The sequence below is a fragment of the Rhinoraja longicauda genome, chromosome 27 (assembly GCF_053455715.1).
Source record: "Rhinoraja longicauda isolate Sanriku21f chromosome 27, sRhiLon1.1, whole genome shotgun sequence".
Classification (NCBI taxonomy): Eukaryota; Metazoa; Chordata; class Chondrichthyes; order Rajiformes; family Arhynchobatidae; genus Rhinoraja; species Rhinoraja longicauda.
Genome location: NC_135979.1, coordinates 13,027,793 through 13,153,192, shown reverse-complemented (window position 1 = coordinate 13,153,192; position 125,400 = coordinate 13,027,793). Strand labels below are relative to the sequence as shown.

The 125,400-nt window shown below is 40.2% G+C and overlaps 1 protein-coding gene across 2 annotated transcripts; it reads left to right on the top strand.

The window, feature by feature from the left end:
- Positions 1 to 32,704: 32,704 nt before the first annotated feature.
- maco1b (macoilin 1b) lies at positions 32,705 to 111,890 on the top strand. Of its 2 annotated transcripts, none has more exons than XM_078423449.1 (11): positions 32,705 to 33,031; positions 63,127 to 63,268; positions 77,946 to 78,072; positions 81,852 to 81,975; positions 84,485 to 84,663; positions 87,146 to 87,650; positions 103,085 to 103,243; positions 103,969 to 104,151; positions 105,129 to 105,249; positions 105,694 to 105,868; positions 107,222 to 111,889. In XM_078423449.1, exons 1-11 carry the CDS (start codon positions 32,952 to 32,954, stop codon positions 107,422 to 107,424), a joined length of 1,998 nt encoding a protein of 665 aa, XP_078279575.1. In that variant the 5' UTR covers positions 32,705 to 32,951; the 3' UTR covers positions 107,425 to 111,889. The 2 variants fall into 2 exon arrangements, with proteins under 2 accessions (XP_078279575.1, XP_078279576.1); XM_078423450.1 differs by lacking the exon at positions 32,705 to 33,031 and adding an exon at positions 37,015 to 37,066 and having other exon boundaries at positions 107,222 to 111,890.
- Positions 111,891 to 125,400: the final 13,510 nt, after the last annotated feature.

The window sequence follows — 125,400 nt, the reverse complement described above, 5'->3', positions numbered from 1 at the left end:
AATTCATTCTGGCTCCTGAGACCACTTTGGATTAGTCATAGATACTTATCAATCTACAGACCGACAGTGGTGTTGCCTGTGTGAAGTGGCCTGGGCCAGGAATCATCACCCCTCTTACGTCTGCATCCTCCTTGATGGACTTGGCACATTCGGTAACTACCACACAAAAACATGATTGAAAAGAGAGGGCAGCTTTGCTAACTCCATGTTTGATTGGGAAGGTTTTATTTTGTACCATTAATATGAACTGTCCCACTGATGTCTGTGTAGAACAATCATATTCAAATGCATAAAATGCTGGAGTAACTCAGCTGGACAGGCAGCATCTCTGGAGAGAAGGAATGGGTGACGTTTCAGGTCAAGACCCTTCTCAGTTTCATCCCGTAACGTCACCCATTCTTCCTCTCCAGAGATGCCACCTGTCCCGCTGAGTTACCCCAGCATTTTGTGTCTATATTCGGTGTAAACCAGCATCTACAGTTCCTTCCTTCGTATATTCAAATGCAGATTCTCTCTGCAAACTCTACTTTGAAGAGCAGATCCATCATGTACATGTGCGATATTCTGTCAAAACAGTTTCTTCTGATCCAAGCTGACTTAGCAAGTATCTGTCCCATGTCTTATATGTAGATGATTGTACCCCCATACAGTTAATGCTGTAGAGATCACCTTGCTGGTATGATCTCTGTGGATCTCCGGTTCCAGAGCAAACTGAAGTCAATAAAATAACTTGTGTGCACAGAATGCTTCTTGGCAGTTAAGTGATGCCAGAAGACTAAACAATTGGAGAGCAAATAGATCAGCCAACATTCTTGTCACAGTCCCTGTGTGATCCTGTCATGCAGAGCTAACCATGGTTAGTTTTTAGATAAAACAATGCCTACTGTAGGCTCAATACTTGGGAAATAAAAGGCCCATCCATCAGATCAATTCAGCATTACATCTGATCACTGATATCCTTGGGTGCAGGGAATCTTCCCGGGTTTGGCCTGTACATGAGTTCCAGCCCGCCAACATGGTGGTTCTTAACTGTACCCTCAGCACTGGCTCAGTCAAGGGTGAACAATAAATGCCACATAACCGGTAGTGATGTCTGTCAGGGAATGTTGCCGACTGGCCCGCTGCAGTTTGCAGGAGTACGTGCTGCGGGATGCACTGAAGCTTGGAGCAGCCAATGCCAAGGCTCTGTGGGGGAGGGCCACAGTCAAGGGTCCATCTGCTGCTGGACATTGGGGGGGGCCAGTGTGTGGTGGAGACGCCCCTCAAATTAAGGGAAGGGATTTCATGTCAGGGGGCCACATGAGTGCAAGGGTGTGGGGTAAAATTGTGTGATTTGTATAAACAGTATTGAATGTATGTATAGCCTCCAAGAAGGTCGGACACATTTTTTGCACGGTTCCTTTATAGTACGTATTTTTTACTTGAATAAAGTTTCTTTTGATTTTTTTTAAAATAACCGGCAGACACTTCCCCTACGCTATATCTAATGTTCTCGAATTTGACGATTGTATTCATGTATGGCGTAATCTGCTATGTTTGGACATACATGGAAAACAAACTTTTTCAATGTACCTCGATGCACATGACAATAGTAAACCGAAACCTAATCTGAAGACACAATGAACTATAGATGCTGGAATCTTGCATAGAACACAAAGTGCTGGACTAACTCGGCGGGTCAGGCAGCATCTCTGAAGAACATGGATGGGCAACATTTCAGGTCAGGAAGTATGAAGATGGGCCCTGACATGAAAAGTTGCCTATCCATGTCCTCCAGAAAAGCTGAAATCTGAAAAAGGGTTTTGACCCGAAACGTCACCCATTCCTTCTCTCCAGAGATGCTGCCCGTCCCGCTGAATTACTCCAGCATTTTGTGTCTACCTCCAGAAATGCTGCCTGACCTGCTGAGTTACTCCAGCGCTTTGTGTTCTGTGCTGCATTGCCAGTGCCGTCTACATTCAGTGAATTAATTTTTTTAAATCAATAATTTTACTCATATTTGCCCAGTGGTAAATTTTCTGCAATAAGTCAATAATTTTAATATTATTTCTGCTGTAAATTGAATAATCAGAGGCAGTGATTTCTGATGCTTTGAGCTAACTTTTGAGACAATAACTTCAAGCACTTTCTTCCACAGATTAAATGCGTCAGTAGAATGACTAAGTATAAAGTTCTCATGAATATTTGTCAGCTTGCCATTACTCAGTCACAAGTAAAAGCAATCCACATTTGTAACCTCTGACGCATCAGTGGTAAAACCATGCAGTGTTGCCATGTTGTGCAGGATACAACTGAAAACAGTTGCAGCTGTCCTCAGCTCCACATTGTGCCTTGACCTTGCCTGGCCCAAACGTTCAAGGCTCAGAATGCTTCATTTATAATTGATCTCCATGTGGTAGTTTGTGCACCATCATATTTCTTAGCTGGACTGCAAAGTGAATCAAATAGCGTTTATTAAATGTCAAATAGGAGCTGTCTTTTTTTTTCACATGTACCAGGCACAGATTCACAACCCAATTTATTCAACAACTATCCTCCAGTTCATTTTCAAATGTATTGTCAGGTTCAGAATTATAGGACAAAATCGTGACAATTACTATCAGAGTGACCGCTGGCTGCACACTTGATGAAATTCCCAGCATTAAAATCTATCTCCACATGAATAGTTTTTAGTCATTGAATCATAGATTGATGCAGGGTGGAAACAGGCCCTTCGGCCCAACTTGCCCACACTTGTCCAACACGTCCCAGCTACACTAGTCCCACCTGCCCGCATTTGGCCCTTATCCCTCCAAACCTGTCCTATCCATGTACCTGTCTAACTGTTTCTTAAACGTTGGGATAGTCCCTGCCTCAACGACCTCCTCTGGCAGCTTGCTCCATGCTCCCGCCATCCTTGGTATGAAAAAGTTACCCCTCACATTCCTATTAAATCTTTTCCCCTTCACCTTAAACCTATGTCCTCTGGTCTTCAATTCATCTGCTCTGGGCAAGAGACTCTGTCCGATCTATTCTTCTTATGATTTTATACACCTCTATAAGATCTTTAGTCCAGCTAATGTAAAAGACAGGTATAATGTTTACAACTATTTTGGAAATACCTGCAAACATTCAGACATTATTAAATTAAATCACAGTCCTAAAGGCTGCTTTTCATCCCAGGAAACATGTTCCCAATGTTGGGGGAGTCCAGAACCAGGGGCCACAGTTTAAGAATAAGGGGTAGGCCATTTAGAACGGAGATGAGGAAAAACCTTTTCAGTCAGAGAGTTGTAAATCTGTGGAATTCACTGCCTCAGAAGGCAGTGGAGGCCAATTCGCTGAATGCATTCAAGAGAGAGCTAGATAGAACTCTTAAGGATAGCGGAGTCAGGGGGTATGGGGAGAAGACAGGAACGGGGTACTGATTGAGAATGATCAGCCATGATCACATTGAATGGTGGTGTTGGCTCGAAGGGCCGAATGGCCTACTCCTGCACCTATTGTCTATTGTCTATTTAGCTCTTAGGGCTAACAGAATCAAGGGATATGGGGGAAAAGCAGGAACGGGGTATTGATTTTGGATGATCAACCACGATCATATTGAATGGCGGTGCTGGCTCGAAGGGCCGAATGGCCTACTCCTGCACCTATTTTCCATGTTTCCATGAAATACTCATGGGTGTCAACATACCACTATATCAGTGATCTCCAGACAATATTTCTACCATTTTACTCCATGCTATGTCAGGTTCCCAATTTCTTATTATAATTCTTCTTTCCCAAGAAGCAATAACTCCATCAAGGTTCAGGATATTTATCAAGTGAGGAACCAGCCTGTGGGGGAGGAAGTCAGCAGCGGTTGAGTTGCTGCCTTACAGTGCCAGAGAACCGGGTATGATCCTGACTACGGGTGCTGTCTCTACGGAATTTGTGCATTCTCCCTGCGACCGCATGGGTTTTTTTCTGGGTTCTCCGGCTTCCTCCCACGCTCCAAAGTTTGTAGGTTAATTTGCTTCTGTAAATTGTAAATTGTTCCTGGTGTGTAGGATGGTGCTAGTGTACGGGCGATTGCTGTTTGGCACGGACTCTGTGGGCCAAAGGGCCTATTTTCACGCTGTATCTCTAAAGTCAAAAGTCAGAATAGAGGATCTGGGGGTTTATGGACCTTGTAGAAACATAGAAACATAGAAAATAGGTGCAGGAGTAGGCCATTCGGCCCTTCGAGCCTGCACCGCCATTCATGGCTGATCATCCAACTCAGTAACCTGTACCTGCCTTCTCTCCGTACCCCCTGATCCCTTTAGCCACAAGGGCCACATCTAACTCCCACTTATATATAGCCAATGAACTGGCCTCAACTACCTTCTGTGGCAGAGAATTCCACAGATTCACCACTCTGTGTGAAAAAAAACTTTCTCATCTCGGTCCTAAAAGACTTCCCCCTTATCCTTAAACTGTGACCCCTTGTTCTGGACTTCCCCAACATCGGGAGCAATCTTCCTGCATCTAGCCTGTCCAACCCCTTAAGAATTTTGTAAGTTTCTATAAGATCCCCCCTCAATCTTCTAAATTCCAGCGAGTACAAGCCGAGTCTATCCAGTCTTTCTTCATATGAAAATCCTGCCATCCCAGGAATCACCAAGTCTGTGTTAATAGAAATAGTGAGGAACGAGGGAATACAGGCATTTGAACACGAGGAGAAATTATCTTAATGCGCCTCGACCCAGGCAGGGCCAACAGAATTTGGTGCCAATTAATATGTGGGCTGCAGAGTTTTGGATGAGTTCATATCAACAGAGGGTGAAATATGGGAGGGCAGTAAGTAAAATATTATAGCAATTGAGTGCAGAGGTAATGAGTGCATGGATCAGAGTTTCATCAATAGAGAACAAAGGAATAACTATTGAGCTAAGAGATTTCAACTGCTAATATCATAGTAATGTTCAAGTCCTAATCTAATCAACAAGACAATGCAAATGACTGTAACTCCATACTCTACAATTAATGCAAATAGCTACCATAGCAACAGAAAGCTTACATCTATTTAATAGATGGGATTTGTAAACTGTTGTACAGCTTCCGAAGGGAAAACCTTTTTCAAACAATTTTAAGTCCAAGTCACCCTTCTGCCAATAATTTTTTGTTGTTTGTGTGGAATTTAGCAGATTAATGGCAGATGGGACCAGGAAATGGCAAAAGGATACAGACTAAGGAGATGAGAACATAATTGGAGATGGAATTGAAGGAGAGAGAGTGCGTGGCCATCCCTTGGAAGCCATTCATACCCTCAGTGATGGCAGATTAGTGTGAAGAGTTGGTAAATAATGAGAGAGTGACTTTAGACTTTACTTCAGATTTTACAGTGCCGAAACAGGCCCTTCAGCTCACCAAGTCTGTGTCAACTAGCGATCACCCCGCACACTAACACTAGCCGACACATCAGGGATAATTTACAATTTTACCAATTTTAACCTACAAACCTGTACGTCTTTGGAATGTGGGAGGAAATCGGAGCACCCGGAGGAAACAAAAGTTGCCACAGGGAGAACATACAAACTCCCATCAGACAGCACAAGTGGTCAGGATCAAACTTGTGTCTTTGCCGCTGTAAGGCAACAACTCTACCGCTGCGCCACTATGCCAGCTCCTTTGAGTGGATCAAAAAGATTTATGAATATAAATACACAAATCATTTAAAGCCAGTCGACAGGTTTAAAATTAAACAAAATATTTACTTAAATGTGACCTTAGTCTCATGGGCACTGGATGGAAGGACCTGGAATTTATGGTTTAATTGACTTGAGCTTTGTAAAAGGTTGAAACATTAAAAATATAAAAAGATTCAAGAATGAGGGGATGTAATGTTAGTTATTAGCAGGCCCTTTGAAAGGAAATTGGAGTGTACTTTCTACACACAACCAATAGTAGAAATTTCTACACCTTAATCTGAAAGGTTGTGGTTGTTGGTACAATTGGGTTTTCAAGGTGTTTGTTATCAAGGTAAATGATTGTGCTGAGTTAGGAAAGATAAATGGAGTTGATGGACTAATATCTGTAACCAAATGGAGTTGTGGAGAATGGCTTGAGGGTCTGAATGGCGTGGTCCATTTCCCAAAGGGTTGGACTTTAGTTCCAAGGTAGAGAGAGTGAGTAAGGGGCTCTTTTGAAGTTGGGTAATCTGCAGTTAAAGGTTTCCCAAATGTCCTGCATTTGGATCCTACTGGGGTTTACTGTATCATCCATCTGCTTGGCCGAGAGGATTCACATTCTCTGTTGATCCTCATACACTGCGGGATAGGCATTTGCCAGAAGAACTTAGCCCTTCTTAATGCCAACAAAATCTAAAAATAGGATTGCTGCAAATAAGGTACAACAGTGCCAATAAAAAACTCAATAACCAGCCATCTTTTGCAAATGGATTTATCACCCATCCATTTCCTGTGTCAGCTAAAGCCAGAGGTGGGTGAATCTAGTGCAAGCTTGGTGTCTGTTTCAGATGTTTTGCTTTTTAACCTCCCCACCAACCCATTATCATTCTTGAGATTTAAAATTCCTCCTCATTTTACCCAAAAATACATTCTATCAGAGCAACACAAAATAAATTGAATCCCAGAAAAATCACATTTGATCTGTTCTACAAACAAGTGACTTTAAAATAAAAACTCTTTGTATTCAGCTTAATGAATTTTATTGCAAGACTATTTTGAGAGAGCAGATTTATGGATAAGAGTGAAATCACAGCAGTGAGGACATGAGGAGAGGGAAGAAATGCTTGGGAGAGGGGTTAGGAAGAGGGGATGTTCAACGAGATCTGGGTGTCCTAGTGCATCAGTCACTGAAAGGAAGCATGCAGGTACAGCAGGCAGTGAAGAAAGCCAATGGAATGTTGGCCTTCATAACAAGAGGAGTTGAGTATAGGAGCAAAGAGGTCCTTCTACAGTTGTACCGGGCCCTGGTGAGACCGCACCTGGAGTACTGTGTGCAGTTTTGGTCTCCAAATTTGAGGAAGGATATTCTTGCTATTGAGGGCGTGCAGCGTAGGTTCACTAGGTTAATTCCCGGAATGGCGGGACTGTCGTATGTTGAAAGGCTGGAGCAATTAGGTTTGTATACACTGGAATTTAGAAGGATGAGGGGGGATCTTATTGAAACATATAAGATAATTAGGGGATTGGACACGTTCGAGGCAGGAAACATGTTCCCAATGTTGGGGGAGTCCAGAACAAGGGGCCACAGTTTAAGAATAAGGGGTAGGCCTTTTAGAACGGAGATGAGGAAGAACTTTTTCAGTCAGAGAGTGGTGAAGGTGTGGAATTCTCTGCCTCAGAAGGCAGTGGAGGCCAGTTCGTTGGATGCTTTCAAGAGAGAGCTGGATAGAGCTCTTAAGGATAGCGGAGTGAGGGGGTATGGGGAGAAGGCAGGAACGGGGTACTGATTGAGAGTGATCAGCCATGATCGCATTGAATGGCGGTGCTGGCTCGAAGGGCTGAATGGCCTACTCCTGCACCTATTGTCTATTGTCTATTGTCTATTGAGACCATTGGAGAAACAGATATTTCGCCAAGGTGTAGAATCAACAGGGACAGGGAATCTCACAAAGATGGATGTTCCCATGATATGGTGTATTAGAGAAATGGATTGGTTTTGCAATTAGCTATGATGATGGACCCAGTAACCCATTGAAGTGCCCTATCTTCAATTTCACACCAGGGAGGATATTAAGGGATAGTGGTAAATGTGGGGCAAACTCACTCACCTACCCTTTTTAGAAGATTTTTATCATGGGTTCCTCTTCCTTTCTCAACCCTTTACTGAGGTGCTTGATATCTAAGAGTTCTTCTGCTCCCTTTAAATGAGGCTCAGATCGTTGGGCGTCTTGTTAGTGGGTCTGTATGCTTTCCTAGATAGTCGTGAGTGGAGATGCCACGTGGAGCACAGCCTGGATAACTAGTCGACCCCAAGCTATCACGCCAGCTAGAAATCCCACCTGACCATCCTCCAGTGATGCAACCACCCCACAAAACAAATTCACCCCTGCATCTCATAATTACCTGTTGTTGCCTACAATAGGCTTTAAGGCTAATGGTACAGGCAACCTGGCACCTGGCTTTTTATGCAAAATGTATCCTTCTCTGACTTTCAATAATGTTCCAACCCATCGACATCATGAATGGAAAATGCATTGTGGGTAGAACCCTGCCATTCATGATGTCATAGGAAGGAGAGCTCCACACAAGATGTCTGCTTCCAACAATTCTAAAGCGTAAAACAGCCTGGAAGAGGAGACTGGAACTCCAGGAAGTGTACAGGTATTTCATGGAGTTATAGTTGGGACTATGAGATATGTTAGGATGATAGAGTCGAAATAAAGAAAAATAACAACAGTACAGGGTTAATGGAGAAAGGTTATTTAACTCACTAGTCTATATGAATTGTAATAATTATGTTTTATTCACTTAGAAGCAACAACTGGAAGATTTAGATTCATCTTAAAATATAAAAGTAAACAATTCAGTAAATGAAAGGTTTCCATTTTGCTAATGTTGAATTCTTTTAAAAAATTTGTGGGCTGGGAACTTACTCTGAAATGCCAAAATCCACCATCCAGAGGAATTAAAATCTTTCTGCTCCTGTCCCCAAAATTGTGAGACAAATAGGATTGAATCTTTCATCATATCTTCATATGATGACTTTTATAGTGCTCTGTGCCATATTAATATAATGCTTTATTTGTTAAAATTGCCTTCACTCTGCCCTCACACAGATCAGGATACTCCCAACGTCATTATATTGCTCTGAGTATCTCATGCTTTCCTCTGCTACTGCATGCCAGCCATTCCATTGACCCACAGAGGTTTTGATCACAGATGAAGATTAGTGAACCCATCATTCTTATCAATGGGCAGTACACTTCAGATGGGAGTTTAGGGAGGGGGGAGGAGGGGTGGGTGTGAGTTGGGGTTTCAGAGGTTAATTTTTGAGCCGATAGCATTTTTTGGCAATAGACATAGTAACATTTGCGTTTTTTTGTAATGAAGAGGCAGGAGGCATCATCGCCATATTTAAATTGACTCTTGCAAGGTAAAGAAGAACGATTAAAGATTTAAAACTGAGAAAATGATGTAGAACAATGGAATGGTGCCAGTTTATGGTAGGGAGGAGGGAGAGGTGGATGAGAAGTGATAGGAGCTCTCAGCTTTCTCTTTGTGCATTATGTCTTGCTGGATGAAGCGAGGGTACCCGCTGCATCTCCTCGTGCTGGGATTTGGCTTCTGCCCACCTCCCCCCCCCTCCTTTCATCATGATCTTCTTCCTACCAGTTGCAAGATCACCTTTCCGCCTCCCATTCCCAGTCACCAATAGTCTCTATACTTGAGGAATACCCTCTTTTGAATCTTATCATATCATATCATATCAATCAATCTTCTCCCATTAAGTCTTGTACTAATTACTCCTGACTTCTACAATGTACTTCTACATTTTTAGCACATAAAAAAAAACCTAATAATTTGAAATAAGCAAATATAAATAAAATTGGAATGCAGCAATTAGTGTAAAAATGTTCAAAAATATCAAATAATTTGTGTCGATTGGTGTTGAACTTTTATAAACTCCTCCTTGGGATATGAGTGTCGGTGGTCATCTTTCATTCTCTGTTGGACACAAAGTGTTTGAATCGGTCAGTCGGCCAGGCAGCATATCTGGAGAACATGAGAGTATGGAGGTGATGTTTCAGGTGGGGACCTTTCTTCAGACATGTTCTCTATTCCTGGTTGCCTTTGTGGAAGTGGAGCTGAGGATTCATTTTGGTAGTCCCACGATGTTCTTGGGTCAAGAATTGCACTCCACTATCCCGACAAGAAGGATCTTGACCTGAATTATCACCTATTCATATTCTCCAGGGATACTGCCTCAGCCGCTGTGTTACTCCAGCACTTTGTGTCCAACAATGAAATATCAACAATATCCAACAATGTACTTCGTGATTTATAGGAGCAGAATTAGGCCATTCGGCTCATCAAGTCTACTCCACCATTCAACCATGGCTGATCTATCTTCCCCCTCAACCCCACTCTCCTGCCTTCTCCCCATAATCCCTGACACTCATGCTAATCAAGAATCTGTCAATCTCCGCCTGAAAGATATCCATTGACTTGGCCTTCATAGCCATCTAGTGCCATCAGTGATCATATGTCCACTTTCGAATGGTATATTACTTGAACAGGAACTTGTACATGATGCTGTTCCCATGCCCTTGCTGACCTCCTCCTTTTTGAGTAGTCGAGGTTGCGGGTTTGAGATGTGCTTTCAAACAAACTTTCCCAAGTGCCTGAGAACAGCAGACACTGTTTTGAAAGCATAATATTTAAAAGATTTATCCATAGAGGGAATCTGGACTTTGTCACGATTTGAAAAGCAATGACCATTATGTTGTTGCAGGCAGGTTTCAGTTCCTCACTGTTTCCCCTTCCCCGTCCTTTGGGAGATAAGACATAAGTTTGCAATGGATTCTTCCAGTTGATTCAACTTCTCTAACTTCAATAACCATTCACTCTCCTCTATTGCATCGCTTTAAGGCTTGGTCGCCAGATATCTTTTTGCCCGTAGCTGCTAAATTGATGCAGGTTTAGGTTTTATAATTGTCATGTATATTGAGGTGCAGTGAAAAGCTTTGTTTTGCATGCTATCCAATCTGATAATATTATACGTAAATGCAATCAAGTCAATCTCAAGTACAATAGGCACTGCGAAGGGGAAGATACGAAGTACAGAACATTGGTCTCAGCATTTTAACACATCAGCTCCATGGACAAAGTCCAAAGTGCACAATGAGATAGGTTGAAAAATAGGGACTGTACCCGAGCTTATGGAAGGACTGTTCAGAAGTCTAATCAAAAAGGGGAAGTAGCTGTTCCTGAGTCTGGTCATGCATGGTTTCAAGCTGCTGTATCTTGTGCCCGGTGGGAGTGGGAAGAATGAGGAATGACTGGAGTGGGACATCTTTGATTATGCTGGCTGCTTTTCCGAGGCAACGTGAAGTGTAGATGGAATCAATGTTGGGGAGTCTAGTCTGTGTACTGGTCTGTGTTACATCTGCAAATCTCTGCAATTTCTTGCTGCCTTGGGTAGAGCTCTTCCCAAACTGAGCCGTGATGCAACCCAACAGTATGCTTTCTACAGTAGATATAGTTCTCTCGTTTCCTAAGGATATAGGGACATTGGTGTGCCTTTGTGCCCGTTGCTTCAATGTGGGATTGCCACAGAAAGGATCGCCGTTCCAAATATTCTTCCCAAATATTTTTCATTGTTTAAAACCAGTGCAAAGAAAGCGGTGTAAAATTCTCCGTTGATGCAATAAGTTAGACAGTGTCTGTGCCAAATTGAAGCTTATGCTATGATGTGGGCAAGAAAGACTATGTGGGTATGAAATAGTCTGGGAAAGAATTGATGGTAAAAACCGAAATGAGTAGAAAGCTGATGTAGAGGCACAAAGCAGAAGTAAACGATGGATCAGCCTTGGGCCTGGCTCCTTGTGTTCATTGAGATGATTATATTTAGATGCAGTGACTGCATGGAAGGGTCTCGACCCAAAACGTCACCCATTCCTTCTTTCCCGAGATGCTGCCTGACCTGCTGAGTTACTCCAGCATTTTGTAAATAAATACCTTCGATTTGTACCAGCATCTGCAGTTATTTTCTTATACAAAATACTAATGTTAGGTTTCATCTTCCTCATCCAAAGATTACAAATATGTGAGTGTTTTTGTGAGTTGGGTGAATGTTGTCGAGGAGGTTGTTGGTAAGAACTAATTTATGCAACTATTATTACCATTGACAAGAAAGTCACCATGATCCATTACTTGTTCAACACATCTCCTTGCCACTGTAAATCAAAATAGCAAATTAATAAATATTGTAAAATATAGTCTGAAATCCTCAGAATTTTTGTCATTACATTACCCTTCGTGCTTTTTCATAATAGTATGAACATAAATTTGCCAAGAATTAGTTCTTGTTTGAAAGAACTCAGTAAAATTATCTAAATGGCACAATAAAAACTTCATTTCAACATTACAATTATGTTCCCACTTACTTAATGTAGTAACAATAAACGTGAATGGAGTTCAGAATGAGTGTTGGAGAAAATCTAACCTAATGTGCAATTGTTCTACTTGCATGAGCACGTTAAGGTTCAGGTGAACAATGACACCATTTGTTCAAATTTGATCCGTGGGTTAATTATTAAAATGAAAATCCAGCAGCCAATTTTGATTACTTTGTTAAGTGGAAATTAAAAGGGAAATCTGAAACAGCAAAATGTTACACATTTGATAAATAAAGGCATGGAGTTTCAAACATAGAGGCCGTGCTCTATTAAACACATTTAATCACTTAAATTATAATTTAAAAGAATAGGAAACTCTTTTGATTTTGTTGATGCCATTCAGAAAATATAGCCTTCAATTACTTCTAAGGTGACTTTAAAAATAATTCTCGTTGTGTTTAGTCTGCAATGTTCAGAAATATAGAAAGAACTAGACCAAGTGGACGCGTTGGGCCTAAACCTCTCCTGCATTGGTGCAGCACCCTGTCCTCCCCCCCTCCCCTCCCTTCTTAACTCCCCACCTCCCCTCTCCCCCCCTCACTCCCCTTCCCCTCCTTTTAAACTTTAAAATGTGAACAACTTTAAAAATATAACACCGATTTCAATAAAACTACTTGGATTATCACTAAAGTGACAACGGTGAGTAAGGTGGGCCTAAAATTGTCATGCTATCGTGTACCGTTTTGGCTGAAGTTCAGTCACAAACAAGATAACAAACGAGAGTTTTAGTATATAGATGCACGTTCACCAACAATTTGTTCCAGCTTTCAATAGAAAGAAGCAAATAATCAACTGTGGGGCAATTCTGTGGAGTCGCTCAAAGACAGTCAGCTGTTTTGCTGATTTTAAAAAATAAGACGTTATATATTATTCTTCGAATATTCAATCGCTGAAGTGATTTCAGAGCCACAGGGCAGTCAGAGTTGTTTAGCCAGGTTATAAAATGGTTGGAAGTTCTGAATATGGCTGAGAAGCAGAGGGATTTTAATAAAGCACCCACAGAAATTGTGATATTCAAAAAGAGGGGTCAAAATTAGTGATTGCACTTGTAGTCATGTTATTTTTATTGTCATGAAGATAGATGGATCATTTCACCCATAATAATTAAAGATCACATTCCCCCAGTATCTATCATGTAATAGAGAAATTGCTTTTCAAATTAGTGTGGTTAATGTCTACAATTCAAGCTTTTAGCATTTTAAAGTGAGTTAATATTTGTATAATTCACTTTTTCTGGTTATTGCCTTTGTATTCTGATGCATGACAGTTCCCATTATAGTCAGATCAGCTGCCAGTAAGAAAAACCCATTGATTGTATCATAATGCAAAGAAAACAGTAGAAAAATGATTTAGATAGAGGCCTATCATTTCTCTCTAAATGTTCAAATCACTTCATGCAGCACAAATAAACCTCACTTTAAAAAAAAATGAAATTAGCCCTCTTAATTTAGTTTCACTCATGTTCATATGGTCATGTGATAGGGGCAGAATTAGGCCATTCGATTCATCAAATCTGCTCAGCCATTCAATCCTGGCTGATCTATCTTTCCCTCCAAACCCTATTCTCGTGCCCATAACCCCTGACACTCGTACTAATCAAGAATCTACCTATTTTTTTCCTTAAATGTTTAATGCTTAAAAGTTTAAATGTTGATTGAGGGAGGAATGTTTAGTAGGGCAGCAGAATAATACTTGAATGTTATCATGGTATTTCTGACATCTTAAATCGCTGAAGCAGACAGACTCATTAATAGGCAGTTTAATATCGTATTCAAAGCAAAGCATTTTTACATACAAATTCAATTGCCTCATCCAGATAATGCAACCATGCACTCAACCCGTAACAATACTCTAATCAGGAATAAAAAATATCTTGAAATAGCATGACATGCGGAGCAATAATTTTCAATGTGTTCTATCTTCATTAGGGACTAAAGGCTTACCAAAATGCCTAATGTTATTAATTATGGTTTTCACAAAGGTTATCATTTTCACAAAGATTACCATTTTCTTTAAGTGACAACTAATAATTGCTTTTATGTACATCTTCTAGAGGGAAATATGTTGTAATATACAGCAAACATCTTGATCCAAAATCGTACTCAGCAGATGGAATCTATTGATATCTTCAACGTTAAGTTTATGTCATGTCCAATGATTTTTTTCATCCATCCTTTTCTCAAACATCTTTAATAGAATCTTTACCTGAACTTGTGCTACTGTCTTCAATCTTGATGGTAGAACGCTCCAAAGTTTTGTTACTTACACAGATCATAAATCTTTTTTTTTCGTGTTCCACCGTCTGTAGAAGTTATTTGACATGTAGATCAACAACAAGGTCTCTCTTTTCACAGCACAACCATCAACTTTTCCAATAAATGTCCTTCATGTTACAGCTCGTCTTCCATCTCAATCAACTGTAATTGATGTGAAGTAACTGGTTTTCCTCAGCTTATAGATTAGTTATGTTAGCATTAACATAACTAAAGACCAAACCTATAATTAAGACGGTCAAAATATGGCCCGAGGATGCCATCCTACAACTCCAGGACTGCTTTGATCGCACCGACTGGGACCTGTTTGCACAACAGGCGACCTGCGATTCTGAGGTAGACTTGGAGGAATACGCATCCACTGTACTCTCCTACATCAACTGCTGTGTGGAGAATGTCACAGTGGACAAGGAAACAAAGATGTTCCCAAACCGGAAGCCTTGGATGAATAAGGAGGTACAGAACCTGTTGAGGGCACGCAACAATGCCTTTAAATCTGGTGACACTTCAGCATACAGTGTTGCCAGGTCAAACCTGAACAAAGGTATAAAAAGGGCCAAAGACACCCACAGGTAACGGGTGGAAGACCACTTCAATACCACGGACACCAGAAGCATGTGGCAGGGTGTCAGGGACATCACTGGCTACAAGAGCAGCCCTGCCTGCCCCCACAGCGATATCACACTAACCAATGAGCTAAACACCTTCTTTGCCCGCTTCGAAACGGGCAACACCACCTTGAGTGGAAGAACCCCAGCCGAGGCGGAGGGACAGGTCTTGCAATTGAGCACACAGGAGGTACAACGCGCTCTGCAAAGGGTCAACCCACGCAAGGCTGCAGGCCCGGATGGAGTTCAAGGAAGGGTACTTAGGGACTGTGCTAAACAGTTGGCTGAGGTATTCACCAGGATCTTTAACCCATCGTTATCTCTGGCTAAGGTCCCCAAGTGCCTGAAGTCGGCTACCATAGTGCCGGTGCCGAAAAAAGCAAAGATCACCAACCTGAACAACTACCGTCCGGTTGCCCTAACTCCTATAGTCATGAAGTGCTTTGAAAGGCTGGTCCTCTCACACATCAAATTCAGCATCCCTGCCTCACTGGACCCACATCAATTTGCATACAGGGCAAACAGATCCACAGAGGACGCCATGTCTCTGGGTCTTCACACTGTCCTGACTCACCTGGAGAGACAGGGTACGTATGTGAGGATGCTATTCATTGACTATAGCTCTGCGTTCAACACGGTCATCCCCACCAAGCTCATCACCAAACTCCACCAGCTAGGCCTCAGCTCGCCGTTATGGGACTGGATCCTGGACTTCCTGCTGGAGCGACCGCAGGCAGTGAGAATGGGCCCGCACCTGTCCTCCACTATCACCCTGTGTACCGGCACACCACAGGGCTGTGATCTGAGCCCCATGCTCTACTCCCTATTCACACACGACTGTGTTCCCGCATTCGACACCAACACCATTGTCAAGTTTGCAGACGACACAACGGTGATCGGGCTGATCACCAACGGTGATGAAACAAACTACAGGTGCAGAACCTGGCGGACTGGTGTTCTGATAACAACCTGTCCCTAAATGCCACCAAGACCAAGGAGCTGATCATCAACTTCCGTAGATCACACAATGGGGAATACGCCCCGATCCTTATCAATGGGGTCAGTGTGGAGAGAGTGTCCAGCTTCAAGTTTCTGGGCACTCACATTTCGGAGGACCTAACATGGTCCAATAACACTGCTGCGCTGGTCAAGAAGGCACAGCAACGACTGTTCTAAGAACACTGAAAAAGTCTGGTCTACCCCAACAGCTGCTAACGACCTTCTATCGCAGCACCAGAGAGAGCATCCTAACATATGGCATCCCTGTGTGGTACCTCAGCTGCACGGAGGCAGAGAGGAAAGCTCTTCAGCGGGTAGTCCATAGAGCTCAGAAGACTATCGGAACACAGCTTCCAGCCTTGGAGGGCATCTACAACACACGATGCCTCAGAAAAGCCACCAGCATCCACAAAGACTCTTCACACCCCTGCAACAGTCTGTTCGAACTCCTTCCATCGGGCAGACGATACAAGGCCTTCTACGCCCGCACCTCCAGACTCAGGAACAGCTTCATCCCCAGGGCCATAGCTGCTATGAACCGGTCCTGCTGAGCCGGATGGTCACATCGCACAGTAAACCGGCACAGATCTACTTGCACTTTATTCTGTTTTAAAACTGTTCTAATTTGTTTCATTGGGTTGTTGTTTAAATTAATACTGATTAGCTAATTGATTTATTGCATCGTATGGGAGGCGCATTCCCAATCTTGTTGTACCCCTATACAATGACAATAAAGATAAAGATATATTGATGTACGACAGGAGTATATACAGAAGGGAAGCCGTATTAATGCACATAATAGCTCTAATCAATACTTTGTAATAATATCTTAATAACTATTTGTCAAAAATGTATAACTATTACAAAATAGAAGAGAACTATGTATGCATCACGAGTGCCAAAGTTGTATGATTTATATTTTTAAAGTTGGATAATACAATTTTAAGTGTCACCTTATTCTGAAACAATTATTTTTAGTGTAAAAAAATGAGTCTTAAAGCAGAAGTTACATTCTTCTATATTTTTTGCATTTTCATTGTTAATATATTTGAGGGATCTCTGTGAATCATGGATTGAGTTTATTTAGGTATGCTAGCGTTTATCAGATATTGTTCAATATATAAGTAAGTGCTTATGCATTTTACATGCTCAGTCGGCATTTCCCCCATTTCAAGGTTCTGTTACATTCATAGCATTAAGTGATTAATAAGTTAAACTGTTCAATATCTTTCATAAAATCTAGATTTGTATATCTTTACTAATACATTTCTGATGCAACATGAATTTTTTCAATGGTGTTATTTTAATGCAAGTGTTTTTTTGTAGCATCCACATTTACAACAGAATGACGATTATGAATCTGCTCCTCTTGCAAAGCAGTTCTTGTGTTAAAAAAATGAACTTTGTTTGTCGTTATTCTAGATTCATAACTGACTTTCTTTTTTTGAGGGAAGGATTTGTATATTTAGGCCATGGTCACGGTAGTGAAGAATGTACCTGACTCGTGTAGGAAGGAACTGCAGATGCTGGTTTACACCGAAGATAGGCACAAAATGCTGGAGTAACTCAACGGGATACTCAGTAACTCATATGCTGCCTGTCCCGTTGAGTTACTCCAGCTTTTTGCGCCTTTAGTATCTGACTTTCTGTGTTTTGTTTCAACATGATTGCAATCTAAAGAGATTCTGAATCCTTTGAATGTTTCTCATTGATAGTGAAGTTGTTGTATTCATTGTGAAGAATGGATTTTTAAAATAAATTATCAAAGCATGTCAGAGGAATTTGCATATAGACAAATACAATGAACAACGCCTGTGCCAAACTGTGAATGCATCTCCACAGAAACAGTCCAGAACTGGAGTTTTCAGTTAGGAACTCCCATGATGTTATCCTAATTATTATCACTTAAATACATCAAGATTTGTATAGATCAAGGGTCCCATTTCAGTTTTTATTTTAGCAAATACTATTAGTCAATCATTTAGGACTGAGATGAGGAAAAACTTTTTCACTCAGAGAGTTGTGAATCTGTGGAATTCTCTGCCACAGAAGGCAGTGGAGGCCAATTCACTGGATGTTTTCAAGAGATAGTTAATAATAGCTCTTAGGGCTAACAGAATCAAGGAATATGGGGGGAAAAGCAGGAATGTGGTACTGATTTTGGATGATCAGCCGTGATCATTTTGAATGGCGGTGCTGGTTCGAAGGGCCGAATGGCCCACTCCTGCACTTATTTTCTACGTTTCCACCTTTCTCGACATAGGGTGCAAGTTGAATCAGGAGATAAAATTGGCGTGTCACAAATGTAATGCTACGGTGGTTATAGGAGATTTCAACATGCAGGTAGACTGGGAAAATCAGGTTGGAAATGGACCCCTGGAAAGAGAGTTTGCAGAGTGCCTTCGAGATGGATTCTTAGAACAGCTTGTACTGGAGCCTACCAGGGAGAAGGCAATTCTAGATTTAGTGTTGTGTAATGATCCTGATCTGATATGGGGACTAGAGGTAAAAGAGCCATTAGGAGGCAGTGATCACAACATGATAAGTTTTACTCTGCAAATGGAAAGGCAGAAGGGAAAATCGGAAGTGTCGGTATTACAGTATAGCAAAGGGGATTACAGAGGCATGAGGCAGGAGCTGGCCAAAATTGACTGGAAGGAGGCCTTAGCAGGGAAGACGGTAGAACAGCAATGGCAGGTATTCCTGGGAATAATGCAGAGGTTGCAGGATCAATTCATCCCAAAGAGGCGGAAAGACTCTAAGGGGAGTAAGAGACACCTGTGGCTGACGAGGGAAGTCAAGGACAGCATAAAAATTAAGGAGAGGAAGTATAACATAGCAAAGAAGAGTGGGAAGACAGAGGATTGGGACTCTTTTAAAGAGCAACAAAAGTTAACTAAAAAAGCAATACGGGGAGAAAAGATGAGGTACGAGGGTAAACTAGCCAATAATATAAAGGAGGATAGCAAAAGTTTTTTTAGGTACGTGAAGAGGAAAAAAATAGTCAAGGTAAATGTGGGACCCTTGAAGACAGAAGCAGGGGAATTTATTATGGGGAACAAAGAAATGGCAGACGAGTTAAACCGTTACTTTGGATCTGTGTTTACTGAGGAGGATACACACAATCACCCAAATGTTCTAGGGGCCGGAGAACCTAGGGTGATGGAGGAACTGAAGGAAATCCACATTAGGCAGGAAATGGTTTTGGGTAGACTGATGGGACTGAAGGCTGATAAATCCCCAGGGCCTGATGGTCTGCATCCCAAGGTACTTAAGGAGGTGGCTCTAGAAATAGTGGAAGCATTGGAGATCATTTTTCAATGTTCTATAGATTCAGGATCAGTTCCTGTGGATTGGAGGATAGCAAATGTTATCCCACTTTTTAAGAAAGGAGGGAGAGAGAAAACGGGTAATTATAGACCAGTTAGTCTGAAATCAGTGGTGGGGAAGATGCTGGAGTCAATTATAAAAGACGAAATTGCTGAGCATTTGGAGAGCAGTAACAGGATCATTCCGAGTCAGCATGGATTTACGAAGGGGAAATCATGCTTGACAAATCTACTGGAATTTTTTGAGGATGTAATAGGAAAATTGACAGGGGAGAGTCAGTGGATGTGGTGTACCTCGACTTTCAGAAAGCCTTCGGCAAGATCCCACATAGGAGATTAGTGGGCAAAATTAGAGCACATGGTATTGGGGGTAGGGTACTGACATGGATAGAAAATTGGTTGACAGACAGAAAGCAAAGAATGGGGATAAATGGGTCCCTTTCGGAATGGCAGGCAGTGACCAGTGGGGTACCGCAAGGTTCGGTGCTGGGACCCCAGCTATTTACGATATACATTAATGACTTAGATGAAGGGATTAAAAGTACCATTAGCAAATTTGCAGATTATACTAAGCTGGGGGGTAGTGTGAATTGTGAGGAAGATGCAATATGGCTGCAGGGTGACTTGGACAGGTTGTGTGAGTGGGCGGATACATGGCAGATGCAGTTTAATGTAGATAAGTGTGAGGTTATTCACTTTGGAAGTAAGAATAGAAAGGCAGATTATTATCTGAATGGTGTCAAGTTAGGAAGAGGGGATGTTCAACGAGATCTGGGTGTCCTAGTGCATCAGTCACTGAAAGGAAGCATGCAGGTACAGCAGGCAGTGAAGAAAGCCAATGGAATGTTGGCCTTCATAACAAGAGGAGTTGAGTATAGGAGCAAAGAGGTCCTTCTACAGTTGTACCGGGCCCTGGTGAGACCGCACCTGGAGTACTGTGTGCAGTTTTAGTCTCCAAATTTGAGGAAGGATATTCTTGCTATTGAGGGCGTGCAGCGTAGGTTCACTAGGTTGATTCCCGGAATGGCGGGACAGTCGTATGTTGAAAGGCTGGAGCAATTAGGCTTGTATACACTGGAATTTAGAAGGATGAGGGGGGATCTTATTGAAACATATAAGACAATTAGGGGATTGGACACATTAGAGGCAGGAAACATGTTCCCAATGTTGGGGGAGTCCAGAACAAGGGGCCACAGTTTAAGAATAAGGGGTAGGCCATTTAGAACGGAGATGAGGAAGAACTTTTTCAGTCAGAGAGTGGTGAAGGTGTGGAATTCTCTGCCTCAGAAGGCAGTGGAGGCCAGTTCGTTGGATGCTTTCAAGAGAGAGAGCTGGATAGAGCTCTTAAGGATAGCGGAGTGAGGGGGTATGGGGAGAAGGCAGGAACGGGGTACTGATTGAGAGTGATCAGCCATGATCGCATTGAATGGCGGTGCTGGCTCGAAGGGCTGAATGGCCTACTCCTGCACCTATTGTCCATTGTCTATTGTCTATTGTCTATCATCAATAGTATTCAAATATGTGAAATCAGAATGCAGAAAAAATATAAATGTAAATGAAAAATATTTTGGTGCCATACTGGCAATGAAATGGTTTGTTTGTAATATGGATAGATTTTAGAAAGGTGTCTGGAATGTGTCAGAGAAATGAGAACTGACTCCAGTGACATGTATCTTAGTTACATTTAGGATCAAATTTCTGGTTAACAAAATATCAATAACAGCATACACAACATAATTAAAATGTGATTTTTGATATGAATATTTCTGCTCTCCCACACTGAAATCGTTTTTAACTCTTAACAATGGGGAAGTGGCCTCAGACATTTGTCTTCTCAGACTACCTTCTTTAATTCATATCATATTCTTAATTGTTTTTACATACATTTGTGGCATATATTAAGGAGGCCGAGGTACATTTTTTTGCTTTGTCAAGTATACTAAATTATCACCATCTTAATTCTGAGTGGATCTTTATAAAGAGTATAATTGGATTCTTCTTTGATTCTATTTTTTTAAGATTCAATTAGAATGGAGGCTTCTCTAGTACTTTTTCAAGATGTTTTAAAGTGTTCAGTTCAATTTCAGTTCAGTTTAGTTTATTGTCATGTGTACCGAGGTACAGTGAAAAGCTTTTTGTGCTCTACTGTCAATGAAGAACTAATGATGAGCACAGTAGCTGCTGCAGCCATTTTGTCAGCATCTGTTTAAAAATGACCAGACAATATTTTAATGTGGAGTGAGGGATAAATATTACTGAAGTCAGGATACTTGGGATAACTCTTTTATTGTTTCTTGAAATAGTGCAGTGGGTCTTTTAAAGTCCTACCTGCAAAACCCCACTGCCAACGGTGCAGTACTGGAATGCTCATACTAGATTATTATAAACAATAAACAATAGGTGCAGGAGTAGGCCATTCGGCCCTTCGAGCTAGCACCGCCATTCAATGTGATCATGGCTGATCATTCTCAATCAGTACCCTGTTCCTGCCTTCTCCCCATACCCCCTGACTCCGCTATCTTTAAGAGGTCTATCTAGCTCTCTCTTGAATGCATTCAGAGAATTGGCCTCCACTGACTTCTGAGGCTGTGAATTCCACAGATTTACAACTCTCTGACTGAAAATGTTTTCCCTCATCTCCATTCTAAATGGCCTACCCCTTATTCTTAAACTGTGGCCCCTGGTTCTGGACTCCCCCAACATTGGGAACATGTTTCCTGCCTCTTACGTGTCCAACCCCTTAATAATCTTATATGTTTCGATAAGATCCCCTCTCATCCTTCTAAATTCCAGTGTATACAAGCCTAGCCGCTCCAGTCTTTCAACATATGACAGTCCCGCCATTCCGGGAATTAACCTAGTAAACCTACGATGCATGCCCTCAATAGCAAGGACATGCTCAATCCTTGGGATTGACTCACAACATGCTGACCCATTCGGCATGATGGGCTAAATTAGCACTGAAAAATAGATGCGTATTTATCAGAAACTGTTAAAGAAGCTCTTTGTTATCATATCATATCATATCATATATATACAGCCGGAAACAGGCCTTTTCGGCCCACCAAGTCCGTGCCGCCCAGCAATCCCCGTACATTAACACTATCCTACACCCACTAGGGACAATTTTTTTTTGTTACATTTACCCAGCCAATTAACCTACATACCTGTACGTCTTTGGAGTGTGGGAGGAAACCGAAGATCTCGAAGAAAACCCACGCAGGTCACGGGGAGAACGTACAAACTCCTTACAGTGCAGCACCCGTAGTCAGGATCGAACCTGAGTCTCCGGCGCTGCATTCGCTGTAAAGCAGCAACTCTACCGCTGCGCCCTAACAAGGTTTATTCATCAATATCAATTATTTTATCTCTGTTTCTTTGAAAAGCAGAACATTTTCACTATTTTCCAGGGCTAGCCAGAGCTCCTGGTTGCTAGCCACTGCAATCTCCTCTTTCCATTAGCATTCTAGCTTGTCTGCTCGTGTCTTCCTCCATTGCCAGAGTGAGACCACATGCAAACTTGAAGAACAGGACCTCCTTTTCTGTTTGCTTAGCCTGCAACCAAAAGGCTTAATACTAAATTCTCCAACTTCAGATGAACAACCATAACCTCTGCCTCCTCTCCTTCTGCCCTATCCAAGACCACCCAAACATACCTACCTTTCCACTGGCCCTATGCCCCACTCCCCCTCCTCCCCATCATCAATTTCCTCTCCTCCTGTTACTCATCACTCACTCCTACCCCCTTTGGATTCCCTATCAACCCCTCCCCCCACCCCATCCCACCTTCTGGATCTACATTCCACTCCTCATTTTCCGTTCTTACTAATTCTACCATCTGCTGCTCTTAGTCTTCTCCACTTCTCACCTCCCAGTCGTTGTGAGACCATCTCCACCTTTTTCTCTTCCTTGCCTGGATCCACCTATTACTTGCCTGTTCTTGTCTCACCTCTGCCCCTTGCCTCTTTCTGCCAGCTATGTCCCTCCCCCCCCCCTCCTCCACCACCCGCGCCACCTACTCCAATCTTGACAACACTGGAAAGACAGTGCGATGTGTTACAGAGTTGAAAAGGAGGAGTATTGGAGAGAGGAGGTTCTAGATTTGAATGGATGATGCAATTGACAGAAATCAATAAACCTTTCCTCGGGTGAAAGGTTACCTCTGGAGTAAAAGTGTCATTATTGCGTATAAGGGAATTGGAGAAACACCAGCTGATTGAAGTGCGACTGACAGGCGGTTGCAGCAGAGGGGTGGGGTGGTATTTGTTAATAGCGATGGAGGATTGATTGCATTCTTTTTTTTTTTTTTCATGTTTATTTTTTTAATTTTTAATTTCTTGTAAGGGTTTGGCTAGCAATAACTATGGGGAACCTTGCTTTCAGATAAATATTGCTGATGTCTCCGCTCCCACTACTACCTGACCTGCAAACCAATGACCAATGTAATTTATCAATTTCTCTTGTTCTTTACATGACCACTGCAAGCATATGCTAACCAAATCCCAACTTGTTACTCTGAGCCTGAACCCTCAAGGCACATACCTTTCACAACATATTTCTAAAGCAGTCTTACCAGTTGCTGGCAGGGCAGCTTTCAGTTTATTTGTGGTCCTTTTATTTTTCAAAGAAGACATTTAAGGATGTTGGATCTTGGGAGTGTTCGTGGGAGCTTGGTAACTGGAGGCTTGGAATAGAGTCTGGCAGTCATATAACATATAACAATTACAGCACGGAAACAGGCCCGTTCGGCCCTACCAGTCCACGCCGACCACTTTCTCTGACCTAGTCTCATCTACCTGCTCTCAGACCATAACCTTCCAATCCCCTCCTATCCATATACCTATCCAATTTACTCTTAAATAATAAAATCGAGCCTGCCTCCACCACTTCCACCGGAAGCTCATTCCACACAGCCACCACCCTCTGAGTAAAGAAGTTACCCCTCATGTTACCCATAAACTTTTGTCCCTTAATTCTGAAGTTATGTCCCCTTGTTGGAATCTTCCCCACTCTCAAAGGGAAAAGCCTACCCACGTCAACTCTGTCCGTCCCTCTTAAAATTTGAAAAACCTCTATCAAGTCCCCCCTCAACCTTCTACGCTCCAAAGAATAAAGACCCAACCTGTTCAACCTCTCTCTGTAGCTTAAGTGCTGAAACCCAGGCAACATTCTAGTAAATCTCCTCTGTACCCTCTCCATTTTGTCGACATCCTTCCTATAATTTGGCGACCAGAACTGCACACCATACTCCAGATTCGGCCTCACCAATGCCCTGTACAATTTCAACATTACATCCCAACTTCTATATTTGATGCTCTGAGTTATAAAGGCAAGCATACCAAACGCCTTCACCACCCTATCCACATGAGATTCCACCTTTAGGGAACAATGCACAGTTATTCCCAGATCCCTCTGTTCCACTGCATTCCTCAATTCCCTACCATTTACCCTGTACGTCCTATTTTGATTTGTCCTACCAAAATGCAGCACCTCACACTTATCAGCATTAAACTCCATCTGCCATCTTTCAGCCCACCCTTCCAATAGGCCCAAGTCTCTCTGTAGACTTTGAAAATCTACTTCATTATTAACTACACCACCTATCTTAGTATCATCTGCATACTTACTAATCCAATTTGCCACACCATGATCCAGATCATTAATGTAAATGACAAACAACAGTGGACCCAACACAGATCCTTGGGGTACTCCAGTAGACACTGGCCTCCAACCTGACATACAGTTGTCAACCTTTACCCTCTGGTATCTCCCATTCAGCCATTGTTGAATCCATCTTGCAACCTCACTATTAATACCCAACGATTTAACCTTCTTAATCAACCTTCCATGTGGAACCTTGTCAAATGCCTTACTGAAGTCCATATAGACAACATCCACAGCCTTGCCCTTATCAATTTCCCTGGTAACCTCTTCAAAAAATTCAAGAAGATTAGTCAAACATGACCTTCCAGGCACAAATCCATGTTGACTGTTTCTAATCAGGCCTTGTTTATCTATGTGCTTATATATATTGTCCCTAAGTATCTTTTCCATTAATTTTCCCACCACAGACGTCAAACTAACAGGTCTATAATTGCTAGGTTTACTTTTAGAACCTTTTTTAAACAAAGGCACAACATGCGCAATGCGCCAATCTTCCGGCACCATCCCCATTTCTAATGACGTTTGAAATATTTCCGTCATAGCCCCTGCTATTTCTGCACTAACTTCCCTCAATGTCCTAGGGAATATCCTATCAGGACCTGGAGACTTATCCACTTTTATATTTTTCAAAAGTGTCCGTACCTCCTCTGCTTTGATCCTCATAATTTCCATCACTACTCTACTTGTTTCGCTTACCTCATATAATTCAATATCCTTCTCCTCGGTGAATACCGAAGAAAAGAAATTGTTTAATATCTCCCCCATTTCTTCCGGCTCAGCACATAGCTGTCCACTCTGACTCTCTAATGGAGACAGGATCCGTTCACGGTGGACCCGCGATATCAGCTGCGGGAAATACCAAGCATATCTTGTGTGGGACACAAGAGCCATGAGATGTGAAAGCCAGGAGAGGGCAGTCATCACTGGGACACAGGTCTGATGTTTAATTGCTCCAAAAGATGCAACATGTGGATCATTGGATCACAACACGACGTAGCGAAGAAGATTTCAGATGGAAGCATAACACAAGCTTTCTTCAAAGGTTTCAAAGGTCTTTTATTGTCACTTGTACCAATTAAGGCGCAGTGATATGCGAATTATCGTACAGCCATTACGGAGAAAAAGCAACAAGACACACAACTACATAAAAGTTAACATAAACATCCACCACAGCCGATTACCCACATTCCTCACTGTGATGGAATGCAAAAAAGTCTAATCCGCTTCCTCTTTATTCTCCTGCGGTCAGCGCAGATGAACCATCCGTCGGGGCGGTTGAAGCTCCTGCGGCTTGGAGTTCCCGAAAGGCGGTCTCTGACCAGAGACTGCGAGCTCCGTGATGTTAAGCCCGCAGGCACTCACAGTTGGAGCTCCGAGGTCGATCTCTGGCAATGGGATCGTGGGCTCCACGATGGTAAGTCCTGCAGGCACCCACGATGGAGCTCTCGCAACCGGTCTCCAGCAGAGGCCGCCAACTCCTCGATGTTAGGCCGCAGTGCGGACGGAGATACAATACGGAAAAAAAACGCATCTCCGTCAAGGTAAGAGATTAGAAAAAGTTTCCCCCAACTCCCTCCCCCCCCACCCCCCACATAAAACAAGCTAAAGAACACTAAAAACATACATTTAACACATACTATTTAAACAACAAGAAGGAATGGACAGACAATGTTGGCGAGGCAGCCATTGCTGGCGCCACCCGGACGTATGTTGGAGGTCATGATGGAAATTGATGGTCAGAATATAACTGACAGAACTGTTACACATGATACACGTGACAATTTAAGACTGAATGAACACTTTAAATAAATGGTTCAGGCACCCTTTGTGACTATTTAAAAAGCACTCAGCCCTTCCTCAACCACTGACGGCATGTTATTAGTGAACACACCAAGGGAAATTATTGTATATTAAATGCTGTGTTTAGAAAAATACCTTTTTTTCATATTGTCACGGAGGACTCCTCGTTTTTCAAACATGTGGATTCGGTTTACTGGCAAGGCCCGAATGTACTGCTGATCCCTACTACTCCTTTAAACAAAGCCAAGTGTAGATGCTAAATAAAGAAATGGGTGTAAGCTACTATAATTATTATTACCCTAAACACAAAATGTAAGTATATGCTGCTTGTTAAAAGGCTTTGATAAATATGATACACCAGAAGATGTGTAGATTTGGTTAACCTCCTGCGCAAAACTGTCCTATTTTACAAGGGTCGTGCTGCACATTCAAAGCCTGTAGTTCAGGTGAATACAAGAGATTCCCTAGCAGTGTGTCCAATGTTTGTTTATATCAATGCCACCAAATCCAGATTCTTTGGGTATTTTTGGAAAAAATTGAATGCATTTATCTTAATAACTACCATTATAGCTGATGTGCATCCCCTGGAACCCATTTTAAAATGACCTGAGATTCTGATGTTTGAGTTGTTTAAATGCAAGTTAGTTCTTTTCTACTCTGATCAACTTCTAAGTGCAATGATCCTTCTGATTTTCCAATGTTACCCATTGTTGAGTCCATCATCATTCCTTGCAAGCAGATGAAATAGACAAACAAATTCTTCTATCTTGTGACTCCAGCGGGCAGCCTCTTTCTGGACATTTTGCTTCCTCCTTGGTTGAACCCAAATATTCAGTCTGAGTAAATACAATGCAGTGCTGCAGATATTCTCACTACCTTGATGGTGGGAAAGAATCCTTAATTCTTGTATTCTATCATCTTTGTGGTGTTAGTTGAGATCAATATGTGGATAATTTGTTTTTTTCTGTTCCTACTGAGACCGAATCTTTTTATTCTACTTTCTGGTTTATGCATGTGAATGACCTTTTCTTTTTATTGGGATATAAAACAATGAACGTTTGTGGCCTTTAGCCATAGGAATACCAGTTAGTTTCATCAATCAGATCCATAGAGCCCAAGAAAACTCAGAAGAAATCACATGTTGATGGATTCCTTTCATTATGAGGCTGTACCAGGGGAGAAATGATTTTTATTTTCTCTATTCTATCTGCACATGACTGTTAAGAATTTGAAGCAATATTAGTTGTATAATATTTTGTTTGTGGATATTTCTACCAACTATAAAATCACTTTTGGATTTGGAGGGTTATGTCTTGTTCAGCTGGAGAATTCTGTCATCAAACTGAATAAATAATAATACAAATAAATAACTGTATTGAAACTCTGATTTAGTTTTAAGGGATATTTTATCAATATGCAGCTGAAACATAACATGATTTGTTGAGTTTAAAGGGGCAGCAATCAATACTAAATCATTCTAAACAGTAATAATCCACAATACTGGCTCCAGGTTAAGCACAATCAAATAGAATCTATTCATTGTGGCAGGCTCGTAAATTCCAAGGCGTCTGATGAGAGATCAGCAAATGTTTACTGAATACAAATTCATGGTTGAGAAGATGATGGCTCCTAAGTCATGTTGGGAAAGTTGGAACAATATGGATAGTGGTACATTCTTTAAAACTGGCTTGGAAAATTTGTGGTTAAAGAAGAAAGTGCTAATGCAAATGCTCCTTAAGTTGCCAGGCCTTCACCGAGTCGCCAGGCCTGCTTGCACATTCATAGTGAAACTCAATAGACAATAGACAATATGGAGAATGGAGAGGCTATTCATTTATAAAGCAATTATTTCAATGAAGCAACATTATTATAGTATAAACTGGATACATGTTATCTTTCTGTTATTGAATATTATATACAAGGTTATTTGTTGAATATATGTTCCATGTTTTTAAATTCATAATCGGTTGTAGTCATAGAGGAGAAGAGTAATGCTCCAAGTAAAAACATTTGGTTAAAGAAAATACTTGACATCGTGTGGTCGGAACTAAGCATAGTTTTAAAATGTTGGGAATACGAGTCAAATTGTCGAGTAATAACCTTGAAATTATGCTGTGCAAATATTTTTTAAATCTTGTTAGATTTCCATATCCAATTTCCATACACAGTCATGTAGTCAAAAGATACAATGCTGAAATTAAAACAAACCGCAATGCCACACAATATACGTAGTAAAATTTCCCTTTAATTCCACTTTTGCGTAAATCCGGAGTTGAACTTTCATAGAACAGTACAGATTAGGAAAACCCCTTGGACCCACAGTGTCTGTGCCGAATATGATGGCAGGATAAACTAATCTTATCTGCCTGTACATGATCCATTTCCCTCCTTTCCTTGCATATCCATGTGTCTATCTAAAAGCCTCTTAAGCACTGCAATCGTATCAGCCTCCACCGCCACCCTTGGCAGCTCATTCCAGGAGCCCACCACTGTTTTAAATACATTGCCCCATGTATCTCCTTTAAGCTTTGTCCCTCTTCCCTTAAAGCCCTTTAGTCTTTAATATTTCCACCATGGGTAAATGGTTCTGACTGTCTACCCTATCTATACTCATGATTTTATATACTTGCATTTCCTTTGGTCATAGCATATTTGAAAATTTGTCACTGGTCCTTCATCATTGTTTGGTCAAAGTCCTGAAACTCCTTTCCTAATGTTGAAGTGAACTGGGAACAGGCATTCGATACTGCCTAGTCTGTAAGATCACTTCCTGTGATTGAATTTTAAAAAACTCTCAAGTACACTCCATGTTTCCAAGTACTTCTTTCTTTCCACTACCAAGATACAAGCGAGACACAGACCCACTCCATGGACTGATAACAGGGTGTGACATAGAACATTTGCCCACTGCAACAGATGCCCTTATACAGAAATCTTAGTGAGTGAAGAGGCTTTGTGATTGATGTGCTTTAATAAGAAAATGATAAATGCTTGACTGAGATCCTGTACAAAACAGAACTTCTCTACTGGGCTACTGACTACCATTCCCTTAGGGGCACAGATTTAAGGCCTTTTTTTGCTGTACTTATTCCCTCTCAGTCCATCGCTACAAAACCAGGCCTGAAAAATCACAACCTCTATAAGAAATTGGAAGGCAAATGCCGTGAGTGTTCAACTCAGCTCCTCAAGAGTACTGTGCCTTCATACCTTTTAAATGAATGCTTTCGATGTAGTGGAGTTGACATTCACTACATTGTTTTCTGACATGAGGAGGTTGTACTATGAGGAGGGCCTGGAGTGGGTGTGTCTGTACTAAATGCATCCCAGAAAAATGGGAGCCAAAACCTATAAGATTCTAAAAGATAGAACCAGAGTGGTTACTGGATGAAAAATCTCACAGAAGGGGACATGTCACAGGATAAGGTGTCAGCCATTTAGGATAGAGAAGATGAGAAGTTTCTTTACTCGAAGGGTTAAGAATCCTTTGATTTTCTACCTAGAGCTGATTGCCCAGTTATTGAATGTATTCAATGCTAGGATCAATAGATTTTTTTTTGGCTACCGAAAGAATCGAGGAATTTGGCAATCAGGCAGGAATGTGGATGTGGAAGATAATAAGCTATTGGGTTAATGTTCAACAGAGCAGAACTGTGAGTATGGTCTATTTTTGCACCTATCTCGTATGTTTTTGCTATTTTCACTGACAAATGGAAAAATGAGCTGGCAACAGATATTAGCCTAAACCTCATTATCACTGTGGGCAAGGAAACAACTGTACTATATATTTCATACAGTGATTGAAATCTATTGCATAGAAGGGGGCTATTTGACCCATTCTGTTATCCTGGTCAAAAATGAATTATAATGAATTCTATTTTCTAACTTTATCCAAAACAAAAAAAAAGGATAATGTCACATGTTACCAATGTGTTACGTGGAGCAGAATTGAATGGAGAAGGATGTGGAAGGCAGCAAAAAAATATGCTGCTGGGTTCAAAAGCTTTGTCAAAAAATATGTTAGGTAGATCTAAAATATAGACAAAGAACTATAAATCGCAAAACAATGTCATCCATTGCCCAATTAATAATAATTCAGAAAGTACAAATCAATCCAACAGTGACTGATGCCCAGAAGCAACCAGTAGAAGAGTACTTTCATTTTCTATTCATCCATAATAGATAAAATTAACAAAAATTGTAAAATAAACGTGGAATTAATCTGGTAAAGATTTTCAGTAAATGAAATTAAAATAACTGCATACATTAAAAATTTGAAATTAAAACAGAAAATGCTGGAGAAACTCAATAGTTCAGAAAGCATCTGTGAAAAGTAAAATCATTGATATTTCGGGTCTGAGATCCTTCACCAGACCTGAATATGGAAGTATTAGGCTAATTCCTAATTTGTTTCATAATTGTTGTAGATCCCTCAAATGCTCACTTCAAAACTCCCTAAGGGCATTTCCTCATTGAAAATCAGAGGTGTTACTTTGGGAATATGGGCGTCACCTTGAAATAAGGGCATGTTGCAAGCTCTGCAATGATGTCATGTAAGACAAACCAAACTACCCGATATCTTAAGTTATGTAACAACAGTTTGTTTAATGAAATAGATTGCTGAATGCTCTTTCAGCGAAGGGGCTTGCATGCATATTTGTTCAACGTCAGGAAACCACTTTTGGATCTGATGGCGTTGTGATATGTCAGTGGTAAATTATTTATAATTTTATCACAGTAAAGTTATTCCTACTCAGCGAGAGAACAGAAGTTAGTGGTGCTCAAAATGACACGTATTTCCAAAAGAAAATCTCAAAACCCTGGCCTAGGGTTTAATGCACGACCTGTGTACGTGGAAACCCATGCATGTGTCCAAGTCAATGCACCTTCCTAATAAGACTTAACCAAACCTTGCTCCCTCAAATTCCCCCTTCCTATCTCTGCCTGTTGATTATTCATTCCACGCTGGTCATTGACAGCAAGCAGGATTAAACTCGAATCGACCATTGCCCACTGCCAAGGCGACTCATGGCTATTAAGCTTGTGCGGCCCTCCCTACCACAGATGGATGTGGAAGTCAAGTCGATGGATATTTTTAAGGCGGCGATGAACAGATTCTTGATTAGCACAGGTGTCAGGGGTTATGGGGTGAAAGCAGGAGAATGGGATTGAGAGTGAAAGATAGATCAGCCACGATTGAATTATGGAGTTGTCTTGATAGGCCGAATGGCCTAATTCTGCTGCTGTCACTTATGACCTTATGATCAGCCATGATTATAGACACAAAAAGCTGGTGTAATTCAGCGGAACAGGCAGCATCTTTTGAGAGAAAGAATGGGTGACATTTCGGGTCGAGACCCTTCGAACGGTCTCAACCGGAAACGCCACCCATTCCTTCTCTCCAGAGATGCTGCCTGTTCTGCTGAATTACTCCAGCTTTTTGTGTCTATCTTCGGTTTCAACCAGCATGTACACATCAGCCATGATTAATTGGCGGAGTAGACTCAATGGGCCGAATGGCCTAATTTTGTTCCTATCACTTGTGATCAGCCATGGTAGGATGGCGGTGTAGACTCGTTGGGCAGAATGGCCCAATTCTGCCCCTCCCCTCCCCTCCCCTCCCCTCCCCTCCCCTCCCCTCCCCTCCCCTCCCCTCCCCTCCCCTCCCCTCCCCTCCCCTCCCCTCCCCTCCCCTCCCCTCCCCTCATGCAGCCAACACGCCTGCGTGATATCTCGGCCCAACTTGACGTCCCAAAGTGCCCGCCCTCCGCCTCCGTCTATTGGGTCATCCAGGATGAAGGGCGCCTGCGGCCGCGACCGTTGATAGGTGCGGAGAGGTGGCAATCACGGCGCTGGCGCTGTGATTGGTTGTCGGGACTGCTAATCACAGCTGGTGGGCGGGCTCAACCGTAGGTCCCGCCCCCTCGGCCAGCCTGGAGCCCCAAAGGCAGCGCGGAAACACTGGCGTCAACCCAGAGGGGTCGTTCTCATCTCATTTAATTCTTTGTTTGAAAGAAGAAGAAGAACAAAAAAACGGAGGAAGGGGGGAAGAGGAGAGAAAAAAAAATAATATCTCCATGGTTTCAAATTGCCTCGAATTAATTTTTTTTTCTCATTTTTTTGTGTGAAATTTTATATTTGAAAAAAAAAAGGGAGGAAACAGTTTTGAAGAAGGGAAAGGCAGCGAAGGACAATGAAGAGGCGCAATGCTGATTGCAGCAAGATCAGGAGGCCGTTAAAACGGAACAGGATCACCGAGGGGATATACGGCAGGTAATTAGGAAATATAACCCAAATACAACACCCCCAGAGCATTGTTTTTACAATATAAATGAAGCATTTGGCCCGGTTTCGGGTGAGGGAAGTGTGTGAGGGGCTGGCTGGGTGTGTTTCCACTTGGCCTAGGCCGCAGGGAAGCCTGGGGCTCGCGTAAAGGGGGCAGCGTGTGGGGCAGTCATTGGGTGGCGGGCAGTGTGTGAAAACAGCATTTTCGCGAGTTTCCTGGGAGGAGGACATTAAAAGAAGCGGGATATTTCTTACATATAAACAGAATTGAGCGGGATGAATAGCGTGTCACTGTTTCTAATGACATTGTGGTGAAAGGAGAGTGGGACACTCTTCAGGGAGAGAGAGCTGTCACATAACGTGCTCTCTGAATGCCAGGGCTTCAGGTAAAGTTACTGTCACACACTGCTGCGCTGAATTTTAGAGTATTTTCAAACAATGTTATTTATATTCGGATAACTTTGGTGTTGGAAATTGCTTTGGGGGAGTATTGTATATTTATCCAGTTTTTTTAAGGAAGCAATAATATCCAGTTAGGGCCTAACTGAAAGGATTTAACAGGAAAGATAGCCAAGGATTATGTTTGTCATTGTTGGAACCAATTTTCTTCCTTTCTTGTTCTTTTTCCTCAGTTTTTGGTATGTTGTCACTTCCTCCAGCACCAAGTTTGATTATCTTTCACGGTTATAAGTTTACATATAATTGATGTTTTATACAGGTAAAATCTGTATAATTGTTTATAATTGTCAGAGTTGTTAAATACTATAACTTTATGGAATTTAAATTCTGTGTTTGTGCAAAAGAATATTTGTTAGTTTATTTGAATCTGTTCTTGTTTTCCTCTAGTGGAGTTGTGAAATTGAAATTGTACCATGAAATTCAGTCTATCAATGTAGACACTTAAATTAATAATCTTATAAAAGTTAAATCTTTCCAACAACCATATTATGTTGTCCAAAACATATGTTGTTATATAAGTGGCTTGTAAAAAATGAAGTTAATGCAACAGTGCATTGATTGAGAAATCCAGATTCATTATCATTTGGCATAGAAAGTTGAATATTTGTAATTAAACACATTTCTATCTGGCTCCAAAGCTGCATTATTGAACTGAAATAATCCAATGCCAATCAGCTAATTTTTAAACACTATCATCGTTAAAATGTACAAAATCTTGGAAACCAAGTTGTTCACACCAAATGCCGACTCAACACCACCACCACCAAACAGCATTAAGTAAATAACCTGTGTTTATATTAAGTGACATTATCTGAAAGAGAAATGCTGGCCTGGCTAAGAGAACTCCCTGTACTTAAGTTATTACCACTGGCTCGTTTATGTTGGGTTGAGAGGGCTGACACTGCTTGGTAAATATTTCATTGGAAAGGTGGTAGCTCTGATCATGTAACAGTGTCACAGTATTATATTAAAATGTCAGCCTAGAACAAACCTCTGGGCTGAGGTTTGAGCAGGAATCCTGTCCTTGGAGAGATTGCTCCCAGCAAGCTGAGAGTGGAATGTGTTTTCTTGTACTTGTGGAGTAAGGCTTGAGGGGCTGTTGTCACAGAAGAAAGAAGTTTCAGTTGAGAACTTTTTAAGTGTTTTCTGTAGTTGAATATTTGCAGTATACCTCTATTCATAGTTGGACCTGGAAAAGTATTTGGTGATAGTAAACAGTTGTAAATGTGGGGTAATAACTTGAAATGAAAAAATTGTGTTCATGACAAGCAAGTTTTATTTGCAATCTGGAGAAAATGTAGCAAAGTATTGCTGTAGAAAATGGAAAGTTATTGTTAATCTGTTGGTGGCCCATTTCAGTACTTGAAAAAACAGTGAAATTGTGACTTGCAGTGCGGCAAGTCTCAAAGTGGTTCATGTTAGTTGAAAGTTTGCATATCTTTACCTCACCAATAGTGGTCTACTAGCATTCTACAGAGTGGAACACAAATGTCATCTCAAACTAGTATCATAAAATCTGTCCCTTCTTTAAAGTTATTTCGCATCCCGTGTTTAAACTATAGTAGATTATTTTTACTTTGCGATCTATGGTTCATGTGTCAAGAAATCAACTGCCTAGTGCCCCAAGTTTCAGAAGTGGCTGGATTGAACTCTGATGTGGGCAGTTCAATTCAAGGCTGGGGTTCCAGAAGGAACCCCAGCCAGTCCAAACTGTAATATTTGATTTCTATGACTAAGTGGTGGATTGTACTGCACTGAAGGACTGGCTTCAAGTTTGACCAAAATGCTCATGTGATGGCATAACATGTAAGATAATATGGTTTAGTGTTTGGATTGAACAATATGTAAAAGATTGATGTAAGAGTTTCTGAAAAATTTGTAGTAAAATAGATATTTTTCAAAGCATAAAGTTGAAGTTAGCAAAAAGGAAACTTTATTTTGATTTTGTTTGGGGGAAAAAAGAAAGCTTTCTGATTCTATACTGATGACAAATGGTCAACTATTTGAATCTGTCTGTAATGTTATTGTCAATGCCAATGCACCACAGATTTGCTTACTTTAAAAATTGAAACAGTCATATGCATTGAATTGCATACTTTTCAACTGTGTTCATACCATTTTTAAACACAAAGGTGATTTCACTGTTTTTATTGCAACAACTTTTTATTCTTATTTGAGCTGTTTTAACAGTTGTAATCGGAGATGGCATGGCATTACAATACATACCAGCTTCATCTATTTGTGAAAGGGTGTAAGTAGAGCTAGAAATATTTTTTGCCATGGTGCTTTCTGTCATTTAGCATGAGTATAGATGGTTTTCATTTTCTTCAAGCCATTACATAGATTTCATATAGTTACTCCATTGAATTATTTAGCCTTTCTCAACTTCCATGTAAACATATGTTGAAACTTTTAACTCGGTAACATCACGCTGAAATGAATTTCAATCAGTGAGCTTTGTGACTCATGTTTTAGCATTCTGTAATAATTAGAATGTGAATTTTAGGTAAGTATGACGGAAATTTGGACCACAGGCGGAATTTTGCTTTGTTCACGATGTAAATTCAAATAATTAACTCCTGCTTATTTAGTCAATACAAACCAATCAGAACATGTTCTGACGATGACAAGTTATCAGGAAAATTAGATTTGTACATTAGGCTGGCAAAATAATCATGTCAATGATGCATGCTTTTATTAACAAGCAAAACCATTAACAAATTCAGTGGATTATACAAAGTGGCAAATGCTGTGAATTTGTGCAAGATAGCAGCTTATTTCTGCTACTTCACCATAGACTTTGTTTAGATTCATGGATCCTTATTAATTTTAGAAATGTGCTAGGTTTAGAAAGAAAAGTGGTGATTTGTAAAACATCTAAAATTCATAGCCAGATCCCAAGAATAAAGATAGCAAACATAATTATCCATTGAGAGTGGTAGAACTTTACTGCAAAGGTTGACTGATGGTAAATCGCCTGTAATCTGAGATTGATTGTAAACTGTAGGTGTTAAGAGATAGGAGGAATAAAGGATATTCCAAAAAGCGATGGATGTTGCCCAGTCAGTCATGGGTGTGGGTACTGGCCTTCCCCATTATCGAAGGGATCTATAGGAGGTGCTGCCTCAAAAAAGGCAGCCAGCATCATCAAGGACCCACACGCCATGGTCACTCTCTCATTTCACTCTTGCCACAAGAAGATGCTATAGGAGTCTGAAAACCACGATCTCCAGCTTCAGGAACAGCCTTTTCCTAACAACTATCAGGCTGTTAAAGTCTACAATTACCAACTAAACCTTGAACTACAAGCTGTCTTAGTTCCACTGGGGACTTCAGGCTTTTGTTTTGTTTTGCACTAAGTTTTAATTGAACTTTTTTTGTTTTTATTATGTCACCTATTGAGTACTGTGTTTACAGATCTGCTATGCTGCTGCAAGTACGAATTTCATCGTTCTGTTTCGGTACATGTGACAATTAAACACTGTCGACTCTTGGAAAAAAGATGGAGTTGATCATGCATGCTGTGATCCCAACCTGGTGGCATGGCACAATAGGTTCGAGCAAGTAAATGACATTTCTTTTGATGTGATTCATGTATTAATTTAACAGTAAATGTCCCACAGAAAGTCAGTTAAAAAATTTGCCACCTTTTTATGACAATATGGTGATTTATACATTGCCTCAAAGTCTTTTTTAAACTCCTTAAATGTTTTTGCCCATCATCATTTGGTCTTTAAATCTTTTTAGTTGATTAGATACACCATTGGTACCAAAAATTCTCCTGAACGTAGGAGACAGGGTACTAATGGTTATTTTTTTCAGACTGGAGGCCTGTAATGAGCAGCATGCACAAGGATCTGTAATGGATCCACTGATGCCCATATTAGCAATTTGGATGTGAAGTGAATGTAGGTAGCATGGTTAGCAAGTTTGTGGCTGAGACTAAAATTAGTGGTATAATGGACAGTGCAGGTTATTTAAAGTACAAGAAGATAGACATGAAGTGCTGGAGCAACTTTAAAGCACAATGCTATCTAGATCGACTGGGCCAACGTGCATAGGAATGGTGTATGAGGTTTAATGTAGAAACGTGTGAGATGTTGCATTTTGGTAAGGCAGACCAGAGCAGGACTTGGACAGTTAGGGCTCAGGAGTGTGTAGACAAAGAGATCTACAGATGCACTGTAGAAAGCGTTATATTGGGATGCATCACAGCATGATTTCAGAACAGCTCCATCCAAGACCGCAAGAAATTGCAGAGAATTGTGGACGCAGCCCAGACCATCACACCAACCAACCTTCCTTCCATTGCTCCATCGACACTGCATGTTGCCTCGGCTAGGCCACCAGCATTATCAAGGATGAGCTCACCCTGGTTGATCCCTCTTCTCCCCTCTCCTGTCAGGCAAAAGGTACAGAAGTGTGAACACCTCCAGATTCAGGAAGTTTTTTCCCAGCTGTTATCAGGCAACTGAACCAGAGAGCAGTCCTGAGCCACTTTCTACCTCAATGGAGACTCTTGGACTATATTTAATCAGACTTTACTGGACTTTGTCTCGCGCTAAATGTTATTCCCTTTATCCTGTATATCTGTACACTGGATGGCTCGATTGTAATCATGTCCAGTCTTTCCGCTGACTGGTTAGCACGCAACAAAAAGCTTTTCTCTGTACCTCAGTACACGTGACAATAAACTAAACTAGTTCTGTGACAGTGGGAACACAGGTAGTCGGGATGGTGAGGAAGGCATTTGGCCTGCTTGCCTTCAGTGGTCAGGTTATTGAGTACAGTTCTGGTTGTCCTGCTGCAGGAACAATGTCATTAAACTGAAAAAAGATGTGTTTAAAAAAAATATTAGTTTGTTACCTGGTCTTAAAGATTTAAGTTGTATGGAGAGGCTGGATAGATTGAATCTCTTCTGTAGAAAGTAGAGTGCTGTAGGATGACTGTATTGAGGTTTATAAAATCATGAGGGGCATAGATAAAGTGAAAAGCCAGTTCTTTCCCCAGGATAGTAGGTGAGTCTAAAGCTAGAGAGCATAGATTTAAAGTGAGAGAGAAAAGATTTAAAGTGAAGCTGAAGGGCAACTTTCACACAGTGGTACATGCAAGGAACAAGCTGCCCAAGGAAGTGGTAAAAGCCTGTAAATTATGACATTTGAAAAGACATTAATATGGGTGCATTGGTTGGAAAGGGTTGAAAGTATAAGTGCCAGGCACCGTCAAGAGGGAATAGCCCAGTTAGACAATTGAGTCAACATGGAAGAGTTGGACCTTTTTCCATGCTATTTAGCTTGAAAGCTCTAACTCCACAGTCATCCTTTAACTAAAGTTCCAAATACCCTGATGCTCTTGCCTTGCACATATCAGCATATGCCTCCAGAAGAAATGATGGACTTTTACATATTAGAGGAGTCGTGGTATAAGGATGGAGGGGGGTAAACGGTGTTTAGATTGAAGATTGGCCATAATCTTATTGAACGGCAGAATGGACTCGGAGGGCGAAATGATTCTCCCCTCCTATTCTGCACTTAGATGAAGTTTTAACGCGAACAGTATCTAGTTGTAAGATCCTGTTATTTCAAATTGATTTGTATACTGAATGGCTTCTCGGCACAATGGCAAGCAAAACCATTAGTTTCATCAATGTGCTCCTATTTTATCTTTAAAATGTTTATTTATCTATTTTCTTTCAAAGAAAAGCTTAGAGGCACAGTTATATAAAATTGGCAAAAAAAGAAGTAGGAAGATTTCCCCTGAAGTTTCTTGGATGCATTATAAGGATTTGCTGCGTTGTGAATATTCAAGGTACCTTTTTTGGGAATCCAGCTTCTCCATGGTACAATAGATGTGGTGGCATCCACATCTGAAACGTTTTGCTGTCCAGTGGCCTGATTGTTTGTGTAAGGTGCATTTTCCTATTATTCACGTGCTGAACTTTACATGCCTCAATCACTTGACCGGTGCCACTAATGGCCATGGTGACGAAGTGCTTTGAGGAGTTGGTTATGATGCGTATCAACATCTGCCTTAGCAAGGACCTGGACTCGCTACAATTATACTGCCACATTAGATAAAAGGGAGTGCGATCTCGCTGCCTCTTCACTCTACACTGGACCACTTGGGCAATATGAACATGTACGTCAGCCCATTGTTTATTGACTACAGCTCAGCATTCAATTCATAAACCCCTCCAAGTTTGTTATCAGACCCAGGGAACTGGGTCTCCGCTCATCCCTATGCAACTGGATCCTCAACCTTCTCATCGGTAGACCACAATCAGTGCGAATTGGAAACACTTCCCCCTTGAGAAGCGTCAGCACAGGAGCACCTCAAGGCTGTGTGCGTAGTCTCTTCTACTCACTCCATATCCATGACTAGAGCCAGGCACAATTCCATATTTACTTTAAATTCACTTAATTTAGGGAATGGGAAGAAGATAGAAAATCTGATGGAATGGTGCCAGAGTGATTATCTTGCTCTCAACGTCAGCAAGACTAAGGTGCTAATGAACTTTAGTAGGGAAAAGCTGAGCATCCACAAAATTGGCAGTGGAGGGAGTCAACAGGTTCAAGTGTCTGGGCGTGCACATCTCCAAAGATCTGTACTGGGCCCAGCATATCGATGTAATCACAAAGAAAGTCCATCAACGCTTCTACTTCTTTAGAAGATTGAGGAGATTCAGTATGTCGACAAATAGTTTATTAACCTTTCATCGGTGTATGATAGAGAGCAAATTGACTGGTTGTATCACAGCCCCTTTCTGCAACTCGTATGGCCAGGTACGAAGGAGATTAAAGAGAGTGGTTGACACTGCCCTATCCATCACAGATACTGACCTCTCCACTATGTAAGGGATCTATAAGTTGCGATAACCTCCCAAAAGGAGGCCAATGTCATCAAAAACCCACATTACCATGGCCACATGCTCATTTAGCTGCGACCATCGGGAAGAAGGTAGGAGTTTGACAACCATAACCACCCCGTTCAAAAATGGCTTCTTCCCAAAAACCATCAGGCTCTTGAACACTACACAGCACTAACCTCAACTATGAACTTCCATGGGCTGTCTGGTTGGATGTAGGACTTTTTTTTTATGCACTAGTATTGTAGCGATTATTGAATTTTGTTTGTCATCTGTGTACATTGTGTTTACAAATGTGCTGCTGCAAGTAAGAACTTAATTGTTCTGTTGCCAGCACACAGGATAATTAAACACTCGTGACTCTTGACCTGGTCAAAGCTGTGGTAATGTGAAAGGGGAAGATGAGTTCTCTCACCTGACCCTCAAGATTTCCTCACTATTTAGTTAATAGCTGATTGAGTGGACTACTTTTTAAATACCCACCTGCCTGCCCTGTCAACCACAGCTGTGGAAGAGCCTCAGTTCTCACATTAGCTTCATTAACCACCTCATAGTACACAAAATCAGAGTGGGAATAAGTTATCGTTGACCCCGACTGAAGAAGATTTGCAGTGCATTTAAAAACCTACTTAAAGGGATTACTCGAGTAACTTCAACATTTTACAGCTACAAGGTGGGCCTGTTAATTTCTCATCATGGTTGTAATTTGAGAGGTTAATTGTAACAAAACATTATTAGCTGACTTTGCTGCTCTCAAAAGTACAAAGCTACTTGATTTTGTTTTTAGTTAAATGCCTTGTTTCGTTTTTAAATTCAAGCTGTATGAATCTTCAAAGATCTGAAGAATTTATTTTCCATAAACCGTTACCTAATTACCTTCTATAGCAGCAAAATAAAGCAGTTTCTTTCCAAAATACACTTTAAAAGTGAGATAGATGCTCCCTTTCAAATTGGCTGCCAATAAATTATTTTGTTGCATATTTTTGTCTGTTCTCTACTGCCCTAGAATGTGCACAAGATCTTCTCACAATTTTTTACTGTTTCCTTTTGATATTCAGAAGTAACTTTGCATTGTAATCCTCTTAGATTATGAAGAGAAGTTAGCAAGTTGTTTATTTTAGAATGATTGACTCATGGTTGTTGTCAAAATCATCAAACATTAGCCAAACTTTTGTGTTGAGAATTTGTTTTGATTGTAAGTCAGCCGTTTACTTTCATTCTATTCATTGTGTACTATTTTAAGTTGGTGAGTGTTAAATATATTGCTTTCCTGCAAGTATGTATGTCGTTTGTGACTATATTGCATTTTGATGCATTTTCTGTGCATGACTTGTTCAGTGTACAAATGTTTGTCTTGTTGTAACTTGTACAGAACTTGAATCTGAGGTGTTGCCATCTGTCCATACGTCAAGTTGTGCCCTTTTCATAGTTTTTGCTGTTTGTCCACATTTTGACATTTTGTAGTTGGTTGAGCTTGTCACTTGTGTGTAAAATAGCACAGTGGACAATTGTCGAGTTTTTTGACATGGCATGAAATTGTGAGTCCAGTTTCACCATCATGAAGACAATCTGGCACATGTTTAATATCATTTTATGGTCTGATACCTGACTTTTCACTCGGTCTGCTAAGAATTAAGTCTAAACCAGTAATTATCTACTGCTGTGACCAATGCATCCCCATTGAGTCTTACATTTTCTTATGGCTTCAAGTGTGATATCAGTGACCAGCTTACTCAACGAGTTGGATTGCTTCCTTAAATGGCATTTTTACTTTGGAAAATCTGATGCAAACGTTTGCTTTAAATTTAAACGAAATGCCATAAAAGCTGTGTTTATTTTTATTTTTCCCTTGCCTGATCTGACTATCGCTGTAAATAATACTCATTCTCAATCATACAGTTTGAATAATAAGTAACTCATCCTGGTTTAGATAAGTATTGTGCCAGGCTGCAGATTTGACATGAATCGGCATGCTTTTTACCAGAATATATCCACTGCCCCTGAACCCGACAGGTAGCTTAGGCAGCCAATATGTATTGGAAATCAGAAATAAAAATAAAGTTCTGGGATTTTCAATGGATCAGGTGACATTCATGGGAAACTCAGTCCTGATGCAGGGGTCATTGACCAAAAAATGTTAACTGTTTCCTCATGGATGCGACCTAATTTGCTGAGCGTCCTCAGCATTCTACCACATCTAGTTGTTTTCTTGTAGGGAGATTGGGTTGCAGTCTCTCACTTAGAACTCAGCGCTCCTGTACAGACTGAGTACTTTGCAGTAGTTGGTCTGGACCATCCTATGTTATTGTGACATAATTTAAAGCTTCAGATATGATTTATGAAGATATATGTGTGTAATCCCTTGCTTTTCAAGACGATAAATTGCCGACAGCATCATTCTCAGCCATTCCTCATACCCTCTGATTTATAGCACAATCTTCTGCAGATATCAAGGTGTATTATATTATCCACTTCACTTCAGTTCCTTTTTATCTGGCTTCATTATGTTGTTTATTACAGCAATTAATGTTGCACCTCATTTTTGATGTTTGGATCTTGGTGCAATGGCGTTTAGCTATTTTGTTGGTTTAAAGAATACTGTTTGGGGGCTTGTAACAATCTGGCTAACCTTACTTGCTACGGAACTAGTGGATAGGTCCAACGTTGGTGTTCAGATGAATGTGATCAAAGTATCACTGACTAAACTGTAGTTATGTTTTATAATTTATACCAGTTGCTAGAAAAAAAGAATATTGAAGTAGGTGGAAGTCACTAATCATGCTCTGTCATGCTGGCAAATTTGTTTTCCTGCCTAATTCCTGTATCCTTAGTTTGTTTAGTTTATTGTCACGTGTACCAATGAACAGTGAAATGCTTTTTGCTATGTGCTAACCAGTCAGCGGAAAGACAATACATAATTACAAGAAGAACAAAGGAGTTGGTGCCATGCTCTGCCAGATCGTTATCTCTCACACTGCATTACTAAGGTAGTTAATCTGGTCATTATCATGCATGTACGAGCATACTCGGTAGGAATCACTACACATAATAACGTACTCACTTCAACTCACTGTACGTAGTTACACACACATTAGAAACCCATGCCACTAGTGCTAATGGACTACCATGTATCCTTCATTGCAACAGTGTGTTTAGTTTATTGTCACTTGTACCAATGTACAGAAAAAAAGCTTTTCTTGCATGCTAATCAGTCAGCGGAAAGACAATACATGATTATAATCAAGCCATCCACAGTGTACAGATACACGATTAAGGGAATAACGTTTAGTGCGAGATAAAGTCCGATTAAAGATAGTTCGAGGGTCTCCCATTGAGGATAGTAGCTCGGGACTGCTTCCTAGTTGTTGATAGAAAGGCAGGGATTACTAGACCAAGTTTTACATTGTGATTGAGTTCTTCATCTTCAGAACATCTTTTCCCTCATTTATGTACACAGTGACGTTGAATTTCATCAATATTTGCCAGTATTGAGGGTGTAATTCTCAAGTGTAATGATGCATGTTTTCCACAGACCTTGTGTGGCAATAAAGGGGGCTTTTTCTGGTTGGCTGACAGTGACTAGCAGAGTTCCCCAGGGGTTGGTGCTGGGGGCGCCACTCTTCACTTTGTATATTAATGATTTGGACGAGGGGATTGAAGGCTTTGTGGCCAGGTTTGCGGATGATATGAAAATAGGAGGCAGGGCAGGTAGTATAGAGAAAGCAGGGACTGCAGAAGGACTTGGACAGGTTGGGAGAGTGGGCAGAGTAATGGCAGATGGAATATAGTGTAGCAAAGTGTGGAGTCGTGCATTTTGGTAGTAGGAATAACGGTGTAGACTATTTTCTAAATGGGGAGAGAATCCAGAATTCGGAGGTGCAAAGGGACTGGTGTAGGATTCCCAAAAAGTTAATCTGCAAGTCATATTGGTAGTAAAGAATGCAAACTCAATATTAGCATTTATCTCAAGAGGGCTTGTATACAAAGCATGGATGTAATGCTGAAGATCTATAACTTAGTGCTGATAAGGCTGCATTTGGAATATTGTGAGTGATTTTGGGCACCATATCTGAGGTAGGGTGTGCTGGCTCTGGAGATGGTCCAGAGGAGATTTACAAGAATGATCCCAGGAATGAAAAGGTTAACCTATGATAAGCGTTTGTCGGCACTGGGCCTGTACTCACTGGAGTTTAGAAGATATTTGGGGACCTCATTGAAACATACAGAATAGTGAAAGGCATGGATACAGTGGATGCGGAGAGGATGTTTCAACTAGTGGGAGAGAGTCCGGTCTAGAGGTCATAGCCTCAGAATTAAAGGACCTTTTTTTCCAGAAGACGATAAATTTCTTTAGTCAGAGGGTGGTGAATCTGTGGAATTCTTTGCCACAGTAGGCTGTAAAGGCCAAGTCAGTGGATATTTTTAAGGCAGAGATAGATTTTTGATTAGTACAGTGTCAGAGATTAAGCGAAGGCAGGAGAATGGGGTTAGGAGGGAGAGATAGATCAGCCATGATTGAATGGCAGAGTAGACTTGATGGGCCGAATGGCCTAATTGTACTCCTATCACTTATGACCTTGTTGTTGGCAGGTTTGTTATACAGTGCGGTCAGATTGGGAGAGGACCCTTTTGTCAAGTATAAAACTCATTTTCTCTTGACTTCAATGATTAAATCAATGACGACTTGGAGTTCAGCTTTTAAATGTGAGCATACGCATCCATCATCAGTGTGCTAAAGCTAAGTGACTAATTAAAGATGGGGTGACCTTGGTTGTGGAATGGAAAACACTCAGTTGAATGGTTTCCCACCTATCTTACAGATTTTTTCCACTGAAAAAGGAACCTTTTTAACGTGAACTTTTAAGGGTTGACATGGCATTGTTTGCACTCAGATTAGATCTCCCATGTGCCAACTGACTCGGATTACAGTTTGCATGCTATCATGTAGCAGATGTAACATTGACAAATTTAATTGGGCAGCCAAATTTGAGAGGGATGCTGGACAATTCGTCTGATAGACTCGGACAAAGTGAGGTTAAAAAACACCTTGAATAATAGTGGTTGCTGTTTCTGGCATTTCTCTTGAAGTTAATATGTGGCTGATTATGTCCATTGTGCCTCTGGTTGTACAGAATCCATTCTGATTCTAGGAACAGTTTTGTAGGCAATTGAAGAGGATGGTTGAGGAGTGCTGGCCATGATCTAGGGGTCTCGACCGGAAACTTCACCCATTCCTTCTATCCAGAGATGCTGCCTGGCCTGCTCAGTTACTCCAGCATTTTGTCTGTTTAGGGCATTTATCAGCTTCTAATTTCCCCTCCTACTGTCTATTTTGATTATTGATCATTTCTGGTATATTCCTTGCATCTTCTGCTGTGAAAATGGACATTATTTTTTTTGGGATGTCAATCAAATTATTAATTCTCAATTTATTTTGCCTCCTGCCTTTAGGAGAACTTGTGGTTACTTCTGGTAATCTCTACACTGCAGAAACTTTACTTGCATTTACTCATTCTACCATATTTGCCTATCAATGTAAGGCATTGTAATGCTATTCTCCTTGGCAACATTATAAAGTTATTTTTTAACAGTCATGTTTTTAAATGCTATTATAAAATAATATATGAGCCATTGCAGTTGAATATTTTGGCAGCTGGAAAGCTAACTGTCCTATCATTTCAGTCAGGGTAAATACAGGGGGGAAGACGCAGCATGGCAGGCCATGTACATCCCACAGGCTGGATTTGTGCACCACGGTTGGAAAGAGATGACCGACCGGGATTATCTGTTTTCTTCTGTTGCAAGATGTGTCCGTCTTTATGTTGAAAGGAAATCTGAGAGTCTTAGGAAATTGAAACTGAAACAATTTTCTGCACCTTTTGGCAGATATTTCACATCCAGGAGTTATTAACTCCAGAGCTCATTTTCATCATACATTTTCTTTAGTGATTGAACCCATGATGTATCAAATTGTAGTCAGATGTTCTACTTTGAGAAAATCTCTCAACAAATGAATTTGAGTTTTTTTTTTGAAGGTGTTGAAGTGCAAGCCCCTGTTTCTGCAGCTTTGCCATAAAGTTTTCAACATAACATTACATCTCTTGCGTGCGCGTGCTCTCTCACCCTTGTCATGTACGTCTCTGGAATGTGGGAGGAAATCGGAACACCCAGAGAAAACCGATGCGATCATAGCGAGAACGTACAAACTCTGTGCAGACAGCATCTGCAGTCAGGATTGAACCCAGGTCTCTGGCTTCTGTGCTGTTGCCCACCCATCTGCCAATCCGAACACTCCTCACTGTATCCATCTATCATCTGAAGAAGGGTCTCAACCCAAAACATCGCCCATTTCTCTCCAGAGATGCTGCCTATTCCGCTGAGCTCTCCAGAGATGCTGCCTATTCCAGCATTTTGTGTCTTTCTTCAGTGTAAACCAGCATCTGCTGTTCCTTCCTATACATTCACTTGCCATCTCTTTAAGTATTAACATGGACATATAATAATAATAATAATAATCCATTTATTTTATATAGCGCCTTATCACATGCTCAAAGCGCTTTACAAAAACAATTAACATAGAAACAAACAGACAAACTATCCTGACGGAAAAGCGGCGAATACTCAACGCCAGCGTCCTCTCACGTCAGGGTCCGGCAGTAGACATTAAAAAGCACAAGACACACAGATATAATTTTTTACACAAAACAGCCATCACAGTGATTGCTCTAGGCATACCCTCACTGTGATGGAAGGCAAAGTCTTATCTCCTCCTCATTCTTCTCCCGTGGTGCCACGAGGTGATCGAGGCTCTCAACTTTTTGAAGCCCCCACCGGGCGATGGAAAGTCCCAGGGCCGAGCCGAGCAGGCCGATGAAAGTCCTGAGCCCCCACCGGGCGATGGAAAGTCCCAGGGCCGAGCCGAGCAGGGTCGAAGCTGCTACGGCTGGAGCTCCCAAAAGCCGGTCACCAGCCAGGGACCTGCGAATTCCCGATGTTGCGGTCTGCAGGGCCCACGGCCGAAGCCTCCGAGATGGTAAGTCCAGGCCCTGCGACCGGAGTCTTTGAGGTCGATCCCAGCTGGAGGCCGCCGACTCCACGATGTTAGGCCCTAGCGCGAACGGAGATACGACACGGTAAAGGTCGCATCTCCGTTGAGGAGGAGATTAGAAAAAAAAGGTTTCCCCCAACCCTCCCACCACCCCCCTACATACACAGAATTAAAAATAAAACAAAACGTACATTTAACAACGACAATGACAAAAAAACAAAAAAAAAACAGAGACTGCCGGTGAGCCGCAGCTGCAGAACACAGCCACGCCCCCTTTCTTGTATCATATCATATCATATATATACAGCCGGAAACAGGCCTTTTCGGCCCACCAAGTCCGTGCCGCCCAACGATCCCCGTACATTAACACTATCCTACACCCACTAGGGACAATTTTTACATTTACCCAGCCAATTAACCTACATACCTGTACGTCTTTGGAGTGTAGGAGGAAACCGAAGATCTCGGAGAAAACCCACGCAGGTCACGGGGAGAACGTACAAACTCCTTACAGTGCAGCACCCGTAGTCAGGATCGAACCTGAGTCTCCGGCGCTGCATTCGCTGTAAAGCAGCAACTCTACCGCTGCACATATGTTTAATATATACATTTCTGCCAAGTTTTGGGAATTAACATTTGGGTGAGATCTGTTTGATATTGATATGTGAGAATTCTATTGTTTATGAACAGAGTATGCAGGTTAACGTGAAGCGTAGTGTAACGGGCAGCCGACAGAACTTGTCCTTGTTAGGTAAAGTCTTTAACTACTTTGACCATTGACTTCCAATTGCTTGAATTGTTTTATGTCATACCGAAGGCATTGTATTAATAATTATGATCACAATTTTTAGTAATTCAGAATTAGGTTAGGTGAAACATGGAAAAAACAATTTTTTGATTATTTAACCAATTCCATAGACAAAGTCTAATTCCACAATTGGGTAGAGGTGAATCTGACAGTCCCCGAGCTTATGGAAGGACTGTTCAGAAGCCTAATAACTGAGGGAAAGAAGCTGTTTCTCAGTCTGGTGGTGTGTGCTTTCAAGCTTCTGTACCATCTGCCAGAATGGAGCAGGGAGAAGAAAGAATGACTGGGATGGGACAAATCTTTGGTTATATTGTTTGCTTTTCTGAAGCAGTGTGAAGTATAGATGGAGTCAATGGTGGGAAGTCCATGGATAGTGCATCTGCTAATCTCTGCTGTATCTTGCTGTCATGGGCAGAGCTGTTCTCCAACAAAACGGATGCTTTCTGTGTGCATCTGTAGAAATTTATCATTGGAGACATACTGAGTTTCCTCAGTCTCCAAGGGCAGTGGAGGCATTGGTGTGCCTCCTTGGCTGTCGCATCAATGTGGTTGGTCCTTTGGGCAGTGTATATGTTTGAGATTCATGCCAACATGATACTGGTATAGGTTAATTGCTGTATAAATGTTTACAAGCAAAATAAGTGTTTCTACCTTTTATGGGAATTGATTGTAGAGTATGTTCTGTGCCCCAAAATTATTTATCGTGTGGTTTGTTGTTTTTTGTGTTCCATTGGTTTGTAATGATCCATTAATTTTCTGCTTAAAACATTGTTCTGTCATATTTCTCTGCATATTTGGAAACATTTCAAACACCAATCTTAGATTTTTAATAATCTAACTGATCTGGGGATGAGGATGAACTAAGAAGCTGAAAATGTAGAAAATTGTTTGATCAAATCATCAATTAGTTTGACATTTTCAGTAGATACCCTATTTCTTATCTTTGGTGGTCTATTTCTGTGCTGTGATGAAATTAATCTTGAGATGGTTAGCTAGCTGTTTGATGTATTAGCTGAAAGCCCTAATGTGAGCAGTTTTTGATATTTTTCAGTTGACTGAATATGGTGACTTAGGACCCAAATTCCAAAAATAATTTGCCAATGAAGTTTTAAAAACAGATATTCTAAATTTGACATTTTCAAAAAGAAATGTCAAGCAGATGGCACATCACAGTCTACTGGAGTTGCACCATTTGCTGGCCACTGTTAATTTAAATCAATTTCTTATGAAACTGCTGAATGTAATACAACTTTTCACTGAAATGATATATCAACATCTGTGTGGCATATCTTTGGGCTTCTTGCTCAGAGCTCTTGGTGAGAATACAAATATGTAAATTATAAAACTTGGTTGACCAGTGCGGTTCGGATTCTGAAGTGCATGAGCACAGGACATCTATTGTCAATGACAAAACATTTGTATTCTTGTTGTCTGGGCTATCAATCTAATCGTCTTGATATTGGAGTAGTAAATATTTCTTCTGTCAGACAGACACGTGGCATCTGTGGCAGGGCTTGCACGCCATCACTTTCTACAAGATGAAATCGAGTAGCTTAAATGGCTGCAATGCATTCTGGATGAGCTCAATGCATTCTATGCTCTCTTTGAAAGAGAGAACAGCAATGTACCCTCACAAGCTCCCATATCCCCAATGACACTGATCTCAGTCCCCAAGGCTGACATCAGAAGATCCTTCATGAGGGTGAACCTTCGGAAAGCATATGGCCCTATTGGTCCAACGGGTCACGTCTACAACCTGTGTGGACCAACATAAACATCTTCAACCCCTCCCTGCTACGGTCTATGGTCCGCATCCATCATACCAGTACCCAAGAAGAACAAGGTAACATGCCTCAACGACTATTAAATGGTGGCACTGGTGCCTGTTGGATGAATTTCTTTGAACAGTTATTTATGAAATAAATCTCTTTCCTCACTAACTATCTGGATTTGCTTTAATTCCCTACTGCCACAATAGATCGACAGCAGATGTGATCTCACTAGCTCTCCATTTTGCACTGGTCCACTTGGACAACAAGAACACTATATCAGGCTTTGTTCATCAACTACAGCGTTGTGTTCAACACCATCATCCTTTTCAGAACTGGAATTCTGCTCCTCCCTATGCAACTGAATCCTAATTTTTCTTCAGCAGACCTCGATCAGTACAAATTGGCAATGACACCACCTCCTTGCTCACAAATGCCTCTGCTTCCTCAGATGTTGCATGTCGCCAAATACTCTCTTGGTAAATGGCGGAGAGCGAACTGATTGGTTGCATCACAACCTGGTTCGGTCATTTGAAAGCTCAAGTATGAAAGAAACTGCAGAAAGTGGTGGTCATTGGCTGGTCTATGAGTACTGAGCTCTAACATCGAAGGGATCTACTGGAAACGCTGCCTCAAGAAGGCAGCGTATATCAAAAACCCACACCACCCTGCCACATTTTACCTTGATGCTACCGTCAGGAAGAATGTACAGGAGGCCGCGAACGATTATTTCCAAGTTCAAGAAAGGCTTCTTATCAAGCCATCAGGCTCTTGAACTACCCTACACAACTCTAAGCACAATCTTACCTCGGCACCAAATGTCTATGGACTTTGCACTACCGAGGTTGCACTATATATTTGGGCTTGCACTATCATGTTCTGGATATCTAGTGTACCCAGAGTAATTGATAATTTATTGTATATTTATTCATTCTGTTCTTCTGTTTAAAGTGCCAATCAAGCTGTAGCAAGTAAGAATTTCATTGTTCTGGTCCCAGTCATATGATGATTAAACACTCTTGATTCTTGACAAGGGAATACTCTGTTTTGACACTGTCGTCTTTTAAAGTATAATGTATTTGAATGCATGTTGAGATTTGAACTGTAGTGTCAAGTCAGTCCTAATAAGGGAAATGCTACGCACCCACATCTGAAGGATTTGCATAATAACCTACCTTTTGGGAACCCTGGCACTAATGAAGCTAATGTGTGTGTGTGTCAGACTATTTTATTTTTCTTGCGTACGCTGTATCTGAAAATACTGGGAAGCTCAAATGTTGTGATAATATTGGGTTAAAATTTAGTTTCTGCATAAAAGCTAGATACAAAACACTGGCATGTAGAATTGGCAAACAAATTTTGGAAAACATCTGAAACTTGCAATGCTTTTTAAAGCTGATGTTTACAGAAGCTGTAATGTTATGTAAACTAAACTGCATGTCTATGTAACATATGACTTTTCATCTTTCCAGAATACATATTTTGGCATGAATATAATGTGGCATTCACTTTTTCAGGTTTACTAGTCTTTTTCAGATCCGCTGTTGCAAGAAAAACATTAAATGTAGACATATTGTAATTGTTAAAGAATATTTTAATGTGGAATGCCGAGCCTGGATGATGAAAAATGTCATTATCTTGGGTAAAATCTGCCTGTTTGCATGCAATGGCATTTCTGTGTGCAGATAGAAATCAAATCCATGAGGTTTGTAGTTCTTCCAGGCAATTTATTTTACTGGTTGAAATTAAAATACATCCTCAATGGCATTGATATTTAGCTACCAAGAGGGAGCTTGATAGAGCTCTTGAGGATGTAAGGGGAGAAGGCAGGAATGGGGTACTGATTGAGAATGATCACATTGAATGGTGGTGCTGGCTCGAAGGGCCGAATGGCCTACTCCTGCACCTATTGTCTATTGTAAGTGAAGTGCACACGAGACATAATTAATCATGTAACTTAGCAGGTAAACTGCGGATGAGAAGTAAGAAAGCAAGCTTTGAATATGTAATGTATTTAAGAGTTCATAAATTAATGTTATTTGTCAGAAGGTAAATGGTTTCTTGGCCAAGTAGTATTTTTAAGGGTCTCGACCCGAAACGTCACCCATTCCTTTTCTCCCAAGATGCTGCCTGACCCGCTGAGTTACTCCGGCATTTTGTGTCTACCTTCGATTTAAACCAACATCTGCAGGTTTTTTTTCCTACTAGTATTCTTAATGCCAATTCTGAGAAAAGTCAAGGAATCTTGTGAGTTCTAGGAGCAGAATTAGGCCGTTTGGCCCATTAAATTCACTCCGCTATTCAATCATGACTGATCTATCTTTCCCTCTTAACCCCATTCTCTTGCCTTTGCCACGTAACACCTGACACCCTCACTAATCAAGGATCTGTCAATCTCTGCCTTAAATATCCAGTGACTTGGCCTCCACAGCCATCTGTGACAATGAACTCCACAGATTCACCACCCTCTGACTGATTTAAGCTTGTTTATGACTGAAATTATGGATTTTCCGCCTGTTCATTTTTATGGAATGGTAAAAGTTCCCGTGTGATTTTTTGGAATGGGTGAAATTGTTTACAAAGCAATATTATTTTTCTTTATATACATCTGAAAGCTCAATTGATAAAGATAGCTAACAACTGTAATATTAAAACCACAAAGGTCTCATGTATATTGAAAACTAGAGTACAAGTGGGCAGAGCTTACTCAACGTACCCAATAGTGTAAGAAAATAACTGCAGATACTGGTACAAATCGAAGGTATTTATTCACAAAATGCTGGAGTAACTCAGCAGGTCAGGCAGCATCTCAGGAGAGAAGGAATGGGTGACATTTCGGGTCGAGACCCTTCAGACTAATGTCAGGGGGGGGCGGGACAAAGGAAGGATATAGGTGGAGACAGGAAGATAGAGGGAGAACTGGGAAGGGGGAGGGGAAGAGAGGGACAGAGGAACTATCTAAAGTTGGAGAAGTCAATTTTCATACCGCTCTGCTGCAAGCTTCTCAAGCGAAATATGAGGTGCTGTTCCTCCAATTTCCAGTGGGCCTCACTAGATCTAGAGCAGCGGATACAATAGATGTGGTTGGAGCACCTGCACCTCCTCCAACCTCATCTATTGTATCCGCTGCTCTAGATGTCAACTTCTTTACATCGGCGAAACCACACGCAGGCTCGGCGTTCGTTTAGCTCAACACCTACGTTCAGTCCGCCTTAACCAACCAGATCTCCCGATGGCTGAGTACTTCAACTCCCCCTCCCACTCTCAGTCTGACCTTTCTGTCATGGGCCTCTTCCAGTGCCATAGTGAGGCCCACCGGAAATTGGAGGAACAGCACCTCATATTTCGCTTAGGCAGCTTGCATTGACTTCTCCAACTTTAGATAGTTCCTCTGTCCCTCTCTTCCCCTCCCCTTCCCAGTTCTCCCTCTATCTTCCTGTCTCCACCTATATCCTTCCTTTGTCCCGCCCCCCTGACATCAGTCTGAAGAAGGGTCTCGACCCGAAACGTCACCCATTCCTTCTCTCCTGAGATGCTGCCTGACCTGCTGAGTTACTCCAGCATTTTGTGAATAAATACCAACGTACCCAATAGGTGATTTGAATCACACCTGGAGAACAGCATGCAATTGTGGGCACTTTGTTACAAAGGATATATTGACCTTGTGTCCCCTTGTTTTTGAAGCCCAAGGGGTAGTGATTAAACTTTTCATGATATTTAAAGAAACTGATAGAGTATATGTAGATAAGCTGTTTTCATTGTTCAGAGAGTTGACAGAGTTGACTTTCAGGAGTGAAATTCAGGACTTCTGCATGCAGAGTAGCAGAAATTTGGAAATTATTAAGTCTATTAATTTTAAACTTGTGTTTGGTAAATTTTTGCTATCTAATTGTGTGAAGGCCGATGGGGAGAATGCAAAAAGCATAGTTACTGAATGGTGGAACATTGTCTACGGAACTGAGTGGAGGGGAAAATGGAAAGTCAACGTGCAGATTGGGAAGGTTTGAGAAACCTAATGTGGAGAAATGTGGGAAATCATTGCTTTCACATTTTCAGAAGTGACTAATGCTGTGAGTTGTATTGAAATGTATTAAGGTTAGGGCAGGATAAGATAAATTGTGCGGTAGAATGTGTTGAGTTATTCCCCAAATTTTTCAAAATGAAGATGCCTTTTAAAAGATTTTTGTGTGTAGTGGAAAATGACAATTATGTGTAGTACACAGTTTTTATGTGTAGTGGAAAATGACAATAACAAAATATATTTGTTGGGAATCAACCCCTCTGCTAAATTTGGTAAATATATTATCTTGATTATGCTGAAATCTGATTTGCCAGTTTCATGCTCCCCTTAATTTTGTTTTAAGCAAACCAAGTTTATTCTCTTCAATTTAGTTTTGAGATACAGCAGGGAAATGGGCCCTTTGGCCCACCAAGTCTACGTCAACCATCTATCACCCAGTCCCATTTTCTCATCTATTCCCTGCACACTAGGGACAATTTACAGAGGCCAATTAAGCTATAAACCCACATGTCTTTGGAATGTGGATTGAAACTGGATCACCTGGAGAAATCCCAACTGGTCAGTAGGAGACCATGCAAACTCCACACAACACCCGATGTCAGGATCGAAACCTGGTCTCTGGCGTTGAGGCAGCAGCTTTACCAGCCGCGGCGTAACATTGTAACTGAATGTAAAGTTTATTGGAGCATTGATTATCTGGAAAATTTGCTTGTCCAATACTGAGTGTCCCAGATTAACGAAGTTTTGCTATTTCCGTAGGTGGAATAAATCCTTTTCATTTAGTTTAGAGATACAGCACGGAAACAGGCCCTTCGGCCCACTGAGTCCGTACAACCAGCGATCCCCGCACATTGACGCCATCCCACACACGTGAGGGACAATTTTACATTAATACCAAGCCATTAACGTGCAAACCTGTGCATCTTTGGAGTGTGGGAGGAAACCAAAGATCTCGGAGAAAGCCCCTGCATGTCACGGGGAGAATGTACAAACTCCGTACAGACGAGCATCCGCGCTGGCGCTGTAAGGCAGTAGCTCTACTGCTACGCCACCGTGCCGCACTTTTGCGTGGAGTTTTAATAAAACTCACTGTTGTTTGTGAATTATGATGTTACACAATCTCTAAAAGACAAATGGAAGCATTTGAACAAAAAATAATTTAATTCTGAAATGGAAGCAAGGGAGAAACAAACCATTTTTCATCGATGAATCAGCAAAACTTGAATCCTACTTCAGTTTGATAACTCAAGTTTTGCTGGTTCATCGATGAAAAATGGTTTGTTTCTCACTTGCTTCCATTTCAGAATTAAATTAATTTTTGTTCAAATATTGTTGTAATGAGCTATAATTTCACTTTGGGTCTCCAGTCAAATGTTCTACTTTTGGGTCTGATGAACCAGTGCGTTTCATTTTCCGCAGTCATGTTATTCAAATAATTGGGTGAAAATATGTTGCCTATCTACTGGTTATCTGTAGGCCATGTATGTGACAACACAGGTTTAAGTCATTTGTTTACTTTGAGGTGTTTTGTAAGAGAGAACTTTACTTGACTGTTGTGGTTGCATAAAGCTCGAATTGTTTATTTTCCTGTGTTACGTTTTGGATCTTTAATTTGTTTTAAAGAACCTCACAATGAAGTGAAAATGTATCATTAATTTAGTATTGACAAAATACATGTTAAGGTCATAAGACGTAGAGGCAGTATAAGGACATTCGGCCCATCGAGTTAAAACTTGTAACTGCATTGGTACTCCTATGTTAGGAGTTGCTTAATATTTTGGCAGCAGCTAATCTCGTTTAACCCGATGGTTCACTGTTTTAATAATTGCATGAAGTAATTAGGGATTGGCACACACATCTTTATTGGTGAAATTATTGATCTACCTGAAATCTGGTCTTCTTGGAGGATATATTTTTCCATCTGTTTTGTGATATTAATTATTCCTTTTAACTATAAAAATTAAATTCACAATATTGGAATAATGGTTCCAAATGGGAGAACCTCAGCACCTCAATATTCATTTTTGCTCATTGCTCCTGTCATGTTGACTAATGTAATTTAAGTTTTTTCAACTATATAAATATAAATTTGTTCTTCATATCTAAGTGACAATTTAATTTGGTTTTTAATCTAATGCTATGAACCAGTTTTTGCTAGGTGAAGTTCCACATATAGAAAATGTTGGCATGCCTTGTCAGTATTGAAAGAAGTATATAAAATTATGATTGGCATAGATAGGGTAGACACAGACCCTCCTTTCCAGGGTGGAAATATCAAAAACTAGACTGCATTGCTTTTTGGTAATATGGGCAATGTTTAAAGGAGATGTGCAGGACAAGTTTTGCAGAGTGTGGCAGGTGCCTGGAGTGATGGTGGAAGCAGATATGATAGTGGTGTTTAACAGCACACAGATATGCTGGGAGTGGAGGGATATAGATCATATACAGACAGATGTTCAGCACAGGCAATATGGGTTGAGCGGCCAGTTCCTATGCTGTACTGCATAGTATTCACTACAGAGCCTCTCCCTATAGCTCGTGTCCTGGCAACATCCTCGTGAATCTTTTCAGCTTAATAATATACTTCCAAGAGCAGGGTGACCAAACCTGAACACAATACTCCACATGTGGCCTCACCAGATATGATACGCACAATACTCCAAATACGGCCTCACCTTTTTGGCCCAGAGTTTTTCTGGTACTTGCCAGACGAAACCATTGGACTTTACCCATTTAAATGTTGCCATTTGGGACTTGTGTAAATACATCTTCAAACACAAAGAAATAGGCAAGATTTGTCAAACCATTGAGTCCAGCGGGAGGGTTCCATCCAGCTATGATTCATCATAATCATAATCATAATCATTCATGGCAGTTGTAGGACTCTGTAGGAAAAGGACGAGGATTGTATTTGAATTATTTGTTTCATTTTCTGCATTTGATAGTTGAACTGTATAGAGTGTTTCGAGCTGATTTTATTTTTTAGTTTTAATTTCATTTTTAGGAGCTTTGATTCTTTTAGGGCTATCAAAGATTCATTTTCTAAGGCTGTTCCAGTTATTGAGTTTTCAGGGGAATTTGTGGATGCGGGGAGCAAAATCCTCCAGTGGCCTATTTGAGACCTTGCTGCCACTCAGGCTTTGCTGCTGGAAGTCCAGGATCACAGGGCCAGTGTGAGGGACCAGGTGATTTTGAGCATGGCTGACTGCAAGCTGTTTGGCCCATAGTAACAAGATCTGGCCCCTTTGTCCTCCAAATAACGTGGAGTTAAATCTTTTCTCTATTGTAATGCAGCCATTCTTACGGAAATTTGAATTGGTTTTTGGTAATTAGATCTTCGTTAATCAGGTTAAAGTAATGAGATTTAATTTCTCCATAACATGATGTTTTGGCGATGAAGCTGGTGAATGCAGGTCATATTTTGTGAGGTTGTATGCAAGGTTTAATTCAGCTTTTTGAATATGCCTTGAATTTACCTTAAGAATTAGGTTATAAACAAAGGTTATTCAGTCTGAAGAAGGGTCTCGACCCGAAACGTCACCCATTCCTTCTCTCCTGAGATGCTGCCTGACCTGCTGAGTTAGTCCAGCATTTTGTGAAATAAATACCTTTGATTTGTACCAGCATCTGCAGTTATTTTCTTACACAGGTTATAAAGGTTAATTAATAAAATTGTCCACTTGAAATATTTAAACCTGATTTTCATTTAGTTTTCAACAGAGTAGGCTTACATGGATGAATGGCCTAATCTTGTTCTTATTCCTCATGGATTTAATTTGTTGAAGCATGCAAATCATCATGTTGATGAGGTGAAATGTTGGACAAGGGAGCATTGGAAGTGATCTCTCCATCTGTTGCAGGAAGACACAGTGTGCAAATCTTCCTGAAGCAGTTTTGGATTTCTGATTCCGGCAGAGGGAGAATCTTTCCAGCATTGTCAACATTTCAGGTGATTTGTTGGTAATTCCTTATTTAGTTGAGTGAAAGTCATGTTTGAATGGACTCTCATTGGACTGGAAATTGTCTAGGTTGTTGACGTGTTACTGTTAAAGGCCTGTACCTTTTCTCGGTGTGGCCCCGGATGCAATTCTGTGCACACGGCCCAAGGCTTGACAGATCAGGCCTTGGATACTTTGAGCACAAAAGGCCTGTTTCTCCCCTATCTGCCTGATTTACTAAAATTAGATTAAGGATTCCGAATTAAAGGGGAGGTTTTCCAAACCTCGGGTGGACAAAATACATCCTAATGACATAAAAGAAAATTGAAAAGTTAAAAAAAACATACTGTTGTTGGAAATCTGAAATAAAACAAAGATCTTGGAAATGGTTAGCAGCTCAGGGAGCATTGGTAAAGTGGGGGAAGACAGTTTCCTTTTTGAATTTAATATTTCTTCAGCAGTATGAATATCTGAAGTCTAACTTGACTGGTGGTATCAGCTTTTGTCATTTAGCCTCTCCTGGCCTCTACCCTGTCTACCCTTTGTTTTTCTATCCCTTCCCTTCCCTGTAATTTGGAATAATGTGATTTCTCACTTTCCCTAATTCTGAAGAAAGATTGTTGACGTGAAGCGTTAACTTTTTCTCATTCCATAGATGTTGCCTGATCTGCAAAGAGCATGCATAACTTTGTCTTTTTTTTTCTTGACACTTGTTTAAATTATAAATAAAAGACCTTGCAAGGAAAGAGTTCATGGTTGCAGTATGTTAGAAAAGGATTTAACTATGCCAACTGTATCTGTTGCTCTCTTTGTGTTACAAGATCATCAGGAAATAGTAGCAGGAGAAGGTGTCCTTGTCCATAAGCCTGCCCACTATTCATCATGGCTGAACTGTCTGACATCTCTTGTGTGCCAGTTCCCAATGGCCCTCAATTCCTTGATCTTTCAAAAATGTATCTTTAAATACTTCGTGATCTATCATTCACAATCTTCCAGGGTAGAGATTTCCAGTCATTCAAGTCTTTTTTGCTAGATGTTAGTACTGTTCTGTTAGTGATTTATCTTGATTTTGATTGTAATCTTTGAGTTAACGTGCCTCGTCCACAGCAGTAGGTATTTGTCCTTGGCTCTATGAAACCGAGGAACAGAGATCCCAATGGATTTGTGCATATTTGCAAGTTTTGTCTTATTGATTCCTTCTAGAAACTTGAACATACAGAGATTTTCCTGAGGAAGAGAAGAATCATTTACAGAAACATATAATTTAGGAATAGGGGTAAGCTATAGGTGAGTGAGTTATTGATTAGTAGTGTTCTGAGATGACTTTACTGAAGGATTGTACGGTGAGGCCATAAGGGTGGAGCTGAGAAATTAAAAGGCAATGATCATCTTGCTAGGATTTTATGATAGGCTCCTCAATAGTTGATGAGAATTAGAAAAGCAAACATGCTGGTTGATTGCAGATAACTGCAATGGTAAAAGGGTTGATATAGTTGGAAATTTTAACATTCCTAATATGGACTGAGACTATCATAGAGCTGAGGGCTTGGATGAGGGAGAATTTGCCAAGTGTGGCCAGGAAAGTTTCCTCAGGGTGGCACAGTGGTGCAGCAGTAGAGCTGCTGCTACACAGTGCCAGAGACCCGAGTTCGATCCTGACTAAGATGCTCTCTATGTGGTGTTTCTACAATCCCCCTGTGACCGTGTGTATTTTCTCTGGGTGCTCCAGTTTCCGCCCACATTCCAAAGACATGCAGGTTTATAGGTGAATTGCTTTTTGTAAATTGCCCCTAGTGTGTAGAATGCGAAAGTGGGATGACATAGAATTAGTGTGTGAGTGATCTATTGTCTTCAGGGACTGATGGGCCTGTTTCTACACTGTATCTCTAAACTCTATGTAGAGAGTCCTACAAGGGAGAGAAAAAAGTTTGACCCACTCTTGGGGAGTTGGTCAAGACAAGTGCCTGAAGTATCAGTGGGTGAGCCTTTTGGGACCAACAAGCACTGTTCTGTTAGCTTTAAAATAGTTATGGATAAGGATCGGGCTGGTCCACGAGTTAAGTTTTAAATTGGGGCAAGCAAACTTTGATAGTATTTGGCAAGTTCTTCCACGAGTATTTCTCTTTTTACTGTGAAGAAATTCATGAAAATTAAGAAATTTGGGGAGTTAATGATGATGTCATGAGGACAGTCCCTATTAGAGTTGGAGGTTCTGTATGTCCCAAGACATATGAAGGTAGATAAATCTCCTGGGCTTGATCAGAACTATCCACTTACTGTGGGAAGTTAGAGGAAATTGCATGCATCCTGGCTGAGATATCTGAATTGTCATTAAAGGGGTGAGGTTGCAGAAGAGTGTGACTAATGTTGAATAGGCTGCAAGGAAAAGCCTGGAAACTGTAGACCAGTGAGCCTATCATCTGTGGTAGGCAAGTCACTGAAGGGTATCTAAAGGATAAGCTGTACATGGTTTTGAAAAGACAGGGATTGATTAGGGATGGTCAATACGGTTTTGCGTGTGGGAAATCGTGTCTCATGAATTTGAGGTTTTTAAGAAGTAACCAAGAATGTTGATGAGGCCAGTGCTGTAATCATCATCCATATGGATTTCTGTAAGGTTCTGCATGGAAGGCTGCTCTGGAAGGTTAGATCACATGATATCCAGGGAAAGCTAGCTAACTGATTACAGAATTGGCTTCACAGTAGGAAACAGTGGGTGGTGGTGGAAGGCTGTTTATTAGACTGGAGGCATGTGACCCGTGGTGTGCCTCGGGTCAATGCTGGGCCCATTGTTTGTCATCAATATCAGCAATTTGGATGAAAATGTATAAGGCATGATGAGTAAATTGGCAAAACTAAATGATATTATAGACAGTGAATAACGTTATCAAGGATTGCAGTAGGATCTTGATCAGCTGGGCAAGTGAGCTAAGGAATGGCTAATGGAATTTAATTTAGGTAAGTGTGAGATATATTCTGGGAAGTTGTACCAGGGCAGTTCCTTCACTGTGAGCGGTGGGGGCCTGGAGCATGTAGAGGAGAGGGATCTAGGAGTAGAAATATATAGTTCCCTGAAACTGGAGTCACGGGTAGAAAGGGTGGTGAAGGCTTTTGGTATGTTGGCCTGCATCAGTCAGGGAATTTGTTTTCAAGTATGGACATGTTACAGTTGTACAAGATGTTGGTGAGGCTGCACTTGGAGTATTGTGTTTGGTTTTGGTCATCCTGCTATATGAAAGATGCTACTAAGGTAATAATGCAGAAATTATTTGTAAGGATGTTCCCAGGACCCGAGGACCTAAGCGACAAAAGAGAGGTTGGGAAGGCTATGACTTTATTCCTTAGAGCGCAGGAGGCTGAGGGGTGATCCTCTGGAGGTGCATAAAATCATCAGGGGAATATATAGGGTGAATGCACAGAATCCTTTCCCCAGAGGAGGGGAATCAAAAACTGGAGGGAATAGGTTCAAGGTAAGAGGACATTTATTTTAATCGAAACCAGAGGATGATAAGTACCTGAGGTAGGTACAATAACATTTAAAAGACATTTGGGCAGGTACTCGGATAGGAAATGTTAAGAGGCATAGGGGCCAAGCACAGGCAAATGGGACTAACCTAGATGCGGCTTCGTGGTCAGTGTGGACAAGTTGGGTCCAGGGGCCTGTTTCCAAGGTGTACAAGTCTGACTTTATATGCCCAACAACTCCTACTTGGCTCTTTTGTCATTTACCTACACTAAAGGATCTTTTACTATAGCCCATTAATCTACCAACACATCTTTGTACCTGTTTCCTCTCACTTTTTGCAGTCACAAGAAGAAATTGGAAATTTCACACAGGCAGCAGCTGAGGTCAGGATTGAACTGTGAGGCAATAACGCTATCTCTGGACACTACCGTGTAAAAGCTAAACCTGTCCATTCTAGGAATCAGTGGAGTAAATACTCTCTGAACGGTTTCAATTTCATTAATATCCCGTGTTAAATAAACCATATCAGCACCTTCATCCCAGTCATTTATACAAATTGTAAAACATTGAGATCCCTGGCACCAATCTCTGTGGTCTACCACTTGCCGCGGGGAGAAGACGCTTTAATATCTATTGTTTCTTGTTGGGCAAACTTCTATCAATGCTAAAATGTTGCCTCCTACACTAAGCTTTTATTTTCCACAATTGCATTTGCTATAGCAGCCCATGATGTGTTTCTTGTTAAGCTTGGTAGTTTATTTGATAAGTGGTTGCAAAGGTGACCCTTGCTGGTTGAATTCTGCATTATGAACAATATGTGATATTTCCAAATTGAAGAAAAGAGCAGGAAAGTAACAAGAGTAAATACTAAAATAAGTGAATATTAACTTTCACTGTAATTTGTTGTACTTATCTAACTAATGAGATGATTTACTGCAGACCTTCCTATACCAGTTTGAGATTGATCCCGTATTGTCAAGTTTAACTGGTTTATTAGTTTTTAACACTTTGCCAACTAAAATGCAATCTATCCCAGGAGAAAAATGCCAATCTTCATGATATTTTAATATAAACAATTGGGAAACTGTAGAACATAAAAGTTAATGTGTTGCAAAATGACTTTGAATGGAGTATAATGTTATTGAAAGATGGTTAAGGTAAAGGACATGGCACAATGCATATGCTGCCTGACCAGGAAGAATTAGCTCAATTTGTCGATTATTTTCCTTGCAGTATATGAAGAAATTGTTGGATCATGGTGTAGAAGGGTTTATGTTTTGCATTGAGATGTCGTGGAATGGGGAGTGGTCAGTTTCCATTAATCGGTTGAGAACAAAGGGACAAAGTGATACAAAAGAATAAAATTATTTGTAATAAATTTAATAAACAGAATATGAAAAGCTTCATCATAACGGCAAGTTCCTAATTATAAAAGTAGAGACAATGACCAAAATTTAAGACAAGGTTAGGTGGGTGAAGACCAGGGAATATAGGAATAGGATGGGCACCTGGCATAAAATGAGCACTTGTGTCGATGGTGAATGCCACAATAGACAGAGTGCACTTAATTTCTTATTTTTAAAATGTAATTCCAGCAACTGATCTGATTTAAATGGATGACTTTCTAAGTTCTGAATACTTAATGACAAAATCAAATTATGCAAATTGTAGTTCAATGTCTAAATTGTTTTCTTTTTCCCATTTTGCAGCACTTTCTTGTACCTTAAGTTCCTTGTTGTGTGGGCACTGGTGTTGCTGGCAGATTTTGTCCTCGAGTTCCGCTTTGAATATCTATGGCCTTTCTGGCTCTTCATCAGGAGTGTTTATGATTCCTTCAGATACCAGGGTCTGGTAAGTTGGTTAGAGACTTCTGATGGTTTATAAAATATACCAGTTTGGTCTGTTATATGTTTGATACCCACTTCTGCTTAAGAAGTTGTGATTAAAGCCCATTTTTTAAATGCTACAATTTTAATCAACATCAGAGGGCCAGTAAGGGTCGGCGCATGGGTTTGAAGGTAGCAAGTCATATAGAGAGATATTATCAAAAAAATGTGCAGCGTCCTCGCTTTATAAATATACATTGGTTTGTGCTCACTGGGATTTAGACTGACTGTTCATTGAGATGTCTGCAAGCCTGAGAACTATCAATAAAATAGTTGATGAGAGGTATTTCAGTCATTTAGGACTGAGGTAAGTACTTTAAGTAGAGGATTCTAAATTTTTAGAGTTCACAGCACTGTGGTGGAGGACACTGAGATGAGTATGTACAACACTGAGAAATTAATATTTTGGACACGGAGAAGATGAGTGGGGATTAAAGCAGAAAGTGATCACTGGGTACATTTTGCAGAGCAGGCTTGAAAGGCCGTACAGCTTACTCATTCTATTGTTAATGTCCTTGTGTTCTGTTAGTACAAAAGTACAGTAGTTCTGAATCTGTATAAAGTACTAATTGTGCCCTGGAATGGCTCTGGAGTTCACTCTCAGAAATATTCAAGGTTTTTGAGAGGATGCAGGAGATGTTTATTAAAATAGTACCAGTTTAACTGATGCTATTTTTCATTTTTTGCACAGGTTAGAGAACTCGAGTAGAGGGGTTGGGTGTTGTGGTGAGGGAAATGGTACATTAGGTCATTCTCCTTGAAGCCCTGAGAAAAAATCAAAATCCTGGATGGGGCTTTAATAAATAAGTTATATTATGTGTAGTTATGACAGAATCTATATCACGAGGAGACAGAATTAGGCAATTGACGAGAGAAGGGATATAAGGAAGTAAACTTTGCTCGAAGTTATGATTGTGAGCACACCAAAAAGATGGTGGAAGCAGATTTGATGATTTTTCAAAAAAGCATTGTTCAAGTAAGATTTGTGGGACTCATTGGCAAATGCCTGTACGGGTTCTTTTAACGAGCCAGTACAGGCATCTTCCTCTGTATCATTTTTTTCCAAATTAGAATTGATGCTTCTTAATGCTAGAGCCAAATTTCTTGGGAGATTTTGAAGATTTTTATACTAATTATCCTTATAAAACTCTGTCAAGCTTATTTGAGCCCTCATTTCATTTAATCTACTTTTTTGGTTTAAGTCTTAAGTTTTTGAGACTTACTTGAGATCTATTATATCATTCCTGACATTCATGCAAGTCTTTTTATACCTTTGCCCTCATTCTTGTCTCCTTTATCGTATGATACTAAGAGCACTTATGCATACGAATTCTTTTTCATTCAATTTCCATAATTCCACTTTCCATGAACTTTTTCTACCTGTACACCACGTTTGACAGATCTTTGCTTTTGCACTTTTCGGTTTTGCTCAGTTCTTTAGATTCTTTTCACTTGTGGACACTTCCCCCTTCTCCCTCCCTCTCTCCCTCCCTCTCCCACCGCACTTTGGTATGATGAAGCTATATTTTCAAACTTTCTAAAAGAGCTGGTCTGAGCAAATTTAGCTTCATTGGTTCCTAATAATGAAGATCAGGATCTATAGCTGTTCATGGCTAGGGAAAATTGGTGTAAATCTTCTATTTACTCATCAAATTCTAAAGTCTGTACTTTAAGTGGTGCATGGAAATAAAAAGATTGGAAACTTTGGTCATATATAATCAGGCAGCGTAAACGTTGTTTCTATTAAAGGACAACTAGAGAACATGATTTCAAATGCCTATAGAGTACATTTAAAATTGCATTGGAAAGAAGAGGAAATGCGTGAAATAATTTGTTATAAACATATACTCGTGACTCCAAAATGAAGTTATGGGGATCTCAGGATAATAGAGGGTTGAATTTAAGATTTGTAATTTGTGGTTGAGATTTTGTAGTGGGAAATATCAAGCAGTTAACACTTGACATTATAACGGAGGAAATCTGGTAGCAGCTTCTGGAGTTAAACAAATATATTATAATAGCCCATAAATTGCCATCTGCAATTAAATACCCTCTGCAGAATTTACTGCTTTTCAAACTTCTAAAGCATTTTTGGGGAATACAGTGCCCTCCATAATGTTTGGGACAAAGACCCATCATTTATTTATTTGCCTCTGTACTCCTCAATTTGAGATTTGTAATAGAGAAAAATACATGTGGTTAAAGTGCACATAGTCAGATTTTAATAAAGGGTATTTTTATACATTTTGGTTTCACCATGTAGAAATTACAGCTGTGTTTGTACATAGTCCCCCCATTTCAGGGCACCATAATGTTTGGGACACAGCAATGTCATGTAAATGAAAGTAGTCATGTTTAATATTTTGTTCATATCCTTTGCATGCAATGACTGCTTGAAGTCAGCGATTCATGGACATCACCAGTAGCTCGGTGTCTTCTCTGGTGATGCTCTGCCAGGCCTGTATTGATCCATCTTTAGCTTATGCTTGTTTTGGGGGGTAGTCCTCTTCAGTTCTTTCTTCAGCATATATAAGGTATGCTCAATTGGGATCAGATCGGGTGATTGACTTGGCCACCCAAGAATTGACAATTTTTTAGCTTTGAAAAATTCCTTTGTTGCTTTAGCAGTATGTTTGTGATCATTGTCTTGCTGTAGAATGAACCACTGGCAAATGAGTTTTGAGGCATTTGTTTGAACTTGAGCAGATAGAATGTGTCTATACCCTTCAGAATGTATTATGCTACTACCATCTGCAGTTGTATCATCAATGAAGATAAGTGAGCCAGTACCTTCAGCAACCAAACATGCCCAGACCATACCCCCCCCCCCTCCACCACCACCATGTTTCACAGATGAGGTAGTATGCTTTGGATCTTGGGCAGTTCCTTCTCTCCTCCATACTTTGCTCTTGCCATCACTCTGATATGTTAATCTTCATCTCATCTGTTCACAAGACCTTTTTCCAGAACTGTGGTTGCTCTTTTAAGCACTTCTTGGCAAACTGTATCCCGGCCATCTTATTTTTGCGGCTAACCAGTGGTTTGCATCTTGCAGTGTCGCCTCTGCATTTCTGTTCATGAAGTCTTCTGCGGACAGTGGTCATTGACAAATCCACACCTGACTCCTGAAGAGTGTTTCTGATCTGTCGGTCAGGTGTTTGGGGATTCTTCTTTATTATAGAGAGAATTCTCCTGTCATCAGCTGTGGTCTTCCTTGGCCTGCCAGTCCCTTTGCGACTAGTAAGCTCACCAGTGCTCTCTTCCTTCTGAATGATGTTCCAAACAGTTGATTTTGGTAAACCTAAGGTTTGGCTGATGTCTCTACCAGTTTTATTCTTGTTTCTCAGTCTCATAATGGCTTCTTTGACTTTCATTGGCACAACTTTGGTTCTCGTGTTCATAAACAGCAATAAAAGTTTCTGAAGGTGATGGAAAGACGAGCAAAGACGAGATGCTGAGAGTTCTCGGATACCTGCATTAAGGAGGCAATTAAACACACCTGAGCAATTACAAACACCTGTGAAGCCATGTGTCCCAAACATTATGGTGCCCTGAAATGGGGGGACTATGTATAAACACAGCCGAGATTTTTACCTGGTGAAACCAAAATGTATAAAAATACCCTTTAATAAAATCTGACAATGTGCACTTTAACCACATGTGATTTTTTTTCTCTGTTACAAATCTCAAATTGTGGAGTACAGAGGCAAATGGGTCTTTGTCCCAAACATTATGGAGGGCACTAAGTAAGCAAATTACTATTTATAAGCAATTATGTCTAGAAAGAACCCCCAAATTTTTGGTTTTAGAAGGTTGAAGTAAGTTTCTAATGGCAGTAATTGTAGGTCAAGTTGCTTAATGTCCATACATAAATACACTAATTTCCTTCATTGTCATCCTCTAAAATGTTTCAAATTCCACAGGCAGGTATATATATGATATTTCTCCTATTTTAACCATTGGTCCTTGTAAAAATGTTTTAAAAGATTAGTTTAAAATTGTCCTTTCTGAGGTTTGCAGTCTGAGAATTTAGTCAATGTGATTGGCTGATATAGCCAAAGATTCCTGAAACCGATGACTTGTTACAACTATTGTAGAAATAAATGAAATGAAAGTCACAGAGATTGTTGTATCTTGGTAGATGCCTTTCTTTAAGAACAGTGACAAATGCCATCTATTTCCTTGGATTTGCTAATTCCAAAATCTGGGCCAGGTGTCCTGATGTCTTGAAGTCCAGAGAGTTCAAATTAGACAATGGTCAAGGAATCTGTTGATTGGAAGAAGCACCGATAGAAGCCAACAAAACATTCTGCCAGAATTGGTTGAGGTCTAATGGAAATAGATGTTAGATTTTGCATGTGCCAAATGGTGGAGCTTTCCTTCCAATGCCTTCTTTATCAACTTGGTGCAAGGACCTTTTAGCCAATTAAAGTATTTGTGGGAATAACTGTCTCACAACCATTTTGAAAGCATATTTTCATCATGGAGCTATCCTTCATTGTGCAGATTCATATTGTTGTTGTTAAATGAGCAGATTAGACAGAACATTAGCTGCTTTGTGGGTCTTAAACTGTGGTTTGCATGACTTTAAAATCTGTCGTCTGGCCTGAAAGAAAGCTTTTGTTGATGATGATGATGAAAAGCAGAAACACTAATTGAACATTTAGACTGTTCGGTTGGACGCTGTTGGCAGTAGCACCAGATGCAAGGATGAGATCCGAGCACCGTGCTGCTTGTGTGTTGAGAATGACCTGGACACCTGAGCTGGGTAGCAATCAACCAAAGATCTATAAGTATCACATCCATTTGAAGGAAAGGAATTAGGACAAAGTATCTTGTTTTTAAGCATTTTAATCCAAAAGTGCCAAATGGATGATTCCACAGATCTATGCTGTGATTTCCTCTCTTATCAATGTCAGTATCAATTACTTAATCAGTTACCAGATCTAGGAGCTTTTCTAATAAAGAGGTTTCAGTGACAATGATGTCTTCCCAGCTATGTGGGAAAATTGCTAGTGTTTTTATAAATCTAGATAAATTTTGTTTATTCAGCCAACTTTTTGCTTTGTGATGCTCTTCCTGATTATTTACTAAGCAGTCTTGGTCAAATCTGTTCACTGGCACATTGTGTAGGTTCTACCAGAATTACCCAACTCCTGAACTTGATCCAAGCTTATAAATAAGTTTGAATGCCAAAGTATGAGAGACTAACTATTAAATATCCATGATATCAAGGCAGCATTCCACTAAATAAAAAAATAGGATTTTTATGATAAATACTTTCAATTGCAGATCCTGCGTACTTATTACAAAGGCTTCTAAAGGCGTTAAGTTTAGGTGCTGTTTGCAATATTTTCTGCTGCAGGATTCACTGCAACAAATCAGATTCATCTTGACAGTACTTCATAATCTTGCATTCTCTGCAATCGAAGCAAAGGAGCACTATCTAGATCATGGAGACATTGGTGGACATCAAAAAAATTAAAGGTGTTGGAAATTGGAAATTAAAAAAGAAAATGTTGGGAAAACTCAGCAGTATCTGTGGAAAGAAAATCAGTTAACGTTTCAGATTAAAGATCCTTCAGAACTAAAAGATTTTGTTTAAGGAGCAGAGAAGGTGGGTTAGGGCTATGGGTGAAACAAAGGGAATGTCGGTAATGGTGTAAAATAACATTACCATTAGGTGGATAATTAAACTTTCTTCGTCTACACAATGTGTTGCTAATATGAAGTCTGGGTGATGTCTAGTCTAGTTTAATGGGACATGCCCAGCAAACCAAACAACGTCTCAACTATTTCCTGAAAATCCACTCTTGTCCCTTCTCCTTGACTGAGCAAGAACAACTTTCCTGCCCTCACCTACAGCTCCACCAGCCTCCACGTTTTATTGGATCATCTTTTGTAATATCCACCAGTTCCAACAAGACACCATTACCAGAAGTATATTCTCTTCCTCTCCCTTTTCAGCAATTCAAAGGGATTGCTCCCTTTCTGTTTCCCAGTTCCACTCATCCAACTCCATGGCACAGGAGATGTAATACCTGGTGTTTTTCACCTCTTCCCTTCCCTCCATCCACGAACATAAGCAATCTTTCCAGACAAGGCACTCCTTCCAATCTAATGTACTGTGTTGGGTGTTCATAGAGGGATCTCTACATTGGAGTAACCAAACATACTTTGAGTGGTCTCTTTGCGAAGCATTTGCACTCGGTCTGCAAGAGTGACCCAGAACTTTGGGTTGCTTGCTACTTTAATTCACCATCCCACTCTGACCTCTCTAATAGTGACCTTCTGCACTGCTACAGTGAGGCCCGACACAAGCTCAAGTTTCAGCTTTTCAGTTTACTTCTGCATGTTTTGGAGCCTGAAAGACTCCATGGAATTCTCTAACTTCAATAACTTGAAGACCTGAGACTAGGTGCTGGAATACTAAACAAAAAACAAACTGCTGGTCAGACTTTGTTGGTCAACCAATATCTGTGGAGGGAAATGGATAATAACTTCCTTTCTGTTTGTATCAAGACTGGTTATTTATTCTTGGCATTCCTCTTTCCATTTCCATTTATTTATTCTGGTCTGCTGGGCACATTTCAGTTGCCCAGAGTTCACAACATTAGTAACACTATGCCGTAGAAGGAACATAACTGAGCCATCCTACCAATAACTAGGGAGTAGTCTTGAATTACTTTCTACCTCATTGGAGACCCTGAGACTATCTTTGATCGGACTTTACTGGCTTTTATCTTGCACTAAACGTTATTCTCCTTATTCCCTTTATAATAATAATAATAATAATAATTCATTTATTTTATATAGCGCCTTATCGGGTGCTCAAAGCGCTTTACAAAAACAATCAACATAAAAACAAACAGACAAACTATCCTAACGGAAAAGCGGCGAATAAACAACGCCAGCGTCCTCTCACGTCAGGGTCCGGCAGTAGACAACAAAAAGCACAGGACACACAGATACAATTTTTACACAAACAGCCATCACAGTGATTGCTCTAAGCATACCCTCACTGTGATGGAAGGCAAAGTCTTATCTCCTCCTCATTCTTCTCCCGTGGTGCCACGAGGTGATCGAGGCTCCCAACTTTTTGAAGCCCCCACCGGGCGATGGAAAGTCCCAGGGCCGAGCCGAGCAGGCCGATGAAAGTCCTGAGCCCCCACCGGGCGATGGAAAGTGCTGCGGCCGAGCCACGCAGGGTGATGAAGGGCCTGCGAGCGGGTCGATCGTACCTCGCGCTTCGGGGCGGTCGAAGCTGCTACGGCTGGAGCTCCCAAAAACCGGTCGCCAGCCAGGGACCTGCGAACTCCCGATGTTGCGGTCTGCATGTATCTGTACACTGTGGATGGCTTGATTGTAGTCATGTATTGTTTTTCCGCTGACTGGTTAGCACACGACAAAAGCTTTTCATTGTACCTCGGTACATGTGATAATAAACTAAACACTAACTCAAACTATCCATTTAATGGTGACATCATTTCATCCGATTGCAGACATTCCCTTGTTTCCACTCGGTGCCCTCCTCATCTTATCTGCTGAAAAGACTGCCTTGTTTTTACTCTTTCTCAGTTCTGATGAATGGCCTTTAACAGGACACATTAACAGTTTCCTTTATGCAGATGCTGCCTGACTTGAGTTTTCCCAACATTTCTATTACGGATGCAGGAGTAGGTCATTTGGCCTTAAGGGCCTGCCCCATCTTTCAGCATGGCTGACTGTAAACTTGTATATCATATTCTTCCATTTTCTCCATATCTCGATATTTTTAATCTATCATTTCAAATATATTTAATGTGCTCTACTGCCTTCAGTTAATAAATGCCAAAGGTTCACGATTCTTTGAGTGAGAAAAATATCTCCTAATTTCAAATCGAAATGGTATACCCCATATCTGGATTTGTTTTCTCTAGAGGAATGGCATGAGCCTATAGAAGTTTATAACAATAGACAATAGACATTCTAAGGGGCATAGATAAAGTGAATAATTGGCATTTTTCACAGGGTAGGGGAGTCTAAAATGAGAGGACCAAGGGGAAATTTAAAGGGACGTGATGGACAACTTTGTTACATGGAGATGGTGGGTGTATGAAGTTATGACCCTTGATTCTGACTCTCCAGAGCTCTAGAATATTCCATCTATATATCTAGCCCTTTTAAAATGTGATTTGGTTTCTGAAATCACGATCTCTTCCAAATTACACTCCATGAAATGTACCATATTAACTAAGAAATGATCTTTAGCATGGGTAGCTTACAATCCAGTGGTATGAACTCTCCCCCGCCCCCCCATTGTAACCTTGTTCTTTTTCCTTCCTTCATACAATCATCTCCCATCCCCGAGTTGCTCTTTCCTCTTCCCTCTGTCCACTTTCACTCATATCCCTCACTGGCTTTGCATTTCATTCCCCTTTTCTTATCTGGCACCCTTTTGTTGCCTTTACACCTCTAGCCTTTGCCACTCATTCCACCCATCTGCCAATCAACCCCCCCCCCCCCCACGACCACCACTTGTATCAACCTAGTCCCACCTTTTTTCTCCAACTTTTCCCCATTCTGCTCCTTTGATACGGGGAGAATATTCTGAAGAAGGGTCCCGACCCAAAACATCATCTGTCCTATCCCCCCCACAGACCTGATGCTGCCTGACTTGCTGAGTTTCTCCAGCACTCTTTTATTTGCACATGATTTTAGCTGTTTATTGTCAAAATATAGAATTGCCCGGCGAAGAATTTAATGGGAACCGTGGCCGTTGAGGATTGCAACATTTCCCACCACTTTGTGGACCTCAATGAAAATTTGGAAACGCTAGTATTATATATATCTTAAACTAAACATATTTTGCAAATTGTACATCAGGAGTTTTAAAAAGGAAATTGTTACTAAAGTCCTAACTGCGTCTAAACTTTGTCCTTAAGATTTGCTTGCATGTCCCTTTTTATTTACTGATTCAATAAAAGGGCTGAGAAAGAGAGACATACCTCAAGAGTAGATTACCTTAAAACAGAGGAAATTGCAAGGCTTACTGAATTTTTATTTTGAAAATGTACAAATCTTTGAATAATACTTTTAACAAAAACTCCTTTTTACCAAACTAGTTGTACATGTTTTTGTGCTAATGCAACACAATGTTTATTCATTGTTTGCTTTCCTTGCTCCTTTACACCTTGGTAATACAGGAGTTGACGCTAATAATTGATATTCCTTGGACAAAATTGCAAAGTAACAAAAAAATTGGAATTTATGTGGCTGAAATTAGTGTGCTCCAACATCTCACTGCTCTCCATAAAAATGAGTTTTGCAAAATAAGGCAATGCTTTTTAAATTTTGACATTTTTTACAAACAGCAAAAGAAATAGAAGCAAAGTTGAACCATACAGCCTTTCAAATCTGATCTGGTATTGTAAGATTATAGATAATTTCCTTCTTCGTCTGCAATCCTAGATCCCTTGTTTCAGTTGATACCCAAAACTCTATTGATTGCTATCTTGTATACATTTAATATGCAACAGTAGCTTCTAGGATAAAATATTCCAAAAATTGCACAGGGGTTACTTCACATCTTAATCTTAAATGGGCAACCACTTGCCCTGAAACACTGTCACCTAGACTGTAATCCTCCAGCCAGAGGAAATCTAATCTGTCAGAATCTTGCATTTAATCTGCGCTTCACTGCTTTGAATGCATGCAAGTAGTCATCCCTATGAACTAAAATTGTTTATTACTCCCGATGCTGTTTTATTAAAGCCTTTACAATTGCAGCCAGACTTATTCAAGGTAACATTCACACTTCTACTTGCTGTATTTGTTTAACCAAAATACGAGTGTGTTCTAATTTCTTTCTATTTTTCTATTCTACAAAAGTGAAAATTGATACCTTAACTATTAGTACTAGAAAACCTGATGTACAATTCGCATGACTGCATATACAAATACAAAAATGAAACCTGCATACAGTTTACTATGGAATCATAGTAAATGAGCTGGATGGTAATTGTGTTGTAAAAACATTGTATTTCTGTTGGTTTTACAATTTAATCCAGAACTACTTTGCGTTAACTTTCTGGTTAGAGTAGTTTGCAGTTGCAGGTGCTTGATGCTCAGAAAGTAAGATAGGAAGGTGGAATGTATTTTAAATTTTGCAATCTTTCTGCTTTCAAATACATTTAGGAATTTGGTTTTCAGTTTTAAATTCACAATAGATCTGTCTGAAAATTTTACTGGTGGGAGTCTTTAGCCAGTTTTATTCTATGCCTGCCTTAAATATGTATTTTCTATTGCAACCGTAACGCAAATGCCAAAAATCACGTTAAATTTTGCAGTCAGTGGCAAATTGACTGCACGATCTGCTTGCCTTGAAAGCTGCCTACAACAATAGAACAATTTCCTTTGCCAACTTAAAATTACCTTCTGACATCAGTAATAAAGGATTTGTGGTGTCCAGTAGCATGATTTCATCAAGTAGGCTAAACAGAAAGTCGTATTTAGACATTCTCTCATGGCAGCCTTGGAAGCAAAAAGCTGTAATTTTTTTAACTACATTTTCCTATATTTTACAGAGAACAAAAGTAAGGATTTTTAAAAATTGTTCATTTATCAGGATCCTGGCAAGGCTGTCATGGCCAGCATTTGTTAAGTGCATAATTGGCCTTGAGAAGGTTATTGAGACATATACATAGCAGCTGAGAGATTAACCTTAAAAATTAATAAACATGATATTTTAAAGTGATTAGCCACTGCACATAAAATATTATTTTCACATTAGGCAGGAAAGAGATTCACATTAGGCAGGAAATGGTGTGAGATTCACATTAGGCAGGAAATGGTGTTGGGTAGACTGATGGGACTGAAGGCTGATAAATCCCCAGGGCCTGATGGTGTGTATCCCAGGGTACTTAAGGAGGTGGCTCTACAAATTGTGGACGCACTGGTGATCATTTTCCAATGTTCTATAGATTCAGGATCAGTTCCTGTGGATTGGAGGGTAGCTAATGTTATCCCACTTTTTAAGAAAGGAGGGAGAGAGAAAACGGGAAATTATAGACCAGTTAGTCTTACATCAGTGGTGGGGAAGATGCTGGAGTCAAGACGAAATTGCGGAGCATTTTGATAGCAGTAACAGGATTGTTCCGAGTCAGCATGGATTTACGATGGGGAAATCATGCTTGCTAATCTTCTGGAATTTTTTGAAGATGTAACTAGGAAAATTGACGGGAGAGCCGGTGGATGTGGTGTACCTCGACTTTCAGAAAGCCTTTGACAAGGTCCCACATAGGAGATTAGTGGGCAAAATTAGAGCACATGGTATTGGGGGTAGGGTACTGACATGGATAGAAAATTGGTTGACACAGAAAGCAAAGAGTGGGGATAAATGGGTCCCTTTCAGAATGGCAGGCAGTGACTAGTGGGGTACGGCAAGGCTCGGTGCTGGGACCGTAGCTATTTACAATATACATTCATGACTTGGATGAAGGGATTAAAAGTGCAATTAGCAAATTTGCAGATGATACAAAGCTGGGTGGTAGTGTGAGCTGTGAGGAAGATGCTATGAGGTTGCAGGGTGACTTGGACAGGTTTTGTGAGTGGGCGGATGCATGGCAGATGCAGTTTGATGTGGATAAGTGTGAGGTTATCCACTTTGGTGGTAAGAATAAGAAGGCAGGTTATCGTCTGAATGGTGTCAAGTTAGGAAATGGGGACGTACAACGAGATCTGGGTGTCCAAGTGCATCAGTCACTGAAAGGAAGTATGCAGGTACAGCAGGCAGTGAAGAAAGCCAATGGAATGTTGGCCTTCATAACAAGAGGAGTTGAGTATAGGAGCAAAGAGGTCCTTCTGCAGTTGTATAGGGCCCTAGTGAGACCGCACCTGGAGTACTGTGTGCAGTTTTGGTCTCCAAATTTGAGGAAGGATATTCTTGCTATTGAGGGCGTGCAGCCTAGGTTTACTAGGTTAATTCCCGGAATGGCGGGACTGTCATATGTTGAAAGACTGGAGCGGCTAGGCTTGTATACACTGGAATTTAGAAGGATGAGAGGGGATCTTATCGAAACAAATAAGATTATTAAGGGGTTGGACACGTTAGAGGCAGGAAACATGTTCCCAATGTTGGGGGAGTCCAGAACCAGGGGCCACAGTTTAAGAATAAGGGGTAGGCCATTTAGAACGGAGATGAGGAAAAACTTTTTCAGTCAGAGAGTTGTAAATCTGTGGAATTCACTGCCTCAGAAGGCAGTGGAGGCCAATTCTCTGAATGCATTCAAGAGAGAGCTAGATAGAGCTCTTAAGGATAGCGGAGTCAGGGGGTATGGGGAGAAGGCAGGAACGGGGTACTGATTGAGAATGATCAGCCATGATCACATTGAATGGTGGTGTTGGCTCGAAGGACTGAATGGCCTACTCCTGCACTTGTCTATTGTCTATTTCAGGGCCGGAGGGTTTGTTCAGTAATTATATTTTGACATGCCACTTAAAATCTCAGTTGCCTTTCATTGAATAAGGCTTAACTTGTTGGAGTATTTAATCATAGTGAAAACATTGCATCAAGCATTGAGCTAGTTATCAGTTTAGTTATTTTGAATGAATTCTCATCCTCAAAAGATTTCAGCTGGGCAACCTTTTAAAAGACGTGGATCTCAGAGCAATTTCTCCAGATGATAGTTTTTCTAACACCACACCTGTAAAATCTGCCTAATGATTCAAGGGATTCCTAAATCTGTGCAGTCAGGCCCATAATAGCCTTTTGGAACTGATCTCCACTGAGCAGTGTAGTTATGTCAGCTGCCCTGGGGAATATCTACTCTGTAACGGAGTTGTACTGGAATCATTCCAGGAACAATACTACTGCATATTTGATTGCAGGGTGTTGTAAAATTTACTTGAAGATTTAGACTTTAGGACATTTGACAGGGTTCCTTGTTTAAAAATTAGGATAAATATTGGTATTTTAAAGAGACCAAATTCTTGACTCCTTCATTGACTGGAACAAAAAAATTCCAATTGCAAAATTTGGAAAATTGTTTCCATGTTGCAAGGCCTGTTAATGTCTTATTGTCACGTTACTTCATGGGTCCCATTAGTCTGAAAAAGGGTTTTGTCACCTATTCCTTTTTTTCAGAGATGCTGTCTGACCAGCTTTTTGTGTCTGTCTTCGGTTTAAACCAGCATCTGCAGTTTCTTCCTACGCATCCCATAAGTTTTACTTCTCAAGTAAAGATTGTGTTATTGGAGCCTGAACTCATTCTGCATACGTGTTCAAATGTATCTTAAGTGAGATTTATTTTAGCAGTATATTAATCTGCTGCAAAGATCAGGAATACATTTTCTAATCACAATTTAGAATAAAGGGAATATGACAACTTGTCCTCCACTCTCAGCGCACTAACATTTGAAAACTTGCTTTTAAATTGCGAGGCAGTTATCAGTTCAAAACGGTGGCCTTGTTTGATGACAAATATAGTAAAAATATAAGTGGGAAAACATTTGTAGCAATTAAATATGGCCTTGTATTACAGCATTTCTAAGTTCAGCATAAAGGTGCACAGAAGATATACTATAACTAAATGAAAATGTTCTAATATTTGGCTGAAAATATATAATTTACACTAACAATAAACTACTGGAGGAACTTAGTGGGTCAATCAGCACCTGTGGAGGGAAATGGATAGACAATGTTTCAATTTGGGGTTCATATACAGACTGGATGGTTCTGACCCAATATGTAATCTGTCCATTTCCCTCCATGGATGCTGCCTGGCCTGCTAAGATCCAACAGCAGTGTGATTTTTTTTTTTAAATGTCAAGATTGCAACAATCTCTTCTGTCCCTATTTATAATGTAAGCTGGTCAAAGTGGTGCAGTCTACTTCAGAATACATTCCATGAGGAAATAACCTTTTTTGTGTGATAAATATCTGCTTCCTAAATTTTTTGAATTCTATTTGGGAACAAATTGAACACTCAGCAGAACTATCTTGGAAAACTTTTGCTCATGACCCTATTTTCATTTGACTCGAGGGTGAGTACATAAAAATAAATCATTATAAATCAAACCACAATTATGGAATTTTAATTGGATTTTTTTTGGTCATTTTTTTGGTTTCTTCCAAAGTAGTCATTTCCATTAAAGGTATTTGTCTAAATTAATGATGGGACCTAACTAAGTCCGACATGCTTTATTCTGATTATTCTACCGCTGTAACCTGTTAGCATTTGGTTGTACTATATAAACTGTGCACCTGATTCCAAGAAAATGTCAATTGTTTGCTTTTTTTCCTATGTTACAAGGTTCTCAAATTTAACACAGCAATTTATGAAGGTTCATGGCTTTTATCAACATGGTATATAATGTTCAATAGAATATCAATTTGTTAAAGAAAATCTGCTTTGGTTCTGATTTAATGGTTGCATGTATTAATGAAGAAAAAAATGGAATGGGTAATGAACATTACACTTTTAAAACCACAATACTCTACATTGCAAGCACTTTTTCACCATCTGCTACAGTAATGATCCCATTTGATGCAAAATCATGTTTAACAATTTGTTTTGTCCCTAGGAAATTAGAATTGATCTTCAAGAAGCTCGGTGTATTAATTTGAGCTTGTAATGCATTCCTTTGCTCTGTTTCTCTTGCAGGCTTTTTCAGTATTTTTTGTTTGTGTAGCATTCACATCAGATATAATATGCCTACTCTTCATACCAGTGCAGTGGCTTTTCTTTGCTGCCAGTACTTATGTATGGGTTCAGTACGTCTGGCACACAGGTATGTTCAAGTTTTTTTCCCAAAGATGTTGTCTTTGTACTTAAAGAAAGATAAACTATAGGGTTATCTATCTTAATACGTTATTTAAATCTTGGTTAAATGACTAAAAGATGCAAGTTTCTGGTCAACCTCACTGATGCAGCCTATGACCCTTGGCATACTGCTACAGTCCCGTGGAAAGATTCTTCCCGAGAGAAAAATAGAGTACACTATTTACACTTAAATTAACTTGTAAAAGTTGGATTGATTATGCAGCAGAAAATTGGCATTCTTGCAATATTGATCCAGCTTAGAACAAGTTGCATCTTGGTAGCTTTTGACTTGCATGCTAACTAACTTATCAATTTTTTATTCTCCTTCCCTGACCCAATTGCATTTCTTTGCAGAACTGAATGAACATACAAATGTATTGTCATTAGTGGTTATAAGCTCATCTTAAATGACTGATGTTCCATGTAAACCAATGCAAGTGTTGGACCATTAACTGTAGCATTTCATGCAAAATGGAAATAAAACTATTACTGCTGTGAACTGAACGGAACACTTTTTCTTAAGATTTGTATTTGACCAAATTGTAATAATTTAAAAACAAGCTACATTTGCATTTGCATATTGGAGCATGAGAAACAACCTGTTATATAGATTGCATATTTAGTTTTCAGTGTAAAGCCATAGCCATAATCTGAAAGCTGTTAATTGGAGCTGTGAAAAATGTAAAAATGTATTTGTCAATTTCGCGAATTTCAAATTCAATGAAATTTTTTGAAATGTGTGAAGGTTTTCTAAAATTGTTTTTTAATTTCTTAGTTCCACATATTTCTGTCCCACTCATTGTAATCCCTTTGTGGATTACCTCGGACAGATATTTTCTTCACTGAAGTGGGTAAGGTGGTTTTGGGTATGTCCTTGCTGAGACAAAGACACAAAATGTCACAAGTATTGAATAGATCAAGCAGCATCTGTGGAGAGACAAATGGTCAACAATTCAGGTTAAAGATCCTTCATTGGAAATGATGGATTGTTCAAAAGGTCATAAGTGATAGGAGCAGAATTAGGCCATTCAGCCCATCTAGTCTACTCCACCATTCAACCATGGCTGTTCTATCTATCCCTCCTAACCCCATTTTCCTGCCTTCTCCCCATAACCCCTGACACCCATACTAATCAAAAATCTATCTCTGCCTTAAAAATATCCATTGACGTGGCCTCCACAGCCTTCTGTGGCAAAGAATTCCACAGATTCACCACCCTCTGACCAAAGAAATTCCTCCATCTTCCTAAAGGAATGTCCTTTAATTCTGAGGCTATGACCTCTAGTCCTAGATTCCCCCACTAGTGCAAACATCTTCTCCCCATCCACCTGAAATGGTGCTTTTCTTTCTTTATCGATGCTGCCTGACCTGAGTGTTTATGATATTTTCTGTTTAGATTACTAGATTTTTAGTTCGGAGCTCCTGGATAACTTTGTCCTTATCGAAGGATTTATTCGACTTAGTGCCTTTTCCAATTACTTTTGCATAGTGGCACCAAGAGTTTTAAATTTTCTGTTAGCATTTCAATACAATCCATTTGTAAAAGAGCAGACACTTTTTCCAATTGCTGGTAGACAGTGGTTGCCCATTCATAAACATTTGTGATATAGATGGAATTTTAAATGCTTGTTTGCTGCTTTTGACCCTGAGATCCACTTCATTGAAGAAACCGTGTCAGCAACCTTCAGTCATAATGTCCAATTGCAAGTTGAAGGATTCACTGAGGATAATGGGTTAAATGCTGCAGAGTATTGCTTCATTGGCCTGGTAACTTAAGTTGTCCGGTTTATTCCTTGTGTTTTCTGTATTCATTTCATGGTTTTGCAGGTTCTGTTATTAAAGTTGAATAATTTAACAGAACGTATAAAACCATGAAATTAAGCCATGAAAACACATGGAATAAACTGGACCATTAATCTGTGAGATTTAAATTGTTTATCACTGATTTGGGGAAATAGTCTTGTCTCTATCACTGAAACAGTAATACACCAGGTTGGTATTTGATAATGAAGCATGGGCTCCTTGATTATGAATATGAACGAAAAGGATTAACATGAACTTGGCTTCAAACCATGAACTTGAATGGCTTGTGTAAACTATGAAGTGGTTGTCCTTTCTGCCCACTTGTCCTCAACCACTTAATTTATAAAATCCATTATTTTTCAGGCAAATGCATCAATAAAATGCTAACTTCTAATGGAAAAAATCTCTGTTGCTGAATTTCTTTGATGTTTTTACGGATAATGGGTAGATTTTTATTTCAGCTGACCTGCTTAGATCTACCTATAATATGGAATGCTAAAAATATTAACATTTTTGGTGACATCAGTGAAAGATATTGCCAATTGAATAAGTAGTTTGCAATCCAAACTGATTTTGAATAACCTTTTTTTGCCACAGAGTAAAAGGGATCTAATATTGAGATGTCTATCTTTTATTTCATTTATTGCCAGAATATAAGATCCCTTTTTCTGTGTTATCCAGTGATGGTTTCCAATTGGCCATGGTCCCTGATTAAAAAGTCTTTAATTCATAAGTTGGGTCATGTGAAAAAGACGAAAAAAGTAAGGTAGATTTGAAATTTATGATGGACAGTTCCTTTCCTGAGCATTGCTCTGTTTTAAATGTTGCCTTTACCCCACCACTTTAGCAGTTATCCATGTGGTGCAATGTCAGAATGCTGGAAGGAAACTGCTTTTAAAGCCGTTCATTTCAACTGAATCACATGGGCAAACATTGCATTGAGCCAAGCTGTTGCTCTCCAAGTGGTCAAGAAAGATAAATCTGACTATCATTTTTGTTAATTTGTACACTTTTTCAATAGCTAGGGAATGAACTGTTATTTATAGATTGCCTGGTGTGTACAAGGGAAGATAATACAAAGGAGTGTTTCCAAAATTACAACACAAATAGTATTTTTCACATTTGCTTATAACTTGCTAATTGCAGATGTTTCTGCAGTAAAAATAAGCACAAGGTAATTATCGGTTTTAACTTTGATCACATATCATATTCCATTCTCCCATTCCAGACTCTTGAGTATGTTAATTTGCACTGAATCACTGGCACATGAATTCACTAATGCCCGGGTTAAGATTGATTTAATAAAAATAGAACCAATACAACCGACAGTGAGAAAAAAACTTCAATTTTATCTCAACAGCGACAATTGAGATCCATTGATATATGATCTTCCTTTATATCATCCATTATCTTTTTTTTGATTTTCAATGCACTTTGGCAGGTGACCTAAAAATGGTTACTTAATTTTCTTTACTTCTCAACTTATTTGCTGTGCAGTAGAACAACAGTACCTATGACAATATTTCAAGTTCTTATTTTTGAATTCCAAAGTAGATGTCAATTTAGGAGTCAAAACCATATAAGAAAATTGGAACAAACAAAACTTTATTGAAAATAAATGTCCTAATGTATAAAGAATTCAAGGCTCTCCACAAGTCATTTGATGCCTCCCGTGTCTGAAATTTTAAGCACAGATTTTTATCTGTTGCTGATAATCTGATCTAAACTCATTGTAGCATGGTGCACATCAAGGGACATCTTCTTGAGACATATTGCAAATTCTTGTTTTACTACATTGGAATCTGAATTTCCAGCTTGCACTAAGTCATGGTTGATATGTTATGTGATTAAGTGGAAGCTATAATCATCTCTTTTTTTGCTTTTATTTGTATGTCAATGGACCATTATTTTTGGCTGATGAGATGATACTTTTCTCTTTTTCAGAAAGGGGAGTTTGTTTACCAACTGTATCACTATGGATATTATTTGTTTATATAGAAGCAGCAATCAGATTTAAAGATTTAAAAAATTTTCATGTGGATCTTTGTCGTCCTTTTGCTGCACACTGGTAAGTTAACACTTTTCATAACGTCCATTGATAAAGTTATGTTTAATTATGGCGACCTTTTCAGGAACTGTATCATTCAATAATATGAACCCAATATACAGAATGATATCCAATAATGAGCCCAATATCCCTGAATGAAAACTTGTCATTTACTGTTGTTTTATCGAGCATCATATCCCTTGTCATTCATTACATACCACAAAAGCAAGCACCATAAAACAAAAGTTCTTGTATATTAAGTAAAATTATACTTTCTGAGAAACCTAGGATTCTATAATTTTTTCACAACATTGGCACTGGTTATGACATTTGCAATGCCATGACATTTGTAATATCACAACGTCTAGATGGGCTACTTTATTTAAGATATTTGTTTCTACAATTTTGATCGTTCTAGAAAAAGATTTTTACATGTAGGTATTTTGTACCAACATTCTTGTTTAAGCATTCGCACATGGTATTCTATTTATATTATTCAGTTTGGCAGGAGACTCACTTTACGTGGGAATTGGGCAAAGGAGGTCTTAAAAATACTAATGGGAATTCTTGCACTCAAATATAATTTCCACATTATTTTTAATTTGAGTGATGACATTTGCAATAAGTAAATTAGCGCTAACTTAGACCACAGGAGCAATAATTTAAGTCTGACATTTGGCACATTAGGAATAAATCATATTGCTATTGCATTAATAATCTCCTAGCATAAGTTACTAATTAATTCAAATCACAACTAGTAAATATCTAGGTGGAAATGGAATTGGAGGCAAAAATTTGTAAAGACGGCTGATAAAATTCCAAATGGGCATTGCAAGGGAAAGACCAGGTCTAGTTAGTGGAAGAAATTCAAAGTTGAGCGGCATGGTGGCGCAGCAGTAGAGTTGCTGCCTTACAGCGAATGCAGCGCCGGAGACTCAGGTTCGATCCTGACTACGGGCGCCGATGTACGGAGTTTGTACGTTCTCCCCGTGACCTGCGTGGGTTTTCTCTGAGATCTTCGGTTTCCTCCCACACTCCAAAGACGTACAGGTACGTAGGTCAATTGACTGGGTAAATGTAAAAATTGTCCCTAGTGTGTGTAGGATAGTGTTAATGTGCGGGGATCGCTGGGCGGCGCGGACTCGGTGGGCCGAAGGGCCTGTTTCCGCGCTGTATCTCAAAAGAAAAAGAAATTCAAAGTTCTGATAGGGAGCTTTCAACCTGAAGTGTTACTCCAGCATTTTGTGCCTATCTTCTATTTAGACCAGCATCTGCAGTTCTTTCCTTCACATCTTGCCTCTTTTTCTTTTCAGAAGTTGTGTGACCTCCTGACTTTCAGCTTTTTCAGTTTTATTCTAGTTTGTGGTGATTTGGTGGGAAATCGGATTTAAGTTTCTATATAGGGGTTATGAATGGCCTGACTTACGGAAATCCAACTTTATTCACATTTTCCCATTTTTTAAGCAATTTCCAAGCTGATAATGTTTCATGATATTCATTAATGACTGGTTATATGAAAAAAAAAATCCCATTAGTTTAATTATGGGTAGTGCTAGAATAATTATTCAATGAATTGAGAAAATTATAGCAAATATATGCACAACAATATAATCTAGGTTTGTATTAAAAAATACTTTCTGACTTGCAGAAATATCAGCTAATGGACAGTCCTCTGGGATGGAACCCTTGCATCACCTGGGGATTGTCTGCATTAGTTTTTTAATTATGGAATATCTAAATCAAATTTTATTTCATAAAGCTAAGTGTGGCTGAATCTGTAATATTCTGTAATCATTATAAAACTCATAAAATTGTTGAGCTTCTTGGTCCTGGAGGGATTTTCACAATGCCTGTTTTTAAGACCATCTTTGGCATGAAGTATTTAAGTAGTTCAGTATTTAATTTATAAGCAGTGTTTTCGTTTTTTCAAAGGTGTTTCCTTACTTTCATGAAAAGCAGATTGCCAAGCATTAAAATTAATGCCCAGGTTGAAATAGTGGCTCAGCTAATAGAGCTACTGCCTTACAAGCTCAGTATTCCTGATGCTGACCTTGGGTGCTGTCTGTGTAGAGTTTGCACATTCTTGCTGTGATGGCCTGGGTTGGCTTGCGTTTTCCCAAGTTTCCTCCCAAACTCTTAAGACATGAGGGTTGGTAAGTTAAGTGGCTTCTGTAAATTGCCCTAGTGTAGAGGCGAGGGGTGGAATCTGGGGTTTGATGGCAATGTGCAGAGGATAAAATGTGAGATTAGATTTATTTAATATTCAACTCTGCCTCTGTATTTCCTAGATTGCCTAACTTGCGTATTAGTAGCTTCTCTGCATCGCTGAGGTAGCTCCTTATGTAAGATTTTAATAAAGAGTAATTTGACATATTCTTCACAAATTACTTTATCTAAAATTCATTCAAACAATTTTATGGAAAAGTGAAAAGAAATAAGTGGAATTTTTTTCACCATCTGATAATTGTGATTTCTGAATTTACCTTTTTAGAGGATTGACTTTTTTTCTCTTCTCATCCCATAAATAAAGTATTGGCTATCCTGTGGTGACACTGGGATTTGGCTTCAAAAGTTATGTAAGCTACAAAATGCGATTAAGAAAACAGAAGGAGGTCCAGAAGGAGAATGAATTCTACATGCAGCTCCTGCAACAAGCCTTGCCGCCAGAGCAACAGATGTTACAGAGGCAAGAAAGGGAAGCTGAAGAAGGTAATCATTTATTAAGGTAATGGTTGTGGGCAGTGTAACTAATGGATAAAGAGAAAGCAATCTGATGGCTTTGTTTGCAGTTTAGATGTGTCATCCAACTTCCCATGATACTACAAATAAAATAAGGCAGTTTACTGAAATAGTAGAAAGTATTGTGAAAGAACTGCCACACCTAATAAAAGAGGGATGAGGCCACAACACTAATTCCTTAATTATTTAACATCGAAATCGGTGAAAGAGATCCTCCCAAGCAATTTAAATCAGTCATTTGGCGTAAGTGGTTCAGAATGCTGCATAACTAGTCTCCTATCAAATCTTTCTAATCAATTAAAAATGAAGATCATAGATTTTTGTTTATTAGTGGCAATATTATTTATTAACAGAAGTAAAAAATTAGGAATAGTCCCAAAAGTGCGTCTTGTTTTGCATCTCCATTGTCTGAGCAATCTTTGTCAAGAGCATATTGCAGTGATTTTTGACTAAATTGCAATATGCTCTGGGCCAACCTGTAGTTAAAATGAAAGTATTATTAGAACTATCATTTTACTATCAGTTATCTTAGTACAAGAATGAATGAACTGTGTGATATATTTAGATTCTCTTTTGGTTTACGCACATACTAATTAGTTGGTTAATTTTTAATTGTATTCTTTTCAATTATTGTGCCAGGATATCATCCTTTCAGTTTTGTAATATGGAAAGTGTTCAAGTTTTTTTCCTCTACATGGCTGGTCAGGACAGAAAGTCACACTTGGCTTAATTAATGCAGTAAAAATGAAAATCCAGGCACTGTGCTTTAATTACAAAGTCCGTCACACTGACCCACCGAATCTGGTCTTTCCGTCAGTACTCCAGACTCGTCAAGTTGGGATCCCTAGAGGTATCTTACTCTATTCAAATTAAAGCCTTGGATGCTGAAGGTCATTCATCCCATTCCAGGAAATCACAAGAGTTCTTCATGGCATCGTCTTAGGCCCCATTTATTTTCAGTTATTTGCTCCTTGCATTTTCCATCTTAAAACCAGACGTGGGAGATTTTTGATTGCTGCACAATGTTGTGTTCTATTCACAATTTCCCAAAATTGTACACGGTGTACCAGCTTGGCTGATATAGTTATATGATGTATGTTGCATCCAGCAAGAGAGGCAACTGGGGTAATAATCAAACTAAGCCAATAATTAAAATAGACTGTGACTACAAAACCTGTTTTGGAAATAACTCTTCTGTGTTGAGTGATTTTCCCCATGTTTAGTCACCATGTTTATGGGACAAGGCAGGAGACTGATTCATTTCAAATCCTGGATGGGTGCTCCTCCTCCAATTGTATTCTGAACTTCATACCAAACAGGTCAAGCCATGTCAATTAACGGACAGCCCATTCAGTACTCCAAACACACACTGCCTTAACCATAACTACTCAAAGGCATTAGTCAGCACCATCTACAAGATGTTTTTGTGGTGATGCCACAAGGATTCTTTAATAGCACCTCCTACGCATGTGACTACCTAGAAGAATTAGATGCAAGGGGATATCACCACCTTCAGATTCCTGTTTGAAGGTACATCAATCCTGACTGAGACATGTAGTGAACTCTCATCATTGTTGGATCAAATTCCTGCAGCATTCTACCTGATAGTACCTTTACAGTTGGGATTGTGGCAATTCAGCAGGATGGTGAGCAAATGTTTTAAGGAATTACTCACCACCAACTTCTGAAGAAGGGTCTCGACCCGAAACGTCACCCATTCCTTCTCTCCTGAGATGCTGCCTGACCTGCAGCATTTTGTGAATAAATACCTTTGATTTGTACCAGCATCTGCAGTTATTTTCTTATACCAACTTCTGGATAGAGTTTAGGAATGACTGATAAATAATTGATTTTGCTAATAATATCCATGTCCCTGTAAATGAATTAAAAATAGACTTAAGTAATTTGCAGTTAATTACCCACATAAGCTATATATTAAGCCATTTCTAAACCATGGTAGAGAATTAACTGTCATTTCTATATTGTCCAGGGAGTGGATCTAGAAGTGCACCAGAATTAAACTAGCATTTCACACATTAAATTACGAGTGTGGATTACACAAACTTGTCTTCTGTTTGCCATTAGTACAGAATACTGAGGAATATCTGATTGCAGCTTTACAATGTTAAAAGGGCATTAAAGGACTGCTTATAAGGAAATTATCTTTTGAAAGAACTGAGGCTAAGGGGGATTAAAAATGTAGAATCTGGATTTTGTTCAAGTGTCAAAAATCCCTTTTCAAACATAGATTAGATTGCATTTTTTAATCTCACTGGAATGGCACTAAAATCTAACAAAGCTGTTGTGGTTCTCTCCATTTTGCTTTATGTAATCTTTTGATCATTTTCTAAATTAGGGTTAAAGAAACAATGTTTCATCTTTTCGAAATGAGACTGGTCGTGCGAGCTTCTTTTTCTTTCTTTGGTGCGCTTACTTTTTTTTCTTTTCGCAGCTGCTATAGCCAAAGGAATCTCAGATATGGATTCTGCACAACTCCCTCAACACAATGGAGGAATTCCAGCAGGTCGAAAATTGACGACAGCTTTACCAGAACTAGAATACAAAGAAAAAGGGAAAGATAAGGACAAAGAAGCCAAAAAACCCAACCTTGGGATTAACAATAATATTTTGCAACCTGTAGACTCAAAAATACAAGAAATTGAGTACATGGAAAATCATATCAATAAAAGATTGAATAATGAGCTTGTAGGAAGCACAGAGAATCTCTTGAAAGAGGACTCGTTTACGGCTTCTTCAAAGAATTACAAGAACGCCACTGGGGGAGTAAATTCTTCACCCAGAAGTCACTGCACGTCCAATGGCAGCATTCCTTCTTCCTCTTCTGCTAAGAATGAAAAGAAGCAAAAATGCACTGGAAAGAGCATGAGTACACACAAGGAAATAATGGAAAACTGTATACCTAATAATCAGCTCAGCAAGCCAGACACATTATTAAGGTATTTTTTAATACTATCTGGGGACTTATTTATATTCTCTGTTTAATTGTTACTTATTCAAAAAATGTTTGATATAATTTACAGATGAATGTCAGATTAATGATGCAAAAAAGCACAAAATCAAAGTAAGGCAAGAGTGATTTTCAGATTGACTATCACTACTAAATAGTTCATTTATCTATAGGAAATATTTAACATGTATTATGACCTGGTATCATTGCAGAAAACAGAGCTAAGTTTTCCTTATACCTACCTACCTATTCCTTACCTTGTTCCTTACCCAAGATATCACATGCGTATATTACAATCTAACGGTATGAATGTTGACTTCTACAACTTTGGGTAACTAGCCTACAAACAAACCATCCCTCCCCTCCCTTCTCCTTGCTCCCTCCCCCCTCCTTCGGTTCCTGTGGGGATTAATATTTAAAATATAAAGTTGTTCACAAACGGTCCCAGTGCAGAGCAATTTATATTCCCTCCCCCCTCCTTCGGTTCCTGTGACTCACCTGGATTTGCACCCATTTCTTCCCTTCCCGCCCCCTGTCTCCTTCCACCTATATTAATTTCTCTGTCTTCGTAATTTGCGCCACTTCTATCCTTATTTCACACTTTATTTTTGGTCTCTGGCCTTTGTCCAAGCATCTGCCAATATCCCCCCCCCCCCTATCTGTATCCACCTATTACATGACTGGTTTTTTCCTGCCGTCACTTGTTTTTCAGCTTTCTTCCCAATCACAATTGGGCAACCAACCCAAAACATCTCCAAGTCATATTCTCCAGAGATGCTGCCTGACCAAGCTCTTTGTCTTTATGTTGGTAAACCAGCATCTGGAGTTCCTTGTCTCTGTTTTCCATATTTGTTGTTGGGATATTTCGAGATATCTTCTGTATCTCATTTGTGATGGACAGATTTTGACTTCTTTGATAGGACCTTCATCAGAGAAGATGTTAAATAAAGATACACAAAATGCAGGAGTAACTCAGTGAGACAGGCAGTATCGCTGGAGAGAAGGAATGGGTGACGTTTTGGGTCGAGACCCTTCTTAAGACTTCGACCTGAAGAAGGGTCTCGATCCGAAACGTCCCCCATTCCTTCTCTCCAGAGATGCTGCCTGTCCCGCTGAGTTACTGCTGCATTTTGTCTAGTTTCGGTTTAAATCAGCATCTGCAGTTCCTTCCTACACATGATGTTAAATAAACTGTTCAAGATCAACTGTATTTCTTTCATATCTACTTTCCTTTAGAAAAGGGAAGTTTTGAGCTAATAATCATTTCCTGATTTAGTCATTAGGAAATTGATATTCTCAATGATTGCATGATGTTGAAATTTGTCGTGTTGCTGGTGTAAAATTGTTTGCCAATTGCTTTGTTCTAAAATTGTTGCGTTAAATGAGCAGTAGCTTTTTCCCCCTACTATGCTGACTTAAAACAGACAAAATTCTTCATTGTGTATATACACTTCTGTGTGTGAAATAGGTGTTTTCTTAAATGCAAGTAGCTGTTAGTGAAATGGCCCAAGTCTTATAAATTAGTTTTGATCCATTGTTATTTAAATTGCTCTGCACTGGGACCGTTTGTGAACAACTTTATATTTTAAATATTAATCCCCATCTTGAATTTAGAATTTACATGATTAGTAATTGATCAAATTTGCTACTTTAGGAGACACCTAGCATTCCAAAGTTTTTGAAGAAGTGGGTCTATTTTATGTTTGAGCAATTGGCTCTAGTTTATCTGTTGCTGAACTGATCCAGAAGCTATGATGGTTCGACAGGTGGTTTTTAAGATGCGTTTTGGCTATTTCAGAACAATTATAAAATCCAAGTGTAAAATTTAAAGCCCTGCAATTTGTTATAGTGCAATAATTATTTCCACCTTAAAGGTCTGTTTTCATTTTGTCTCCAGCCACTGATTGGATGAATGCAATTGTTTCATACTTGAAGATTAGAAATTGCAAAGTTTAATACCATTAATACTAAAAATTGGTTTTGGAATAAAGAGTATGCTGCTGCAAATAAACAAAATGAAAGGATTTGAAATCCTAAGCATTATATGACATTTGCTTATCCTTGCAAATTTAAGACTTTTAGTGCCTTTTATAAATATTTTGATCAGGTAACTTTCCTTTAAAAATGAACAGAATGCACTCTAAGCAGAAAAGTGGGCAAACAGAAGGGTATTTTATTGCAAATATAAGAAACTGTAGACATGATTGGGGGGGGGGGGGGATTTTTAAAGAAGAGAAAAACTGCCAAAATCAGAACAAGGAAAAAGTTTTTGGTGCGGGTGGAAGGAAAGAACTGAATAGACATTTTACGACTTGGAACTGATGCTTCTCTCTGTTTAGAGAGAGAGAGTGAGAGAGAGCAATTAAATTTTAAAAATAACAATTAATTGTGAGTAATTGGATGAAAACCAACCAAAATAGGGCATGCTGGGTGTTTCTACATTATTTGTATTGCTGCTAGATCTGATTGCCTGCTTCCAAAAATGTAGGGTTTTACAAATAATTGGGATATCTGTTTATGGAATCAAAACAGCTGTGACTGAATGAATCCAGCTGTGACTGAATGAATCGAATATTTTGATATTGTGAATGAGAAATTACAATGGTTTCATCTTGTTTATTGGATGTAAACGAATTCATAATGCTAAACAAAAAAGAGCAATTCGCCCTTCTGCCTTTCCTCAGTTGTCACAAAACACTAACTTGACCATGCTCTACAGTTTGTGATCTTTAGAAGTATTTAGTAGTGAGATAGATTTTGGGATACTTGCGGATATGAAAGATGGTCGACAAAGTTAATCAAGGCTTAATCATGTCTACTGGAAAAATAGTTGTGTACAAATTTTAGCTCTTAGGCCGAACAATTTGGTATTGGTTTATTATCATGTATGCTGAGATGCAGTGAAAAACCTTTGTTTTATGTGGGCAAATCACACCATACACGAGTACGTCTGGTTCTGAAGAAGGCAAATAATGTAGAATATGTGGTATTAGTTATAGAGAAAATCTAGATTGTATATTTTTATTCCCCCCTTCCCCACCTTAGATTCGATACGATACGATAGAACTTTATTTATCCCAGGAGGGAAATTGATCTGCCAACAGTCATAAAACAAACACACATTAAATTAACGTGACGAGTGGAAAGGATTGGCGATATGCAAAGATTGGGGGGGGTATTGGCCAAGATGCTCTGCAGTTTGAGGAGCATCGTCCCCTCCAAGACCACCTCCCAGTGAATCCAACTCAACCTTCCTGATGAGTTTGTTAATCCTATTGGCGTCCACAGCCTTCGACCTGCTGCCCCAGCACATGACAGTGAAGAAGATGGCACTGGCTACCACCGATTGGTAGAACATCTGCAGCATCTTACTGCAGACATTGAAGGAGCGGAGTCTTCTCAAAAAGTACAGCTGGCTCTGTCCCTTGTACAGGGCTTCAGCGTTCCTGGACCATTCATTTTATCTACCATTCATCTACATAGGTAATTTACCTGGTCAATTAATCAAACAAACTATCTTAAAAAAGCACCTTTGGGTCATCCTAGCCTTTTTGTGTAGTATTCAAACATTTTCTTTGTCCTTTTACAATATTTCTGCATTAGAGGAACATTATACAGCATATGTTGTTGATCTGGTCATATCGTCATGATTTAGTTACGCCAGTAGCTATTTTAGTTCTATTTTCCAACATTTATGGAACGATATGAAGTCTGAAATTGTTCGTCCCACCGTATTGAAGCATCAGTCATTGAAGTCTGCTTCAATTACTTTTTTGTTGCCAAAATATAATGCTTTGCGTTTATCTATATTAGCCAGGATTTCCACATTCATTTCTTCGAAGCAGTTGCTATCAATCTGCAGCCTGTGGGATTTAACCTTTCTGCGTACAATACTACAGTACACCTACTTACGAAAACAGATTTTCTTTTATGTCTTTCAATACTCCCACATTGCTCAGATTAATGCTTTGGTACTTGACAATAGGGATGTTGTGGCCTACAGTTACCTTTTATTTTTAAGAATAGACTTAAACTTGGTGATAATTTGTAAGAAAATTGCAGATAAATGAAAATAAACTAAGCTATTTAATCCCCTAAAGCTGGTTCCCAATTGGGAATGCTCAGTCCCTTAATGATATTGCACTTACTATGATAGTGTTGTACATTTTGTTCAATCATGCTGAGACAATTTTAGTTCCGGAGCTGGCATTTGCATGGCACAATAGTCGGATCCGTGTACTCATGAATTGCACCACCGAGAGAGAGTGTGCTTTCTTATCTCTGCTTCCACATTTCTGCTGGTAGTTCTGAGACAGAGGTTCTAGGGTGACCCATAGCCCTCTCGGGACATTTGAGCAGCTGAATTTCGGTGTTACTGAGGAAGTTATGTTTGTAGAGGTGCCAGCTCCCCATCTACACTCTCAGGTTGACTCAAGATTCTATTTCTCTATTTTGAAAATGATTTAATGAATCATTCACAGTACAATGCCAATATTCCTCCTTCAGATTCCTAAATGTTGTGCAAATTGGCACCTGTATTTCCTGCATTGCAGATGTTTCTATGTTTCAAAAGTGCTGCATCGCATGAAATTCAGGAACCCTTCAGACTGTGCAGGATGAAGGAGCTAGTCATGAACATCAGGAGACGGTGTACGTGGCCCAGTCACCATCAATGGGGCTAAAGAACATCAGGAGACGGTGTATGTGGCCCAGTCACCATCAATGGGGCTAAAGAACATCGAGACGGTGTACGTGGCCCAGTCACCATCAATGGGGCTAAAGAACATCAGGAGACGGTGTATGTGGCCCAGTCACCATCAATGGGGCTAAAGTGGAGATGGTTGAGACCTTCAAGTTCCTGGACATAAATATCAGCAATAAATTGTCCTGTTCCAACCACATTAACAAAGGACTGCTTACACCCCCTAGTTATTCTGTCTTTTCCTCTCTCCCGTTGAGCAGAAGATACAAAAGGTTGCCACCAGATTCGGAAACAGCTTCTTCCCTCTGTTATCAGATGCTGAATAGACCTCTCTCTCATAAGCTATGGGTCTTGCTTTTCCGACCTACCTCATTGTGGCCCTTGCACATTTTCTCTTTTTTAACCTGTCTTTTCTCTGTATTCTGGTTATTTTTCTCTTTGCACTACCTGGTGTGTATCGCTTAGTTCTATTTGTGCATGGTATTATTTTGACTGGATAACATGCAAAACTGTTTTGTACCGTATTTCAGTACACGTGACAATAATCAACCAATACTATAACCAGTGCCAATACATTTTATGGGAAGTACTTGCTCTTGGTAATGTTGTCATGGAATCCTGGAAAGTTGAAGGCCAAATAGTTACAATTGCAAGATTCTTCACTTCACATAATTGCAAAATTATATGAATTTCTAATATAAATTGGTAAAATGTATAAAACGTTTAGTCAAATGTTACATCTTTTCAAATATGGAATGTAAAAATTCAACACCAATATGAAAAGCAAGTTTCTTTTACAATTGATTTTCAGAACCAACATTTCTTCATTCTGTTTTATTGTGTTCAATGTCAGGAGTGAAGTCCAAGGTTTGGAAATGAAGAGATTTTGGAAATGCAATACTAACAGATTATTACTTGAACACTAGTGTAAAACCTTATACTGTCGAACATATTTGTTGAATGTGCTAATGTGTAGCACTGTCTGCGCAGACAAATGTTGTATACTTGAGATGTGAAAATTGATGTGCAATCATTAACAATTTGTTTGAACTTCTCTCCCTTTTTCTTATGCTTTGTCTTCAGCAACAAATATATGAATCTTACAGCAATCATATTGACAAAGAAGCCTGTATGTTTTTTTGCATCATTTCTTTCCCATTGCGCACTGGCCCAAACATTCTTATTACCTGGGATTTGTAACTTTCTCAAGTCCTTAATCTATCCTTATCTTCTTTCATAATGAACATATCCATGAGACCAAATTTTGTTCTATAACCACAAAACTAACCACTCATTTTCCCTTTCTCGTGTCCAGGTTAGCCAAAGTTTATAAATATCCTGTTTGGGATTTTTCCCCCCATTTCTCAGACATTTGCACCTTGAAATCTGAACATTTTTTCACTTCTCCATCCCTCTTCCATCTTCCTTGAATGTGCTGTTGCCTCCTTAATTCCTGCCTGTCTGAAATTGTGATTTGGTCCCTGGCACATTTTTGATAAACTCTTATTGTATGTCATTTATAATTTTGATGTAACTGTGGTAATACTCTCTTCCTCACTTCATTAACCTGTCCACAATCTTGTGATGTGCATTGTTAATCACACAGTTTTCCTCCGACACTCCTCTGCTGCTGAGCAAAACAAAAGGACATGCTTGCCTCGTTCCATTCTTGTCTGTCCAACAAGTAGTAAGAGTATTATCGAAGACTTCTCTTCCAGAAGCAGGTCCATCACCGTTTCTATCCCAGGAGCTCTATCTTTGGTTCATCTACATGCTAGTTTTCCATATGAAAACTGGACATTAGTTTCCATATATGTTTACACATAAAGCTCTGCCACATTAGCACTTCCCTAAGCTATTCTCTCTAAATTGGCAGACCATTTGTCCAGCTTCCAATGCATCTATGAACAAGTTAATGTATTGGGGAGACTAAAGTCTTTGTCTTCAGTTGCTTGCTCAAACTCTGTTCACTGGAACCCAACTCCATTCTTTTCCCTGCCTGCTCAAGGTGGAATCGGACTGTTGACAGCTTTGCTACCATGCCAAGATCAGCTTCAGATATTTACTTCACTAGGATGGTCTTTTACACCATCTAAAATTTGCCCAATTCTTCCCCTGCTTCAACTTATATCTTTGGAGGCAAATATGAGATACGAGTTTTGCTGGCGACACAAATATTCATTGTAGATAATTGCCCTGGAGAGCAAATAAAAATGTTGGGGAACCACTGTCTTCAACTGCTACTGTTCATTTATTACCACAGTGCTTTTCGTAAGGAATCCCAGGATTTGGATCCAGCAGTAAAGTTTTGGAACACTCATGAATGCCCTTTGTTACCCTTTATTTAGATGAGTATTTCAATGGAGTTCTACCCTCCTAAAATTGATTTCATCCGAAACTTCAATTGTTCCTTAGCTAGAAGATAGAACATGGAAAAGTACAGCACAGGAACAGGCCTATGGCACACGATGTCTGTGCCAAACATGATGCTTAGATAGTATAAGAAAATAACTGCAGATGCTGGTACAAATCAATTTATTCACAAAATGCTGGAGTAACTCAGCAGGTCAGGCAGCATCTCGGGAGAGAAGGAATGGGTGATCTGCCTGTACATGACCCATATCCCTCCTTTCCCTGCATATCCATCTGCCTATCTAAAAGTCTTGTAAACGCCACTATCATGCCTGCCTCCATCATCACCCCTGGCAACACGTTCTAGGCACTTACCACCCTCTGTGTAAAAGGAGAAAAAAAATTGCCCCACGCATCTTCTTTAAACTTTGCCTCTTTCACCTAAACCTGACATTCTCTTCCTAAACCTTTCTGTGCATCTGTTCTTTTCTATGGCAAGATTTTCCTTAACCTATCTTCTTGCTCCTAATTTTCTGACAACATTCCTCGCATGCCTTTTGTACCACCTTCTATTATTACTAACAATGCATTACTGAAGCTTCCTGTGTCACGGTTAAAATGCATTGGGTCAAAATAGTGTTTGAGAAATTTCTTGAGGGCATATTCTACAAGGATAAGGTTTTACCAATAAGCAGAAGAGGTAATCATTGATTCCTATTGACTGTTAATACCAGACTTTTCCAACAAACAGTGTTTAATAAAAGCCTGCTGAATACCTTGGCTGAACAATCTGTTGCAGATGCATTCATTGTAGTAGGCACAATTTACAAAGTGCTTCTGTGCAATTATCTTTTCATGCTCCTGTTGTAGAACTGCCATATTTGCATGGACACTCAAGCTTTAGCTCAGCATGTTCCTCCCCATACTCAACAGTTTTGCTTCAATTTGTTATAATAAAGAAAAAAGCTTTCCATTCTCTTATTAATAACGTGTGGCTGCACGTATAATAGTGTTGCAAACTATCTAGTCTGCATTTTGTTGAGCTACTTTGGCTATTTTTTGTCAGAACAATCTGATTTTAATCTTGGCTATCGAGACTACACTTCTTCCCACCCTGCTTCCTGTAAAGACTCTATCCCCTTACTCCCAATTCCTCCGTCTACACCGCATCTACGCCCAGGATGAGGTTTTCCATACCAGGTCATCGGAGATGTCCTCATTCTTTAGGGAACAGGGGTTCCCCTCTTCCATTATAGATGAGGCTCTCACTGGGGTCTCCTCGATATCACGCAGCTCCCCCTCCCCCATTGGTAACAAGGGCAGAGTCCCCCTTGTCCTCGCCTTCCACCCCATCAGCCGTCGCATATAGCATCTAATCCTCCAATATTTTCACCACCTACAACAGGATCCCACTACTGGCCACAGCTTCCCATCTCAGCCCCAATCTGCTTTCCGCAGAGACCGTTCCCTCCGCAACAATCTGGTCAACCCGTTCCTTCACACCCAAACAACCCCCTCCCCAGGTTCTTTCCCCTGCAACCGCAGGAGATGCAACACCTGTCCCTTTACCTCCCCCCTCTACTCCATCCAAGGGCCCCAACATTCTTTTACGGTGAGGCAGAGGTTCACTTACACCTCCAACCTCATTTACTGTATCTGCTGTTCCAGGTGTCAACTCCTGTATATCTGTGTGACCTAGAGCAGGCTCGGCAATCGTTTTGCTGAACACCTCCGCTCAATCCGTCTTAACCTACCTGATCTCCCGGTTGCTCAGCACTTTAACTCCCCCTCCCATTCTCAATCTGACCTTTCTGGCCTGGGTCTCCTCCATTGTCAGAGTGAGGCCCAGAGCAAATTGGAGGAACAGAACCTCGTATTTCGCTTGGGTAGCTTACACCTCAGCAGTATGAACATTGACTTCTCTAACTTCAAGTAACCCTTGCTTTCCCTCCCTCTCCATCCCCTCCCCTTCCCAGTTCTCCCACCAGTCTTACTGTCTCCAACCACTCCTCTGACATCAGTCTGAAGAAGGGTCTCGACCCGAAACGTCACCCATTCCTTCTCTCCAGAGATGCTGCCTGTCCCGCTGAGTTACTCCAGCATTTTGTCTACCTTCGATTTAAACCAGCATCTGCAGTTCTTTCCTACTGATTTTAATCTTGCTGTGTATGCTGAGGAGCAAAGGCGATTGCATTATTTAATGTAAAAGATCAGTATTTTGCTCAATTAGAGCTCCAGATCGGAGCCACAAAAATCAGCTTAAATAGTGTCTGGTGTAGGTGAGCTGCAGCAGCCATAATCACCTGATGGCTTTAATAGCGACAGGGATCTCAAGCTTCAACGTTTCTTTGAGGCAAGCCAGACATTAGTTTTCTTGATGAAATGGGATGAGTGAGTGAGTCACCATACTGACCTGTCATTCAAGATTTGGGTGTCAATACAATTGGACTTGAAAACTCATCTGGCAGATAAAGGTTGCTTTTGATGGATTTGAGCATTTTACTACAATGTGTTTGCTTGACAGTTGCTTTTACCCTAGTGCAATCCTGCCAATGAGAAAGATCACCTTTATGTAAAAGGCAAAGCTTAGCTTGCATATTCCTCGTGTATGTGCGCACCCACGTGTGTGTATAACACTATAAAGGGCCCCATTTAAGATCTCAGAATTGGATGTGGATTGATCCTTGTTATGACACACCAAGGCATTTTTCTCGTTGTCTTGATGGTAATCTTACTATATTAATACAACCTGGTCAAGACGTGCTAAGTTCAAGAATGCTAATGTTGGTAATGTTGTCTGGTCTGCTGTATCCAATGTATTTAGCTATTTGTGGAAGAAGGAACTGCAGTTGCTGGTTTAAACCGAAGATAGACACAAGCTGCAGTAACTCAGTGGGACAGGCAACATCTCTGGAGAGAAGGAATGGGTGACGTTTTGGGTCGAAACCCTTCAGACTGTTTAGCGATAAGGGAAAGGAGAAAAATAGACGATCTGCAGTTGCAGGGGAAGGTTCCTGGGGCGGGGGTGGTTTGGGTGGGAAGGGATGAGTTAACCAGGGAGTTGTGGAGGGTCTCTGCGGAAAGCGGAAAGGGGTGGAGATGGGAAAATTTGGCTAGTGGTGGGATCCCATTGGTGGTGGCGGAAATTTCGGAGGATTGTATTGTATGCGACGGCTGATGGGGTGGAAGGTAAGAACTAGGGGGAGGGGAAGCAAGGGCAGAGCTGCGGGGGACTGAGGAGACACGAGTGAGGGCCTCATCTATGATGGGAGAGGTGAAGCCCCATTCCCTAAAGAATGAGGACATCTCGGATGTCTGGTATGGAACACCACCTTGGGCGCAGATGCGGCGTAGACGGAGGAATTGAGAGTAGGGTGGGAAGAAGTGTAGTCGAGATAGTTGTGGGAGTCAGTGGGTTTGTAATAGACGTCAGTCAATAGTCTATTTCTAGTGATGGAGACAGATCAAGAAAGGGGAGGGAGGTGTCGGAGATGGTCCAAGTAAATTTGAGTGCAGGATGAAAATTGGTGAAGTGGATAAAGTCCATGAGTTCTGCATGGGTGCAGGAGGGAGCACCGATGCAGTCATCAATTTAATGGAAATAGTTTAGGGATAGGGCCAGTGTACGCCTGGAACAGGGATTGTTCAACGTACCTGCAAAGCGGCAGGCATAGCTGGGGCCCTTGCGGGTGCCCATAGCAATGCCTTGGAGGAAGTGTTAGGGGTCAAAGGAGTTGTTGAGGGTGAGGACCAGCTCCGCTAGACAGAGAAGAGTGTTCGTCAAGGGAAATTGGATGGTTCTGCGGTCGAGGAAGAGACGGAGGACTTTAAGGCCTTCCTGGTGGGAGATGGATGTGTAGAGTGATTGAACGTCCATAGTAAAGATGAGGGAGTGGGGGCTCGGAAAGTGGAAGTCATTAAAGAGACAAAGGGCATGTGAGGTATCTTGGACATAGGTCTGGAGAGATTGGACCGGGGGGGGGGGGGGGGGGGGGGGGATAGCATGGAGGTACGTGGAAGTCATTTCTGTGGGGCAGGAACAGGCAGAAACCATGGGTCTGCCAGGGCAGTTGTGTTTGGGGATTTTGGGGAGAAGGTAAAAATGGGCTGTGCGGGGCTGGGAAACGATAAGGTTGGAGGCTGTGGGAGGCAGACAGCCAGAAGTGATGAAATCAGTAATGGTGTTTGAGATGAAGGCCCGGTGCTCATCTGTGAGGTCATGGTCCAAGGATAAGCAGGGGGAGGTTTCTGAGAGTTATCGCCCGGCCTCAGCCCGGTAGAGGTCTGAGCGCCAGACTACCACGGCACTTCCCTTGTCGGCGGGTTTGATTATAATGTTAGGGTTGCTGCAGAGTGAGCGGAGGACTGTACGATCAGAGGGGGTGAGGTTGGAGTAGGTAAGGGGAGTGGAAAAGTTGAGACGGTTGATGTCACGCTGGCAGTTAGAAATTGAGGTCTAGAGAGGTTAGAAGGCTGTTGTAGAGAGTCCAAGAGGAGGGGGACTGGTGGAGGCAGAAGGGGTCATCACTGGGTGGTGAGGACTTCCCATAGAAAAAGGCACGGAGGCGACGGAAGAAAAGCTCAATGTCGTGGCGGACCCGGAACTCGTTGAGGTTGAGGCGGAAGGGAAGGAAGATGAGGCCTCTGAGTACAGACGGTTCTGTATCAGAAAGGGGGAGGTCAGGGGGGATGGTGAAGACACGACAAGGGTGGGGATTGGGGTCAGAGGAGGGCCGGGGAGTGGACAAAGGCCGAGGCGAGTTCTGATGGGGGACAGTGGGTGTTCAGAGAGGAGAGGGGTGTGAGGACTATTGTATGGGTGGGGTGTGGTCAGGGTAACCTGAATGAAAGAGGGGGAAGGGGAAGACCCATCACTACTGAGGTTCCCTTTAGGAGGGGGAGAGCAGTAGCACCCAGCAGAGTTGGGCCATGTGGTGTTGGAGTCTGCATTATGGAGGCTGTTGGTCTGGTACTGAGCCTGGAACTCGGGTGAGGCAATGCCTCCGGCGCGGTGGAGAGGCGAGGGTACTTAGCTATTTGTTGTTGTAGAGTGAATTGAATTGGCTGACGCCTTTGTGATGGTACAGATTTCAGGAAGATTGATCATCAACCATACTTCAGTCTGATAAATTAAAGTCTGATCAGTCTGAAGAAGGGTCTCGACCCGAAACGTCACCCATTCCTTCTCTCCTGCGATGCTGCCTGACCTGCTGAGTTACTCCAGCATTTTGTGAATAAATACTTCAGTCTGAAGAAGGGTCTCGACCAAAACGTCACCCATTCCCTCTCTCCTAGATGCTGCCTGACCTGCTGAGTTATTCCAGCATTTTGTGATACCTTCAGTTTGAAGAGCATGGTTTCTAATGATTCAAAAGTTTACCCTTGCCATCATTGAGAATGGGGATGCTCTTGGGACCCTCGCCCCTGTTAACTAATTATTAGCTACCATTGATAAGACTTTCAGAGGTTTAATCTGATCTCCTGCGTGTTGGATCTACATCATTCATGCAGCATAATTACATGAATTTTTGCTGATCATGTAATCTGGTGTTGAAAGATTGGCAATCCATGTTCTCTTGGCTCTTCTATCAGTGCTTCTCATTTATCCAGATTTCTTTTGGCATGAATGTAAATCACCAGGTTACAGATTATGGCCAGGTATAGTGATCTTGCAACCAGTCCCTACACAGTCCTGTTTTGAACATCCAGATTTTTCACGGTTTATCTCATTTAGCACATTGCCACTTCCACAACACGTGATGGGAGGGGGGGAGGGGTGTGCTCGGCTCACTTACATGGTGCCTTTTAACGTAGTAAAGAAGATCTAATACTTGTATTGCGTAGTTGAAGCAACAGTCTTGTAGGTGCATTACTTTGATTTTATTTGTTTTGAGGACGTGCACAGAGCCTATAAAAAGGAGACAACTTTTATATGGAAAACAAGCAAAGGCCTGTCTATTTGTTTCTTGTTAATCGTATAATATCGCATTAACACAAGCAAAATAACTTTCAAGGATCATCATATTGGCCTTGAATTAATGGTTATAATATTGGAACCTCTGTCATTAAGATAATGAACATTTACAGGAAAAGGCCGTACTACTCATGCCTGATCCTGGCTGATTTGCTCTTTAATCTCAAAGCTTTTTTGCTTGATCCCCATACGCCTTATTTATATGCAAAATATCTGTCTGTCTCAACTTTAAATATATTTAGTGTTGGAGCATCCACTGCCCCCTAGCATCAAGAATATTTTATTGTGCATGAGCTTTATGAGCACATTAAATGCAACAACACAACAGATAAATGTACAATAATTTATCAATTATACCAGGTAAACCAGACCATAATAGTGCAAACCAAATTATGTTGTGTGACCTTGTACAAATTTCCTAGTAGCTCACAGCTGAGGCAGGGATGTGCAGTGTGGTACTGAAGCCTAATGGTTGATGGGAAGAAGCTGTTCTTGAACTTGGAGGTACCGGTTCTCAGGCTCCTGTACCACATCCTCAATGGTAGCAGTGAGATGAGAGCGGTAATGTGGGTCTTTAATGTCAACCGCTTCCTTGAGGCAGCTCTTCCAATAGATTCCTTCAATGATAGGGAAGTTAACATCCAAGATAGACCAAGCAATGTCCAATGACCAAGCAGCTTCTTTCATTCTTGGGTGTGGGAGTGGAGACTTCCAAAGATTTGCCACCTTCAAGGAGGAAAAGATACGTTGAGTCTTAAGCAGCCAACTCCTTATGCTCTGTGCTGTGCAAAACTGACAGCAACTTTTGGCATCCACTTGTGCATTTTTACGTAGAAATCAAGATATTGCTACCTGTGATGCCCATTCTCTTATGTCGTAGAATCCTAGAGTTGCTCAGTATAGAAATTGAATTATTTGGCCCACCACCTTCATGCTGACCTTTGTGGCCATCCACACTTATCCCATTTGCCTGCATTATGTCCATGACTTTCTATATCTTGCCTATTCAAGTGCCTGCCCACTGTCTCTTAAACATAGTGATAATATCTGATTCCACCATCTTCTCTGTCACCAAGTTCAAGATATTAACCACTCCCTTTGTTTAAAAAAATGTCCCCTGAGATTCCCTTTCTCTCGCTTTAAACCTATGCCCTTAATGCTGATATCACTTCCATGGAAAAAAGATCTTCACTATTTACCGTTGTATCTATGCTTCTTATAATTTGATATTCCTCTATCAAATTACCCCTCAACTTCCTACACTTGTAAACTACTTGTATCTAGCTAAATTCTCGCCATACATAAAGCTGTTTAATCCAGACTTCATCCAGTTGAATCTCCTCTGCACTCTCTCCAAAACAACATCTTTCTGATTATGAAACAACTTAAAGTACACACAAAGCTCCAAGTGCAGTCTAACCCAGTGTTTTGTAAAGTTGCAAAATAACATCCTGAATTTTTTATTCTATGCCCTGATCATTAAGGCAAGTATAGCTGCTTTCATAACCCCATCTATCTGTGGTCTATGTGGTGAACTGTTAAAACTTTCACAGATGACAGCAACCGTTACTGATATTAACTTCAAATAATTCTGCACTCGTCTCAATGTTTAAAAAAAAACCTCATGAAAAGTTAAAGCCTTGGATATAACTAGGTTTGCAAAGTCTTAATTGCGACTGAACAAATCCTTTGATCCGTAAAATGAAATTTTGAAGGCAGAGGAACAAAAGAACATCTTAAAAAATCACATACTTCAGAAAAATTGTAAAGATCATTATGATATGTAAGCCTCACCTCTCCCTTAATCTTTTTCCCCACTCTTTATTTCATTTTCTTCAGTGATTTAAATATTCTTAGCTTTTTAATGGCCTACTTTATCTCTGAAATAGCTGATCAGCCTCGCTAGTTACTTGGTGAAACTGCATTTAAAGAGACTTTGGAAATTAGGAAATCAACAATCCAGACAATTTCTTCTTGAGTGACTCTTTATTTTTCCCCACAGGTCCAAACCAAATGCTGTTTCTTTATTGCTGATTTCAAAATCAAGTCTCTTTTTTCCCCCATAATTTTTGACAGACATTACATGAACTGGTGTAACACCAATACAGTAAAGTTACTCCAGCTTAGCCAAGGACCCATTGGGTTTTCAAATGTGTGCAACTAAGTAACCTGCTGCAGAGCAGAGCCAGTGTCTGTGCATGGTTTGGATATGGGAAGGCAGGGACTGAAGTAACCAATTTCATGTATACTGGTCCTGTTGGATTTTATTTTAACTCTACTCAAATGAGCAGAATCAGCACTCTCATGGATAGATGCCTGTTCAGCATAAATCTCACATTTTTGCTTCATGAGCAGCTCTGCAGAAGTTTTATACTAATGAATTTACTTTCCACAGGTTGGAACAGGACATTAAGAAGCTGAAAGCAGATTTGCAGGCAAGCAGACAGTGTGAACAAGAATTGCGCAGTCAGATCAACTCCCTGACTAGCACTGAGCGTGGTATCCGTTCAGAAGTAGGGCAGCTCCGACAGGAGAATGAGCTACTACAGAACAAGTAAGGAATGGAAGATATTTCTGATTTATTTGTGGACTTTATTCTACCTATTTTTTTTCCAATTAATCTGATCAGCAGTACCATAATCTTGTTTGTATATTGCAAACTTAGGACATCCATAAGATAGGATGAAGGGAAAGGACATCAAAGGTGACGGGGCGAAGGAAGGTGAATGGCATTGAGAGGAAAGTAGATCAGACATGATTGAATGGAGGGGTAGACGCTAAGGGCTGAATAGCCTAATTCTGTTACTATGTCTTGACATTATCAAGTCAAGTCAAGTTTATTTGTCTCATACACATACACAATGTGCAGTGAAATGAAAGTGGCAATGCCTGCGGATTGTGCACAAAAAGGAATTACAGTTACAGCATATAAATAAAGTTAATAAAGTTACTATAGTGTAGACAAAATTTAGTGTCTGGAGTTTAAAAAGTTGACAGTCCTGATGGCCTGTGAGAAGAAACTCCGTCTCATCTTCTCCATTTTCACAGCGTGACAGCGGAGGCGCTTGCCTGACCGTAGCATCTGGAACAGTCCATTACTGGGGTGGCAGGGGTCCCTCATAATCTTACTTGCTCTGGATCTGCACCTCGTGATGTATAGGTCCTGCAGGGGGACGAGTGTAGTTCCCATGGTGCGTTCTGCCGTTATGGTCTTATTTATTAGATTGGACTCCATTACTACTTGGTTTGGTTTGAGCTGATTATTTTTTTGCATACTAGATTACATACTGCAGTGCAGGCCAAACAGAAGGACAAACAAACAATCAGCCAGTTAGAGAAGAAACTCAAAGCAGAACAAGAGGCAAAGACTTGTCTTGAAAAACAACTGATGGAAGAGAAGAAAAAGAAGAAGCTGGAAGAGGCATCTGCAGCTCGAGCTGTGGCACTTGCTGCAGCCACGAGGTAATAACACAGTTTGCACAAAGCATATAAATTATTGGAAAATAAACACACAGATCTTTGGACTTCATGTCGCATTCAATATGCAGTCCTATAAAAGTACTCTAGCCACCTATTGCTCAATGTGACAATGTTCAGTTTTTAGACTGGGTTAAATCTGTTATTACATTGTGCAAAGAGCAATGCATTATCATATTTGAATTTTGGGATTCTATCCTATATTACAAGAGTCAAATGGTAAATTCAGAAAAAATGACGGGCTTTAAAATGTCCAATCACGGAATATGTTGAGCCTTCAAATGGATGATTTCAGTACCATATATAAGAACAGACATAGATACAATAGATATTAATGCAAGTGAAGTGATGCCCTAATTTCAACATTAATTCTGGTAGCCAAGTATACATTGACTTAAAGGCACTCCAGATGCTTACAGTACATAATATTTGTAGCATATAGCACATAATCCTCCAACAATTTTGCCACCTCCTAAGGGATCCCACCACCAGCCACATCTTACCATCTCCACCCTTTTCTGCTTTCTGCACTCCTGCTCTCCAGATACTATATGGATGATTGGTCAAAAAATGCCAGTGCAGTATAGATTGGTTTACTACTGCATTCTCCAATGTGATCCGGATCACCATGTTGAGAAAATACTTTATCTTGCAGTATCTGAAACCTGAATAATTTAATCTTGTACTGTTTATTCATGAAAGGAGCAGAAAACTGTTAATAACTTGCCATCAACAATGTACAAATTCGTTTTTGAACGTATTGTTTGAACTTTGTACTGTGCTATGAAAAATGAACAAGATTTTTTGTGCTATCATAAACATAATGGGTAAATTCTAAGCTTTAACACAATATATGGACCTGAAAACAACTACAACGTCATCTTACAGATGTAAAATATTAACCTTTACAACATCAAAGATTTATTTATGCAGTGAATAAATTTACCATTTTGTATTTTTAGGGGGGAATGTACAGAAACTCTAAGAACTCGTATTCGAGACCTGGAAGCAGAGTGCAAGAAGTTAACAATGGACATGAAAGTCAAAGAAGACCAAATCCGTGAGCTGGAGATGAAAGTACAGGTAAATCTTCAGTTTAAAGCATATTTGATGACAGACGATCAAAAGTGAAATATAACTAATATTTTTGCAGATAACCAAATTGAAATTTCCTATCAGTCTCAATTTATTCAGTGGTTAAAAAATGTTATTGATTTGATGAATCAAGAGTAAAAATAAGTATTTTGCACATCTTCCTCCGTATCCTCCCCACACAATCCTGTTATTCTGCTATCATCTAAAGTTATGATTTTATGTCAAGATATTAGAACTGCCAGTGCCTGTGCAGCTTTATAAAATTAACATTATTTGTCCAGGTTTCAAAGATGGAATTAAAATAATCAAAAGTTCACATTTAGCCAAAAATGTACACTTGCACGAAACCAAATAATTTATAGTGCATTCTAGTCTGAAAGTATAATTTGTACATTCTTCATGGCACTTCATGGCTCATTTTCTTTAATACAGGAATTGCGTAAATATAAAGAAAATGAAAAAGACACAGAAGTATTGATGTCGGCACTTTCAGCCATGCAAGATAAAACACAGCACTTAGAGAATAGTCTGAGTGCTGAAACTCGGATTAAGTTGGATCTCTTCTCTGCACTAGGCGATGCCAAACGACAGCTGGAAATTGCACAGGGTAAGAAACTGGTTAGCAGATTGTGTGGTTTATTTCTAAATACTCTGCAATAATTCTGTAATTTGCACAACTGGAATTACTTCACTTTCTGCAGTTGAGCCAATATCCTAGTAGTATGCATGCTTAATGAATAGATTGACGGAAGCAAAGGCACTTGAACCATGGTTAGGATTGCAGGTGGCAGCTAAAATGTCAGCTTGCCACCAATGCTTTGCTCATAATAAAATTATTATTTTAAAATTATAAACCAATTATCCTGTGATCCAAAATAATTATGATACTTGTGCCTGATTCAGCTGAGAGATTGTGAATCAACACAGTAGTTAGACATAAAATTGGATTTGGCCACAAAGGCTTGAAGTAACTTTGAAAAAGGACTTAAAGTTTGTTGATAAAATGAAAAAGTATCTTGTTTACAACAGGATCTAAATCAATTGGGAAGGTGGGCCAAGGAATGGCAAATGGATTGAATTGATAAGTGTGAGGTTGGTATCTTGGTATGTCAAAGCAGGACTGGACTTGCACAATAAATGGTAAAGAACTGGAGTGTTGTGGAGCAGAGAGATCTAGGAGTTCAAGTGCATGGTTCCCTGAAAGTGGCAGTTCTGATAAACAGGGTGGAAAAGAAGGAAATTAGCATGTTTGCCGTCTGTGGGAAGGGTATTGAATACAAAAGTTAAGGCATCAAGATCAAGATAGGCTTATGGGAAGAAATTTGAGAGGAACATCAGGCAACCTTTTCACTCAGAAGTTAATCTGTATTTGGAATAAGCTGCCCTGTGCGATACAGTGGCACAGCGGTAGAGCTGCTGCCTTACATTGCCAGAGACCAGGGTTCAATCCTGACTACGGGTGGCTGTCTCCATTGAGTTTGTCACGTTCTCCCTGTAACTGCATGGGTTTTCTCCGGGTACTCTGGTTTCCTCTTACATTCCAAAGACGTGCAGGTTTGTAGGTTAATTGGCTTCTTGGTCTCTTGATCCTTTTGAATGACTTGCCCTAGATTTACCGGCACTGTAAAACAGCTGCTCTACCACTGTGCCACCTTGGGCAGCTCATTCCAAGTATGAAATACGTTTTGCATGAAAAGATTGCCCCTGAGGTCCCTCTCAAATATTTAATATATGCTAACTTTCCGTTGATATAAAAATATGCAATTTATTTAGTAAAGGGTATGCAGGTGTGGAAGGTTGCCTCTTAGTTCACAATCTTGAATTAAGCTTCTTGATTCTCTAGGGAATCTTATATCTCAATGTTTTGTTGTCTTGTTTACCAGGAAAAAATATATAAGATGTGTTCAGATGCACATAAAGTTCATTTTCTGACTAATTGTGTGCACATTGTCTTTTCTAGGGCAAATCATTCAGAAGGATCAAGAGATCAAGGAATTGAAACAGAAAATTGCAGAAGTCATGGCTGTAATGCCCAGTATTGCCTACACAGCAGCAACCAGCACTCTGAGCCCTGTGACGCCACATTATTCCTCCAAATTTGTGGAGACTAGCCCTTCAGGACTTGATCCCAATGCCTCAGTTTATCAGCCCATGAAGAAGTGACTGCGAGCCTCTTTCTCCTGTCCTTCCTATTTCCTCCCTTCTTTCCTGAACTTTATCGATGTGGTGACATCATGCAAGAGTGTTCTGCAGTCAAGATGACAATGTAACGTGTGACTGTACGTACTAGTTGTAGTAAAAAAAAATACAAAAAATGACATCATGGTGTCGACTAGAACTGCCCGATGGCTGCTTCTTTTCCTGTAAATTTTTAGAAAATTCCCAGAACTTTGCAGTTTGTTTTCGAAAGTCTGGTCAGTGCATTGTGACTTCTAAGTTTATTTTTCTTTCTTTCTTATTTTAATTTGATTTCCTCTTGAAGATTTTTTTTTTTAAAGCAGATCTGCAAACCCACACATGCATAATGACAGGGTTGGAAACTCGGCAATAAATTTTAGATTGATTTTGAATCATTGTTGCTGACTAGCTCTTTCACTGGCCCATTTAATCTATTGAATATCATACAACATTTCTCACACAAGTGTAGGAGTTAAGAGCTTTCAGTAAACTTCCTACAAGATAATGTGCATCGGTCACCTCAGCCCCTCCATGTTTAATGTTAACTTACACTTCTAGCTCTAAACCTATCTGGTGCTGTTAAGTATAGTAAATATTTTAACAGTTTCATGACATGCTGGAAATGTGTATTAATTCCACATTAATCACATGGAATAAGGCTGGAATTCAAAAAGGGAAGGGATGCACTTAGTGCAAGTGTTAGGGATATATGCAGTGCCAATTAGACATTGAATTAGAAAATGAAATCTGTTAATTAAGATGTGTTGTAATTTGTTTATATCCAACTTCTAGATCCTGCTTTCAATTGGAAGTTATCCAAAATAGGCCTAAAGATGCCCAGAGAGAGATGCTCAACCATTTATTGAAAACTGAAGTTATTTGTGTGAGGAGACTCATCAACACTCACATCTGCAAGTTATGGTTTCTCTCCTTCCCCAGCATTTACCCACAAAATATAATACTTTTCTGATATTAAGCTTGTAATTCATGGCATCCTAACAATATGTTAATGAAGCTAGTATTATTGCAGTAGGAAAATCATTAGAGTGCCATTTCTCGTGAATTATTTTCTTTCAAGACATTGTAGAAATGTCCATGTCGTTGAAAATGACTATGGTGGAAAATGAGTGGAGTGGTTTGGATGCCAGGATTAGGTTTGATACCACATTTGACCATTTTGGTATGATACATCACGGAAAACCTGAGTATTTTTCCAAAAAGGGCTTCAGTGAATGGGATATAAATGCATTACTACCATTTTGTAGCAATCTACTGTTTTACTTGTGTAACTGGACAGTTTAAAAGGCTATGATTATTTACACAACAGGTTAAACTAAAATTACCCATATAATTCTATATATAAAAATGCATAAATTTATTTGAACAAAAACTGTCATAAAGCTACAGAATGCCAAGTTAATTGTCATAAAATTTGGATTGGACCTTGGCGGTTGTTTACCACCATAACCAGAGGGGAAGTCACATGATTTGTTTTACAGTAAAATTTATTGAAATAAACCCCCCTAAAGGTGCCATTCCTTCATCAATGGGAGGATTAGTAAGGTATACATTTGTAAGTAACTGATTAGCTAAAGTACTATCAAATTTCTTTTTAATGTTGCTGTTCTTGAAAGTATGACTATTACTTTTATACCACACAAACACTGCTGTGATTGTCATATTAACAACAAAACTCAGTTTTATTAAAATCATTTTAAGCATTCTAGAATATTTCACATGTTACCATTTAGGACCTAACTATCCTAGACTTTAGGACAAATTGGACCAAACCTGTAATTAATGGTAGGTTTTAATGGGTAACAACTTGAAACAAAGCCTCATGATTTAGAGAAATATTTTTATGTTTGATTCAAAATAGTAGTAATCATAGTGCCTTCAAATTTGTAGTCAGAGGAAACCACGTTTTCAATAATGCTCTCATTCTTTTCCTTTGTCATGTTGAAGGGTCTAACTCAAATTTTCAAATATCTCCAGTGAAGACTACTTGACACATTTGAAATTAATGAATTGTGCTTTATATAACCTTCAGTTATTGACACAGCTATCTTATATACTTTACATCACTGCCTCAATTTTAAGTATTATTACTGATTTTTGTTTTGTTTTTTTGCACAGGTCAGCAGCGGAGTTATTGAATATTGTCTCTCATTTACCACTTAGCATTAGTGTTTATTTGAACCCTTAATTTCATTCAATTTGAAGATTGTTGAATTTACAAATTGGACATTGCTAGATCTGCAGAATGAAATAGTACAAATAATCATGATTCATCAGTTAAGGACAGGTGTTAATTAAAACTGGATTAAAGACAGGCCTCTACTTTCTATTAGATATTTACTGTACTACACACAACTTGGTGCAGAAGGCAAAATACAGACCAAATAGTATGTAAATGTATCCTGAAGGAAGAATTTCCAATGTACATGCTGACCTGATGCTGAGATCCATTTTAAGTTCTTCAAACTTTAAATGCTTAATTTTCTTCTCATGAGGCATCTACATTGTCATTACCAGAACAGTATACCAGAATATGATTTGTTATGAGTGAAATGGAGGAAGGCAAAACATTTTCTATTGAAAGATAAATAATTTCTGAAACAGGCATGGATTTACCAGTGAATACCTTGTTTAAAATTATTTTTATGTTAGGCTTGAACATAATCTCATTTAATTTGAGTTCATCCTAGTCATCAAAGACATAATTTGTTTTTAAATAATGCCAGAAAAGGCTTTTGCTTAAGTTGTTACTGAAGTACACAATGTTTTTATTTTGAAATGATTGCTATCATTTAATAGCACATCATAGGTGCTTAAAATGAATATATTTGTATATGGATCAAAGTAAGAAATGATGAAAGGTCCACCTTGCATTCATCTAATTGCCCCAGCCTAAAATTAAAGTCTTTGACCATGTAGTCTTGTGCATTGAAGTTGATTTTCAATTTTTACTGTCCAATAAAATGTCTTTGTCTAAAAGACATGATAGACTCAAACAATTGCCATTTTGCAATTCCCTTCCCAATCCAATGTTTACTCAATTTAATGAAAAACACATTTGAGAGCAAGCAAATATTTGGCAGATCTTTACCATGTGGTATTGTGAGACTAGAATTCAGTTCAAATCCTGTAGAAGTTGATTTTAAAAATGTTTAACTCTGAAGCATTTTTGATTATCAAAGGAATGTAGTCCAGTGGTCCATATCATATGGATTTATTTTGCATAATTCTAAAGTACAACCATATAGTGTCGGCAAAGTCTATTCCAGTGTTGTAGGCACCTTCATGTATCAAGCTGTTTTCAAATTCCAACTCGTAATAATCATATAGGTGGGAAGTAGCTATTCAGCAGTTCCCATGAAATGATCATTGGTCCTGGTGAGTTACAATGTCATACAATTACTTTTCCAAAAATGAGCATTCAAGATTTTAAGCAGTGTTCTACAATATTGAGTATTGATTATACTGTGATAATGTCCCAATCTAATCCAAATGGAACCATGACCAATATCAGTCACGTCTTCACAAGGCGTACAAATGGTTTAAATAAAATTGTTTAAAATGCATCCAAGTAAAATGTTCTGGTCAGGAGCTAACTTTTTACATTGTTCTTGTCCATCTAAATGGATGTGTTACCTTTTATAACCTTGGAAAACTATATAGTTTTGTAAGCTAAACTAGTAGCACTGCTGCTGCATTTTAAGATTTTGAAATCTACAAATGTATGCAGTAATTCTTAATGTCTAAATGTCACTTTCCCTACCCACATTCCTCTCTTAATTTGGATGCTTATTTTGCATTTTGAACTATTACAACAGTACTTTGTATGCTTGCAGTAGATTCCGAATGGGTTATCAATTTCCAGATTTGTTTTTTTTCCGCAATTTTTTTGTGCTTGACTGATGTATACCCCTTGGTTCAAAATGGACACCCTGTTTAAATGACAAATTAGGGGTTTTCTAAGGACAGGACTCTGTTGCAACCAGCAAATATTGCTAAATTATTTTTCTTTGACTGAATACTAGCTTAAGCCAGATCAGAATGGCTTTGGCTGCCATTTTCAATTTTGAATCACCTTGTATAATTGTCACCATAAACAATGTTGCAGAAAATTGTCTCATGGATTCTTTGAGCATTGTGCAGAACATGAAATATTGTCACTGACTTTTTTTGTGTTGAAGTTAACAACAACCCCATCTCCACTTGTTGCCATTTTGGCACTTCTTTATATAACTGGTCTTGGCTGCATTCTCTTTCTGTGGGGTTTACAAGGAATAAATGTTTTTCTTGCAGATGGATTCTGCTGTGTTTCATTAATTGCAAAATTCATAGCTGAGTACATTCGCAGTAATTGGTGCAAGAGAAATGATATACACATTTAGGTTAGATGACCAGATACTGTCCATACCTAGAGATTTGGACAATTATGCAATACTGTTTGACTAAAAACAACAGTGACTTAACTTCTACTTTAAACACACAACTTTTCCATTGAGCGGAGTGTAAGTAATTGGTTATCTCTTGGGTAAGGACTGCGCAATCTGAAGCCTGAATTTATTTCTTGATTGAAGTTAATCTGTTTGATGTCCATTAAAAGCCAGGTATCGGATCCCATATTCAGATAGTGTCAGTATATGAAGCATTTATCTTGAATTTCAAACTGTTGGAATATAACAATTTTAATCCTGTTTAATTAAAGCATATTTTTTTGGGTTAGTATATCTTAGCCACTGTATCATTCTAATTTAAAAAGCAGAATATAAATATCTTAAATATCGTGCTAGATATCCAGTTTTATAAATTTGAAATGAAAACCAAAAAAGTTGGAAATACTCAACATGTTGGGCTGCAAGTGTGGAAAGAGAGACTTAACATTTCAGGTCAAAGTACCTTAATCAGAACTGGGAAAGAGTCAAAAAAGCTTGTGGAACTGCAGGCATGGTAGGCTTTGGCTTTATTAGGGTGGGGATAAAATGAAAGCAAGTGGTGGGTGTAGATGGGGACTGAGAATACAGACCTAGGAAAATAGGCAAAGGAATGTCGGTGGCAAAAGGGAGGACAGGAAGATATGCCTGACAGGTTAGGCTGTGAAGGTACTCGACTCCCAAAGGAAGAAACAAGGGGAGGAAACCTGAAGCCATATCCCTGATGAACGAGAGAAAAGTTCAAAGGTCAGTTTATTGTCACATGTACCAATTAAGGTACAGTGAAACTCAAATTATCATACAGCCATACTAAAAAAAAGTAACAGGACACACAACTACATAAAAGTTAACATAAACATCCAACTCAGTAGATTCCTCACTGTGATGGAAGGCAATAAAGTCCAATCTTTTTACTTGAAGTTACTTGAACATGAAGAATTCAACACTGAATCCAGAAGGTTGCAGATGAAGTACTGTTCCTCAATCTTGCATTGGGCCTTATTGTAACAATATAGGAGACCTCAGGCTGATATGTCAATGGCAGTGGGATAGGGAATTAACATGGTCACCAAATCTGTATTTGGTTTCTCCAAGGTGGAGGAGCTCATATTGTGAACACCGAATGAAATACAATAGATTTTAAGAAGTGCAAGTGAATTGCTGCTTCAGAAGTCTGGTTCACTGAATGGTGAGAAAGGATGAAAGGATAAGTATTTGCCTAGGATTGCAAGGTAAAGTGCTTAAGAAGAGAGCTAGTTGGTGAGAATGGCAAATTGGACCAGGGAGTGGGGAAGTTCCATACGCAATCCTGAAAGGAGAGGGGAAGTTTGGGCTGGTGATGGAATCTGGAGGAGAAGGGAGACTGAACTAGGATAAAGTGGCAATCTCCACATTCACAGATCATTCTCCACAATTTCTGCTTCCTTTAAAGTGATGACCTTGGTATCTGCTGTGTGCTCTGTTTCAGAGACCAAGCTCACAGCTGTGTAACTTGGGACGTGCAGTCTGAGGGCTTCAGTTCACCAGATAATCTGAATTACATCCTCCAGCAAGGTAGAATGTGGAGGGGTCTGCGCTCTTAACACCTTGTTGTTGGAAGTGATAGTCCTGGCGAGTTCCTAATTCCTGGACCTGGAATATCTAATGGTGAAGTGCCATCCCTACTACCTGCTGCAGGATCCTGACAGCAGTTTATATGCCGCCTCATGCAGACGTGAATTACACTGAATGAACTATACAACGCAATCAATAGCCTTGAAACAAAGTACCTCGAGGTCTTATTCATCAGAGCGGGAACTTCAACCAGGCTGACCTCGAGTGTGCTTCTCAAATACTATCAATACATCTAACTCACCAGAAGACCAAACTCCCTCACTACCTAAACACCTACATAACCATCAAAGATGCCTACCACTCAATCCTCCCTGCACATTTTCGAAATGTGCTACCTGACTGCTTCTACTGTCTTGGAAGCAGAAACTGAAGTATGAGGATCCAGTACAGAAAGTTGCAGTGCTGGACTGAGCAAACGGATGAGATCTGACATGACTGCTGTGAGTCGATGAAGTAGTCCATACTCAAGGACTGTAACCAACCTAAACCATTATGCCACCACTCACAGACTTCTTCAGTGTGTAAAACTTATGTACTAAAGAAGTGAGCTGAGTGTTCTCAAATGGGAAACCACAGATTGCGAGATCTTCAAATTGGATGATCTGTGCTGGATATGACCTCCACAAGGATGTGTTCTCTTCCCCCTTAATATATTCACTCTAATTCTCACTATGCAGCCAAAGTTCCCCATTTGCAAGTTTGCTGGTGATACCACTTGCAGTGGGCCATATTTCGAACAACGATGAGGAATACAGGAAGGTGATTGAGAGCTTAGTAGTGTAGTGTCAAGACAACTACCCCTTTTCTCGGAAAGTTTTTGGAGTATCTCAGCGGGCCAGGCATCATCCCTGGAGAACTTGGATAGTTGACATTTTAGGTTGGGACCCTTCTTACCTCAGTATCAGCAAAACAAAGGAGATGGTCGTCGACTTCAGGAAGCAGGGTGGCGAACATGCCCCAGTCTGCATAAATGTTGATAAGTGAAGGTGATTGAGAGCTTCAAGTTTCTCAGTGTAAATAGCACCAATAATTTGACATGGTCCAACTGCATGGACACTATGACCAAGGAAGCACATTAATGTCTCTACTTCCTGAGAAGACTAAGAAAATTCACCATGTTTCCAATGTCTTTCTATAAATGGACCATAGAAAACATCCTATCCAGATGCATCACAGCTTGGTATGATAACAGTTCTATCCAAGACTGCAAGCACACATGACCAGATTTGTGGCACAGCCCTGTTCATCACACAAACCAGCCTTCCACCCTTCTTTGATCCCATTTATACTTTTCACTGCCTCGGGAAAGCACCCAACTTATGCAAGAGCTATTGGTCATTGAAAACACATGCCACCACATTCAAGAACAGATCTTTCTCCACTGTTATCACACTCCTGAATGAGCCTCTTTTGTTAAGAATGGAATTTCAATCTAACAAGCTACCTTGTTGCAGCCCTTGCATTTTAATTTTCTCCATACCTGTAATACTATATTCTGAGTTATGTTTTATTTCTCTTTTTGCACTAACTATTGTGTTCACATATGGTATGATTTGCCTGGATCTCACACACAAATCGAAGATCTTCACTATCTTAGGTATACATAACAATGGCAAACCAATACCTTGTTATCAGCATTAAGCTTGACATCAAATACAAGGTAAATAGTTTGGGTTTTTCTTACCCCCTATTTCCCCCTTCCCCCCCCCCCCCCCCAAACAGACCATTCCATCATGATCAATGATGTTTAGTTGTTGGGATTCATCAGTCTGTACTGTGAAGCTTTAAGTCTCGTCTTCAAGGCATGCCAGGTTCAGCTAGTTTAGTTCTGTCCAGACCTAAGCAAATTAAAATCTAAACAAAATTCTGACAATATTAGGATGATACACATTAAGTAAAGTTACCTAAAACGTTTTCCTTACCGCATGTCAAGTGTTTAAGGTTTACATTCGATGTAGTAAAATAGGAAATGTACGCAGAATTATTATGATACCCAGCGCTTGTCCTCCGTTCAATCCAATTACGGCCAATCCTAAAACCATGATCCGGTTTACTGGCATATCCCCATATTCCGTTAGTCCCATAAACTTATCAATGATAGTCTTCATTACTGAACAACTGAGCAAGCACTGCCCATTTCACTGATCATTTATAACCTTTTAAGTAAATCAGTTTTGTTAGTAATGGTTAGTCCATCCTGAGACCCTACAGCCTGGGGTGGGGAAGCGAGAGAGGGAGACAAAAACAAAAAAGTATCCGGCAACTCGTTCATCGACTCATTCAGCCTCTTCCATCTTTCAATGAGACCACCTTTTACTCAAAGCTTTGTTGAGTTTAGGACATTCTCACTGCCTCTCTGCTGAATTGCTAAGTATTAGTTGAAGTGAAATTTGAGATCTCAGTGTGCCTGGAAGTTCTTGCTTTGTGGGATTATAGGGTGATCTGTCATTGTATGGTCCATTTCTTTGTGTTTTATTTCCATTTATTACATATGGAATGTCTTAATACTTTTGCTTGACTATGAATGTCCACTTCTGGTGTGATAAAGTAACAGTGTTAAAAATTGTTACATTTTACAAAATTACCAGTTTGCTAACTTTTATGCAAGAGAATATGGATTTGGAACGCCATGAATTATGTATGGATAGGTTGACTTGTTGCAGTTGTAAGAGTGAAGGTTGCCATCTAGTGATGCTGATTATGTAATACAAGGGAACATTCCAGCCAGGTATTGGAAGGTTTGACGATCTTTTATCTTGGTATAATTATTTTAAATATGATGCAGCTCTGCTGCATGGTGGGATTTATTTTTTTGCTGAAACTAATCTTATTAATCTTCAACAAAAATCTATATTTGTAAATCCTGTCATTGCTTTCCATAAAGTTATTGGAACTACAGGTAGGTACCAATGTAAAATACATACCAGTACAACACTTTAATAAAAGCATTTTACATTTGGTGTTTGCTGGGAGGTAATGTTACATGATTTTAATTTCTGATTTATTTTGGAAAATTGCATGTGCTGTGTGCGTGTATCGGATAGCACATTTGCGGCTGAGTGGATGTGACGATCGTGCCCCTTAAGCTGAACAGCCTGTTCTCTTTTAGATGATGCGACAAGTCTTGCATTCGGATTTTTGGGTGAATGGAACCAATAATTTCTTGAGATGCCTTGTGGTAAAATTAAGTGTCTTCAGTAACCGATCTTAATGGGCAGAGTGATGATGTTTCCCCTGGCGAGGGTCATGGGGACATTCTGCCTATTCCACTTGTGGAGCAGGTGAGTGCAATACCTGTGGTTTTCTGGTCCCTGCTGAGTGCTGTCACTGGCTCCCATGGTTGAAGTCAGAGTTCTCCAGTGTGAGACAGAAACAGAAATTGCTGGAAATACTCAGTGCATCAAGCCACAGCAGAGGGAAGAGAAACTGATTTAATATTTCATATTGAAAACCCTTTCTCAGAACTTGGAAGTAGACAACTGAGGCTTTCTAAATTACAGGGGGGGGGGGGGGAGCAGGATGTCTCTGAAGCAGTAGGCCAATTGTGAGGATAAGCTATAAACAGGATAGACACAAAATGCTAGAGTAACTCAGTGGGTCAGGCAGCATCTCTGGAGAAAAGGAATACCCTGTAGATGATGTTTCAGGTCGAGACCCTTCATTCGGGTCTCGACCCGAAAGGTCACCTATTCCTTTTCTCCAGAGATGCTGCCTGACCCGCTGAGTTACTCCAGCATTTTGTGTCTATCTTCGGTGTAAACCAGCATCTGCAGTTCCTCCTTACACTATAAATAGGGTACTTTAAGAAAATTCTCTAATGTAAGGTCAGTGATAAAGTATTAGTGCTTAAGTTGGATGCATATGTGGAGGTGTGGTTTGATCATGATTTTTTTTTCACCCTGCAATGGCCATTAGTATGATGCATTGCAAGCAGAATGAGTCAGCATTCAGTAGCACATGCATCACTTTTGGTGTGCTACAAAGCAAAGGGACGAACAGTATCCCTCAGCAGTGTATACAAGTTGCAATGTATTCTGCCTGTCACTTTCCCTTCAGAGTCAAATGAAAAGAGTAAATTGGGCAATATACATCATCTCAATGCTTAAGAAAGACTAAAGACTTGAAAAGGAACGGAGTTGTATGTTCAGGAGCACGCTTGTAATTCTATGTTGCAGGACGTTTATATTGCAAACAAGGTTGTTTGAAAAAGTTAATTAACATCAACCAGTTACAAATGTCACGAATGCAAGTAATGAAGTTTTTATGAAATTTCAGCTATCATTAATCTAGTTCATGCATAACTGAAGTTATTTTTTTTATACAGTTAGGCAGTCTACTTGAAATTAGTTATTAAACATAACAGGCACGAGAAGAAAATTTGTTGAAATGGAAGTCACAATTTTTTGGGGGGATAAATTTCGTACAATTAAATGATGCTTAAAATGCTCCTTGGGTAAAGTCAGAACAATTACTTATCATGGGCGGCACAGTGGCAGAGTTGCTGCCTTACTCCACCTTCCTGGGTTTGATCCTGACTACAGGTGCTGACTGTACGGAACGGTGAGGCATTTTCTCCAGGTGTTCTGGTTTCCTCCCACATTCCGAAGACATGCAAGTGTGTAGGATGGAACTAATGTACCGCTGGTCGGCGCGGACTTGCTGGGCCACAGGCACAGCCGGGCCTGTTTCCACGTTGTATCTCTCAAAACTAAATTAATTGAAAATTGTGGAACAGGTGGCTTTGCCTTCGTGGAAGGAGGTTTGATGATATAGCAGCTGAAGGCCAGGCAGCATCTCAGGAGAGAAGGAATGGGTGACCCTTCTTCACACTGAAGAAGACTCGACCCGAAACGTCGCCCATTCCTTCTCTCCTGAGATGCTGCCTGACCTGCTGAGTTACTCCAGCATTTTGTGAATAAATACCTTCGATTTGTACCGGCATCTGCAGTTATTTTCTTACACTAGCAGCTGAAGGTAATCGGGACCAGATACGAGACGAGCAAGATGAGCCACTCCGTCGAAATCGCCCACACTGAAGTGTATGTAGTACGCAAAGGAGCCGTTTAGTAAGCAAAACGTCCGCCATTTTAGTAGGCAAAACGTCCGCCATTTTAGTAAGCAAAACGTTCGCCATTTTAGTAAGCAAAACGTCCGCCATTTTAGTAAGCAAAACCCCGCCGCTAGCTATGGCTGCCTCTCGCAGTGTGATCAGTGTTTTGGGGGAACAGTATGTGTGATGATACCATTAAAAAAATGCAGAATATATTTCATCTATCAATTCACCGATGTTTGTTGATTTTCTTTTTAAATGTTTCTGCACGTTTCTGCCTACTAAAATGGCGCCATGACGTACTACGGTTTTTAGGGTCGAGTGGTCTATCTTTGCTCTGCTCTATTATCTTTGATCAGAACCAAGTCTTTGCCCTGAGAAACTCATTCAGCAGAGTCCAGGGGCTGGAATGATTGGACTCCCAACAATTTCAAGCACATTCCTTTGTGAAAAGTATGGCTATAGACCTCTAGAGGGCAGCACGGTGGCACAGCGGTAGTGTTGCTGCCTTGCAGCGTCAGAGATTCTGGTTCGATCCCCACTATGGGTGCTATAAAAAAATAACTGCAGATGCTGGTACAAATCAAAGGTATTTATTTACAAAATGCTGGAGTAACTCAGCAGGTCAGGCAGCATCTCAGGAGAGAAGGAATGGGTGACGTTTCGGGTCTTGACGAAACGTCTTGACCCGAAACGTCACCCATTCCTTCTCTCCTGAGATGCTGCCTGACCTGCTGAGTTACTCCAGCATTTTGTGAATAAATACCCACTATGGGTGCTGCCCTGTATTGAGTTTGTACATTCTCCCTGTGATCGTGTGGGTTTTCTCCTGGTGCTTAAGTTTCCTCCTGTTCTCCAAAGCCATACAAATTTGTTGGTTAATTGGCTTGGGTAAAAATTGTAAATTGTCTCTAGTGTGTAGGATAATACTAGTGTCTGGGATTGTTGGACGGCATGGACTCTGGGCTGGTTTGTGTGCTGCACCTCAAACTTTAAACTAAAACTGCACACTGGAAAGTTTTCCATTTAACACAATTTTTTTGAAAGAGCAGTCTTGCATATAAGAGACTTGAGATGAATTTAACATTGAGATGATTCGTAAGAAATAGGGAATAGGCCACTGAGCCTTTCATACCAATTCTGACAATAAATAAAATCATGGGTGTTCAGCTATCTCCTCTCTGCTTCTGGCATTGTAGCTATGTCCATTGGTTCTGTTATTATCCAGATTTGATATCTATCCTGAAATAAGTACTGAGTAGCCACATTTCTCAGGGATAGAGAATTGTATGACTTGAAACACCTTAAAAACCTTTGCTCAGTTCAGTCCTGAATGGCTGACCTATTATTCTGAGACTATGAACCCTCCATCTTCCCAGCCAAGAATATCATCTACCTAGTATCTTCCTTGTTAAAAACATTTTTTTTTAAAATCAGTTCTCTTTATGTAAATTCTAGAGAATCTCGTAAGCCCACGCAATCTTCGAAAAACAAAGGTTTCAAAGGTCTTTTATTGTCACATGTACCAATTAAGGTACAGTGATATGTGAATTACCGCCCAGCCATACGAAAAAAAACCCCAACAAGACACACAACTACATAAAAGTTAACATGAACATCCATCACAGTGGATTTCTCACTGTGATGGAAGGCAAAAAAGTCCAATCTTCCGCTTTATTTTCACGTGGTCTGGGCAATCGAACCATCCGTCGGGGAGATCGCAGCTCCCGCGTCGGGGGCAATTGAAGCTCCCGCGAAGGGGCGATCGAAGCCCCCCGTGTCAGGGCGGTCGAAGCTCCTGCAGCTTGGAGTTCCCGAAGTCGGTATCTAACCAGAGACCGCAGGCTCCGTGATGTTAAAGTCCGCAAGCACCCACAGTTGAAGCTCCGAGGTCAATCCCTGGCAAAGGGATTGCGGACTCCTTGATTTCCACAGGCGACCACGGTGGAGCTCTCAAAATCGGTCTCCAGCAGAAGCCGCTAACTCCTCGATGTTAGGCAGCAGTGTGGATGGAGATACAATACGGAAAAAATCGCATCTCTGTCGAGGTAAGTGATTAGGAAAATTTTCCCCCAACCCCTCCTCCCCCCCACATAAAACAAGCTAAGGGACACTAAAAACATACATTTAACACATATTATTAAAACAAGGAAGGAAGTTGGTGAGGCAGCCATTGCGGTCTATTTAAACCCTTCCTATAACTGAAGGACTCCAATCAGGCAGCATCCTCTGGAATCTGCTCTGCAGCTCCAGCACCACAGTCACATCCTTCCTGTCGTGTGGCGACCAGAACTGCACAACCAAGTGCTGCCTAATGCACTTGTGGGAATGCAAGTCAGACCCTGTGAGCATGAATCGAGAGGGGCACTCAGCAGCAACTTGGTTAGAAACATAGAAAATAGGTGCAGGAGGAGGCCATTCGGCCCTTCGAGCCAGCACTGCCATTCATTGTGATCATGGCTGATCGTCCACAATCAATAACCTGTGCCTGCCTTCTCCCCATATCCCTTGATTCCACTAGCCCCTAGAGCTCTATCTAACTCGCTCTTAAATCCATCCAGTGATTTGGCTCTGTGGCAGAGAATTCCACAAATTCAAAACTTTCTGGGTGAAAAAGTTCCTTTTCACCTCAGTTTTAAACGGCCTCCCCTTTATTCTAAGACTGTGGCCCCTGGTTCTGGACTCGCCCAACATTGGGAACATTTTTCCTCCATCTAGCTTGTCCAGTCCTTTTATAATTTTAGATGTTTCTATAAGATCCCCTCTCATCCTTCTAAACTCCAGTGAATACAAGCCTAGTCTTTTTGCTGTAACTGTTGCCATCAATGATAGCAGCTACAGTAGTGCAAGTGTTCCTGGTGTGAACCTGCAGTTGTAGCCTGGATGTTGATGAATATTGGATGTACTATATTCAGTGCAGCATGTGGTTTGCACATTCTGAAATCAAAGTAAAGCGTGGGAATTCTAAATATAGAATCAAAATATGTTTTGGTTTTTGCATCATTGATTTTACAAAATTTTTAAATTCTGAGTGATAGCCAGCTTTAATTATTTCTAAGATTCCTAATCTGTTACCCTCTTCAACTTGGTAATCATTGTAAAGTTGACAGGTCATTACGTTTGCCTAGTTCAAAATGACCAAATCCCGGAATATGTGGCTGTGCAGATAGGTCGGTAGCATTCTAGATGTTTCTTTGTCATTTTGCCAATAGGCAAGATCTTTTCTGAAGCCAAGTTTGTGTGTTTCTGTACTGAAGCTATGTACAGTCATTCCTACAATATGTCAGGAAATCTGGGCTTGGAATACTGAAGTCACAGTTGACTATTCCATTAGGCCTGTTAATTTCACGACTTCAGCCTCTTACTACACTGATCACTAACTACCCTCTTCCAATCTTCCGACCCTCCCTCTTCTCCCACCTGGTTCCTCTCCTCACCTGGCCTCCTCACGACCCTCTCCCCTTCCCGATCCTCTCCTCCCACTTCTTCCAATGGTGAGCTGCTGGTGTCACCACCTCAAATGGACTTGACAAGAAGTACAGATCCTATCACCACACTGTAATTCTGATTGATTGTGCAACATTTTTGTACCTCAGTATTTTACTGTGAAGTGGTTACTTTTTATGTGTCAAGGGCACTAAAATTGGTTCTCCAGGAGTGAAGTGGGGAGCTGGGTATGCGGAGGAGAAAGCTTTCCTTTTAAGTGTGGAACTATTGGCATTAGTAACGCAAGCCATTACTAAACCAGTCAATAATACTCCATCAGCTCCTAAGGTTTTTGAGCTGCCAGTTGGTCCAACGCCAACTTTGGATCTATCTACAACCTTGTTGTCAGTGAGCTTTCTGACATCTTCAGCAGTGTCATCAACATTCCTTGAGGGTAAATTACCTGTGCGACAAATTACTTGTGCTGACAGGACAAGCACTTCATTACTTGTATTGACCATGCGGTGGTATTCGGAGTGCCATCATCCACAGCTGGAGAGAATTGAAAATTTGCACTAAAGCACTATGATGGCAGTAAGTATTGTGTAAGCAAGTCTTAATGCTTACTCTAAACAAACGTTTCACCACCTTCCAATATGTCATCCTCCAATATTGATATAATAACTGAAGAGCCTTTTCCATTAAATAGATTAATCGAAGGCATCAATTGTGATATTGACTCAATCTATCAATATATTATCAGCAGCACTGTAATTTTTGATAAATGAATTTGAGCAATGGATGGAATCAACAACACAGAAAAGGCACACAAAACCTTCTATGCCTTGATGAGTCATATACTTGCTTAAAGATAGACACAGAGTGCTGGAGTAACAGCAGTTCAGGCACCATCTCTGAAGAAAAAGGATGGGTCAGGTTTTGGGTCAAGACCCTTCTTCAGATGTTGATTTACTAAACTCAGCTCTTTCACTCTCAAAGTATGAATATCACTGAGTTCCTTTTGTTAAACTTTTATGGCTGGGTAAGTAAATGTATCGATTGATTTGCTCTGATGGTTACACAGCCTTTGTTTGGTCCCGTATCTTTGGTTTCTGTGGAGCTATTATATATGAGCCATCACCAGCCTCTGTTACTAGACTGAGAGGAAGGAAATTAAGGCCAGATGACTACCCAACTACTTTAAGAATGATTAATGTTCTAATGTGAGTGGTGCACCTGCCTGACGGGGAGGTGCTTTGCAGAACGGACATTTCGGGAAGGCATCTAGAGACTGTGTTTAACCTCCACATTTCAGGACATTTAATTCAATTGAGATGTATGTTTCCTGTCCCTTTTAAACTTTCAATAGACAATAGGTGCAGGAGTAGGCCATTCGGCCCTTCGAGCCAGCACCACCATTCAATGTGATCATGGCTGATCATTCTCAATCAGTACCCCATTCCTGCCTTCTCCCCATACCCCCTGACTCCGCTATCCTTGAGAGCTCTATCTAGTTCTCTCTTGAATGCATTCAGAGACTTGGCCTCCACTGCCTTCTGAGGCAGAGAATTCCATTTCCATTCAGTGAGGCATGTTCACTTGTTTTCCAATGGTTGAAATGTGTATTATTGCCATTCAAAAGCCTTGTGTAAAATAAGTTGTGGATCTGGGCTAATTCCAAGCTTGCATCTGCTGCAGACTTGTACGTGACCTTTAGCGGCATCTCCTGGTACAACTCTCTTGCTCCAGATTGACCAGCACATCAGCATGTTTAACATCCATACGTTCTTCGATCTTCCTGCAGTTAGAGTCATAGATCATACAGAATTGAAGCCTCCCCTTTGGCCCACCATCTTCATGCTGCTCAGTAAGTACCCTTCTCTGCTAATGCCATTTCCCAGCACCTGGTCCATAGCCTTCTATGTCTTGGTAATTCAGGTGCTCACCAAGACACTTAAATGTTGTGCGAGTCGTGTTGTTGTGCATACCAGATTCCAACCACCCACTGTACAGAAAGAAAATTCAACCATATCCACTATAAATCTGTAGGAAGGAACTGCAGATGCTGGTTTAAACCGAAGATAGACACAAAGTGCTGGAGTAACTCAGTGGGAGAGGCAGCATCTCTGGAGAGAAGAGATGGGTGATGTTTTGGGTCGAGACCCTTCTTCAGATTCAAGCCTGAAGAAGGGTCTCGACCCGAAACGTCACACACGAAACGCCAAGTCAGACATCAGTGTACCAGAGAGTAATTGGGGAGAGGGAGGCGTGTATTGATTGGAGACTGGGGAATCGGATGAAGAAGGTTGTCATGGTGGGTGGATGTCGACATGATTAGTGGACCTCATGTCTGTGGCCAGGAATCGGGTGGGAGATGGGAACCAGGGCAGGGTAATCCATGATTAGTGGGCATGAGGTGGATGGATCCACATGGGGTGGGAGTCTTGGACATTTGGAGGTTGTTGGTTGAGGCAGGCGGTGTGGGGATGACATCTTGGCACTGGTTGGGTCCGTAAGGGTTAGTAACTATGTAAAAGATAAACTATATCCCTTTATATTCAGCTCTGGATTGGATTCTGTGCAGAAAAAAGAGGGCAATGAAATACGAATTAGCTGAGATTACTCGACAACAGATGATCTTCATAACCATATGCATTCAGTTCACCCGATGACCCCTTTTATGATCGCTGGATAGGAAATGGCACTGTTGCATGCGTATGGATGTGTCCAAGCCCAAGGAGGAAAGCACGTTGTAGAAACAAGGAACTGCAGATACTGGTTTATACCAAAGATAGGCAAAAATTGCTGGAATAACTCAGTGGGTCAGGCATCATCTCTGGAGAAAAAGGATGGGTGACGTTTCGGGTCAGGATCCTTCTTCAAATTGAAAGTAGGGGACGGGGGGGCTACTGGTGTTGGAGTTATAGTTTAGTTTTAGAGATAGAGTGGGTGGAAACAGGCCCTTCAGACCACCTAGTCCGCCATGATCGCATTGAATGGCGGTGCTGGCTCGAAGGGCTGAATGGCCTACTCCTGCACCTATTGTCTATTGTCTATTGACCAATGATCACCCCGCATACATTCAAACTCCGAACAAACAGCACCCATAGTCGGGATCAAACTCAGGCCTCTGGTGTTGTAAGGCAGCAACTCTACTGCTTTGCTACTGTGCTGCCTGTGAATGTCTGAAGTATAACTTTGATACTTTTTCCAAGCTATCCTTTCCAAAATAAATTCTAATGCTTGCTTTGCCCTTTAAAGCTTTTATTAACATGCATTATGACATGTAATCTCTATTTTTCTGCAATTTGATTTCTATTTCGCTATTTTGTGCCAGAGTTGTATGTTGCTTATATAACAAAGCTTCCTCTACCACCGAAGAATCATCAATGTTTACACATTGTTTAGTTAAGTTATTGCTAATAATAA

Coding starts and splice junctions, on each gene's coding strand:
- maco1b (XM_078423449.1), top strand. CDS start 32,952: ATGAAGAGGCGCAATGCTGATTGCAGCAAGATCAGGAGGCCGTTAAAA. Junction 63,269..77,945: donor CCTTCAGATACCAGGGTCTG/GTAAGTTGGTTA, acceptor TTTCTCTTGCAG/GCTTTTTCAGTATTTTTTGT. Junction 105,869..107,221: donor ACAGCTGGAAATTGCACAGG/GTAAGAAACTGG, acceptor TGTCTTTTCTAG/GGCAAATCATTCAGAAGGAT.